Source organism: Mustela lutreola, chromosome 6, assembly GCF_030435805.1.
Source record: "Mustela lutreola isolate mMusLut2 chromosome 6, mMusLut2.pri, whole genome shotgun sequence".
In the NCBI taxonomy this organism is placed as follows: domain Eukaryota; kingdom Metazoa; phylum Chordata; class Mammalia; order Carnivora; family Mustelidae; genus Mustela; species Mustela lutreola.
This window is the reverse complement of record NC_081295.1, coordinates 145,406,705-145,550,883: the sequence shown is the minus strand read 5'-3', so window position 1 is coordinate 145,550,883 and position 144,179 is coordinate 145,406,705. Positions and strand designations below refer to the sequence as shown.

General features: G+C 42.8%; 2 protein-coding genes, 1 long non-coding RNA gene and 2 pseudogenes across 4 annotated transcripts; 2 read left to right on the top strand and 3 right to left on the bottom strand.

The window, feature by feature from the left end:
• Nucleotides 1–21,979: 21,979 nt before the first annotated feature.
• On the bottom strand, nucleotides 21,980–23,702 carry LOC131834729 (tigger transposable element-derived protein 1-like; annotated as a pseudogene).
• Nucleotides 23,703–49,343: 25,641 nt separating this feature from the next.
• RNF182 (ring finger protein 182) lies at nucleotides 49,344–113,003 on the bottom strand. 2 transcript variants are annotated; one of them, XM_059179366.1, is made up of 2 exons: nucleotides 112,865–113,003; nucleotides 49,344–52,583 (listed from the first exon to the last, which is right to left on the bottom strand). In XM_059179366.1, exon 2 carries the CDS (start codon nucleotides 52,371–52,373, stop codon nucleotides 51,630–51,632), a length of 744 nt encoding a protein of 247 aa, XP_059035349.1. In that variant the 5' UTR covers nucleotides 52,374–52,583; nucleotides 112,865–113,003; the 3' UTR covers nucleotides 49,344–51,629. The 2 variants fall into 2 exon arrangements, with proteins under 2 accessions (XP_059035349.1, XP_059035350.1); XM_059179367.1 differs by lacking the exon at nucleotides 112,865–113,003 and adding an exon at nucleotides 112,342–112,730.
• On the top strand, nucleotides 108,028–113,436 carry LOC131834728 (proline-rich protein 2-like). Its single transcript, XM_059179364.1, has 3 exons — nucleotides 108,028–108,141; nucleotides 111,879–112,411; nucleotides 113,238–113,436. The coding sequence occupies exons 1-3, from the start codon at nucleotides 108,028–108,030 to the stop codon at nucleotides 113,434–113,436; spliced, it is 846 nt and encodes a 281-aa protein (XP_059035347.1).
• An 8,129-nt stretch (nucleotides 113,437–121,565) lies between these two features.
• Nucleotides 121,566–130,108, bottom strand: LOC131833259 (uncharacterized). The gene is made up of 4 exons (XR_009354374.1): nucleotides 129,966–130,108; nucleotides 128,696–128,833; nucleotides 123,879–123,986; nucleotides 121,566–121,724 (listed from the first exon to the last, which is right to left on the bottom strand). It is a non-coding gene; the product is annotated as an uncharacterized LOC131833259 (long non-coding RNA).
• A 3,345-nt stretch (nucleotides 130,109–133,453) lies between these two features.
• LOC131833258 (ubiquitin-ribosomal protein eS31 fusion protein-like) lies at nucleotides 133,454–133,907 on the top strand (annotated as a pseudogene).
• Nucleotides 133,908–144,179: the final 10,272 nt, after the last annotated feature.

Genomic DNA, 144,179 nt, shown 5'->3' with positions numbered 1-144,179 from the left:
CCAGCCTTATTTTAACTCTCTGCCTCATGTCCGTATCATGCCTCTGTCCAAGCCCTTACAATCAGCTCTTCCGTCACGAGTGGGAGGGACAGGGTGAGGAACGTGGTTCCTCTTGCACTTAGCCTCTTGCAGAACAGCAAGAAGCTAAGTGTAAGGAGAGAACCAGGAACACAGATATGGGCGAACCATACCCCAGTCATTCCTCCGGCAATGACACCAAGGTTAACCAGCACTCCTCTCTGTAGCCCTGGGAGGGATCCCTCATTCGATGACTCCAGCTAGCCATAGACAACCTTTGCCTAAATACAAGACTCCTCTTTTATTTGCGATGTCTCTTTCCACCATTTCAGGCATCCGTTGGGGGTCCTGGAATATATCCTCAGTGAAAAAGAGGGGAGATGCTGTATTCTGGGTATTCCAAATGTCAAAGGAAACCATCAAGCCTAGTGACCCAGCCTAAGACAACAAGTTTAGCACATGTGAGTCTCCCTTCTCATCTGTGGTGGAAGGTGCAGGAAAACAGACGATAATCTTCTAACGATGCTGCTTTTCTTCGCCTTCTCTCCTCTCTTCTCTGTTGAGCTACCTGGACAGTTAAAGGGGCGGGAATGATCAGAAACATACAAAAGAAATATACAAAAGAAAAATGTTGAAACACTTCCGAAGACCAGTTGAGAGGCCCGTGCGTAAGTCAGTAGCCTTTGGCCAGACTGTGTGCTTTGCCTGCTTCTAGATACTCTGTCCAGAGACCTGACAGATCCTGGTCTCCGCCTGGCGATCTGTTGAGGTGCCAGAAGTCAGGCTGCTCTTCTTCCTCACTGAACAGAACATTCACGGTCGATGGGTACCCAACCTGTCACGCAGAGTTTTTGTGTAAAATCAAGCAGAAGTAACACGGGGCCGCGCACTTGGCATCTTTGTTTTCGTTAGTTGAGAGAGTAAGTGCCTCCATTTATACGATCAGACCTTACCAAGACTTCCTTTCCATCCATCTCCTGAGTGCTTCATTTTCCACCCTGCGTTCATGACTTTCCAAAAGCTTGGAGGACGGAAAGGTTAAATGTTCCATCAGCTTCCCGGGTGTGGCTTATATGACAGCTGGAGGCGTCCCTCCCGTCCAGGCGGTGGGAGGTCAGACAGCGGGTTCTCATTCCTGAGAGCAGTGGGGTGTCAGGTTGGCCCAGTTGCTGGGGGTGAGTTAACCAAAGACTGAAGTCTCAAAAATCACCTTGGCTGTGTGTGCCATTAATCCCTAATGAGAAAACAGCATTTACTTACTCCCATAGTCTCAGGGGGGCACGACTCCAGAAAATCTATCCTGATGCACAGGATCAAAATACTTGCTTTGGAAGCGTCGCCTCTGGTGTTGTAGAGGGTTGGGCGGTATCCTGTTCCCAGGGCTGCTCCGGTCCTGCCCCTTAATTTCTTCTTGGGGGAAACATACCTTCGTATAGTTGATGCTTTCTCTCTGCTAGAAATCAAAAGAATTAAAGTGCACCACAGAAAGGAGAACTTTGGAGAACAAGTAAGCGGCTGCCAGAGCAATTTATATAAGAGACACACACGCAAACACTGGTCTACTCCCAAGATTTACAAAACCTATTTATAAATCGGCAGTTGAATTGCTTGTGAACGCCTTTGCACAAATAAATGCTGACCAGGAAACATCAGTTTGCAGCAGGAAAAAAATATTCTTAAGGGACAAGGGATGCTCTACAGATAGAGAGAAATATTTCATGGCGCTATTTTCACCAGGCCTTCAACCCCTGTGCTGTCTTGAGTGAGCTGGTGATGAGGTGAATTTAAATATTCATTTGCGGGGGACAGCTATCTGCTTTTTGTTTACACTGCACAGCCTCGAGCTGGCATTTCTGTAATCCCGCCTCTCATTGGCCTCCAAAGATCTTGCCTCTTGTGCTCAGACCCTCGTGCAGCCCCACCCACACGGTACAGAGCTGGTCTGTGTGGCCAACAGAATGCAGCAGTCATGAAGTGTGTCCCTCCCAAGATTAGATTATAAAAGACTGCAGTGCCACGCTGGGCTCTCCCCTCCCCTCCATGCACTCTCTCCCCTCCTGATTTGTCCCTCCACTCCCCTTCCCTCCTTTCCTTCTTTCTTAGGTCAGTTACTCTGGGGGAAGCTAGGTGCCACGTGGAAAGGCCATTCAGGCAGCCCACGGAGAGGCCATGTGGTGAGCTACCCAACGGCCAGGGGGAAACTGAGGCCTACGAGCCGCCACATGGCTGAGCCTGAAGTGGACCCTCCAGCTCCAGGGCGGCCTGGGAAGACAACAGCTCACCTGCAACCTCGCGACAGACCCTGAGCCAGAGCCACCCCCCAGCCAAGCTGCTCCCAGATCCCTGTCCCACAGAAACCATTTGAGATGATAAAGGCATTAAGCTGCTAAGCTTTGGAGTAATTTGCCGGGCGGCAATAGATAACAAATACGTTGACCAATCCGATTAGGCCAAACTCCCGAAGACCTCAAACCAACACTGTGATTGGTCCAGAGGAAGAAACGCAACCTAAGCGGAGCCAATCAGAATCCTTTTTAAGAACTGCTATGGAGACTGGGTGACAGGACATTTTCTTTGGAATCTCAACGGGGGGGCTGTCCTCTGTCTCTAAGGGGCATTTGAAAGTTGGGGGGAGGACAGGTTTCGTGGTCAGGGTGTATGGTAAAAGAGGGCAGACTCAGTTACTGATATTTGCCACCCAAGGAAGCATGACTACTTCATCACTCTGTCCTCCGTTCGCGCACCTGGCGTTTATTGAGCCTTTACTACAGGTAAGCCCCCAGTCCCATCCTGCAGAGACACGGTTAACAGTCATTCCAGAATGACAAAGAATTAACCAACAATTACAGTACAGAGTGATACGGGATATTTATACACACCAACATTTTAAAAAAAAATACTAAGAAAATACAAAAGAAGAAAATTAGCTCAGTCTGATAGGAGGAGGGGGTGGTCAGGGAAGATCGCACCCAGATATAAAAGGAAAGTGATCACTTCTAAAGGACTGTTCAGGAATGCCAGCTGAGAGGGTAGAGGAGGTTCGCTTGATAAACAACAAGTGACTCATTGCACAGGCCAAAGCTTTTAATACATCCCAGCCCTGGCTACCGAGGCCGAGATCACAGGGGTTCAAGAATCATTTATGGACCATGTGGGAAAGCACAAAGTAATAAGACGAAACAGCATCGATCCAATAAACTGTCCATAGAAAGTACTTGGGTCATTCTCTCTCTCCACTTCTTTCCGATCTCTAGTATTCCATCTGGAGAAAGAAGTCTCCATTATGAAGCGACTCTTGTTTTTTAAAACGGATAAAAAAGAGTTAGGACAGCCTTTCCCAGCCAGACTCAGGTCGAAGTAGGCAAAATCATTTTCATTACACCTGACCTTACTACATGTCCTCCGCGCGGTCCGCAGAATTAGGGCAGCCGGTGACATGCTGTGAACTGGTGGGCTGCAGTGACTGTACTTCTAATTCCAGAAAGGAAAGAAGCAGCGCTACCGTTATGGAGGCTCTCCCCCTCTTGGAGGCACTCAGACTGGGTCTTGGGTGTGAGCACAGAAAGGAGCAGCGGCCGATTTCTTTTCTAGAGACTTCCAAACATTCCCAACTTGGCTCCCCAGCCCTCCTTCAATCACATCGTCCTATCAATCGGGGTCTATGAGGACAAGGCATTAATCCCGGCACCACGGAAAATGGGGCCAGAAAGATACAGCCCTTGTTCTCAAAGAAAGTGCTGTCTTCTTAGGGAGGTGATGGGGACATGACCGGAATCCGAGGTGGCAGAGCTGGCTGAAGCACACAGAGAACAGTCAGGAGGCAGCTCATAGCTGCTGGGCAGGGCCTGGAGCCAGGTCTCTGGAGCTGGTAGAGTGTGATCAAGAAGAGAGAAGGAGGGGTGCCTGGGTGGCTCAGTGGGTTAAAGCCTCTGCCTTCAGCTCAGGTCATGATCCCAAGGTCCTGGGATGGAGCCCTGCATCGGGCTCTCTGTCCAGCAGAAGAGCCTGCTTCCTCCTCTCTCTCTGCCTGCCTCTCTGCCTACTTGTGATCTCTGTCAAATAAATGAATAAAATATTTTTTAAAAAATAATAAAATAAGAGAGAAGGAAGAACACTCCGTAGGCGGGAGAGATCAGCGCCTGGAGGAAAACAGCTAACCTCCAAACTGAAAAGTCGGAGGGTGTGTGATGGGGAATAGGAGTCATAGAGCCACGTGAGCCAGCCTGGAGGAACAGTCAAGGTCAGGGGCGGCTATCCGTCCGCTGCTCTCAGCCTCAAGTCCATGCTTTTTAGAAACCCCGCTCTGCAATAAAGGAGATGAAGCGTCTCTGCAGCAGTAGCAGGCTTTGCGCACCGCGCGCCGCGTCCAGCAGGTGGAAGGAGCTTCTGTTTCCGGTTCCGATGCCGGAGCCGCGGTCTCCGCCCCACACCTCCGGGACTGCCGGGTTCCTAGGGGCTGGCCGCAGCCCTGCACCCAGACCTTAGCACCCAGCTCCAGCCCTGTGGTCACCCACGGGGACCACCTGGTCCCAGCGCTCCTGATGTAGTACCTGAGAGCCCCAGTCTTTGAACTGCCCCATTGGGGAGCAGGCATCTGACACCCCCACTGCCCTCTGTGACCTCTCCCGCCAACCTCCACCCACCTCCACCATTGGCCAGCACCAGTGGACAAGCAGAGAGCGTCCCCCCACCCAGCAGGCTGGGATCACACGCTCTCCAGCACTTTTAAAACCCAGCCTAGAAACAGGGTCCCCTTCCAAGCTTATCCTCCCCCAGGTGCTTTCCATTAGCTTTGGGGTGTTCTGTGGGGTTCTCGACCTTTGGGTAACACCTCCGCTGTTGAAGTCGATAGGTCTGTATAGTAAACTTCCCACATGCAACCGACAGTGTGGTCTGTTTCCCATCTAACGCAGGCAGGCAGAGGAGTCTAGACGGCATGCCTGGGAGGGGGGCTGACAGCAGGTGCGGGCGCGCGGCTAGGGGAGCAGCAGGTATGAGCGCTGCTTCATTCCTGTCTCTCTGAACATCTCAGAAAGTCAAGGAGACGGAGCACAGGTGGAGAGGAGAAAGGGGAGGGCGGAGGAAAGCAGAAGCAGTACAGTCTCTAGGATCTCCCCCAGGCTCCCCAAAGCCCACCCACCGACCAGCCTCCAGGGACACGCTGGGCCCTGCAGATGCAGTCTGAGCATCAGCAGGGTGAGGTGTAGGGACCGCTGAGTCTCCCAAGGGCTGGGAGAACGCACTGGAGCTGTGGTGAAGGGAGAAGGGGGACAGGGCAGGGCAGAGCTGAGCTGACGGGCTAGGGGATCAAACAGGCCAAGGGAAGAATGGTCGGGGGCTGGTGGCAGAGGAGGTCTGGCAGTGTGGTCTTGGGTCTTAGGGAGGAAAGGCAACAGCCCCCACTCCCTGTCTGGAACTGACAAATGCTCATTATGTTAGAATGTAGAGAGCAATGGATGGGCGACCCATTAGGTGAACTTGGCCCCATGGGGGGGGGAGGGGAAATGGGCCACGTGCAAGGACAGGGCTCCTTGGTCACAGCCAGTCCTGGGACAGGGAGGGAGGCTTCCCTGCGTGAAGACAAGGTGTCAAAAGGAAGGACTGGACCCAGCACAGCTTCTCTCAACTTTGGGGCTTATGGGTTTTTGAAATCCCAAACTAATCGTCCCAACATCCTTTTTTGGATGTTGCTGTTTTTTTCTCACAGGGCAGGGTCACTGTACGGGGTTATTCAAAGGATGTGAATAAGTGTTCTTTTCATGGCAATCCGCCGCCATACATCAGTGGGACAGGGGTCTCCCTGCTCTGCCGGGCACATCCCAAAGTCAGGAGAAAATGCAAATGTTACCTTTCTCTAGGGACTTCTTGCCTGTCTCTCTCTTTTTTTAAACCTATGATCTTAGAGAATTCCCTGCAGGTTAATTAAAAGCTTTACTTTTCAGCCTCTGGTGTGTTGTGCTAAATATATTTGTTGGTTTGGACGTCAACAGCCACTGGTATTTGTGACTAGCTTATGCAACACCAAAGAGTAAAAGAAGAGGAGGGGAAAACCTCAATTACTGTATGCCACACGAGTAAGTGCCTCACCTTCAGTGTTTATTAAGATCATCGAATTCTACAAGAGAAGCACTTTATTAAAAAGCTCCAAGTGAATGAATATATTTGAACAATGTAGACTTTTAAATAAAGCAGTCCTCTATTCACATCTGTATATTAGAATATGATCACACATTGATTGGGTCAAGAGAAACTGACAAATGTGTGATTAAAAGTGATTATCTCTAAGTCTTTGATGGAATCTTCTCCCTCCCTCTCAATCTCTCTCTCTCTTATCCCACCCCCTCTTTCTCTCTCACAATCACCACCCCAGATGAGAGGCTAAACAGATTCATTCATCACACTCTATCATATACGTTAAAAAGAAGAATCAGGGTTAAGAGTTTCAGTCTCTTGGGATGCCTGGGTGGCTCAGTGGGTTAAAGCCGCTGCCTTCGGCTCAGGTCATGATCTCAGGGTCCTGGGATGGAGTCCTGCATCGGGCTCTCTGCTCGGCGGGGAGCCTGCTTCCCCCTCTCTCTCTGCCTGCCTCTCTGCCTACTTGTGATCTCTGTCTGTCAAATAAATAAATAAAAATCTTAAAAAAAAAAAAAAAAAACAAAGAGTTTCAGTCTCTCAAGCCAGAATTCTGACCTTCATTCAGATTATAAATCTGCTGCTGCTAATGATGAAGATGAGAATTTTTAAAAGGTTTCAAGACAAAAACAGACGTTTTCATTCAAATGCCATTTAAGGGGTACCTGGGTGGCTCAGTCGGTTGTGTCCAGCTCTCGGTTTCAGCTCAGGTCATGATCTCAGGGTCGTGGGATGGAGCCTTGCCTCTGGCTCTGGGAAGTTTGCTTAAGGTTCTCTCTCGCCCTCCACCCTTCCCCTTGCCCACTCACATGTACACGTGTATGCTCTCTCACTGTCTCTCTCTTTCTCTCAAATAAATAAATCTTTTTTAAAAAATTAAAAATGCCCTTTAAAACAATTTTCCCTTTGAGAGATAACCCTCGTCAAACTTGTTCTAAAACCCAACGCCCCATTTCTCAGAAAGAGGGTCGCACTAATTAGATCCTCAGATCCCTTGGTTTATCAGCAATTAGTTAGCATTAAAAACAAATTTTGTTAAGTCTTTCTTCAAAGTTCTGAACCCTCCACTTCTGTTAATTAGTTCACGATTGTACAAGGTGTTAGGGACCCAATCAGAAACACCAGAGGGAATGTGAGAATCGTTTAGCTCTTGCTCACTGGGCTTTGCAATGAGGCAACAGGTAGGGGACAAGGACCAGGCTTCAGTGGCCTTGTAGGATCCGTCAGAGCCTGGCCCCAGCTCCTTCAGGTAACTCCCTCAGCAGGCACCACAAGCCCATGAATTCTACCACCCCACCCCATCACCCCTTTGGGTCAGACGCCATCTGTGCCTGCCACATCCTGGTGCTGTGTCACCCTAGTTTCCATGACAGGCTTCACCCCATGTACTCAGCCTACCCCAGGCCCATGAGACAAACGGCAGCAGGCTGAGCACATGCCCAGGAAGCACGCTTGCCTTAGAGCTGGGTAGCTAGAGCAGCTAACCTGACATTAGCCGTGTCCTTGTCCAGGGGTCCAAAGCCCTCTAAAGATGAAAAGTAATGGAAATCCTGTGCAGAACCAGAAGGAGAGAAGGCAAGAGAAGGATTGGTTATAAGTGGTTGAGAACATGACAAGCAATTATAACCAAGTGTTGTGTCTCAAGTTTTATTTTTTTAAAGATTTTATTTATTTGACAGAGAGAGAGAGAGAGCACACAAGAAGGGGGGCGGCTGGCAGAGGCAGAGGGAGAAGTAGATTCCTCGCTGAGCAGAGAGCCCAATGTGGAGCTCGATCCCAGGACCCTGGGATGATGACCTGAGTCAAAGGCAGATGTTTAACTGACTGAGTCACCCAGGCGTCCCATGTCTCGAGGTTTAGAATCCAAGAATCTCAGGACTGGATGGAACCTTGTAAGTTACCATATTAGCTAAGGTAACATGGAGCTGCTAAAACAAATAAGCCCAGAAATCTCAGTAACTTAACAAAATGTGAGTAAATCCACACAGGAGTTAGGGAACGGTGATTTGGTTGATATCTAAGAAGAAGAGAAACCAGGCTGGTGAGCAACCAGCCAAGCTGGATGATAGTTCCGTAGGACACCCTCATACATCCCCATAATCACCTGTAAGTAGGCGGCATGCCTGTCTTTGAACACCCGCAGGGAGGGGCACTTCATCCCTACCTGGGAACCAGGTAGTTCACTCAGGGCCCAAAAAAATGAGCAAATGAAAGATCTGACAGTAGGACAGTAGGTCTGGCTGTGGCTAGATAGCTTTCCACATCCTGTAGCAGAAGAAAGTTACACCAACTGGGTTTAATTCTGAACTGACCCCAGCACTGTCAGAAATGCAGGCTCCATGATCATAACTTTGCAAGCTAGTCCAGTTTTCTTCTGGAAGGGCTGGAGCAACAGAATCAACAGGGATAAAGACCTAGAGCACTTTTTGAGTATTTAAGGCTGGGTGAGTAACACCAGATGATTGGTAAAAATCATGACATAATCAATTCCTGGGTATGCAGTTGTTTTCAGGAACGCTGGGATGCTTTGTAACCTGTAAAGGTCTAGACACAGGGAAGCCACTGTTGTCGCTAATTTGTATCAACAGGTGGGTATTAATTCAAATTGCTTGCATAGGTTTACTAGTGAATTCACTATTCCTTGGGAAGACTGAAGGGAAAAAATGACACACACGCACACGGAAGGCTATCCTGCCTATTCACTTCCACATCTGTAGTTGTGACTTCTTAGCTGACATCTGTGGCTGACTTCTCCTCTGGGCTTCCCAGAGTGCTGTGCAGCAGCCCTAAGCTCCTCGTTCCCGATTCCCTGAACAGATTACTGTGACTAAATGAGATCCTCTTGTGACACCTGTCACCTTACTGGGGATTGATCTTTGGTGCGGGGCGGGTGGATTCCCGATGCCCACTGTGACTGCTACATGCTGCAGACAGGGGAGCCCTGGGAAGGAGGGGGGTCTTAAACATGCTGAGCAGCAGGATATAAAAATACAGCAAAGGGCTTCGGGGGAAAGAAGGAAGAGTGTACCTGAGCAGCACCCACACGTGTAACGTGCTTTTTCTGTCCTGCATCAGGGAGGCCTCTAAATCTCATGCCGGAGAGGGCATTCATAGACAGCCGTCATCGGGCAGAGGGCAAGAGCAGTGCTTGCACTTGAGCAGACTCTTGTCTCTGCCTTTCCTACATGCCTCAAATATGTGCACAGGCTTCACAGACACGGGAGTAGTGAGGACTTCGGAAATATGGCAGGTAACCCCTGAGCAGCACAGGCAGCACTGGGGTGGGGGTGGGGGTTACAGGAAGGACAGCAGAAATGGGAGCCACCTAGGGCTGTGACCTTTGCCCAGGGGAAACTGGGTGTGCTGCGAGCTTGGAGCTGTGTCTCCCAGAAGCCGCGGGTAGGACGGAACATAGGCCTGCGAGCAGGTGCCTGAAAAGACCTGAGGCTGTCCTGCGCCGCACTGCTCTCTGCTGCCCCCTGTAGGACTTCAGTAAAGGTGTCATCCGTTTGCAAAACACCACTGAGAAAAAAACAGCCACGGGACTCCTGGGTGGCTCCATCAGTTAAGCGCCGCCCCCACCCCTCTTGGTTTCAGCTCAGGTCATGATTCCGGGTTTTTTGGATCGAGCCCCACCTGAGGCTCCGTGCTCTGCATGGAGTCTGCTTGAGATTCCCCTCTCCCTCTGCCCTTTGCCTGCTTACTCTCTCTCTCTCTTTCTAATAAATAAATATTTAAAAACAATAAACTTGACTCCAGCTTTTCGTTCTCTAGCTTGCCCTGTGGTATATTCCATGTGACCAGAAGCATCTTTGCACGCTATTTGAGGCTAAAGGCTGCTTCAAAGATCTCGGTAATATTGAATACAAATATCTAAAGGAATGCATTTTTTTGATCAAACCCACAAGAATTTGTACAACAGGAAAACAGAAAAAAAATTTTTTTTTTCCTAATGAGCTCAGAGCATTTTAACACCTTCCAGGTAAACTACTGACAGGTTTATGGAATAGGGCATGTAGAAACCAATGTGTGCATTTTGCAGATGGGGAAAGAGAAACCCAGAAAAGACTTTCCCAAAGCCCAATGGCACACTGTGCAGGAGAACTGAAGTGACAGGTAGCCCAGAGCACACTGTAGATAAGAACCTCAAAATGTTTTCTGATGATGATAGGATATTAAGGGCCTCTAAATCAAGGCTGAGAAAGTGGTCAACTCCCTAACTTCCTTTATTGACTCTCTACACACTGCCTTTATGTCAGAGAGATGCTTCAGAGGGCAAGAAAGGATTTGTTGACTAGCAATTAAGTTGAATCATTTATCAAAAAACTCCCCCCAAAACAGAAGCCCAGGACCAGACAGCTTCACAGGTGAATGCTACCAAACATTTAGAGAAAAGTTAATACCTATTCTTCTTAAACTATTCCAAAAAAAGGCAAGAGGAAGGAAAACTTCCAAATTCATTCTATAAGCCCAGTATCCTCCTGATACCAAAACCAGATAAAGACACCACAAAAAAAGAGAGACACAGGCTAATATCTCTCATGAATATAGATGAAAAATCCTCAGCAAAATATTAGCAAGCTGATCCCAACAATATATTTTTAAAAATCATGCACCACAATCAAGTGGGACTTATCCCTTAGATGCAAGGGTGGTTCAGTATTCACAAGGGAATCAACATGATACGTCTCATCAATAAAGGAAAGGATGAAAACTGTGTGTTCATTTCAGTAGATGCAGAAAAGCATTTGACAAAGTAGAACATCCATTCATGGTAAAAACAACAAAAAACAACAAACCCTCAACGAAGTGAGTCTAGAGGGAATATACCTCAATATAATAAAGGACTTATAGGAAAACCCCACAGCCAACATCATCTCAATGGTAAAAAACTGAGAGCTTTTCCCCTAAGATCAGGAACAACACAAGGAGATCCATTCTCACTACTTTTATTCAACATGGTACTGGGAGTCCTAGCCACAGCAATTAAGCAACAAAAAGACATAAAGGCCATCTAAATTGTTAAGGAAAAGTAAAACTCTCACTATTTGCAGATGACATGATACTCTATGTAGGTAACCTAAAAGGCTCCACCAAAAGACCACCAGAATGGATGAATGAATTCAGGAAAGTCACAGGATACAAAATCAATGTACAGAAATCTTTTGCATTCCTAAACACTAATAATGGAGCAGCAGAAAATGAAATTAAGAAAACAATCCAATTTATAAATTGCACCAAAACCAATAAAACATCTAGGAATAAACTTAACCAAAGAGGTGAAAGTCTTGTGCTCTGAAAACTTTAAAACACTGATGAAAGAAATTCAAGACAATGCAAAGGAAGGGAAAGACATTCCATGCTCATAGGCTAGAAGAGCAAATATTGGTAAAATATCCATACTACTCAAAACACTATACAGATGTAATGCAATCCCTATCAAAAAACCAACAGAATTTTTCACAGAAACAGAACAATTCTAAAATTTGTATGGAGCTACAATAGACCCCCAATACCAAAGGAATCTTGAAAAAGAAAAACAAGGGACGCCTGGATGGCTCAGTTGGCTAAGCCGCTGCCTTGTTCCACTCAGGTCATGATCCCAGAGTCCTGGGATCGAGTCCCGTATCAGGCTCCTTGCTCAGCAGGGAGCCTGCTTCTCTCTCCGCCTGCCACTCTGCCTGCTTGTGTGCTCTCTCTCTCTCTCTCTCTTTGACAAATAAATAAATAAATAAATAAATAAAATCTTTGAAAAAGAAAAAGAAAAACAAGTCTGGAGGTATCACAATTCCAGATTTCAAGTTATATTACAGAGTGGGAGTAACAAAAACAGTATGGTGCTGGCATAAAAACAGACACATATATCAATGGAATAGAGGAGAAAACCCAGAAATAAACTCGCAATTATATGGTCAATTAACCCTCGACAAAGGAGGATTGATTATCCATTGGGAACAAGACAGTCTCCCCCACAAATGGTGTTGGGAACACTGGACAGCCACATTCAGATGAATGAAATTGGACCACTTTCCCGCACCACACACACACACACAAATAAACTCAAAATGCACTAAAGACCTAAATTTGAGACTGGAAACCATAAAAATCCTAGAAGAGAGCCCAAGCAGTAATATCTTGGACATCAGCCATAGCCACAGTTTTCTAGGTCTGTCTCCCGAGGCAAGGGAAACAAATCAAAGATAAAAGTATTGGGACTGCACCGAAATAAAAAGCTTCTGCACAGTGAAGAAAACAACAAAACTAAAAGGCAATTTACTGAATAAGAGAAGATATATGCAAATGCATATTCAGTAAAGGGTTCGTATCCAAAACATACAAAGAACTGATACAGCCCAGCATCCACAAAACAAATGAACACATTTCTCCAAAGAAGACACCCAAATGGCCAAAGACACATGAAAAGATGCTCCACATCACTCATCATCAGGAAAATGCAATCAAAACTACAATGAGATCACACTTCACACCTGCCAGAATGGCTAAAATCCACAACACAAGCAACAACAAGTGTCAGTGAGGGTGTGGAGAAAAAGGAACCCTCTTGCACTGTTGGTGGGAGTGTGAGCTGGTGCAGCCAATGTGGAGAACAGTATGGAGCTTCCTCAAAAAGGTAAAGATAGATCTACCCTGTGATCTGGAAATCACACACTACTGGGTATTTATCCAAAAAATACAAAAATACTAATTTAAAGGGATACCTGCCCTCTGATGTTTATAGCAGCATCATCTATAATAGTCAAGATATGGAAGTAGCCCAAGGGTCCATTGACAGATGAATGGATATAGATGATACACACACACACACACACACACACACACACGCACAGAGTATATATATATATATATATATAAATATATACATGCACATATGTAGATACATATATAATAATATACAAATGCATACACATAAAGTATATATGTATGCATAACACATTTATATGATACATAAATATATATATATAAATATTATTCAGCCATAAAAGAAGAATGAAATCTGGCCATTTGCAACCACATGGTTGGAGCTAGAGGGTATGACGCTAAGCGAAATAAGTCGGTCAGAGAAAGACAAATACCATACAACTTCACACATACTGGAATTTAAGAAACAAAACAAACGAGCAAAGAGGAAAACAGAGAGAGAGAAGCAAACCAAGACACAGACTCTTAGCTCTAGAGAACAAACTGGTGGTCACCGGAGGGGAGGTGGGGTGGGGGATGGGCAATGTAGGTGAATGGGATTAAGGAGTGCACATGCTGTGATAAGATAAGATATATAAGATAAGATAAACAAAAAAGAAAGGACTTGCTATTACATAAAAAATGGACGGGGAGCAAATATGCACTTAGAAAGGGACCTTTGTGATTATTTTACGGATAGAGAGACTGAGGCAGGGAAGGCAGAGGGCTTGTGACCCAGCCAGACAGGCCCGCAGCGCTGATTCTCCCCCTGCCCCACCGGGTTGGGGGACTCAGAGCTGAAGCCCTTGTCTAAGCCCCGCTCCGACAGCAGACAGACAGGCAGGACTAATGGCTGTTTTGGTTCAAGTCTGTGTAATATCTGTGCAGACTCTGCGAGGAGATAGTCTCACTGACATTTTGATTTCTAAAATGTCAAAACATGTAAAGGATCATGAAGTTCAAATTAAATCTCAGGCGAGCTGGAGAAAATTGTCAGTTTTAGAACGAGAAGACAGGAAGAAATAAGAAAGAAAAAAAAAACTACTCCAGTTAATGCCGCCCACAGGTGACGGCAGGAACCGCCGTGGACAGGGCTCTTCACAGACGAGATGGGGACGGTGCGCCCCCCCCCCCCCACAAAGGCCTCCACTGGCCCCCAAACACCAGTGCAGCACTTGGTGAAGAAAATTTCCAACGGCAGGCTCTGGAAAACATTTGTAGGCGCTGCCAGGAGGGAGAGTCCTGGAAGTGAAAAGCCTGTCCTGGGGAACATTCGGGAACCTTCGAATGATGGTGTAAGACACGGAAGGGATAAGAACTCTGCTTCTCGACATACCTGCTCCACTCCTTTTGCTTTGCAGACCTGGCTGGGGCACACCAAAAATGAGATACAAGAATCCCAAAGAACAAATAGGTAAATGTTCTATGCATTGAAAAAAAGCACTGGACTAACAGGACGAACGTTGACCCCCTGTGAGATTTCAGCCCCATTTACGCAGAGCGTCTGGCACCTTCTGGCCAATCTGGGTGTGGAGCTGATGGCCCCTGAGGGGCAGGAGGGGACCATGGAGTGACCAGTGACGTGCCTCCCAAAGCAGGGAAGGGCACAGGAGGGGCCTCGTCCAAAAACCCTGTGCAGGGCCACTGTGGACTTCTACCCCCTTCTTTTATCAGCTCAGTCTGAGGATAGAAATGGGTCTTTCTCTGCCTGAAAAAGAGAATACGTATTGGGAATAAAATCTCAACAAGGTCCAGAAGCTGGGATACTAAGATTCCTGTTCTAGGTGCAAATTACTTCCTCTGCTCTGAGGGTTCCTTTGTCTTCCGTGGAGTCACCATGGGATCTGCTTTTTGTTTGGGACAAAGAGCGAGTCCTGTGATGAGATACAGAGCCTTGAAATTCTACAGGTGAGTCCTTGTTGGAGCAAAAGGAAGACACCGACTTTCTACTGGTGGTGCGTCCCTCGAATTTTGGGAAGTAGAGGTCCGTGGTCCTTATCTTTATACTGCGTCAAAGGAAGCATCAGGGAAGGCAGGAAGCATGGTTATGTGCCCGTGACCACTGATGGAAACACCAGAGGAATTCTCTTAGTGCTGCCCTGGCGTCTTAACCTCTGGGCGTTCTGAGCTGGTCACCCACGCTCGCTTTGAAAGTAGCCCAGAGACCTCTGTTCTGGTTATAACACTATAATCTTAGAGGATTTCTTTCTTTCTTTTTCCTTTCTCTCTCTCTCTCTCTCTCTCTCTCTCTTTTTTTTTTTTTTTAAGATTTCATCTATTTATTTGACCCAAAGTGAGAGAGAGAGAGAGAGAGAGAGCACAAGCAGGGGAAGCAGCAGAGGGAGAGAGACAAGCAGACTCCCCACTGATCAGGAAGCCCTATATGGGGCTCGATCCCAGGACCCCAGGATCATGACCTGAGCCGAAGGCAGACACTCAACCGACTAAGCCACCCAGGTGCCCCAGGGGAGGAGCTTCCATTTCACTCATGGTCAGAACACTTTACCATGGAGTTAGTCACTGGGGCAAGAACAGCAGGTTTTTCTTTTCTTTCGTTTAAAAAGATTTTATTTATTCATTTGACACCGAGAGACACAGCGAGAGAGGGAATATGGGCAGGGGGAGTGGGAGAGGGAGAAGCAGGCTCCCCCTGAGCAAGGAGCCTGATGCAGGGCTCAATCCCACGACCCTGGGATTATGATCTGAGCCGAAGGCAACGACTGAGCCACCGAGGTATCCTAGCAGGTTTTTCTGACAAAAGTCTGGGCAGCTAGGCAGTGCTGCTTACAGCTGTTCCTCCCGGTTCCTACCTGGGAGGCTTGGCATTTTCCGTTGCTATGGAGATTTGCAGGGGAGGGGGCGGTTTGAGCAAGTCCCCTGACTTGTGCTTTCACTCTGGAAATCGAGGTAAGAAAAGGTATTCGGATCTAGGCCTTGGATGTCACACAGCACCACGTAAATTAAGAGACCTCCTAAGCCAGGTGCCCAGGCTCATTCCTCAGATCTTTCCGTCCGCGTGCCCCCAGCTCATTGGTTTCCAGCAACAAAAGCCACAAGTTTCTTTGATCCAGATGATTCAGAAGACAGCGACCCTCATAACAGGCCCCGTTACCAGCAGCTTGCAGGGTAATTAGGCACCTTCAACATGAATTCCCATTTTCATCCAAACTTGGACTCCTTCATGGGGACTGTGGCGTATGATCTGCCCCAGAAGTGCCATGGGATAAGAAATGAGAAAACGGGGGCGTCTGGGGGCTCAGTGGGTTAAGCGGCTGCCTTCGGCCCAGATCATGCTCCCAGGGTTCTGGGATCGAGCCCTACCTATGTCAAGGCGCCCTGCTCATCGGGAAGCCTGCTTCCCCCTCTCCCTCTGCCCCTCTCCCTGTTGGGGTTCTCTCTTTCGTATAAATTAAATCTTGAAAAAAAAACAAAAAACAAAAAACAAAATGAGAAAACATGGCCTCTCTCCACAATTTCTCGTACAAAGTTCCACAGCCCAAAGCATCTGTCTTGATGTTCTTCAACCAATCCTGAGTGAATGGCTTCAACAGGCAAGAGAACCGAGTCCAGTAGGTCATGTGACTCGTAGGATGAGCTGGAGCTCTTATCCTTGGGTTTCAACTAACAAAAGAAAGATACAGAACAACACAAGCTACCTGAAGAACGTTTGGAAAATAATGGCAGGTGTAAATAAAAGAAATTAAATCTGCATTACTCTATGATCTGGCAATAACTACTGTGAACATCTTGCCTTAATTCACTGGTGCTCTTTCTCTTTTTCTTTTTTTTAAATTTTTTTCCAATTTTTTTTAATTGACATATAATGTATGATTTGTTTCAGGGGTACAGGTCCGTGAATCATCAGTCTTACGCAATTTCCTGCTCTTTTTCGGACTCCCCCTTGCTGCTCCCCAGTTGAAATTGGACTGAATACATAAATTTATTTCTTGTTTATTTCCCTTTAACATTATAAGAAGATTAGTCTCTCTATTACCAGAGAAACCCCGTGGGCACGCCATTGTCCTCATTAGTCGTTTTGCCTTCGTCCTCCTGTGACAGATTCATTCATCACGGGTTAAATGCTTTTTGTTTCAAAGTTTCATTAGGTTCTGATTAAGTAAAGTGAGGCTCTGAGGTTGCTCAGTTTCATGCGAGTTTGTTTTTAAAATCTTGAGAATAAGATGACTGGGAGAGGGCCATCTACACACACACACACACACACACACACACACACACACGCACAGAGAGAAGGTTCAGAGGGTGGGAAGCTGACGTTCATAGGGAAGAAGCCCAGACTGGAGAAAGTGCCAGAATGCCGGTCTGGTAAATGCAGAGCCGAAGAGACAGTGGAGGGATTATTGAGAAAATCAAATGTTCTGCTGATCGAAAGGCCAGATGATACTTCTGTTCAGTACAACCAAGTCCAAGAATTTCTAGTTAGAGGCAAGCACAGTGGGTAGGCGGGTAGTCCTCTGCGGAGCTAAAGAAACCCAGGGAAGTTCAAGGATTTCTGAAATTCAGGGTTAACACAAACACGGGTTCCCTGCAAGTCGGGGCGCGGGGAGTAGCCGAGTTAGATGAGCTTTTGCTAATGGTGTACATGGCTATGAAGTTTCACTAGACTTTCCTATTTCTTGAAATCTGATTGAATCACAGGCAGAAGTTGTTGTGGGTTGAATTGCGTTAGCCCTAAACTCAGATTGACGTCCTAGCTCCCGGAACTCAGAACGGGACTGTATTTGGAAACAGGGTTGTTGCCGATGTAAATAGTTAAGATGAGTTTACACTGGCCTAGGGTGGGTCCTGACCACTACAACCGGGGTCTTTATGCAAAGCAGAGATTTGGACACAGAGACAGAGGCACAGGGGAGCAACACGTGCAGAGAACATGCTAGAAGCTGGGAGGGAGCCAGGAATGCATGCCTCTCTGGCACCCAGAGGAGCATGGCCCTGCTGACTCCTTGACGGCAGATCCCTGGCCTCCAGAACTGTTGTGGGAGCCCCTCCGTTTGTGGCGGTCAGGGCAGCCCTGGGAATACAGAAGACAGAAGGATCCTCCAAGTGACGTCACCCCCCTTCCTAGCTAATGAGGCTCTTCCTGCCGGTACGGATAGACGCTCACTGCCGCCAGCCTCCCCAGGACACTCGGAGGGACGCGGAGGCCACTGTTCTTTCGTGGTGCAGCACATCCACTGACTGAATAGTTGCAGTTATGTCCTTGTTGGGGGTGGGGGGGCATGCTTCCACAAGACTCGCTGACACTAAGTTTTGCCATTTCCATTTTTGAAGTTCTCTTTAACACTCGCTACAAGGGTGATGCGTAGAAAAATACGTCCAAATCTCCAGCCTAGCCTCTAACCCAGGCCCCTCATTCGCCCAGAGGCCCCAAAGTATCAGGTGCTTCGATGAAGGCCCTGGCCTCCCGGATGCAAACCAAAAAGGCAAGAGCATCCTTCGAGTTCTCCGCTGTGCTCTCCACTGTGGCTCACAGAGCCTGCTGCCCCAAGCGGAGCCCACAGAGAGCAAATCCGCAGTACCGGGCTGGCCGACTGAGTCAGGAGAAGCACAATGCATGAGCCAGAGCTCAGCGTGTCCCTTTCTGGCTACCAGAGATCAGGGAAGGAAACAGAGCTGTGAGTCACAGAGGACAGCGGGCAATGCGAAAACCCGACTGGTGTAGGCAAGGGGACATGCGAACCATCCTTGATGTGTTCCCTGACATTCTCTGTTTCCACCCAGCCACACTTCCGGAAGGACTGAGAGCTAGATTCCTGCCATCTCCCCTTCAGGCTGTTCAACAGAAGCATTTGTGGAGTACACAGCAGCCACCCTAGGAGAAGCACCTGGAACCGTAGGGCTGATGAACTCTCCGGAGCTAAGAGTCGGTTCCTGGAAGGCTGCCTGACTCACGATCCCAGATCAAGGCATTAGGAAGGAGTGGCAAGCAGATTGCACGTCCAGAACGCCTGGCTCAGGATGCCAGTGAGAAACCCTGACCCTCCTCTGGGATATGGCCTCTGGCCCACACCTGGTAAGGAGATCAGGCCATCTCCTAGTGGGAAGCAGAGGCTGTATTTTCACCCGTCGGGCCTATCGAGGATGTTCCAAGCCCCTCTCCCCCGGGTGCGCCAAGACCCCTTGTCTCACACACTCACATTCAGCAAACGTTCACCAGCTGGTGCTCACTCTGGGCAAGCCCCATGCTAGGAGCTGCAGAAGCTACAAAAAGAAGGACTAGGACCCCAAAGGACCTTGGGGAGGAAGCAAGACAATCACTCCGTCTTCCCTTGCTGACGTCAGTTCGCCAGGCTTTTCTATTTTCCGTCTGGGACTCAGAGAGACCCATGGCCGTATTCCCGCACGAGTGTTTGTTTGCTGCGGGACACAGGGCAAAATCCTAGCACGGGATTCGCCCAACTTGACACGCTGATTTGGAAAGTCATACGAAAAGCAAAGGACCAGCACTGGCTGAGACACCTGGAAAGGTGACGGCCAAGGTTACGGGTCTTTCACTGCAAGATGTCAGGTTAATACGAGGTGGTCACTGGTCAAGCAGAAGCACACGGCGGCGTGAGAGCGCGGGAGCTCGGGACAGTCGTGGCATTACCAACCATTCGGAAATCACAGGCTCTTTGAAAAACGGGGTTGAGAAAATTGATTGGTCCAAGGAAAAAAACTAATTTTATCCTCCAAGTACTGCGGTTGTCTTCTCCTTCTGGGCCCAGGAAAAGGGTGCACTTTGCTGCCTCCTCTGAAGTTAGACGTGGGCACATTCACCCCCCGGCTGCGGGGATCCCGGAGGCCCTGTCTAGATAAGCCCCCATTAGCCTGGGTCCCTGGGAAGCTGTGATGAGCAGAGACTCTGCCCGTGGACAACAGTGTAAATGAGACATAAATTTGGGATTAAACCTCTGGAATTTGAGGTGGTTTCTTTAGCATCACCTAGCCTCTCCTAAGACAAAAATAAACCCAAAATTAAACTCCCAGTGATTAGGGGCACGTGGGTGGCTCAGTAGGTTAAGCATCTGACTCTTGATGTCAGCTCAGGTCATGACCTCAGCCCCGAGTTGCAGTCCACGCCCAGCGGGAACTCTGCTGGAGATTCTCTCTCTCTCCTTCTGTCCCCCCACCTCTCACATAAATAGACAAATCTCTGGGGAAACACACACACACACACACACACACACACACACACAAACTTCCTAGTGATTAAAAACCTGGATGTGGAAATTTTAAAATTTTTAGAAGATACAGGCAAAGCTCTATATGACCACAGAGTACAGGAGGACTCTGTTAAAAGTTTTTAGAATTATAAACTATAAAGGAAAAGATCAATGTATTTGACTGCATCCAATTTAAAATCTTCTGCTCACCAACAAACACCACGCACTGAACAGATGAGACGTAGACTGGAGAGGATCCTTGCCATGTGTATACTGCTGAAAGACGAGTGTGGAACATCCACAAAAACACCCTGAAGATCAATAAAGAAAAGACAAACAAGCCAACAGAAAAAAATGGGCAAAAACATGAAAAGACAAGAAACACGGGAAAACTGCTGCCATCATTTCGTCACTGACGAAATGCACTGTGATATACTTTAAACCATCTCACACAGTCGGTTTACCAAAAAATTAAAATCTTGCTAATGCCTGGGATTGTCAAGGATGTCAGGAAAAGCTGCGCTGATAGCAGTTTGGACAAATCTAGTGAAGCCGGGGACGTGCACAGGTTTCAACACAAGAATAATCGTTCTGCTCAGTGCATTTCCTAGGCACCCCTGCACTCTGGCACAAGGAGACGTGTAGTCAGGAAAATGCTTTGCAAGCTTGTTTTGAATGGCAAGCCGTTAGAAACGATTCGAACACCCACCACCAGCCGAGTAGATGCGTCATGCGGGATACGGGTTGGTGGGGGAATAGACACAGCCATTTGCAGCCTCGTGGGTAAATCTCAAAAACACAACTTTTTTTTTTTTTAAAGATTTTATTTATTTATTTGGCAGACAGAGATCTCAAGTAGGCAGAGAGGGAGGCAGAGGGAGTAGGGGAAGCAGGCTCCCTGCTGAGCAGAGAGCCCGATGCGGGGCTCGATCCCAGGACCCTGAGATCATGACCTGAGCTGAAGGCAGAGGCTTAACCCACTGAGCCACCCCGGCGCCCCCAAAACACAATTTTAAACAACAAAAGCAGTGAGGCTGCAGTGTGTGTGCCGTTGATATGAAGTGTGAAAATATGTACACTTTAGTAGGTATGTAGGCAAGCAGCACCCGGCAAGGCTAGGGAAGCCTGCATGGGAATGAGAAACGTCATCAGAGCGGGTAATAGGGTTGGGAACATAGGTTTTTGATGCCTATATATTCATTTAACTATTAAGAAAAATCTAAAGTAATACAGTGCAAATTTGGATTGGGTTGAGATCAGATCGAGGTAGAAGGGGTCCCAGAAGATCATCAGGCTATTCTCTAGTTTTCCCCTGACGGAACCCTCTTTTTTTTTTCATTACTTCCAAAGACCTCCTATGAGCAAAGGACAAAGTGAACCTCAGAGCACTGGTTTACTCTCCACCCCATATTCATGTTAATAAACTTAAAATCAGTAAACCTTAATTCTAACATTTCTTTTTTTTTTTTTAATTTTTTTTCCTCCTTAATTTATTTAATTGACAGAGAGAGACACAGTGAGAGAGGGAACACAAGCAGGGGGAGTGGGAGAGGGAGAAGCAGGCCTCCCGACAAGCAGGTAGCCCAATGTGGGGCTCGATCCCAGGACCTTGGGATCATGGCCTGAGCTCAAGGCAGATGCTTAACAACTGAGCCACCCAGGCGCCCCTCTAACATTTCTGTACCCCTCTTGAATAACCCAGTCTCTTAAGAGAGACGTTCTCAAATGTGGTTACACATGGGAAGTTCTTCTGGGGTGCCTGGGTCCCAAACCCAGAGGTTCTAATCACGGGCCTACCTTGGGGATATTGCTGATTTGGGTCCAGACCACACCCAATAAAACAAATTTCACAATAAAGTGAATTAAATGTATTTTTTGGTTTCCCAGTGCATATGAAAGCTGTTTACCCTCTATCGTCAGCTACTAAGTATGCAACAGCATTGTGCTAGAAAATGCTGACCATCACCTCAGCTTCCAGCGAGTTGCCGTCTTCCTGCTGGTGGAGGGTCTTGCGTCGGTGCTGCTGGCCGCTGACCGGCCAGGGTGCTGGTTGCCAAAGGTGGGGTGGCTGTGGAAGTTCTTAAAATAACACAGTGATGAAGTTGGCTTCATCGATTGACTCTGACTTTCATGATTTCCCTGTAGGTTGTGATGCTGTTTGGTAGCATTTTACCCACAGTAGAACGTCTTTCCGAATTGAGGCCAGTCTTCTCCAACCCTGCTGCTGCCCGATCAACTAAATTTATGTCATATTCTAAATCACTCACTGTCATTCAACAATCTTCACGGCATCATCACCCAGAGAAGCTTCCATCTCAAGAAACCACTTTCTTTCCTCATCCATAACGAGCCTCTCCTCATGAGGTTTGATCACGAGACGCAGCAGCTCACTCCCATCTTCAGGCTCCACGTCTAACACTGGTTCTCTAGCTCTTTCCACCACTTCTGCAGTGACATCCACCACTGACATCCTGAACCCCTCCAAGTCATCCTTGCGGGTGGGAATCAGCTTCTTCCAAACTCCTGTTCATGTTGATATTTTGACCTCTTCTCATAAGTCACAAATGCTTTTACTGGCATCCAGAATGGTGAAAGCTTTCCAGAAGGTTTTCAGTTGACTTTTCCCAGATCCATCAGAGGAATCGCTGTCTATGCAGCTATAGCCTTAAGAAATGAATTTTTTGAATAATAAGACTTGAAAGTTGAAATGACTCTTGATCCACGGGCAGCAGAATAGATGTTGTGTGAGGAGGCATGAAAACAGCATTCATCTCCGTGTTCATCTCCATCAATGCTCTTGGGTGACCAGGTGCATTGCCAATGAGCCATCGCATCTTAGACGGAATCTTTTTCCCCAAGCAGAAGGTCTCTACAATGGGCTTAAAGTAGTCAACCACGTCGTAAACAAATGTGCTGTCATCCAGGCTTTGCTGTTCCATTTATAGAGCACAAGCAGAGTAGATCTAGCATCATTCTTAAGGGCCCTAGGATTTTCAGAATGGTGACTGAGCACTGGCTTCAACGTCAAGTCTGTAGCTGCATTGGCCCCTAACAAGACAGTCAGCCTGTGCTTTGAAGGCAGGCATTGGCTTCTCCTCTCCAGCTACAAAAGTCCTGGGGGGCATCTTCTTCCACAACAAAGCTGCTTCATCTGCATTGAAAACCTGTGCTTGGTGCAGCCACCTGCATTAGTTCTCAGCTCGATCTTCTGGAGAACTTGCTGCAGCTTCTCCCTCCGTACCTGCTGCTTCACCTGGCACTTGGTGTTACAGAGATGGTAAGAACCAACCTCTGCAGGCTTCAGACTTTTCTTCGGCAGCCTCCTCACCTCTCTCAGCCTCCACAGACCTAAAGAGAGTCAGGGCCTGGCTCCGGATTAGACTTTGGCTTAAGGAATCCTGCGGCTGGTTATCTTCTGAGCAGATCGCTCCCATTTTCCCCGTATGAACAGCAGGGCTGTTGTGCCTTCTTACCATGGGTGTGTTCACGAGAGTAGCACTTCTAATTTCCTTTAAGAACCTCTCCTCTGCATTCACAACTTGGTTCCCTGCTTGACACAAGAGGCCCAACTTTCTGCCCGTCCTGGCTTTAGACATGACTTCCTCAATGCCTGAGCTTACTCATTTCTAGCTTTTGACTTAAAGTAAGAAACATGGAACATTTCCTTTCACTTGATCACTTAGATGTCATTGTATGGTTATTAATTGGCCTCATTTCACTATTGTTATAGAGGCCTGAGGAGGGGGAGAGAGACAGGAAACAGTCAAGAGGAGCGGTCAGAACACGCACAACATTTATTAAGCTCGCCATCTTATATGAATACACTTCGTGGTGTCCCAAAACAATTAAAATAGTAACATCAAAGCTTACTCATCACCAATCATCATAACAAATATAATCATTTGAAATCCTGCAAGAATTACTTCATTGTGACACGGAGACATGAAGTGAGCAAGTGTTGTTGGGAAAATGGTGCCAATAAACTTGCTGGATGCAGGGCGGCCACAAAGGTTGAATTTGTAAAAGACACCATATCTGAAAACCATGATAAAGTGAAGCAAAAGAGAGGGGCCTCTGGGTGGCTCAGTGGGTTAAGCCTCTATCTTCGGCTAGGGTCGTGATCTCAGGGTCCTGAGATCGAGCCCCTCGTCGGGCTCTGCTCAGCAGGGAGCTTGCTTCCCCCTCTCTGCCTACTTGTGATCTCTGTCTGTCAAATAAATAAATAAAAATCTAAAGTGAAGCAAAAGAGAATGAGGTATGTTTGTGAACTGACCTGGGATGTGGCCTGGTTGTTAAGAGCATTTAAGGCTTCTAGGTGATTCTAAGACAACAACTGCTGTAGGAGAAATGGTGAGAAGAACTCAGGTGCTAGAGCCTGTAGGGTTGTCCAGAACAAAGTGGATAATAATGCTTCTTTGAGGGGTGGGGGTGTTAGAAGAATCAAAAAAGAACGATGTGTATTAATTACCCAGCACCCAATGTATAGCAGTAACAAGTAGTTTTTCTCCTTAAGGCCGACAAAATTCAGATGCATTTGTGGAAGTGAAAATGAGTTCCTGTCCTGGATGATCTTACAAGAAATGAACAGCAAGCAGATTGCTCAGATCCTGGGAGTGGGCTGAGCGTCTTAACATCATCCTCCGCCCCGTGCCCCAGTCTTCCCTCTCTCCTCCTCCTCCATCCCACTGACTACACTATGAAAATGCCTATAATCCTGCTGCTCTCCCGGCCTATCTTACCCAAGCGTGCTCAGAATTTTGAAAAGCCACAACTGCATGTTTATACCCAAAATACAGCCCTTCAGCCAACAACTTGGTCCGCTGGACTCTCCACATTTCTTCTTAACTGGTATCATTATCTCAAGGTGTCAAATAACCCGATGGAAGAGATGAGTGGAAAACGCTTTTTTCTTTCTTCTTCTTCTTTTTTTTTTTAAGTCTTTTACAATAGAGGGGAAAGATGCCATATTACAAAGCTTCAATCTTTTTTAAACTACCTTGCGCATGGATGAGACTTCTCTTGACTTCAAAAGATGGGACTCTATTTTCAAGATCTCTTGTTACTCGTTCTGCATATCATGTATTACAAAAACAATATTATATATTCACCATGTTCAAAACAACTTATTTTCTGAAATCCCTTCTTTTATGTATGTGAGGAGAGAGAAATGAGGAGTCTAGATATCCAAGTGGTAAGGAACTATACGCATGCAGGCTCCCAGGTGGTTTTGCTGACCAGACCACATTCTGTGCTTAAGCAAATGTTTAGTGTGTCTACCATATACTAGATGTGTTGGAGATAAAGTTGGGCATAAGACATAACCTCCATTCACAAGACACTTGTAAGACATTTTTGAAGAATAAAAAAAGGTCTAAAAAGATCATTCATGGGGCATTCCATGGTGTAGTCCATTGAGCACCCAACTCTTGGTTTCCACTCAAATCATGATCTCAGTATCCTCAGATTGAGCCCTGTATCAGGCTCTGCACTCAGCCTGGAGTCTGCTTAAAATTCTCTCTCACTTGCTCTCTTCCCCTCCTGATTGTTCTCTCTCTCTCTCTCTCTCTCTCTCCCTCTCTCAAATAAATACCTAAGTCTTCAAAGAGAGAGAGAGAGAGAGAACTCATATTACAAGATGTTTAACAATTTAAAATTAACCACATGGAGAGATGATACTGGTGAGAATTCTGAGGAAAGAGAGATCAAGCTGCGTGGTGTAGTGAGGAGATCATTGGGGCAGCAGGGAACAGTGCTTGAGCAGGACATTAAAGGATGGATGGTTTGGCAGCCTGGAGGTTTGGCTGCAACATCGTTCATCCCTTCCTCATTGCTTCTAGATCCCTGATTATGTTTGGACAGCAATATGCCCATTCTGGAAAATAAGTCATGTCTTATGGTAATCCTGCTGTCTTTGCTGTTGATGGATCGAGGGATAAGTTTAGGGTACAGTTTTGCTCCAATTCTGGGAAATATTATCTTGCTGTCTGACCCACTCCCTTTTCTTGCTTCCTTGCATGCCTGTCCTATGAAGATATGATTCTGAAAGCTGAATCAGCCCTCTAGTGAACATTATGGGCTGGAGGGAGGTTGCATCACCAAAACAATGAAGGTAGTAGAATACAACATGAACTGGGGCGCCTGGGTGGCTCAGTGTGTTAAGCCGCTGCCTTCGGCTCAGGTCATGATCTCAGGGTCCTGGGATCGAGTCCCGCATCGGGCTCTCTGCTCAGCGGGGAGCCTGCTTTCTCCCCCTTCTCTCTGCCTGCCTCTCTCCTTGTGATCTCTGTCTGTCAAATAAATAAATAAAATCTTAAAAAAAAAAAAAAAGAATACAACATGAACAAGTCTGGGTCACCGGTGATGTCGTAAAGCCCTCCAGTCAACCATGGACTGCCCACCTCCGGATTTTCTGTTATGTGAAATAACTATGCCTTTATTATTTAAAATACTTTAGTTGGCTGAACCAATAATGATTAACCTTCAAAAAAACAGAAGGTACCAGTCTTATCTGGTTTTCTGGTTATTCTACCAAACATTTTTTTTTTAATTTTTTTTTTTATTTGACAGAGAGAAATCACAAGTAGATGGAGAGGCAGGCAGAGAGAGAGAGAGGGAAGCAGGCTCCCTGCTGAGCAGAAAACCCGATGCGGGACTCGATCCCAGGACCCTGAGATCATGACCTGAGCCGAAGGCAGCGGCTTAACCCACTGAGCCACCCAGGCGCCCCTCTACCAAACATTTTTAAATTAAATACAAAATATCCACAATTCTGTCCAGAAAATAGAAGCAGAAGGCATACTTCTTCACTCATTCTATGAGAACAGCACTGCTCTAATACCAAAACCAGATAAAAGGCATTATGAGAAAGAAAAACTACAGACCAATATCTCTCATGAACATAGATGTAAAAATCCTCAACAAAACATTAATAAATCAAATCCAATGAGGTACAAAAATTATATAACACAACCAAGTGGGATTTATTGCAAGTATATAAGTTTGGGTCAACAACCTTGAAAAAATCAATCAACATAATCCACCACATCAATAAGCTAAAGAAGAAAATACACATCATATCAACCGATTCTGAAAATGCATTTGACAAGATCCAATACCCACTCATGATAAAACATCAGCAAAGTAGGAAAGGGCAGAATTACCTCAAGGTGATGGAGAGCATCTACAAAACTCTACAGAGCATCATACCTAATGATGAAAGACTGCATGCCTTCTCCCAGAAATGGAAAACCATAAATATGGTCAACTCATCTTCGACAAAGGAGCAAAGGCAATTCAATAAAGAAAGACTTTAGCTAATGGGTCTGGAATAAATAGATGTTCATCCACAAAAAAAGGAAAAAAAAAAAAAAAACTACCCAGAGACCTTAAACCTTTCACAAAAATTAACTTAAATTGGATCATAGGTCTCAAAGTAGACCACTCAACCATAACATTTCTTGAAGAAAACACAGAAGAAAAATCTAGGTGATCTTGGATTTGGTGGTGAACTTTTTAGATACAACACCAAAACCACAATCCATGAAAGAAACCATTGATAAGTTGAGCTTTATTAAAATTAAAAACTTATGGTCTGAAAAAGACACTGTTAAGAAAATAAAGAGACAAACCGCAATCTGGGAGAAAATATTTGCAAAACACATGTCTGCTGAAGGGCGTGTATCCAAAATATACAGAGTAGTTCAAAGCCTGTTGTTCAAGAGTCAACTGTGATATATTGTATTAGGAGTATCTGAAACGGCCTCTCAGAAGGTGGCAGCAGCGGGAAAGATGGTGACATAAGACACTTAGGAAATACAATAAGAATAAAGCAAAAGGGGGCTCCTGGGTGGCTCAGTGGGTTAAGCCTCTGCCTTCGGCTCAGGTCATAATCGCAGGGTCCTGGGATCGAGCCCCGCATCGCATCGGGCTCTCTGCTCAGCAGGGAGCCTGCTTCCTCCTCTCTCTCGCTGCCTGCCTCTCTGCCTACTTGTGCTCTCTGTCTGTCAAATAAATAAATAAAATCTTAAAAAAGAAAGAAAGAAAGAATAAAGCAAAAGGAACTGCAAAATCAAGGCATGTGGTTAATTGATAAAGTTGCATCCCACGGGGAAATGGACGAACAGTTCTGATCCTGATCTACATGTGCACTAGAACTGAACAGTGAAGCTCATGGACAGTGAGTGGATGGTGGGGCCGGTTTTCTAACCCCTGGAATGCGATTTTGTTGTTAAGCGAAGGGAGGAGACTAGAATGACCCGCATGGTGATGGACTGGCGTTGGAGACAATAGTATGAATTCACGTTTAAATTAATGTACTGAAATATTTATAGATTTGTGTACATACAAAAGGGGCCTAGAAGGGTGCCTAGATGCTAACAACACCCCAGTCACGATGGCATGGTTAGTGCCTGTAGCTTGGTTTCCAGTATCAGTCTCCAGCTCAAAGGAACCAGGTTCTCTGGAGAATGGTTGATGTTAGGACTGGGAGAGAAAATATACAAGGGGAGCCTGGACCACCCTTTAGTGTCAGGAAGTAAGGAAGTGCTCGCAAGCCAAACCAACCAAATCCACAACGAAGGCGGTATGTCACAGGGAAATAGGAGACAACTAAAGGAATTCCAAAGACCCAAAATGGAGCAATCTGAGACACTAAATAAAGCAGCCTTGGATTAGAACCCGAGTTATAAAATACATACCCAAGAGTCTATACTGAAAAAAATAAATGAAGAAGAGATAATTCTCCCACAGAGAAAAACCTCAAATAGTTGATGCCAATACTCCACCCTCAAGGCGGGAGAGCAGAACTCCTGCTCCCTGTGGGTGAGCTCCCCAGACTAGTTTCCTTCCAAACAGGACAGTATGGAAAGAAGGGAAATGAGTAACTCTCCAGCTGAGAAATCTGACACAGAAATCTCGGCCATGCAATGAAGGTCAGTTTCAGCCATGAGAAATCACATTGACAGTACGTACCACAATACAATACAGTGAAAATGGCACTTTCTCTCCGTGGTCTTCTACCCAAATGCCCATAACCCCAAGTCTAATCCTGAGGAAAACGTCAGAGAAATCCCAGGTGGAGGACATTGTATGAAATAGCTAAAACTCTTAAAACTCTCAAGGTCTCCTGAACACTAGAAATGGCCCTCAAACAATGCGGGGGTTAAGAACACCAATCCCCTTCACCAACAAAAACCTGCATATAGCTTTTGACTCCCCCAAAATGTAACAACTAATACTAGAAGGCCTACCAATAATATAAACAGCCAGTTAACACATATGTTGAAGATTTTACTTATTTATTTGAGAGACAGAGAGAGAGCATGAGCTAGGGGAGGGGCAGAGGCAGAGGGAGAGAGAGTCTCTCCAGCCGACTCCCCACTGTGCACAGAGTGTGATGGGGGACCCAATCTCACAGCCCTGAGATCATGAACTCAGCCAAAATCAAGAGTCAGATGCTTAACTGACTGAGCCACCCGGCATCCCAACACATAATTTGCTATAGACTGTATTCTTTTTTTTTAAGATTTTACTTATTTATTTGATTGACAGAGATCACAAGTAGGCTGAGAGTCAGGCAGAGAGAGAGGAGGAAGCTGGCTCCCCACTGAGCAGAGAGCCCGATGCAGGGCTCGATCCCAGGACCCTGGGATCATGACCTAAGCTGAAGGCAGAGGCTTTAACCCACTGAGCCACCTAGCCGCCTCTCTCTATATATACTGTATTCTTACAATAGAGGAAGGTGGAGAATAGAAAATGTTGCTAAGAAAACCATAAGGAGAAGAGATGCTTGGCTGGCTCAGGCAGTAGAGCATGTGACTCGTGATCTCAGGGTCAGGAACCCAAGCTCCCCGTGGGGCACGGAGCCTACCTAAAAAAAAAAAAAGAAGAAGAAGAAGAAGAAAAGAAAAGAAAGAAAACCGCATGTAAGGGAAAATACATTTAGAGTACTGTACCATATTTATTAAAAAAAAAACCCGCACATAAGCAGACCCGCACAATTCAAGCCTGAATGATTTGTTCGAGGATCAACTGTACTCATCAGTCTCCCTCCAGTTGTCAAGGTCATCAAAAACAAAGAAATTCCGAGAAACTGCCACAGCCAGCACGCACCTATGGAGACAGGACGATTGAGTGCACTAACTTAGATGGGCTCCCAGAAGAGGAAAATGACCTTAGAGTAAAACTAAAGAATATTACCAAACTAAAGAATTAGGGCAAAAGTAAATACAGCATGAATTGTAGTTAATAATAATATCACAATACTGGCTCATTAACTGTAACAAGTATGCCAAACTGACATTAGATATTAAGAGGGGAAACTGAGCACAGGGTATATGGGAATTCTCTCAATTATCACGTACATCTTTCTATAAATTTAAAGCTCTCCTAAAATTTAAAAAAAAAAAAAAGTTGATTTAAGAAATATTTACTTGGGGGATGCCAGTGGTTAAACGTCTGCCTTCTGCTCAGGTCATGATCTCAGGGTCCTGGGATAGAGTCTCACATTGGGCTCTCTGCTTAGCAGGGAGCCTGCTTCCCTCTCTCTCTCTCTCTCTCTGACTGCCTCTCCATCTACTTGTGATCTCTCTCTGTTAAATAAATAAAATCTTAAAAAAAAAAAAAAAAAAGGAGTGCAGGAAGCAACTTTATGGCTCAACAGTGTACATCACTTCGCTTTTACTACTGAGTAACATATAGTGTGTTGTAATTCCACAACCCGATGGGAAGCGACACCCGGCTGGTGTCAGAGTCAATATCAGATACTTTTAGAGACAACAGACTCCAGTCTCACATTTACCTGCATAATTGAAAACAAATGATGCCTGACAAATGCTTAATTAATTTCTGAATTTTATATGAGAACAATGTCAGCATCGTGCAAAGTAGGTGTTTGATGAATAACTTGGCCACAGTGAACCTTGGAAAAGAAAAATACTGGCTTTGACGATCCGAGATTTTCAGATTATGAGGTCATTTATCATGGCAAGTGTTATGTCTCATTTCTGCTAGAGAGTTATTTTATACCCTTAGGGCCATAGCATGTTTATTAGACTGAAGTTAAAAAAGAAAATGATTTCTGCTCATAGCGATTCAAATTTTATTAAAAATAATTTCTAAACCAGCAATCATTTTTCCTTCTCTTCATTAAATGTAAGAAAGAGGAAGCTTTCAAAAAAAGCCCAGCCAAGCTGTCCCACACATTTTCCATGTTCTAATGCAGTGATAATAACACCCACTGATAAAGAATCTTTCCCTTTGTAAAATGGCTAGTGAGGACGTGCGTGTCTCTTGTGATGGTGAACCCCAAGTGAACCCACCCAGGCACCAGGTGGGATCAGTCGGCATGTGTGTTTGAAATGTTTTAACCCTCCTTGTGTTGTGTATACACCTCGGCCACATTCTAAGAGAAAGTTCTAAAATTTCTTTTTTTTTTTTTTAAGATTTTATTTATTTATTTGACAGACAGAGATCACAAGTAGGCAGAGAGGCAGGCAGAGAGAGAGGAGGAAGCAGGCTCTCTGCTGAGCAGAGAGCCCGATGTGGGGCTTGATCCCAGGACCCTGGGATCATGACCCGAGCTGAAGGCAGAGGCTTTAACCCACTGAGCCACCCAGGCACCCCAGTTCTAAAATTTCTAGAACCCATAAGAGCCCCTTTGGAATCACCTCAGCTAACAAATAGAGGCAGCAAACATTTACCAAAACCTTCTGCTTAAGCCTGCAGCAGGACCAAGTGGCAGAAGGAGCAAGGAGAAGAAAACATGTCAGAAGAAGCAAGTTTGGGACGCCTGGGTGGCTCAGTCGATTAAGCGTCTGCCTTTGGCTCAGGTCATGATCTCAGGGACCTGGGGCCGAGCCCCGCATCAGGCTTCCCGCTCCATGGGAGCCTGCTTCTCCCTGTGCTCGCCTCCCTGTCCGTGCACTCTATCTCTCTCTGTCAAAGAAATAAATAAAATCTTCAAAAGAAGAAGAAGAAGATGCAAGTTCATTCATTTAACAGAAGCTTGGAAAGGCTTGAGAATTAGAGGCACCAGCTACCTCTGGCGGTGGGGGTACAGACTAGTTGAACATTGGCACAGAAGAAATTAGCCTCCTGGATCCTCTTGTCTCTTCCTCTAGCCCACGGAAGGCCAGAGGCTCGCTTTCTCGAGGGGTCTCAACCTGAGAGCAGAGGTAGGGAGTTCTACTGAACACAGAGGGATGAACTAAGTGACAAAGTCTATATGAAAAAGGCATCTGACATCCTCCTCGCTTAGCTTAGCTTCCAAATCACTGGCAGCCAGGATCGGCCTCTGTGGAGAAACTCATTAACGTAAAAGACCCACGGTTAGAACTGAACATTGGCCAGCAAAACAGAAGGACCTTCCCCAGAGGCCTGTCAGTGACAAGCCGCAGCCATGCATACAATTTCCAACCTGCTCATGGAGCTCCTCACTAAACTGAAAAGACAGACAAGGATCAGATAGTTGAAGGGTGGCTCTCCAGGAAAGAGAGAGTCCAGAATAAACTGACGAAATTAACGTGAAAGAAACAAGACAATGCAGAGGAGCAAAGGAACGCATAAAAACTCTAGAATTAAGATTCTCACTAAAGATCCTGTGTCCTTGAAGTCCATAAAGAGAAGAGAATATTATTAAATATTTTATATATTAAATAGATATATTTTTAAAATTCAGAGAACAAGAAAGCACTCTAAGAAATTTAAAACGATGGCAGATATTATAAAATTAAAGAGAAAAGTTGATAGGTAAAATTGAGGATGATTCTCAGGAAGCAGATAAAAAATGAAAGAGATAAGAAATGGAGAGAAAGAATGAGCAAATCAGAAGATCTGCCAAGAAGATTCTACAGGAATTCTAGAAACCAGAAGAGAAAATGAAGGGGAGGGTATTTCATTAAAAATAATCCAAGAGCAGGAAGCTTAGGTGGCTCAGTCGGTAAAGCATCTGCCTTCAGCTCAGGTCATAATCCTAGGGTCCTGGGATCGAGTCCTGCATTGGGCTCCCTGTTCAGTGGGAAGTCTGCTTCTCCTTCTGCCTGCCACTCCCCCTGCTTGTTCTCTCTGTCTCTGGCAAGTTAAAAAAAAAAAAAAAAAAAAAACTTTAAAATTATAAATAAAAAAATAAATAATTCAAGAGCATTTCTAGAACCAAAGAAATGAATTTCCATGTGGAAAGGGCCTACAGAACACCCAGCACAATGATTAGTTAACATATAGTGCAGTATTGGTTTCAGGAGTAGAATTCAGTGATTCATTTACATACAACACCAGGGATCTCTGGACAAGAGCCTGCCTTCATGCCCATGCCCCATCTAACCCATCCCCCACCATCACCACCAACCCCTGCCCTCCAGCAACCCTCAGTTCATTCTTTTAACTATACCGTCTCTTGTGATTTGCTCCCCTCTCTGTTTTTATCTTGTTTTATTTTGAAGGAGAATGATTCCTAAACAAGTTGTGAATTGAGCCTACGGCTAGAATACAGATATTTTCAAACGCACAAGTTCTTAAGAGTTTTACCTCTTCTGCCTCTTTTTTATCCCTCCTTCCAGCTGCTGGAAAATGTGCTCTCCCCACCTCAAAATAAATAAAGCAAGAAAAAGATGGGATGGCATGCGATTCAGAAACACAATTCCCAGGATAAAAGGAAGTCCCTGTAGGCCTGCTGGGCAGAAAACAACTAATCCAGATTTCAAGGGGACAATGAAAGGCTCCAGGAGGCCAACTGGCAGATTAGCTACCATGTTTGGTGGTAAGGTCTTTGCTGAGTCAGACACTCTGGGGATGATTCCGTTGTAAGGACAGAAACATGGAAGCAAATTCTTAAATGACGCAATTAACTCTAGGGAAAATTAAAATAAGAACGAACATGGCTGTGGTTGACAGGGGCGGGGGTGGGGGGCGGGGACAAAGAGTTGGTGATCAATGGGCATAAAGTTCCATTTCCCCAATCTTGGGAGTTTAGGTCCAGAGCTTGCAGCTAACAATTAGGAGTAGATCTCATGTCGGAGAAGGTAGTGACAGATATGTTCACTACGTGGAGTGCGGAGATGGTTTCACATGTATACGTAACCTCCAAACTCATCCAATTGCATTTATTAAATATGTCCAGGGTTGCTTTTTTTGTTTTGTTTTGTTTTGTTTTGTTTTTTACATATCAGTTATAGTTCAAAAAAAGCTGTTAAAAAAAGAAAATGTATTCACAATACACTAGAACCTCAGCTAAGAACAATACTACAAGGGCATTCACAATCTAACCACGGAATACTTATTTTACCAAAACTTGCGATCGAACTACATTGAAAAGAGTGGGAGCATGTCCGCGCGCGCGCGTGTGTGTGGGGGTGGTGGAGGGCAGATAATAAACAAAATCCTCACTTTCCAGAAGAGAAAACAATGAGTAAAATTGAAAAAAAAAACAACAAGGACTTAAAAAGTACAGTTTTCAGGAATATGGAAGTAAAGAGTTAAAAAGATCCTCGAGCAGAAACTGTTTGCCCTTGGAGGATCAGGAAGGGATGGGTCAGGGGCATCTGGTTGTCATTATATGACCTTAAAACATTTAGTTTTTGATGACATGAACATGTTTAACTGCTAAAAATAGAAGTTACTTTTTAAAAGAGTTATCGGTCCCTTTGAGAAAAGAGTTTCATTACAGTCACAGTGGTAAAAGCCAAATATGGGCAATTTGATGTGAGCAAGAGGATAGTGGGCATCGGGGCCATGGGGGATGGGGAGGGGGAAGAGAACCAGGATGAGAACCAGGGTGGGGAGGGGGAAGAGAACCAATCGTGGGAGTTGAGGTCCAGGTGCTGAAGGACCAGGGCATCAGAGGAGCGTGTCCCTGGATGTGAGAATGATTCCAGATCCTGAGGACATCAGACTACGGAGTATCCCCGTGTACCAGGTCTTCAAGACTATTGCAACTACCCAGGGAAGGGTGTAGATGCATATTTACAAAGACTCTTCAGTCAGAGTCCTCTGCTCAGCTCAGCCCCACCTGGGATTTCCTCTTGGTCTTTGTGATGGGGTTTTGGAATAGAGGCCACGGAGGTTGAGTGGGGTGGAGTCTAGAGCCCACAGCCAAGAAGGAATTCCTAAGCTGTCTTTGGGGGCAAAATGGTGGTTTATTAAAACACGGGGACAGGACCTGAGGGCAGAAAGAGCTGCCTCTGGGTTGTGAGGGGTGGTTGATTATGTACTATGGGGTTGGGGGAGCTAAAAAAAAAAAAAAAAGGAACAGAAGGATTTTTATATGTTAAAGAAGATTCACAGGGTACCAGAGGCCTTGTTATTATCAAGTGAAGGTTGCTTTTCCCTCCAGCAAGGCAATAACAACAGTAAGATAGTTGGGAACTTCCTGGGGGAACATTACACTCTGCTCGCTTCAAGTATCTGTCAATGGGCTGCAGGATATAAGGACATGTAATTGTATCTACACTTCCTTCTGGAAGCTAGGTTATTGATAGACGAGGGAGACACATGTCTTGCATGATTGTGATCTCTGTAATTTAACTATTTATTTTTCATTTCCTCCGTTCTGGAGCAGCCAGGAGTGCCTGAGGAATGTCCCATAGATCCCATCTGGGGGAGAGGGGTCGTGCGGTGTCACCTTCTGCTTTGTCCTCAGCTTGCCTTCTGTTCCCTCATCATTGGTAGAATCCGATTTGAACAAGAAAAATCACCTACCCTTGGTGTCTGAACAGCCTTAATATCTTATCCCTCTGGCCAACTTTCAGCAAGAATTATTTTGAGTAGGTCTAACAAGAATCCCTCTATCCCTCATGTCTCCTCTTCGTAACTTTCTATCCACTGACCCCCATCTTGCTTCTTGGATGGAAATCCCCACTTGTCCCTGCGGAACCACAGCTGAGTCCAGTGTCTCTCCCTCGACTGCAAGACCCCATCCCATGGGTCCTTCAGCCACCCCAGTGCCCCCCCCCAACTTTGTCATCCTTGAACAACTGTCACTGAATAAATTTTTCCTTAACAGAAAAAGTATTTTTTCTTTAAGAATGTGGAAAGAAAATATCAGTGTCAGGGTCTGCAGATCCTGATGATTTATTATACATGTACTGACCTCTTACCTTCATACCCTCTTCCTTTTCCTAATGACCACGGCTGTCTGCTGGTGTGGGACAAGCGCTCGGTTTCTGCTGCGTGGGTAAGCCAGCAGTACTCACACCACTGCTTCGATCTTTCTTCTCCAGAACAAAGAAGGATGTTGAATAATTCCAGTGATCGCCTCCTATCTTCATTACCAATTTTTGCAGCTAGACGTAACTTCTAAGAATAAAATGATCTCCATTCCACGCGTATTTTGCTGCCCATAACTTGATAATGCATATGGAAAAAATAAGTTGACCGACACTGTCTATTGGGAAGTGTAGGGTAAAAAGCAAGCTCGGACTTCAAACACCTTGCTGGGAACATGGCCCCCGACATTTGTCATGTGACTCCTCCAATCACTTCTCAGGGCGTAGGTCTGACAGTCTATAAAATAATGTGGTTGGGCTGTGATCTCTAAACTCTTTCCCATCCTAACATTCAATTGATGAGGGAGCAGAAGGCAAGTTGAGGACAAAGCAGAAGCTGACACCCTGAGACCTTCCACAGCCCCTACTCCTAGGTGGGACAGGTGGGACAATCCTCCAGGATAATACCTTGCTAGAGGGGGAAAGCAACCTTAACCTGACAATGGCAAGGCCTCAAGACCTCCCGTATCTTGTAGGTCCTCTTTAGCCTATGAAAGTTCTTTTGAAACCTCCATTTTCCTTACCTTCCCTAATGCCATAGTCAGCCACCTCTCACAACCTCTGGGGCAGCAGCTCTTTCTGCCCCCAGGTCCTGTCTCCATGCTTTAATAAACCACCATTTTGCACCAAAGAGGTCTCAAGAATTCTTTCTTCGTTGTCAGCTCCAGGCTCCACCTCACTGAACCTCACTTATATCCTAAAACTTCATCACAATCATCAAAAATTGAAATCTGGGGCACCCAGATTTTTAACCCACTTTTTTTAACCCACTTTTTTTTAACCCATTTTTTAAACTCATTCAGTGGGTTAAAGCCTCTGCCTTCAGCTCAAGTCATGATGCCAGGGTCCTGGGATTGAGCCCCACATCAGGCTCTCTGATCAGTGGGGAGCCTGCTTCCCCCTCTCTTCCTGCCTGCATCTGCCTACTTGTGATCTGTCTCTCTGTCAAATAAATAAATGAATCTAAAATAAAAAATTGAAATCTGGTACATGTTTTACAAATTTTGGAACATAGGGTTCCATTCTTTGAGCATTAACTGTGGAAGTCGCATAAGCTCAAAAAATAGCCTGTAGTTCATTATTCTGCTGGGGCCCTCTTTCTGCATATATTTTGATATTTCTCCAGGTGCGATGTAAAGACTGATGCCTACCTAGGGCATACAGCCAGAGTTTCAACCTGTCATTCCATACAACTCTGATAAGCATATAAATTGCTGAATTCAGAAGCAAGCCGTATTATCAACATTTTACTGTCCCTGCTCCTAGAAGCCTGTTCCTCTCCTCCTTTGCATTTTGGCATCCTACTTGGACCCGCTGCCAAATTATGACTTTCTTCTTGACTGTCTTTTTAATTCACACACTGCTTCCGTGATTGACATCTGCGGTCAGATTCCACATGGCTGTTTTATCAATTCTCTAGAGAAAATTTCCTACGATGTGCCCCCACAGAACACTAATTCCATGAAATATTAATCGATGTTTGAGAAAAAGTTTGATGGTTTCTTAAGTTTGAGAAAACACTGGATTAAACCACTAAGCAGGCTTCTTTAACCGACTGTCTTTCCAGCGCTTTCCTGGGCTGATGCCAAGTGAGCATCTTTAAGAGGAAGATCGGGTACACACAGCTACTGAAACACACACAGCCATGAAGCCCTCTCTTCTCCAGCCATCTACTCGGACGTTGTTCCACGTCGTGTATTTTGCAATTAGCTGCTTTCATAGGATTCTCTTTCCAAACACCGTGATTGTCTTTATGTTTTTTCACTGAAGCATGACATGCCTTGGCTCTATCAAAGAGTCAGGGAAAATTTGTATTCTATGCATAACAAGTAGTGAAGGATATGGGCTCAATAATGAATCTAAGTGTTTGATCCAATTATCTGACAAAGCTCCCCCTTGGAATACAAAGCTATTAGGTAAGGAAAAGGACTAAGTAATCGGCAGTGTAGCCTTCCTCCTTGGCTCCAAGAACAGAAGTTAGTATTCTTGGCCTTCTGGTGCCATTTCACTCTACCCTCCACTCCAACAGCAAGAAAAAGTCCACAGAATTATGGTACATTTTGCTCCCTTTCCACTGGTGGTTAGAGTTTGCCACCTTATAGGCTGGAAATAGTTCTCTAATTTTAAAAACTCTAACCAAAGATAAAACTTATAATAACAACAAATTTAACAACAGAAATACGTCGTGCTAGCTGGAACATCTTGAAAAAAATCACACCAAATGGAAGCAGTGTCAACATTCAGTCCATCATGTATCTCAGGATAATCTCTGATGCTTAGTAATGGTGAACACTGTAAAGGAGGAAACAATTACCTCCAAGACAAGCAGCTGAATCCATTATTCTACGAGAAGTCAGAAATGTAGTTGGGTAGAGGTCACAAAAATATTTTGAAATAGTTCTTAAATGGATAATTACTGACAGGCAAAAGACTAAGACGCTTCTCCTTCACAAATCTGTTTCATACAATGTGAAGACTTGAGAGGGGTGTGTGTGTGTGTGTGTGTGTGTGTGTGTGTGTGTCTACATGCAGGAGGTGTGAAGGAAGATGACAGTGAGAAACACTAGGCTCTTTCAGAGGTGGCATTAAAGAAAATAGAGAAGGAAGAGTGCCGGAGGTTTTGGCTCAGGACATAACAAAAACAGATATTCACTGGTTGACTAGAGATATTATTTAGCATTAAGAATAACACTTCATAGCTTACGTGTCATTTTAATCTAATTAAAATTCCATGTTAGGAGGTAAGTTTTCTTATCTATGGATGTGGAACAATAAAAATCTTCATTTACTCTAAACTATCGAGAAGGAATTCGAGATGAAGCCAGCTCTCAGAATCACCTTACTGTAGTCCAGTATACCTTTATTAATGTGTAATTCATGATGGGCTCAACCAAATTGGAATTGTATTGGCAAGAATTAAGGGGAGATGTTAAGTTTAGAATCATGCAGCACAAATTTTACTTAAGAATAGCACTTATTAAAAGCTTTACAAATATATCTAAAGACTACAGATTTTATTATGTGAGCTGACATAATAAAAGACAGAAGCTCTGTGTGTATTCCACGGGCCACTCAAGGGACAGAAACATCTGAAAATGGGAGGATGCCTGTAGAAAATTTCCAAAATACTATCAGGGCTAGGAAAATATACTGAACTTTATGGAAGTAATTCTTTGCCTGGAAAGGATTTTATAAGGGAGAAAATGGTCAGACAATAAACAAGAGGTATTCTGGCCAAACAGAATGACTTCGAAGATAAACTGAGGAGCGCTCTCATTCTTAGAAAAACAAGAAGAGGAGGAGTCAAGATGGCGGAGAAGTAGCAAGCTGAGACTGCTTCAGCTAGCCGGAGATCAGCTAGATAGCTTATCTAAAGATTGCAAACACCTGAAAATCCATCGGCAGATCGAAGAGAAGAAGAACAGCAATTCTGGAAACAGAAAAACAACCACTTTCTGAAAGGTAGGACCGGCGGAGAAGTGAATCCAAAGCGACGGGAAGATAGACCCCGGGGGGAGGGGCCGGCTCCCGGCAAGCGGCGGAGCAACCGCGCACAAAATCAGGACTTTTAAAAGTCTGTTCCGCGGAGGGACATCGCTCCAGAGGCTAAACCGGAGCGAAGCCCACGCGGGGTCAGCGTGGCCTCAGGTCCCGCAGGGTCACAGAAGGATCGGGGGTGTCTGAGTGTCGCAGAGCTTGCGGGTATTGGAACGGGAAAGCCGGCTACAGAGACAGAGCCGACAGTAAGCTCGCAGCTCCGTGTTACCTTGAACCGGTCGCAGGCTCGGTGAGCTCGGAGCGCGGCCGGAGGTCAGGCAGACGGGAGTAACTGGGCGCTGTTCTCTGAGGGCGCACTGAGGAGTGGGGCCCTGGGCTCTCGGCTCCTCCGGGCCGGAGACCAGGAGGCCGCCATTTGTATTCCCGTCCTCTGGAACTCTACGGAAAGCGCTCAGGGAACAAAAGCTCCTGAAAGCAAACCCGAGCGGATTACTCACCCCGGCCCCGGGTAAGGGCGGTGTAATTCCGCCTGGGGCAAAGACACTTGAAAATCACTACAACAGGCCCCTCCCCCAGAAGATCAACAAGAAATCCAGCCGAGACCAAGCTCACCTACCAAGGAGTGCGGTTTCAATACCAAGGAGAGCAGCAGAATTCCAGAGGAGGAGAAAGCCAAGCACGGAACTCATGGCTTTTTTCCTGTGATTTTTTTTAGTCTTGCAGTTAATTTAATTTTTTCTTTTTCATTTTTTTTTTTTTTTCTCGCCTTCGGGTAAAATTTTTTTTTTTTTTTTAACTGTTACCTTTTTCTTTTTTAACGATTTTTTACTAGTTTATCTAATATATATATATATTTTTTTTACATTTTTCTTAGGTGTTTTCTTTTTTTAAAAAAAATTCTTTTCTTTTTTTTTTTTTTTTTTTTTTTTTCTTTTTTCTTTCTTCCTTTTTGAACCTCTTTTTATCCCCTTTCTCCCCACTCACGATTTTGGATCTCTTCTAATTTGGCTAAAGCATATTTTCCTGGGGTTGTTGCCACCCTTTTAGTATTTTACTTGCCCCTTCATTTACTCTTATCTGGACAAAATGACAAGACGTAAAAATTCACCACAAAAAAAAGAACAAGAGGCAGTACCGAAGGCTAGGGACCTAATCAATACAGACATCGGTAATATGTCAGATCTAGAGTTCAGAATGACAATTCTCAAGGTTCTAGCCGGGCTCGAAAAAGGCATGGAAGATATTAGAGAAACCCTCTCGAGAGATATAAAAGCCCTTTCTGGAGAAATAAAAGAACTAAAATCTAACCAAGTTGAAATCAAAAAAGCTATTAATGAGGTGCAATCAAAAATGGAGGCTCTCACTGCTAAGATAAATGAGGCAGAAGAAAGAATTAGTGATATAGAAGACCAAATGACAGAGAATAAAGAAGCTGATCAAAAGAGGGACAAACAGCTACTGGACCACGAGGGGAGAATTCGAGAAATAAGTGACACCATAAGACGAAACAACATTAGAATAATTGGGATTCCAGAAGAAGAAGAAAGTGAGAGGGGAGCAGAAGGTATACTGGAGAGAATTATTGGGGAGAATTTCCCCAATATGGCAAAGGGAACAAGCATCAAAATTCAGGAGGTTCAGAGAATGCCCCTCAAAATAAATAAGAATAGGCCCACACCCCGTCACATAATAGTAAAATTTACAAGTCTCAATGACAAAGAGAAAATCCTGAAAGCAGCCCGGGAAAAGAAGTCTGTAACATACAATGGTAAAAATATTAGATTGGCAGCTGACTTATCCACAGAGACCTGGCAGGCCAGAAAGAGCTGGCATGATATTTTCAGAGCACTAAACGAGAAAAACATGCAGCCAAGAATACTATATCCAGCTAGGCTATCATTGAAAATAGAAGGAGAGATTAAAAGCTTCCAGGACAAACAACAACTGAAAGAATTTGCAAATACCAAACCAGCTCTACAGGAAATATTGAAAGGGGTCCTCTAAGCAAAGAGAGAGCCTACAAGTGGTAGATCAGAAAGGAACAGAGACCATATACAGTAACAGTCACCTTACAGGCAATACAATGGCACTAAATTCATATCTCTCAATAGTTACCCTGAATGTGAATGGGCTAAATGCCCCTGTCAAAAGACACAGGGTATCAGAATGGATAAAAAAACAAAACCCATCTATATGTTGCCTCCAAGAAACACATTTTAAGCCCGAAGACACCTCCAGATTTAAAGTGAGGGGGTGGAAAAGAATTTACCATGCTAATGGACATCAGAAGAAAGCAGGAGTGGCAATCCTTATATCAGATCAATTAGATTTTAAGCCAAAGACTGTAATAAGAGATGAGGAAGGACACTATATCATACTCAAAGGGTCTGTCCAACAAGAAGATTTAACAATTTTAAATATCTATGCCCCCAACGTGGGAGCAGCCAACTATATAAACCAATTAATAACAAAATCAAAGAAACACATAAACAACAATACAATAATAGTAGGGGACTTTAATATTCCCCTCACTGAAATGGACAGGTCATCCAAGCAAAAGATCAGCAAGGAAATAAAGGCCTTAAATGACACACTGGACCAGATGGACATCACAGATATATTCAGAATATTTCATCCCAAAGCAACAGAATACACATTCTTCTCTAGTGCACATGGAACATTCTCCAGAATAGATCACATCCTCGGTCCTAAATCAGGACTCAACCGGTATCAAAAGATTGGGATCATTCCCTGCATATTTTCAGACCACAATGCTCTAAAGCTAGAACTCAACCACAAAAGGAAGTTTGGAAAGAACCCAAATACATGGAGACTAAACAGTATCCTTCTAAAGAATGAATGGGTCAACCGGGAAATTAAAGAAGAATTGAAAAAAATCATGGAAACAAATGATAATGAAAATACAACGGTTCAAAATCTGTGGGACACAACAAAGGCAGTCCTGAGAGGAAAATATATAGCGGTACAAGCCTTTCTCAAGAAACAAGAAAGGTCTCAGGTACACAACCTAACCCTACACCTAAAGGAGCTGGAGAAGGAACAAGAAAGAAACCCTAAGCCCAGCAGGAGAAGAGAAATCATAAAGATCAGAGCAGAAATCAATGAAATAGAAACCAAAAAAACAATAGAACAAATCAACGAAACTAGGAGCTGGTTCTTTGAAAGAATTAATAAAATTGATAAACCCCTGGCCCGACTTATCAAAAAGAAAAGAGAAAGGACCCAAATAAATAAAATCATGAATGAAAGAGGAGAGATCACAACTAACACCAAGGAAATACAAACTATTATAAGAACATACTATGAGCAACTCTACGGCAATAAATTTGACAATCTGGAAGAAATGGATGCATTCCTAGAAACATATAAACTACCACAACTGAACCATGAAGAAATAGAAAGCCTGAACAGACCCATAACCAGTAAGGAGATTGAAACAGTCATTAAAAATCTCCAAACAAACAAAAGCCCAGGGCCAGACGGCTTCCCGGGGGAATTCTACCAAACATTTAAAGAAGAACTAATTCCTATTCTCCTGAAACTGTTCCAAAAAATAGAAATGGAAGGAAAACTTCCAAACTCATTTTATGAGGCCAGCATCACCTTGATCCCAAAACCAGACAAGGATCCCACCAAAAAAGAGAGCTATAGACCGATATCCTTGATGAACACAGATGCGAAAATACTCAACAAAATACTAGCCAATCGGATTCAACAGTACATTAAAAAGATTATTCACCACGACCAAGTGGGATTTATTCCAGGGCTGCAAGGTTGGTTCAACATCCGCAAATCAGTCAATGTGATACAACACATCAATAAAAGTAAGAACAAGAACCATATGATACTCTCAATAGATGCTGAAAAAGCATTTGACAAAGTACAACATCCCTTCCTGATCAAAACTCTTCAAAGTGTAGGGATAGAGGGCACATACCTCAATATCATCAAAGCCATCTATGAAAAACCCACCGCAAATATCATTCTCAATGGAGAAAAACTGAAAGCTTTTCCGCTAAGGTCAGGAACACGGCAGGGATGTCCATTATCACCACTGCTATTCAACATCGTACTAGAGGTCCTAGTCTCAGCAATCAGACAACAAAAGGAAATTAAAGGCATCCAAATCGGCAAAGAAGAAGTCAAATTATCACTCTTCGCAGATGATATGATACTATATGTGGAAAACCCAAAAGACTCCACTCCAAAACTGCTAGAACTTATACAGGAATTCAGTAAAGTGTCAGGATATAAAATCAATGCACAGAAATCAGTTGCATTTCTCTACACCAACAGCAAGACAGAAGAAAGAGATATTAAGGAGTCAATCCCATTCACAATTGCATCCAAAACCATAAGATACCTAGGAATAAACCTAACCAAAGAGACACAGAATCTATACTCAGAAAACTATAAAGTACTCATGAAAGAAATTGAGGAAGACACAAAGAAATGGAAAAATGTTCCATGCTCCTGGATTGGAAGAATAAATATTGTGAAAATGTCTATGCTACCTAAAGCAATCTACACATTTAATGCAATTCCTATCAAAGTACCATCCATCTTTTTCAAAGAAATGGAACAAATAATTCTAAAATTTATATGGAACCAGAAAAGACCTCGAATAGCCAAAGGGATATTGAAAAAGAAAGCCAACGTTGGTGGCATCACAATTCCGGACTTCAAGCTCTATTACAAAGCTGTCATCATCAAGACAGCATGGTACTGGCACAAAAACAGACACATAGATCAATGGAACAGAATAGAGAGCCCAGAAATAGACCCTCAACTCTATGGTCAACTAATCTTCGACAAAGCAGGAAAGAATGTCCAATGGAAAAAAGACAGCCTTTTCAATAAATGGTGCTGGGAAAATTGGACAGCCACATGCAGAAAAATGAAATTGGACCATTTCCTTACACCACACACAAAAATAGACTCAAAATGGATGAAGGACCTCAATGTACGAAAGGAATCCATCAAAATCCTTGAGGAGAACACGGGCAGCAACCTCTTCGACCTCTGCCGCAGCAACATCTTCCTAGGAACAACGCAAAAGGCAAGGGAAGCAAGGGAAAAAATGAACTACTGGGATTTCATCAAGATCAAAAGCTTTTGCACAGCAAAGGAAACAGTTAACAAAATCAAAAGACAACTGACAGAATGGGAGAAGATATTTGCAAACGACATATCAGATAAAGGACTAGTGTCCAGAATCTATAAAGAACTTAGCAAACTCAACACCCAAAGAACAAATAATCCAATCAAGAAATGGGCAGAAGACATGAACAGACATTTCTGCAAAGAAGACATCCAGATGGCCAACAGACACATGAAAAAGTGCTCCATATCACTTGGCATCAGGGAAATACAAATCAAAACCACAATGAGATATCACCTCACACCAGTCAGAATGGCTAAAATCAACAAGTCAGGAAATGACAGATGCTGGCGAGGATGCGGAGAAAGGGGAACCCTCCTACACTGTTGGTGGGAATGCAAGCTGGTGCAGCCACTCTGGAAAACAGCATGGAGGTTTCTCAAAATGTTGAAAATAGAACTGCCCTATGACCCAGCAATTGCACTATTGGGTATTTACCCTAAAGATACAAATGTAGTGATCCAAAGGGACACATGCACCCGAATGTTTATAGCAGCAATGTCCACAATAGCCAAACTATGGAAAGAACCTAGATGTCCATCAACAGATGAATGGATCAAGAAGATGTGGTATATATACACAATGGAATACTATGCAGCCATCAAAAGAAATGAAATCTTGCCATTTGCAACAACATGGATGGAACTAGAGCGTATCATGCTTAGCGAAATAAGTCAAGCAGAGAAAGACAACTATCATATGATCTCCCTGATATGAGGAAGTGGTGATGCAACATGGAGGCTTAAGTGGATAGAAGAATAAATGAAACAAGATGGGATTGGGAGGGAGACAAACCATAAGTGACTCTTAATCTCACAAAACAAACTGAGGGTTGCCGGGGGGAGGGGGTTGGGGAGAAGGGGGTGGGATTATGGACATTGGGGAGGGTATGTGATTTGGTGAGTGCTGTGAAGTGTGTAAACCTGGTGATTCACAGACCTGGGGATAAAAATATATGTATATAAAAAATATATGTTTATAAAAAAAAAAAAAAAAAAAAAAAAAAAAAAAAAAGAAAAACAAGAAGATTGAGCTATCTGAAGTTGAGCTGTCAAGACGATCTAACGAAGACTGAGGCAAAGGACTATGGAGTCTTAAGGAAAATGGTAAGTAGTCCCAACATGATTGAAAGATAACCAGAGAGTTGGTTAAGTAACTTAAGCCAGAGAGCCACAATGTGTTCCAGATGAGTAGTTAAATAACCAGGTGGTATTTTGAAGGTTTGAGGCTAGTCGAGCACATTATTTACAAGTTTTACAAGATGTTATTTCACAGAAGTTTCAGGTTTCTTCCTTCTCTGAGATTACAGAAAGTATCTCAGGAGATAAAAGATTGTTAGCCACTTCAGTTTATTCCTTCAATAAATGAATGACTCTAATGATGCATTCCAACCTTAAGATTCACTGAGGCTTTAGACAGGTATGGGCTCCTACGAGTCTACCTACTCCCCAACATGCCTGCCAACAGGCAACTGGACCACCCCCTCTTGGAATCCTCCAGTGACAGAGAAGTTAGCTCTCATGGATAACACATTCCAAATCTTTGGGAAATGAAATAACCAATCCAAGCAAGGATCATCACTGGATGCTAAGATCATCAGATTGAAATTGTCAAGGAAGATGATATTTGCATGATGCCGAAGTATCCCCCCACAGATGACTAGGGAAATGAGAGTCCTTGATGTCACCCCCCCTTAAACTGACTGATCAGACAGCACTTCGGATGGTGGAGTGAACTTTCAATCATGCCTCCTGATGTGATGCAACACCAAGTACACAGCACCCTCTAAGAAAAGTTCTTGCCCCAAATCTGAATGCAATCAAAATTTTCTACCTAACTTCCAGTTTACAGGAAATACAAGTGATAGAAGAAGAATCTCTGACCATCTCCTCACCACCACGAGGAAACAGACATCCAGAATGTGGGCTATTGTACAAGATAATGGACCTCCTTTCTTCAAGCTGTCAATGTCATGGGGAAAACAAAGTGGGGTGACTGACTGTTCCCCGTCACAGGGAACACAAAGTGGAGTGACTGTTCCAACATAAAAGAGAATAAAATACATAATAACCAAGTGCAACATGTGAATCTTGATTAGCGCCTGGCTTATGTTTTTTGCTTGGAGCTATAAAAGATATTTTGGGACTAGAAAAATTTAATGAGACTGCATATTAAGCAATTAGAGAAGTATTTTTGTCTTAGATGCAATAATGATATTTTAGTCAAATTAGAGAAAGTCTCTTATTTTTGGGGGGGGAGAGAAAAAACAAATATGGCAAAAGGTTAAGTGACCGACTCTCAGAGGTGAGTGTACCAGTGATAATTACATGATTCTCTGAACTTTTTCTTCATGAGAAAAGCTTAACAAGCCTTTTTTCAATAAAATAATCTTCATCTGCTTCCATCTGTGTTCGTCTAGTCATGCTAATTCCACCTCCTAGCTCTTGGCCCCTGTGAGCACACAGTCCTCCAGTGGCTGCTGCTCTCTTTCTCAGGGCTCGGGCTGCACCAATGCAGTCCCTTTGTCGGCTCCTCTACCGTGAAATTAGAACTTCACAGAGCTCAACCTTGACCCTCCACTCTGTCCCGCTCGTCATTTCTCTACTTCCTTCACTTCCGGTTTGATATTGACACACCAAAGATGCTCAGACACAGGTGTCTTGGTCAGACCACTGATCTGAGGTAAATGGGTCTGAACACTTGCAAAAACAAAAAACAAAAACTTTCTTACCTAAAGCACTGAACTTCATGGGAAAACCAAGATCTGAAATGACCTAAGTCTCAGCATGTTCTTCTCTCTTATCAAATTCTCACCATCTCGGTTTAAAAGGAAAATGTTAATATGGTGCAAATCCAATAAGCTGCTGGCTGATTAAAAACGCCTGTCCTGTGATTGTTCCAGGTAAGTGAATGTTTTCATTAAATCAAGCTTTGACCACTCTTTTTTTTTTTTTTTTAAGCTTTGACCACTCTTAAGAATACATTACCACATAGTCCCACTTGGCATACAAAATGGGCAGGGCATAATTTAACTTCTATTTTTTTTTTAATTCCTAAATTTAAAGCCCCTTCTTGTCAGAAACCATAAATATCTGTGTACTGAGCATTCCTGAGATTTGGATTATACCACAAATTTACATGACATAAGCAACTGAGTTGCACCTGTATTGCCTCTAGGACTCACTTGGAATTTATACAAACTTCGACATCCAGCTATCCACATACTTTTTTTTTTTTTTTTAAATCGTTTACACAAAAGTAAACCTGTAAGGGTAGACACAATACTAAGCCTCTACCTCCCCACAGAAGAGTAAAAATTCATAAATCATTAAGAGGCCTAGAAGTAAACATCTAATGGGCAGAATGTGGAAAATACACAAGACTCAAGAGCCAGTGGTGAAACTTCTTCAGAGAGCTTACCTATAACCTAGCCTCCCATTGGTTTTAAAGAAAGTTCTGGAATAATATGTGGTGTTTCTAAAGAATTAAGGCGGGTATTTGCTTTTTGCTAAGAAGAGTGAAAAAAGAAAAACCATAAAAGATACAGAAACACAGAAAACTGTAGTTCTCCCTCATTCCACACAGGCTAACTCTTTTTCACACCTTCTATGCTCCAGGAGTCACAGAGATGGTCCTTATACTGTGCTACCAGTCTTTCTAGCAGTATAGGATTCCCTTGGCATCTGCATCTACCTGGATGACATATGAGAACATTTCTTGGAAGTCAGGGTGTCTGTTTACAACCTAACACAGGCTCATCATTTGTGGGTCTCTCAGGCAGGACTCATCCAAGTTACGACTGACTAGTGCAGGTAATGCCTTTCCTTAACCACATTCCTTGCTCATTTATGCAAAGGTTTCAGAAGTGAATGAAAACCATTTCTCTTGGTTAACATGTGGTACCAATTCACTAATTATCATAAACATGTAACCATTACATACTGTCAACAATGTCTACTTTGCCTAACAATGGTTATATTTAAAGATCAGGTAATCACAAAAACTTGCCCGTTCACAGAAGGCTAGTGATTGCCCAACTAAAAGGGACACTGTTTTGCTGAGTGGCTAGTCAGATTCTGGAACATAAATCAAACAAATTAAAACCAAAAAATTTACTTATAATGATAAAGACAATGGTTTAGTTTTGTCTTCTCAAATTCCCTCCCCTGTTTTGTTTTTGGTTGCTTGGTTTTTGTTTTGCTTTGTTTTGTTTTTCAAAAACAAACTGGTGGGACCAGTTAGATCAACTTTGTAGGAAAGTTCTGGAATCTTCATGTGTATGACAGAGGCACTAGCTTCATCAGTGCTTCTGAAAGCTCCAGTTCACAATTACCCAATGTTAACAGAAATCCGTAGTAATAACTGAATCTCAATCACGAGTCAGGGAAGTCAAACTTCTAGTGTCGAAATAATAATTTAATGGACAAACAAAATATTATCACAGTGAATAAAATATTGAAGCATTGTCCTGTTTTCATTCAACAGCATAAAGAATTTTCTGTTGGCTTACATTTAAAATTCTTTAAAACCAAATTAATTTACTGACAACTAAAAAAAAAAAAGGCTAGCACAATATACAAAGAGAGACAAATTTAGCACTGCAGACATTATACGAAGAAGCAAAATACACAGTACCCACATCCAGAGCTTTCTAGAAATCTCATCATAACTCATTAATTTGATGTACATGTCAGACAAAATGAACATTTTTTTTAAAAACCTTATAAATATATAAATCCAAACCATGAAACACCTCCTAAACATTGTATTTACTCTAAGTACAAATGGATTTTTGGAAACTGCATTCACAATGCTTTCTAATCTAGATTTTATTAAATTATAAATGTATTCAGCTGTAACTCGAGGATTAAATTCATTGGGCCACACTTCAGGTATGGTTTTCCATCATACTCACCCTTAGGGGTATGTATTCTCAAAGACAGGAGTTATATGATTAAAATCAAACTACTATTCTAAAAGTAAGGGTCAATTCTTCCTGAAAAGAGAGATCAGACTGGTCCACTACAACAGTGTCACACAACAAATGTTTCCCAAAAACAGGGGGAAGTCGTCTTAGGAAAGCCCTTTTCTAAGAGTTATAAATATTTTAATGTTAATCCTCAGTAATGGGTTTTAGGAACTGAAACCCCCCCCCCTTTTTTTTTGGCCCAGTTTCTGTGGACATTCTATTCCCTCAAACCTAAAATCTGCTAAAGAGTTTCTTCTCATAAATATATACATTCAACTTCCCCGACATCACGAAAAGGAGTTCATTAACTCAAGTCACACAGCTTGTGTTTTTATTTGAAATGAATTATGTAAGAACGTGAATCCATGCTAAAATGGGCTTTAAGAGGAAGAGCAACAGGTCAAGGGACGCCCTGCCGCCTCCGTCTGACTGCCCCGGAGGGTCCTCTCAAGCAGCAAGTCGGCTCTGTGTGTTCTTTCCCTGTCACTTTGGCCAAATGCAACCCCATTGTGCACAGAAGCCCAAACCGTTATGTTCTGGTACAATTCAGCCCAGTACAGCAAGAAGACTGGCATTCTCAGCACTTCAACCTGGGAGCTCAGGAATTGTTTCTGGGTTTCCACTGCCACAACTTACCCCCAGACTGTTATAGGATTAAGTTAAACAAGTCCCTAGCAGAATCTGAAATACAACGGGGGAAAAATCCTCATGCTTCGAACAACTAACTGAAGTAGAACATCACCCAGGGTAAGGGGTGGGGTTGCCGAACAAGGTGGTGAACAAAACTCAGCGACACCGTTCGAGGGCAGGACCCACATGAAGACGCCCGTGAACTATAACTGCTCTGTGAGAATTTCAGAGAGGAGGGAGGAGAGAAGACAACAAATATGGACGAAAGGGTCTTAAAGACAGGCGGCCATATTCAGTCATGAGTCTGCTTTAAAGACAAATTCCGCAATATGTTTAATTCTCTTTAGAAATCTGGCAAAATGGGTATTTTGCCAAGGGCATGAGGCCGAGTTTCCTTTTGGCGAAGAACCATGTACAGAAGGAAGGAGCGCGTCACTGGGACACGGACAGCGCGCTGACTGGCAAGAGAGCTCCTGGAGAGGATTCTGGGGGGAGCCAACAACAGGGTGCGGGAGTGGGGTGTGGGAGGGGTGTCGGAGGGGGTGCGTGGAGGAGGGTGCAGGAGGGGATACGAGGGGGTATGGGAGAGGGGTGCGGGAGGAGTGTGGGAGGGGTTGGGGGAGGGGCAGGTCACACTTTTCAAGTAGATGTGTCTTGGAAAGCTCTCCTCTTGTGTCCACCCACCATCATAGATTATTAAGGATTAGAGGAACAGGTTCATCCCTAACCTTTTGCAAAGACCCCTCCTACAGCCTAACCCCTCCCTGCTAGTGCCTTCTAGCAGGGGTGAGTGAACTCCTGCCCTTTCTATGGGCAGGCTCACAAGAAGTGCTCTGTGAAGGCTTAGCTTATACATGCTTGCATCTTTGCCAACACCTAAGAAGAAATGAGCACTTTCTATGTCCAGCATATAGGAAAACCAACGGAGTCAGCTTTTTGATGGAAAAGAGACCACAAACATTGGGCCAATGGCTTTGTTAATGTCATGGACACTAATCACTGAGAATATAAAATAAATAAATGATAAATTACCTAGCTTCAAAGATGGCAATGTGTGTCAAATTTCTTAGTCTGCATATTAATTAAGAAGAAGGTGCCATACAGTCTAGAAATTCGTGACAAACACACTGGCAAAAACCATACACCATGAGAATGACAAGGCTTGAAGGGACGAGGCTGACAAAGACAACCCCAAGAGTGACTTTCTTAGACACCAGTAGGTAGATCCCTAAGGGCAAGGAGCTGAAGTAGAGCAAGCCCAGCAGCCACACCAACACTCGGACAGACGTCTGAAAGAGTAGGGACGTACAGTTCCACACCGTCCAGTTGTGCGACACGGTGGTGACAGAGTCGAAACTCGCAGGCCTATAAAATTCTACCACGGGAGTGGAGCTCAGAGACGGGGAGCTCTCTCTCTGCACCTCCATGATGGTTATGACCAGGCAGTTGGAGGAAGTGTGAGAGGGACTGACCAGGGACGCCAGCCTCTTAGGGGTCAGCAGCAGCTCGGTGGGGTTTTCGGGCAGGCACTTCTTGCCTTTGCCTCCACAAGTCAAGTTTACCAGGATGTTGTTGTCATCGGGCAGGCTACTGACTTCATCATCTGGCAGGCAGGTCTCAAACCTGCAGAAAGGACAGACGATGACGCCTTGCGGCGAGTCCCCAAAGTCAATGATCTTGTAGAGGCATTTGGCACAAACCCTGTGACAACACTCCAGCACTTTGGGTTTCCTCTGCTTCAGATTGTACCGATTATAACAGATCTTACACTCGAGCTCGTCAGAGACCTGAGCCTCTGCCGCCTCGTCTGGCGGCTGACTGGCCATCTTGAATGGTGTCTACCACCTCCCGCCAGAGGCAACTCGCGGAAGAACGACGTCGATGAAGGCGTCCCTCGGAATATCACATCATCCAAATCAGGCACTGACGCCAAAAGGCTGGACAGGTAGTAACAGAAACCAGCAATCTTCCAGGCATTTTCAGCTTCTACATTCACTCTGTCTCAAATACATATTTAAAAAGGTCACATGAAGGGTCTGCAAAGGAAAAAAGAGATTCTAATATAGTCAACAGTTCACTGAAATGTGCTTCATGGTATTTTCTGAGCTCCAAGTGGTTAGAAGCAATAGGTTTAAAGGTGAGAGCCCCAGGACAGGAAAGTGCTGTCTACATGCTTAGCTTTCTCAATCCACAAATAGGACAGTAAAAAAGGAATTAAGATTCCTACTGGTGTAAACGCATTTAGAGCACCACCAGCATGACTAGATACAGAGTCTATCTGAGACTGGTAACAAATTCTGACCTCTTCGAAAATAAAACGAGTCATCATCTATCAGAAACAGATACACCTGCAGTCAGATTCCATTCAATACAGACTGGTTAATTCAGATTATCAACAGTATAAACACCAGTTATCTAAATGCCCTCAGTAGTATCTTGGAGTACACAAAAGGAAAATCTGAAGGATAAATTCACGTAAGGAAGAATGAAGCAAAGGACATCTGACAGCCAAGACTAGCTCCCAGCCAAGAGAAGTAAACACAGCCACCATGGGCACGGAGAACGGCCTGTGTGAGGCTCATTCCCAGTTCCCCTGCTCCAGCTCCTGTCAACTCCCTCTCCGTAGTGAACAGGAAGCATAACAGAGTCAACAGCACTCACTACTGGCCCTCAGGTGCTGTCACTGGCTTTGGCCCAGACTGGGGGGTGATTCCACGGGCCCGGTCAGTCCCCAGTAATCAGTACGAACGAACAGGGCAGCAGAAGGCAGCTATCACCACACCGTCTGCATTTGCCCTTGAAGTATATGACATTTTGGGTAACACATTTGTCTTTAGTTGTGTTTTGCTTTGGAAAACATCAAATTGGATTTGATTCTCTGAGCACATCCCCAAGCACGGCAGCGCTGAGAAGTAGAGCAGGTAGAACTGAGAGGAAGAGCGGGTAGAGAGGTAGAACCCCACAGGGATCGACTTTGCTGTGGGTTGTTCTACATAATGGGGCAGAGGCGGTGGGCAGCTCAACTTGAAATATATGAAATTATGAATAGTTGGCTTGTGAATATATATTGCCTTCCTTTTTGTGACTTCAGCGAATTTTTTAATTGACATCATATTATACAAAAATGCATAATGGGTACCAGTTGCAAGACATTCCTGCTGGGAAAAGGAAGCTAATCAACAAATAGAATCTCTAGTGACAACCAAAACATGTAGAAAGGGTTTTTTAAAATACAGTTTACTGGGACACCGAGGGGGCTCAGCCAGTTGGGCATCTGCCTTCAGCTGAGGTCATGAGCCCAGTACCCTGGGATCAAGCCCCGAATTGGGCTCTCTGCTTAGCAGGGAGCCTGCTTCTCCCTCTCCCTCTACCTATCACCCTGTCTACTTGTGCTCTCCCTCTCTGTGTCAAATAAATAAAATCTTTAAAAAACAAAACAAAACAAAACAACAACACCAGAGTTCATTATATATGAATGCATGTATTTCAGAACTGTTATCATAAGCCAATTTCTATATATCCACTCTTGGACACACACAAAAAGGATACACAGACACAGACATCAACTCTTCTGTGCCTTTTCCTTTCATGGGCCCTGAATGTTTTCTTCATTCCTGATCCTGTTCATGAAACATGTGCCCATACGGTCACAAAATGTGACTGTGTCTTGCCCATAATCTTACAAAGCTGGCTTCTTATTCTCCTGTGACATGAACATCTATCTCCAGGAGTGGAGTCACAGACCAAGAAGGTGCTCTATCGCCGTAACCGTTCCCAATCCTCACCGCCTTCACAGAAGGGGCCCAGGGGCTGGGCAGGTTACTGCAGATCCACGTCCTGGACAGCTCCCACTCATCAGGCCTCCTGGTCGCTAAGCGCAGACCAGAGACCTATTCAAACGGAATGTTCTGTTCTTTTCTCTCTCTACCCACCCACTCAGCCTTAATGCCTTCTCAAATCCAGGCGTACTGAAACTGATGGCAAGGGTAGAAATCACAGCACCGATCGCCTCTACTATCATCAATAGGACTGGTGTACATGAAGGTGTATGAAAAAGGAAAAAGACAGTATATGAACATATACATAGAGACATCCGGAAAAGAGACAGTAAAATACTGAGTGAGGATAAATAAGCAAAATTATATAAGACTCATAGAAAGCTAGAATATGCATCTAGAAACACCAACAAAAGGCTTATGCGTAGGGGCTCCCTGGTGGCTCAGTCGGTTAAGCATCCAACTCTTGATTTCAGCTCCAGTCATGATCTTGGGGTTGTGGGATTGAGCCCTGAGTTGGGCTCCATGATCAGCGGGGAGTCTGCTCAAGATTCTTTCCGTCTGCCCCTCCCCCCATACGTGCACACTTGTACATACTCTCTCTCCAATAAATACATACATCTTCAAAAAAAAAAAAAAAAAAAGACACTACTTTAATTCTAAGACTAACTCCAGGAAACCCACTCTACCAGCTTGAAATACTTCAAGCCCTGCCCGTGAGAGAGGCACTTCTGGGCGGGCAGGACTGGCTTACTGCCTTGAGCTCTGGTGCGTCCCTAGAAATGCAGCCAACACAAGTATTTCTTCTGGAAAGGCACAAGACAGCATGGTGATCATTCCTCTCAGGAAGGCAGGGTACCAACTGCAAGGGTTCTTAGAGAATAAACACTTCATCTGTCTCATTGGGACTCTTAAGATTCCTCAAAGAATTCAATTAATAACCTAAAATCTGTAACTTCACAGGGTTGCCAGAGTCAGTTATCAAAAAGCTGTGCGTTCCCACTCTGCCTTCACTCCTGACAAAAGCTGTGGACAACATCTGTGATGCAGAATCAATGAAGCAAGACCCAAAGGAGACATGCTCCGTGATTCCACTTCTGGAAAGCTGAAAAGGCAGGCAAAACTGAACCATGCAAGATGTGAATTTAGGTGGTGAAACTAAGGGGAAAAGCCAGAAGTAAGTAACAGAAAAGTCGGGATCACTTCCGACATTGAGGGGGTGAGGCAAGCAGTGCAGGGAGGGCACCCGCTGACTGAAAATGCTCTGCTGCCTGACACAGGTGGTACTCAGGAGTGTTGGGTTTGGATACACCATGGGGCAATATGTTTTTCTGTGTTATCTACCACATTAAGACATTTTTAAAGTGTTATCTATAACTGTACTCAGAAAACTATAAAGTATTCATAAAAGAAATTGAGGAAGATACAATGAAATGGAAAAATGTTCCATGCTCATGGATTGGAAGAACAAATATTGTGAAAATGTCTATGCTACCTAAAGCAATCTACACATTTAATGCAATTCCTATCAAAATACCATCAACTTTTTTCAAAGAAATGAAACAAATAATCCTAAAATTTATATGGAACCAGAAAAGACACCGAGTAGCCAGAGGAATGTTGAAAAAGAAAACCAAAGTTGGCGGCATCACAATTCCAGACTTCAAGATCTATTACAAAGCTGTCATTATGAAGACAGTAAGGTACTGGCACAAAAACACACACACAGATCAATGGAACAGAATAGAGAGTCCAGAAATGAACCCTCAACTCTATGATCAACTAATCTTCGACAAAGCAGGAAAGAATGTCCAATGGAAAAAAGATAGTCTCTTCAAGAAATGCTGCTGGGAAAATTGGATAGACACATTCAGAAGAATGAAACTGGACCATTTCCTTACACCACACACAAAAAATGGATGAAAGATCTCAATGTGAGACAGGAATCCATCAAAATCCTTGAGGAGAACACAGGCAGCAATCTCTTTGACCTCAGTCACAGCAACTTCTTCCTAGAGAAACATCGTCAAAGGCAAGGGAAGCAAGGGCAACAATGAACTATTGGGACTTCATCAAGATCAAAAGCTTTTGCACAGCAAAGGAAACAGTCAACAAAACCAAAAGACAACTGACAGAAAGGGAGATGGTATTTTCAAATGACATAGCAGATTAAGGGCTAGTATCCAAAAATCTAGAAAGAACTTAACAAACTCAACACCCAAAGAACAAATAATCCAATCAAGAAATGGGCAGAAGACATGAACAGACATTTCTGTAAAGACAACATCCAAATGGCCAACAGATACACAAAAAAGTGCTCAACATCAGTGGGCTTCATGGAAATACAAATCAAAACCACAGTGAGATACCACCTCACACCAGTCAGAATGGCTAAAATTAACAAGTCAGGAAACGACAGGTGTCAGCAAGGATGTGGAGAAAGGGGAACCCTCCTACACTGTTGGTGGGAATGCAAGCTGGTGCACCGCTCTGGAAAACAGCATGGAGGTTCCTCAAAAAGTTGAAAATAGAGCTACCCTACAACCCAGCAATCACATTAGTGGGTATTTATCCTAAAGATACAAATGTAGTGATCCAAAGGGACATGTGCACCCGTATGTTTATAGCAGCAATGTCCACAATAGCCAAACTATGGAAAGAACGTAGATGTCCATCAACCGATGAATGGATAAAGATAATGAGATACGTACACACACATGCATGCGCACGCGCGCGCGCGCGCGCGCACACACACACACACACACACACACACACACACACACACTGGAATACTATGCAGCCATCAAAACCCTAAAATCTTGCCATTTGCAATGACATGGATCGAACTAGAGGATATTATGCTGAGTGAAATAAGTCAGTCAGAGAAAGACAATTATCATATGATCTCTCTGATGTGAGGAATCTAAGAGGCAGGGCTGGGGGTAGGGAGGGAAAATATGAAACAAGATGGGATCAGGGAGACAAAGCACAAGAGACTCTTAATTTCAGGAAACAAACTGAGGGTTGCTGGGGGATGGGTTGGGAGGGACAGGGTGGCTGGGTGATGGACACTGGGGAGGGCATGTGCAATGGTGAGTGCTGTGAATTGGGTGAGACTGATGATTCACAGAACGGTACCCCCAAAGCATATAATACACTCTATGTTAATTTAAGAAAATCTTTTTAAAAAGTATTATCTGTTACAGTAAAAAAAATAAAGAAATAATAAATAAAACTAGATGAATGAATGAAGGGAAGGGAAGGGAAGGGGGGGGTGATGAGGGGAGGGAAGAGGAGAGGACGGGAGGGAGGAAATGGAAAAAACATCTCCGGTTAAATATTTTAGGTATTTTTTATAGCCCGAATTTCTGGATCAACTTACCATCTTTTCCTCTCTGGTCTGTAATTCCATTAATTTTTTTTTTTTTTAACAAAATAGAACTGTCACTTACTAATCACCTAAATATCCAGGCACTACTATAAGTCAGTATTAAAATGGGTGGAATCTCTAGGGTGAGTGCATCTGGCGCACACGTTCCTCGACGACAGCGGCAGCTACAAGTGTGTCTCAGCAGGCACAGGGGAAAGAAGCTAACACACTAAAATCACCTCAAAAATAAATACGTGCAATTACCCGCGATGATGAATGTGTTAACTAAGGTTACTGGGGTAAACATTTTACAGTATACCCGGGGATCACATCCATTGTACACCTTAAACTTACACAATGTTATAAGTCAACTGCATTTCAATAAGGCTGGGGATTTTTAAAAAGGGTCTTTGTTTTCTGGAAAAATACATGTTCAAATCCGTGAAGCTGATACTCCTTCCTAATCACTTAACACGTATTTTGTGAAACATCTGGGGTAAGATAATACACGTCAATACTTACCCATTATAAATGTTGGGGTTACTGGACAAATGTTTACTCTCCCTACCCTACATACATGGTACCTACTGCTTGATTCAAATACACTTCCTCTACTATGTAATTCCTTTGATATTAAAGATGCAAACTTGGCTTATACTTGAAACAAAGCCCTCCAGCGGGCACCTGTGGTTTCTGTCTACCCAGGATCTTTTTCTCTCCTTTACACAGAACCCCTCCCCTTTCTGCTGTAGTGGATTGGATATGACATAATTATAGCCAACCATTCCTCTCTGGGGAAGTGTTCCCCACTCACTCGGTGTGATTGTGTTTGCACCATCCACCACGCACAGTACCCCCTTCTCTCAAGGTGGGACTCTGTGACCCAGACCTCATCACAATACTCCATCCTCCCCGGCTCACGGGGATTAGTCAGGGTGGGCAGGCGACTCAGCCCAGAGTCAGTGCTCTTCCCTAGGACTTTGTTATGTGAAGCCACGGGAAGAAGGAACATGCCAGGGAAGGGAGGGAGCACAGACCAGAAGAAGATGTTTCAAGGAACTGTCAGGCTGTCAGGAGGAAGAAAAAGAGAGAATCAAGTCAAAAATAAAATGAGAGATACAGGAAAAGTAGAAAGCAGAGATATAGGCAGACAGACAGCTGATGACTGCTGCCCTGGACCTGTGAGAAGGCTCCTAGCAGCCAATAAATTTCCTTTTTCGCTTCTGCTAAGTTTTTGGTTGGATTTCTGCTACTTACTTATAATCCAAGGAGCCCTGGACAGTTACCATACTGTATCTGATTTGAGAATAATGTTTTTAGATTGAGGTTCTTCCTTAGTGGTACACAAACTAGAAATTATAAAATTGAATAAATGTACTTTTAAAATTTCATTTGTGCGTGGATGTACATATTCAGACTTCATAAACATGCAAATGTCCTCATAAATATCATTATTTATTAGTAGCGTGTGTGTGTGTGTGTGTGTGTGTGTGCACGTGCATTTGTCCTTTTTTTATTTGGTTAATGTCTCTTCCTCACTCCCCCCACCCATACCAGCCTCAATGTCACCCTCTTCCCCCAGTAACACACAGTAACTACCTGGTATGTTTCTTCCAGATATATTCCCATGTATACATAAGTATCCATGTACATGTAATTATACAGACACACAGAAGCACAAGTTTTCCATTGTCTTCTGACTACTAAGTAATACCCAGTATTCTGCAATGTGCCTTCCCCACATAATAATGGCTCACAAAAAGCTCTCAATTCAACTAATAAGAGCCTTAAATTCCTTTTTTAATGAACGCATATCCCACCATTTGAATATGACGTAATTATAGCCAACCATTCCTCCCCTGGCAAACATCCATTTATCCTCATTTCTCCCCACCACAAACATTACGGAGGAGCACAACCTTGTGACACTCTTACGTATGGGTGTTTTTATTTAAGAGACAAGGAGTGGAATTCCTGAGTCAAACAGATATTACCACTGACCCATGTGGCTAGACCGCTCTCCAACAGGAGTATAACACAAACTTTGACCAGTAGTACAGGACTCTTATCCTCCAACAGCAATGGATGTTAGCGGACCATAAATTTTTGCCCATCTGAGCGACGACAGACCATGATATGGGTTGGAGTTCCTTCTCTTGTATCAGCCTTCTGAGCTTGCTCCTCTCTGAACTACACCTTCCTATTTTTTGGCTTATTTTTCTATTGGATTTCTGGGCTTTTCTGGTCAACTTGTAAACGTTCTTTGTCACAAGACATATTAAACTATCCTCCGTATTGCAAAAACTTCCTCAAATTTTACCATTTATTGGTCTTGCTTAATATCTTTTGAAATGCAGAATATCTTACTCTTTGGACAGAGAGGATATGTTTATCCTCTCTCTTGTAGCTTCTAGGTCTCCAAACTTAATACTGCTCCTAATATTATACATGCGGTTATTTTCTTGCGAAGTTTGTCTTGCTTTTTGACTTGTTTTCAGCTTTATATACAGTATAAGATACAATCCTAATTTTTTTTTGTTCCAAATTTGGACATTTATCTTTGGCAAGGAAATAACCCATTTCTTCTGGTTTCTCAAGTTCGTTGCCATAGCGTTGAATACAGTTATCTCTGCCATCCATTTTGATTCGTTCCTGCCTCTCTGATTACATGTTTATTCTTGTTTCTGGTTTCATAAATTTTTGACTCTTTATCTTCTAATCAAAAAGGAAATCTTTGTATCTATTTTGTATTTTCAAGGAACTATCATCTATACTTGTCATTTACATTATTTTTTGATTTATTAACTTTGGCTTTTATCTTTACTATTCCCTCATTCTAATTTATGTTAGTTTTGTCATTCTTTTTTCTCACTTCATAATAAGGGTACACTTTTATTCTTAAATAATGAAAACATCTAAAAGCTGTAAAATGTCCACTAGCTACACCTTTCACTGTATTCCATGGCATTGGCAATAAATTGTGTTCCTTTGATTGATTTCTAGATATCTTGTAAATTGACTTCTGTTTTCTCCTTTGATACTAGGGTTGTAAAGAATGTTTTTAAGTTTCCAAATGTAAAGGTTCTTTTTACTACCTCCTGTTATTTATTTCTAATATTACTGGATTATGATCAGAGAATAAGATCTATAAAAATCCCTTTTCCTTTGAATTTGCTAAGGTCTTCTTTGTGGTCAAGCATATGATCAAGTTTTATAAGTGATCCAGAAAACGAATATTTTTTTTTTAATCAACAATCACAATAAAATTTAATGGACTAAACTCACCAAAGATTCCCAGATGTGAAGGGGGAAAAGATCTAATTATATGTTCTTCATAAAAGACACACCCAAAATATGATAAAATGCTGCAAAGTTTGATATAAGAGGCTGGAAAAGGATATACCAAGAAAATACTAATACAAAAAAAAAAAGCTAGTGTGATTTTCTTACTATTAGATTGAGCTGACTTTAGTCCATGAACTTGGTCTGCAAACAGCCTGAGCTACAGTAACAAACGAGACTCCTAACCCACCTGTTGTATCATATGACAATCCAGAGGCAAAAGATCAGTTAGATCTGGGAAAGCAGAGGCAATGGACTAGAAGGTCATTAAGAGACTCATAGTCCTTCAAACCTCGACGGTCCACCACCACGTGCAGTACTGCTCTTTTTTTTTTAAATTAACATATAATGTATTATTAGCCCCAGGGGAACAGGTCTGTGAATCGCCAGGTTTACACACTTCACAGCACTCACCATAGCACATGCCCTTCCCAATGTCCATAACCCCACCCCCCTCTCCCTGCCCCCCTTCCCCAGCAACCCTCAGTTTGTTTTGTGAGATTAAGAGTCTCTTATGGTTTGTCTCCCTCCCAATCCCATCTTGTTTCATTTATTCTTTTCCTACCCCCAAACCCCAACGTTGCCTCTCAACTTCCTCAATCAGGGAGATCATATGATAATTGTCTTTCTCTTATTGACTTATTTTGCTCAGCGTAACACCCTCTAGTTTCCTCCGTGTTGTCGCAAATGGCAAGATTACGTTTCTTTTGATGGCTGCATAGTGTATATATATATATATATATATATATATATATATCACCTCTTCTTTACACAAAATGAATATTCTGTATTGAAGGAATGTAAAGTGTCACATAGCCACTGAATCCATTTTTATTTATTGTTTCTCCATCTTAGAGTTCTATACAAGGTTAATACAGGTTGAGAAAAGCAAGAGATGTTTCTTAAAGTTTCTCACCATAACTATTTGCATTTCTAATATTCTCACTTTATAGATTTTGTGGCTATGTTATTCCATAAACACAGGTCTATTTACCTCCCTCATACACTGTGACTTTTTAAAAGTATTATGTAATGTCTTATCCTATTTATGGCTTTAACTTAAATACTACCTGTCTAACTCTTATATTGCTAGTTCTTCTGACTCTTTATCTTTCCCTGGGACCTTTGTCCATCCTTTTATGTTGGCCTTCTATCACTTTTTTGTGTGTTTTTTATAAACACCAGATAACTGCATTTTGCTTATTAACTCAGTCTAACAGTATCGAATGTTTTATGGGGAAAATTCAGCTCATTTTCATTAATATCAAGACTGTTACACTTGAACCTATTCTTTCCTTCCCACTTGAGTTAACTGATTAATTTAGAAAAATTTCCTCTGCTATTATCTCCCCTCACCTTGTGATGTTTATGATGAAGTTCTAGTTTGGGTGCTTTTTGTTTGATACTCTTTCTTGAGTATTTTGGTTAGAAAATGGGCGAAGGCTTCTCTGATTCTAACAGAGAAGCAAATTTCTTTTACCCTGACAGGGACACGGCAGCTTGGGTGCGTCTGTGGCTTTCAGGCTGCTGATTTTTGTCTCCATGGTCCACAGAAGTTACGCTGCCATCTCTAGCCACGCAGGCGCCCCAGTAGATTCTTTAGATAGAAACTACACGCTCTCTTCTGCAGCACATCTCCTAATTACCAGAAACTATGATAATAAAAATTATAGCAGTTTATATATAGAAATAGTACAAGCACTGTACTTTAACCAAGAATTTTTAACCCAGACAAAAATTGCCTGACCTGCAGGGTTAGGCAGCTTCAGAGTATGTAAGAAAGTAAATCTTCTAGGTAGGAGTGATGGCCGTGATAAATGAGGAAAATAATTTCTTTGGACAGAGATTGGTTTTGAATTAGGTCGGAAAGGGAAAGTTGGGCATGCCATGTTGGTCATCTATTATTGTAAAGCAAACCGCCTCAAAACATAGTGGCTTAATATAACAGCCATTTTACTTGCTCATGATTCTGTGGATCAAAACATTCTGCTGGGTTCAGTAGGGATGATTCCTTGGCTGATCTGTCTTGGGGTCAATCATTCCAATGGCTATACTCCCTCGTAGTTCTACAGAAGCTGACTGCTCGAGGATGGTCTCGTTCACATGACTGATGTTGGTGCTGGTGCCGGCTTTTGTCTGGGCTTTTCATCTCATCATCCCAGGGTTCCAAGAGGGCAGGAGCAGAGGCCACAAGGCACCCCGAGGCCAGGGTTCAGAATTCTCACAGAGTCACTCAACTTCATTTTGTTAGTCAAAGCAAGTCACAAGGCCAGCCTAGATTTTAGTGCAAGGGAAGCAGATACCTCCACCTGTTGATGGGATGAGGGAAAAGTCACGTTGCAAAGGGCTGTGGAGAATTATTATAACCCTACTTGTGTACAGTCTACTACACGTGATGGCGGAAGGGCAAAGGATAGTTAGGTACATGGTCCGCCGAGAAATTGAATATTGAAATGGAAGCGCTATGTCATAAAAGCTGGGAAGAAGACCCAAAATAGCCTAAGACCCAAACAGCAAAGACCACAAACAGTCTCAAGTTTAAAAAAATATATATATGTATATTTGAAATAGAAAAATACGTACAATTCTTATCTAGTGGCTTTTTTCCATAACTGGTGTAGTGCTAATACAACTCTGAAATAAAAAGTAGAACTGGGGAGGTATTATTTAGGCAAGATAGCCAAGGAAGAAGTAAAAGGACTGTGATACTCTCGGGTGTCAAGTTTATGTGTTCTTGGGATAAGACAGTTTGCTATGGAAGAAAGAAAATGACAGAATAGGGGCGCCTGGGTGGCTCAGTAGGTTAAAGCCTCTGCCTTCGGCTCAGGTCATGATCCCAAGGTCCTAGGATCGAGCCCCGCATCAGGCTCTCTGCTCCGCAGGGAGCCTGCTTCCTCCTCTCTCTGCCTGCCTCTCTGCCTACTTGTGATCTCTCTCTCTGTCAAATAAATAAAATCTTTAAAAAAAAAATAAAAAATAAATATAAAAATAAAAAAAAAGAAAATGACAGAATATGCAGAAGGGAGAAGTTTTTTAAAAACTGAATTTCAAAAATAGTGATGAACTTAGAGATAAATATCAGTTTAATAGTATCTTTACATAGTAGTCACTGAACATGAGGACTGACTGCCGTGTTTCCCCCAGTTAAGCTTTTATCACAAATTCCCACATTTCCCAACTGGGTAAGTATTTGAAAAAGAAATTCAGGAATTACAGTTGGTCGAGGAATCTGGGGAGATAACAAGGTAAAATGGCTCACTATCCTGCCATTCTCAGTTCTACTCTGCCTCTCCTGACCCAGACCACTCCCGGAGCAAGCTGAACACCCAGGGCAGGTGAAGCCTTGAGCCGTGTGAAAGGGAACACGTGGGGGCTTTCTTCCTGGACTGGGCTGGGCTGGCAATAAAGACGGGCATCTGATGAGTCCTGGGGGAGGATCAGAATGCCTGGGAGATGATAAAGAACTTGATCTACAGAGGTGGAGGGACACCTGGGAGGAAGACTGAAAATCTCTCTCACTCCATTGTATGCATGTGACTGTGTGTGTGTGTGTGTCCCAGAAGAGACCAAGGAGAAAGTGAACACTTAGACCGAGGCCTCCTGTCTGGGAGGCTGGGAGAGTGTGAGGAAGACTCTGGGGCATGAGTTCCTCCCGCCTGGTGCCTTGGCAGGGCCCTGGTGCCTGTCTTCTGTCATAGTGCTACAGGAGTTGCTGCACAGAGATGGAGACCACTGTGCTCCCACAGCTTACAGAAGTGCAGCCACATGGGTCCTCCGGCGATCAGACCTGAGCCCCAGCAATAGGACAAAGAGAAGTAATGGCGCCAGTAATGGCACCACAGCCAACAAGAGGACAGTCCATGAGAACAGGAAGAACACACGGTTAATGCGATAGGGCAGCAGCTGGAGACCGAGGACAACCAGACCAGGAGCAGTAAGGGCACAGAAGGAGATTTCAGTGCAGCACAGAAAGACTGCCTAGAGCTGAAATGCGTGATTTCTCAATCAGATGTTCCAGTACATGAATTAAAGGAGGTGATGATCTTTCCTGAGACTTGATTAGTAGCCTGGTCAGTCAAGAGAAAGAATCTGAAAGCACAGAACAAAAATACAAAAGGATGGAAATCACAAGAGAAAAGGATCTAGGAAACAAAATAAGTGAGTCACAGGAAAGCCTGACGGAGGAAAAGGAACAGATGGAGGAAAGGCGATAATTAAACAAATATAAGAAACAAATTTTCTGAGCTTAAAAATCAGGACTTGAGTCTATAAATTCAAGTGGCTGATCAGATTCCAGCCAAGATTTATGAAAAAAGACATCTCTGTAGATACTGGAAAGTGCTTGTACTCTTATGAAGAAAAAGCAAAATCTTAGAAGCTTCCAAGCAGAGAGAACAACTTACCTGCCATTAAGAAGTATCGGAGCAGGGCGCCTGGGTGGCTCAGTGGGTTCGAGCCTCTGCCTCAGGTCATGATCCCATGGTCCTGGGATCGAGCCCCGTATTCAAAAATTTTAGAAATATGCAAACCTTCCTAACAGTGAAGGGCAATCATAATTCCCATTTAATAGGTGTAAAGGCCCAAAGAAGGTGAGCGTTTTCTCCAAGATTCCATAAGTCAGGACAAAGGAAGCTCAAAAGACAAGCCGTTACCGTGATCCTATTTTCTGCCTATCCAGGGCTCTATGCCACGTATCACTCTGTTGTCTGTACAAGTCAATTTTCTGTGTCTCAGGCTGAGTTTAGTTTCTTCAAAGTCTTTCCCGCACAGGTTTCATTTCGCCTGAATCATGCTCCCAGAGTCCATGGAGCATTTTAGTTTGGCACCAATAGGACAGGTTTTATTTTCTCCCCTGTACTGAAACGGCAACAACTGCCAAGTCTCAACTCTCACTTCCTGCGTCCTCCTCACATCCTGGAAAATAGACATTATTAACATGGCTTTCTACATGATGAGGCAAGATATTTTAAAGGGCTAACAAAAAGCAAACAAACATACAAACAAACAAAAAGATACAGACTAAGGTATCATTGTTTCCATGATCTATGGTTTCTGTTTTTAGAGTTGGTGCTAACAGTTTGCTTCTGCCTTTAATTTCTTCTTTTGGAAAAGGAGCCTCACTCTTTGAACATGGTCATTTCATGAGCATTGTTTCTTATGACAGCCTAAATTCTTTGAGGGATAATTCTATCCCCCAACATATAGGAAAGATTTGGGCACTAGAATACCATTCTTCTTTGTGAATGATCAAGGGAGAACATTGGTTTTGGTATTTATTTACTTTAGAGAGAGAAAGAGAGAGACCGAGAGACGGAAACAAGCAGATTCCCCAAAGAGTGCAGAGCCTGACACAGGTCTCAATCCCAGGACCCTGAGATCATGACCTGAGCCAAAATCAGGAGTTGGACTAACGGACTGGACTAACACTGGTTTTTAAGCTCAGCTATTGACAAATGACACACCCCTGCCATCGCTCTAATGCCAAATCTCTCATTCACAAAAACAAATGTTAGTGTCTGTGGTACTTGAATCTTAAATTAAGCTAAAACCATACATGTGGCGTCTACCCTCAAGAAAGATCAGTTTAGGGGTGCCTGGGTGACTCAGTCAGTTAAGCATCTGCCTTCAGCTCAGGTGGGGAGTCTGCTTCTCCCTCTCCTGTTCCCCCTGCTTGTGCTCTTTCCCTCTCTCTCAAATAAAAAAATCTTTAAAAAAAAAAAAGTTTAATTTTTTTCATCTAGAGATTTGCAACTTGGCTTCCAGTTAAAGTCTGAAAAGCTCTCATTACCATTAATAAATAGGAATCATCAGTATGTTGTTCTCAGCCCCAGTTATAATTCTCCCTTGGGAAACATCAGCAATATTTGAACTTTCTTATTACGGCATAATAGTCTCAGAGTTCAGGTTTTTGCCATTATGCCTTTTCATGAAAAACAATCTTTCTTGCTCTAATAAGAGGCTATAACTTAGAAAACCCTAAGAGAACAGGCTCGACAGACGGCAAGCACTCATTCTTAAAGGATCACCAGCTGACTCTAAATGAATTAAACTGGCAACACCAATAGCCCTTAATGGTTGTTTAGCAGCAGACCCAGAATTCCAGAAACTTCCCTCAAAGATTAAAACTCTTATTTTACCCCTCCTCCAAGACCAAGCAATTTTATTTGATACAGAATCACGGGCGCCTGGGTGGCTCAGTGGTTAAGCCGCTGCCTTCGGCTCAGGTCATGATCTCAGGGTCCTGGGATCGAGTCCCGCATCGGGCTCTCTGCTCAGCAGGGAGCCTGCTTCCTCCTCTCTCTCTCTCTCTGCCTGCCTCTCTGCCTACTTGTGATTTCTCTCTGTCAAATAAATAAATAAAATCTTAAAAAAAAAAAAAAAAGAATCATAATCTATTAGAATACAGCCAAATTAATGGTATACAATTCCAGACTATTAATTTTGGATGAGAACCCACCTTGAACACAGTACAAAAAGGTACACAGATTTTCGGTCTCTAGATAGAGCACAATGCAAGGAAAGCATAATCTTTTGAAATTGTGCAATTCATAATATCCTCCACTACCTAATGAATTGATAAAGAAATTCATTTTTTTAAAAATTTATTCTGTCTACATGAGGCATTGTACCTCCCTCTTTACTTGGAAGGGGCAAAGATATGATTTAAAAAGATCAAGAGTTTTTAGGAATACAGGCTGCAAATCACATTATTAAAAGTGACTGAATCCTTCCCCATTAAACAGATCTCTTTGCTATTAATGACTTCCTCCAAAATTTCCATTGCCCAAGCCTCAATAAAACTCTCTAACCATATCAAGAAAGAATAAAATGTCTAAAGAAACTAATATAGGTCCTTTGTACTATTTCTACAATTTCAAACTTAAATGGAAATAACTTAATCATAGTGACATCAATTCCAGCAAATGAAACTAATATTACACACACACACACACTCACTCTCTCTCTCTCTTACGCAAATGTCCCCTCTTCTTGCAAACCAATGTAACTACCTTTCTTTAGGTAGCTACTTGTCAAAGAAATAATACAGTTATACTCCTGAAACCATTTTAAGTATCAAAGACTTTCGATATGTTTTTATCAGTGTATTAGTACTTGATAGAAAAGCTGTACCAACTGCTGTGGAAACTCACTCAAAGGAGTGACAGTTGGATGTAATTTTTGACAGACTCGTGATCCAGCTCTCTTTTGTCACTATCTCTTTCATTTAATCATTCAACAAGAATTCGCCTAGTGTCTATTTTGTGTCAGGCTAGATGCCAGAGGTTGGGGATGCGAAGACAAGTAAGATGAGATTTCTGAAAGCAAAAGCTGATTATAAAGGTAAATGAATCCTTCTCTACCCTCATCTGGTTTCACCTCTCAAGAGTTGTCTACCCAAAGACCACCCCTTTCCTCCTGGAACCCTCTCTTCTCATTGCTTCTGGGATGCAGCACTGTTCCAGCTCCCTTCCTGACCTCTCTTTCTCAATGTTCTCTGCCAGTTCCTCTTCCGCCAAATCTGGAAATGCTGGAGCATCCTAGCACTTGGCCTTGAGCCACTGTTCCTCTCTGTTTGCAATCTTTCCCTTGGCTTGTCTCATCTACTCCAACACCTTTAAATACCATCTGACAACTCCCCCAGTTTTACATCCGCAGCTCATACCTTTCTTCTGAGTTCCAGACTGCCTGCTGAAAACCACCACGTGTATTCTTATAAATATTTCAATTTGGGGCACTTGGCAAGCGTAGTCAGTTAAGCATCAGACAATTGATTTCAGGCCAGGTCTCCTGATCTCAGGGTCATTAGGTCGAGCCCCACGTGGGGCTCCACATTCAGCATGGAGTCTGCTGGACTTTCTCTCTCTTCCTCTGCCCACCCCCCACTTTCGCACTTTTTCTCTCCCTCTAAAATAAATAAATATATCTTTAAAAAATATATTTCAAATGTAACCTAAGTCTAAGACCAGTCTTAGTTTTCATCTCTAACGCCCACCCAATACAGTTTTCCCATCATAACAAGTGGCACCACCATTCTCTCAGTTTTTTAGCAAAAAATAACTCCAACTAGGATTCATCTTTGATTCTACGCTGTGTCTCATCCTCACATCCAGTCCATTAGCAAGTCAGTTCTGCTTCCGATGTGTGCCTCTGAGCTCCCACCTCCATCTGAACTTGTCCACTACAAAATTGCCTCCTAACTAATCTTCCCACTTCGGAGCTCTAAACCACTACAAATGGTTTTCCTTGCAATAGTCAAAATTGAGCTTCTAAAAATATAAATTAGATTGGGCACCAGGGTGGCTCAGTTGGTTAGGCGGCTGCCTTAGGCTCAGGTCATGATCCCAGGGTCCTGGGATCAAGCTCCACACTGGGCTCCTTGTTCTATAGCGAGCCTGCTTCTCCTCTCCCTCTGCCTGCTGCTCAGCCTGTTTGTATTCTGTCTGTCAAATAAATAAATATAATCTTAAAAAAAGTCAATATAAATTAGATTAGATCTATTTCCTATTCAATAGGTTTCCACTAAATATAGATTAAAATCCAAACTCAATACAACAAGGCACTACTACAGTGTGGCCCCTGCCTTCTGTCCAGTCCCACCTTGAACCACTGTCCCCGCTGCTTTCCTGTCACACAGGCCTTGGTTAAGTACCTTGTAGAGTCCAAGCTCTTTTCTGCTTGGGGCTATGTCCTTGATGTGAATTGACCTTGCTGAGCTCATTCTCTCTTACAGATCTCGACTTCAGTATCAAGTCTTCAAGGAGCTCCTCCCTAATTACATCATTTTTAAAATTCCTTACCTTTTATTTTCTATTGTACGCCTTTTTCTTTCTTCAACAACCTTCCACAAGCCCAATTTAACTAATGAGTTTGTTTGTCTGCCCTCCATCTCCCGTACTGGACTGTAATTTCTAAGAATATAAGAGCCTTTGATCCATTGTTTACCACCACAGCACCAAGCAGCTCTGGGAAGCCAGCGCAGAGTAACTACTTGCCAAATAAATAAATATACTGAAAGATCTCCAAGATGCCTCCACCTTCCATCCATCTGTGATCGTGCGCCACACCCTGGGAGGGTGTGCCAAAGTCAGCACTGTTCTTGACATTCTTGAACGCTATACATTTTTAATCTAGATTTCTAAATTATAAATGTAATACCCCATCACGTCCATAAAGAAATATTGAATCTGATCAGCTGAACTTCCCAAAAAATCTTTAACTATAAAAGATGTATGTCAAAATAGACCTAAATCACAGCATCTGGGAAACCTTTAATATATGTCAAGCGAATGAATGAATTCCTTTATTTTCATCACTGAAAACTCACAATTATCATACATATTTGTGCACTGTCGCCTGCAGGTGCGGCTCGAAGATATGCACTAATACAATTTACAGAATGCAATTCCTTTAGGATTGTTTCTCTGTAAATGTCCAGACATCAACCTGAGAAGGCATATGTTGTCTTTAAGACTTTATAATCTTGGGGCGTCTGGGTGGCTCAGTGGGTTAAAACCTCTGCCTTCAGCTCAGGTCATGATCTCAGGGTCCTGGAATGAGCCCCACATTGGGCTCTCTGCTCAGCAGGGAGCCTGTTTCCCTCTCTCTGCCTGCCTCTCTGCTTGCTTGTGATCTCTCTGTCAAATAAATAAATAAGATCTTTAAAAAAAAAAGGCTTTATAATCTTCTCTAAATGTATCCTTATATACTTAGCAAAACAGTCATCACTACTGTATCTAAATACAGCTTTCTCAAAATTATTATAGACACACAAAAAAAGCTAGAAAGATGTTATTTCTACTTTACACTACTCTAAAATAAAAAGTGACAAAATATTTTTCCTTTCCATCTTTTCCCAAAGTGTTTTGCTCACTTCCATCATTCTAAAGAACGTATCATCTCTTCCCCAGCATTAATAAAGATGTTTAAAATACCTCCTGAAAGGTATATATATTTATAGTATAGAAAAGGTATATATATTTACAGTCACCAAAGTCCAACTGTGCTCTGACTCAGCAAAATGAGAACAATCCAGTTAATGAAATGCTTCAATTAACAATGGGCAAAAAGGTTTATAAGGGGGGAAAATCACTCTCTAAATCCTACCACATTTACTTTATGTCTTAATTCAAGACTGGCATGGAGAAACAGAACTGTAGTTAGATTTTACTGCATATATTCAACCTGAATGGCATTTCTCAATAGGCCTTTCAGACTCAATCTTAATGAACATGTCACTCCACTACACGGCTACATAACGCATTACTGATTGACGTACACTTGACGGTGAAGATTAGGATACAGTGAAAAGCTGCAATGTTTTTTTTGATGAGACAAAAGTGATAGTTATACAGGAAAAGAAGCACACTGATAGGGAAGACAGCTTTATATTTATTACATATTAAGGTTAAGCGACTGTGTTGTGCCACAGCCATATTAAACACTCATGTTCTCAAAGGCAAACCCAAAAGAGCACCCCTTCTTTCTTATCAGCCCAGAAAATAATTGGCTTATGGAAGCTTTTAAGTCATGAAAAAAACCAAATTCTTCTTAATTTTATGATCGAGAGAAAAATATAACTCAGCTGCTGGTGTCCCTGAGGGTGGTCACAATGAGTCTGGAAAATCTTCGTGGAAAGGAAGGAAGCATGTAGTGGGACAAGATATGTTAAATACAGAAGTAATGTCATAGAGGAAAGCAAAGGGCAGCCAGCAGAGATTGGGCCAAAGCAGACAGGATGTAGTGAAAGATTAAAATAAAGAGCTATTAACAGCAAGAGTACAGTGTAAAGGGGCGCCTGGGTGGCTCAGTCATTAGGCATCTGCCTTCAGCTCAGGTCATGATCCCAGAACCCTGGGATCGAGCCCCACATTGGACTCTCTGCTCAGCAGGGAGCCTGCTTCTCCTACCCCCTCTGCCTGCTTGTGGGTGCTCTTTCTCTCAAATAAATAAAATCTTAAAAAAAAAAAAAATAGGACCACCCTACAATCCAGCAATTGCACTACTAGGTATATACCCAAAGAATACAAAAATATTAATTCTAAGGAATACGTACATTGCAATGTTTACAGCAGCATTATCAACTAGAGCCAAACTATGGAGAGAGCCCAAATGTCCATCAACTGATGAATGAATAAATCATCACACACACACACACACACACACACACACACATACACACACACAGGAATATTACTCAGCCATCAAAAAGAATGAAATCTTGCCATTTACACTGATGTGGATGGAGCTAGAGTGTATTTCGTTAAGTGAAATAAACCAATCAGAGAAAGACAAATACCAGAGGATCTCACTCATATGTGGCATCTAAGAAAGGAAACAGATGAATTCATGTGAAGGGGGGGGGGGAAGAAGAGAGGGCAATAAACCACCAGAGACTCTTAACAATAGAGAACTAACTGAGGGTTGATGAAGGGATGTGGGTGGGGGATGGGCTAGCCAGGTGATGGGGATTAAAGCAGGCAGTTGTTAGATGAGCACTGGGTGTTGTCTGCAAGTGATGAATCACTGAATTCTACTCCAGAAACCAATATTGCACTGCATGTTAACTAAAGTATAAATGAAAAAACAATAATTAAAATAAACCCATCTTCAAAATATTTTCACTGATAACCAGCAGCCAGGGGCTCTGTGAGTGACACACATACACTTAAAAGGTGCCTCGAGAACTTAATGTGCTCTCTTCCCTTGGATTTTATTTTTATTTGTTAGAAAAAGTCAAAGTTGAAACATCTTATATTCCACAATAAATACAGAAATAGAAACATGAGAGCTCAGAACGAGACCCAGAGTTCTAAAAGTCATCTGCACGTGGGGAGTAACTGAAATCATGACAAGAAGACTGACAAACCATGAGCTTCCCAAGGAAGCCTGAGTAACTTAGAGAGGAATGCTGAGAATTTGGAACAAGATCTAGGACATCGTTAACAGATTAGGAAAAGAAAAGAGAGAAAAAGAATCATGAAGAAGGGGCACCTGGGTGGCTCGGTGGGTTAAAGCCTCTGCCTTCAGCTCAGGTCATGACCTCAGGGTCCTGGGATCGAGCCCCACATCGGGCTCTCTGCTCAGCAGGGAGTCTGCCTCCCCCTCTCTCTCAGCCTGCCTCTCTGCCTACTTGTGATCTCTCTCTGTCAAATAAATAAATAAAATCTTTAAAAAAAAAAAAAAAAAGAATCATAAAGAAGATGAGAGGGGGAAAATGGTCATCTGTAAATCCAAGGAAAGAAAGGGTGAAGGGAAGTGTCCAAGCAGCAAGGCTGCCAGTGGGACAAACGCTGAGAGGAAACCACACATAACATAAACATCGAAGAAGAAGATAGACAACGATGGGTGTGGGGTGAAAGTCTGGCCAGGGTAGAGAGGAAACACAGGCGAGGGATGTGAAGAGTAGAGTAATGGAGAAAAGAAGCAGGGAAGAAGTTCTCAGAGCTAACTGAGCTAAGTGAAATATGGATGATAAGTCAGGGGAGAGTTTCTTGGTATGTGCCAAAACTTGCGCTCTTCAGATATGTCCGTTTTGTTGTTGTTGTTGTTGTTTTGTTTTTAAAGATTTTATTTATTTATTTGACAGACAGAGATCACAAGTAGGCAAAGAGGCAGGCAGAGAGAGAGGAGGAAGCAGGCTCCCCGCTGAGCAGAGAGCCCGATGCGGGACTCGATCCCAGAACCCTGGGACCATGACCTGAGCCGAAGGCAGAGGCTTTAACCCACTGAGCCACCCAGGCGCCCCCAGATATGTCCGTTTTTTTCCCCACTTGGCACTAATGAGAAAAGACATGGTATTAAATGAAATTTCACATTATAGGATAATGAAGTAATGTTGCATTCTGAACTTTTAAATGGCGATCTGGCCCCACATCCGTGACCTCATCCTGCTAAAGACAAGTATATTAACCTAGATCAAAATATGTCAAACTGCAAGAAAGAATCCAATTTCTGAGTTTAAAAAAAACATTCAACATTTTCCTTACCTAATAAAACTGAAAACTGTAGCACCCTAGACTTGCCACTGCCTTGTGGAACAATAAGCACCAGTGAGGCAGGTCCCTCCCGCTGCCCTCTGCAGCCCGCTGGCACACACAGAGAAGACCCATGCCCAGTGCCTTCCTGAAGTGAGCATGCCCCACCGACTACACTCCCCTGCTCTGTCTACTTGTAGGTGCTTGCTCTCCCAAATAAATAAAATCTTTAAAAAAAAAAAAAAAATAGGACCACCCTACAATCCAGCAATTGTACTCCTAGGTACTTACCCAAAGAATACAAAAATATTGATTCTAAGGGATACATACATCCCAATGTTTACAGAAGCATTATCAACTAGACACAAACTATGGAGAGAGACCAAATGTCCAACAACTGATGAATGAATAAATAAGATGTGTGTGTGTATTGTTGGAGGCTACAGCATGGTTGGAGTCGTGGATCAAAACAGGCCCTGACTTGTCTCTCCTTTAAAGTCCGGACACCTTGATAAGGGGTCAAGGACAGGAAAGTTGAGTGCACTGAGAAAGCGTCTGTGCTACGTGTCGTGCACTCACCTACGTGACTTCCCACACGCTCTCCCTACAGAAGGGAACAATGTGGTCAGGGTCATGAGTTCTTAGTTGGTCCTTGTTGTTCTGTACCTCCCATAACCCACTCCCTGGTTGACTGTCTTGCATCAATAGTAGCTAATGGCATTAGCCATGACTACCTGGCATCACAAGATTTGCTTGTAGTTAATGTAAACTTGTTATAGGAACTTGCAGTCATCTGACTAGATACTGATGTATTACTCCTCCTATTGTGGTCTGCCTTATAAATGATTATAAGATGTGGAATAAAATCGGCACTGTTGGACATCCTCCTCCGTGCTCCTCCTGCCCCCATCTCTTTGTCCCTTAATTTCTTTTCACCATCCTCTTACCCTCACGTTCCTGGTCGATTTGTCGTGCTGGCTGTGACAATATACACACACACACACACAGAAATATTACTCAGCCATCAAAAAGAATGAAATCTTTCCATTTGCATTGATGTGGATGGAGCTACAGTATATTTTGCTAAGTGAAATAAGCCAGTCAGAGAAAGACAAATTCCATAGGATCTCACTCATATGTGGAACCTAAGAAGGAAAACATAAGCCAGGAGAGCCCATCTTTGCGCAGCCCTTTGGCCTTGCTCAGTTACGATGATGGCCCCACAGGACTGTGTGTGCTTGATATTGTAAGAGCTGCTGCCTGAGGGTCTGGCTTCCAGTCAGCCTGAAACTAGGTGTCAAACAAGATTCTGCCCCTTGATCCCTGGCAGGTCTTGGCACATCCACCTCAATGAGACCAACCAGGCCATTTAGACAGTCACAAAGGTTTAAAAGACAACACGGAGCTAGGGGGGTTGGAACAAGAAGGATCATCACCAGCAGAAGTTCACTCCTTCCAGACTGGGAGAGGAAGCTGTTACACCTAATACAGAGAAACTAACACAAGAGAGTCGAGCACCATGAAGATACAGAGAAACACGTTCCAAACTAAAGAATAAGACAAAACCTTAGAAAAAGACCTTAATGATAGAGATAAGAAATCTACCTGATAGGGGCACCTGGGTGGCTCAGTGGGTTAAGCCTCTGCCTTCGGCTCAGGTTATGATCTCAGGGTTCTGGGATCGAGCCCCACATTGGGCTCTCTGCTCAGCAGGGAGCCTGCTTCCCCCCGCCCTCTGCCTGCCTCTCTGCCTCCTTGTGATCTCTCTCTCTGTCGAATAAGTAAATCTTTAAAAAAGAAAAAAGAAAAAAAAAAGAAATCTACCTGATAATTCAAAATGGTAGTCATAAAGATGCTCGCTGAACTGGGAGAAAAATAAATGAACACAATAAGAACTTCAACAAAAAAGACAGAAAACCTAAGAAAGTACCAAACAGAGGTCACAGAGCTGAAGAATATAGTAACTGAACTGAAAAATATACTAGAGGATTCAGCAGAAGGCTGGATGAAGCAGAAAGATGGATGAGGGCGGTAGAGGATAAAGCAATGGATCTCAGCCAGATAGAATGACAAAAAGAAAAAAGAATTTTTAAAAATGAAGATAACTTAAGGGATCTCTGCAATGACACCAACTGGAACAAGAGTCACATATTGGGGTCCCAGAAAAAGAAAAGAAAAAGAGGCAGAAAACTTATTTCTCACTGGAAAAGGCAAATATGTAGTAAAGATAGTATCTTAATCATATATAAAGTTACAATACAGGTTAAAATACAAAAGTAGTATAATTAACTAAAACTACAATAATTAGTAAAGGGGTCCATAAAGTGAAAAGATGTAAAAAATGACATTAAAAGCATAAAACATGGTGAGGGGAGTAAAATGTAGAGTTTGGGGGGTGTTTAAATTTCAGCTGCACTCAAAGCAGACTGTTATATTCCTAGGAAGTTATAAGTGAACTCTACTGTAAACCACAAAGCAAAAACTTATAGTAAATACACGAAAGAAAAAATGGGAAAGAAATCGAAATGTAATAGTAAAGGAAGTCCTCAAACCAAAAGGGAAGAGAGAAGAAAGGAACAGAGAGGTGCTAGAGAAACAGCCAGAAAACAATAAACAAACTGGCAATAAGTATATACATGTCAATAATTATTTTAAATGAAAATGGACTAAATTCTCCAATCAAAAAACATGGAATGGCTCGGGGCGCCTGGGTGGCTCAGTGGGTTAAGCCTCTGCTTTCTGCTCGGGTCATGATCTCAGGGTCCTAGAATCGAGCCCCATATCGGGCTCTCTGCTCGGCAGGGAACCTGCTTCCCAGACCCCGCCCCACCCCCCCTCCCCCCCCCCGCCTGCTTCTCTGCCTACTTGTGATCTCTTTCTCTGTCAAATAAATAAATAAAAACTCTAAAAAAAAAAAAAATGGAATGGCTAAATGAATAATAAAACTAGATCCATCTATATTCTGCCTACAAGAGACTCACTTCAGAAGTAAGGACACACAAAGACTGAAAGTGAAGAAAATACCCCACACAAATGGAAATGAAATGAGCTCTAGTATAGGTACACTCATATCAGACAAAATGAACTTTAAAACAAAGACTGTAACAAAAGACAAAGAAGGACACTACATACTGTTAAAGGGCTCAATCCAGCAAGAAGAGATAACATTTGTAAATATGTATGCACCCAACACAGAAGCACGTAATATATAAAATATATAAAGAAATATTAAAAGGTAACATGGTAGTATGAGGAAATTTTAATACCATACTTACATCAATGGGTAGATCATCCAGACATACAATCAATAAGGAAACTATGGCTTTGAATGACATATTAGACCAGATGGACTTAACAGATATATACAGAACATTCCTCCAGGGGCACCTGGGTGGCTCAGTGGGTTGAGCCTCTGCCTTTGGCTCAGGTCATGATCTCGGGCTCCTGGGATCGAGCCCCGAGGCGGGCTCTCTGCTCAGTGAGAAGCCTGCTTCTCACGTCTCTCTGACTGCCTCTCTGCCTACTTGTGATCTCTCAAATAAATAAACAAAATCTTAAAAAAAAAAAAAAAAAAAAAAGAAGAAGAAGAAGATTCCTCCAAAAGCAAAAGAATGAACATTCTTCTCAAGTGCACATGGAACATTCTCCAGGATAGATCACATGTTAGACCACAATACAAGTCTCAGTAAATTCAAGAATTTTGAAATCAGATCAAGCATCTTTTCTCATCACAATGGTTTGAACCTAGAAATCAATTACAAGAAGAAAACTGGAAAAACTACAAATATGTGGACATTAAACAGCATTTTATAGAACAATGACTAGGTCATAGAAGAAATCAAAGGAGAAATTAAAAAATACCTAGAGACAAATGAAAAAGAAATATAACATACCAAAATTGATGAGATACTTCAAAAGTGTTTCTCAGCGGGAAGTTCATAGCAATACAAGCCTGCCTCCAGAGACAACAAAAATCTCAATAAAAAATTTACCTATACCTAAAAAATTACTTAAAAAATAAGAAAGATAATGCTCAAAGTTAGTAAGAAGGAGGAAAGAAAGAAAGAAAGATCAAAACAAATAAATAGAGACTAAAAAAGAAAAAAAATAGAAAAGATCACTGAAGCTAAGAACTGGTTCTCTGAAAAGACTAACAAAATTAACTAACCTTTAGCTACAGTCACCAAAAAAAAAAAAAAGAGAATTCAAATAAATAAAATGAGAAATGAAACAGATGTTACAACTCATACCACAGAAATATGAAGGATTATAAGAGAACTGTGAACAAAAAATTACATGCCATCCAATTGAACAGCCTGGGAAGATATAGATAAATTCCTAGAAATTTACAATCTTCTAAGACTAATTCATGAAGAAATAGAAAATCTAAATAGACCAATTACTAGTAAGGAGATGGAATCAGTAATCAAAAAACCTCAAAAACTAAAGTCTAAGGTCAGATGGCTTCAATAATGAATTCTACTGAATATTCAAAGAGTTCATACCTATTCTTCTCAAAATCTTCCAAAAAACTGATGAGGAGGGAAAGCTTCCAAGCTCATTTTATGAGGTCAGCATACCAAAACCAGACAAGGGCACTCACTCAACACACACACACATACATACTTACACACACCAAAAAATTACAGGCCAATATCCCTAACGAACACATATGCAAAAATTCTCAACAAAATACTAGCAAACTGAATACAACAATACTTTAATAGGATCATATGCCATAATCAAGTGGGATTTACTCCAGCAATGCAAGGATGGTTCAACACCGGCAAATCAATGTGATATGCCACATTAACAAAAAATTAAACATCATATAATCATCTCAGTAGATACAGAAAAAACACTTGACAAAATTCAACACTGATTTACAATAAAAATACTCAACAGAGTGGGTATAGAAGGAACATACCTAAGGCCATATATGATAAAACCAAAGCTAGTGTCACAATACTGAAAAGTTTAAAGACTTTCCTCTAAGATTATGAACAAAACAAGGTTACCCACTATCCCCACTGTTATTCACCATGGTGTTCAAAGTCCTAGCCACAACAATTAGGCAAGAAAAAGAAATAAAAGGCATACAAATTGTAAAGGAAGAAGTAAAACTGTCACTATCTATAGTGATGACATGGCACTATGGATAGGAAGCTCTATAGACTCCACCAAAAATACTGTCAGAATAGGGTGCCTGGGTGGTTCAGTTGGTTAAGCAACTGCCTTCAGCTCAGGTCATGATCCTAGAGTCTTGGGATTGAGTCCAGCATGGGGCTCCCTGCTCAGTGGGTAGCATGCTTCTCCCTTCCCTCCCTGCTCCTGCTGTCTCTCTCTCACTCTCTCTCCAATAAATAAATAAATAATTTTTAAAAAAACTATTAGAATAAATGAATTCAGTAAGGTTGCTGTACACAAAATTAATATGCAAATATGCATTGCATGTCTATACACAAATAATGAACTATCAGAAAAAAAAATCAAGAAAACAATCCCAATTACAAACACATCAAAAAGAATAGACAGCCCATAAATAAACCTCTGCTTACATGGACAATTAATTTATGACAAAGAAGGCAAGACTAATATGTAAAGGACAGTGTCTTCAACAAATGATGTTAGGAAAACCAGACCACTACATGCAACAGAATGAAACTGGGCCACTTTGTTATACATACATACAAAAATCAACTCAAAATAGATTAAAGACAGGAATGTAAGACCTGAAACTGTAAAATTCTTAGAATAAAACCTAAGCAGCAGGCTCCTTGACATTGGTCTTATGATGTTTTCTTGAAGATCTGACTCCAAAGGCAAGAAAAAGGCAAGCAAACCTAAATAAGACTACATCAAACTAAAAAAATTCTGCACCGTGAAGGAAACCATCCAACAAAATGAAAGGCAACCTACTGAATGAAAGAAGATAATTGCTAAGGGGTTAATATCCAAAATATATTTTAAAAACTCATATGACCTAATAACAAAAACGAAACATAAAAGCCCAAAGAATCCAATTTCAATAGGTAGAAGATCTGAATAGACAGTTTTACAAAGAAGACATACAGATGGGTAACAGACACACGAAAAGATGCTCGATATCACCAGTCATCAGGGAGATGCAAATCAAAACCACAACGAGAGATCACCTCACACCTGTCAGAATGGCCAGTACCATCAAGACAAGAAATTCCAAGTGCTGGCAAGGATGTGGAGAGAATGGAATCCTTGTGCACTGCTGGTGGAGAAGTAAACTGGTGCAGCCATTACAGAAAACAGTATGGAAGGTCTTCAAAAAATTAAAAAGAGAGCTACCATACGACCCAGCAATTCCACTGCAGGTTATCTAGCTGAAAGAAAATGAAAACACTAACTCAAAAAGATACATGCACTCCTATGTTCACTGTAACACTATTTACAATAGCCAAGATATGGAAACAATCTACATGCCTATCCATGGATGAATGAATAAAGATGTTATACACACACACACACACACACACACAATGGAATACTACTCAGCCATTAAAAAAAAAAGAAAGATGGGGCGCCTGGGTGGCTCAGTGGGTTAAGCCGCTGCCTTCGGCTCAGGTCATGATCTCAGGGTCCTGGGATCGAGTCCCGCATCGGGCTCTCTGCTCAGCAGGGAGCCTGCTTCCTCCTCTCTCTCTCTCGCTCTCTCTCTCTCTCTCTGCCTGCCTCTCTGCCTTCTTGTGATCTCTGTCAAATAAATAAATAAAATATTTAAAAAAAAAAAAAAAAGAAAGAAAGAAATATTATCATCTGTGACAACAGGGATGGACCTTGAGGGAATCTGCTAAGTGAAAAACAGGAGACAAATCCCACATGATTTGGCTTATATTGGAATCTAAAAAATAAACCAAATCCCAGACTCAGAGAGATAGGTGGCTGTCGGGAGAAAGGTGTTAAGGCTAGGGTGAAATGGGTGAAGGGGGGTAAGAAGTACAAACTTCCAGTTATGGAATAAATAAGTCACGGGGATGTAATGGGCAGAACAGGGAATGTAGTCAATGACACTGTATTAACTTGTAAAGTGACAGACAATCACAAGACTCAGAGTGACAACTTTTGCAATGGACACAAATGTCAAATCACTTCATTGTACACCTGAAACTAATATAACATTTTATGTTAATTATGCTGCAATTAAAAAAAAAAAAATCCTACAACAGAGACATTCCACCACAGAGCTAACAGTGCTTCCAAAGTGCCACATGACGGCAGTGTGACTGCCAACTGACACCCACGATAGGGTTCTCCTGGGTGTCTACAGGGCCTAAGTCCAAGAAGCCTGAAATATCAAATACCTTTAATATCCATAATTTCATGATGATACTTAAGCCAGATACTTCCAGATCACCTCTGGAAGATGCTGAGAAACCAACTCCTTATTGTGAAAATAGATAACGAACAAAGGGAAAGACTTGAGCATTTATCTTGCCTTTCCTTTACAAACAGTTGCTTAGAGTAATCAATAATAGATGAAGTGAAATTCTTCTTTACAGAAGCACTTCAATTAATAAAGAATGATAGAATTATTCTATTATTTTGCAAGCCCTAATGAAATAATTGGTATAGGTCAGGAGTTGGCAAATAATGGCTAGCAGGCCAAATCTAAGATAGTAAATAAAGTTTTGCAGGAACATGGCCATGTCCATCATTTTCATTTGCCTAAAGCTACTGGCCCACTGCAATGACGAAGACCACATGGTCTACAAGCCTGGAAACAGTCACTATCTAGCCCTTTACAGAAAAAGTCTGCTAATGCCTGATCTTGGCAGTAATTATCAGGGGTTGCTAAAACCATTAGGAAGATGCAGATGAAAACATATATAATGGAGGGATCAGTGACAACATCTGTGCTCTCTGGTCAAACTTCACGTCACAAAACTGGAGGACGAGGTATCATATGCCCATGAGACCATGCATTAGAAAGGACCTATCCCACCTCTGAATTCTTCTTGCCAAAAATTTAAAAATCTGATTGAACCTCTGGTTCTCATTACCAGTTTATAGGAAATATAATGAATAGAAAAACAAATTATACTGTGGGGATACAATTAGTAAAAATTCACACAGTGGGAAATCCTACAGGCAAAGGATCTAGCTTCCTCAATAAATAAATTACAAGGAAGAGTAAAAGGTAAACCTACAGATTAAGAAATCCTGAGAGATTTGAATCACAACTATATGGTCAATTAATCTTTGACAACGCAGGAAAGGATATCCAAAGGAAAAAAAAAGACAGTCTCTTCAACAAATGGTGTTGGGAAAACCAAACAGCAACACACAAAAGAATGAAACTGGACCACTTTCTTACAACCATACACAAAAATAGATTCAAAATGGATTAAAGACCCTAAACGTGAGACATGAAACCATAGAAATCCTAGAAAGAAACAGAGGCAGTAAACTCTTTGACATCTACCATAGCAAGTTCTTTCTAGATACGTGTCCCGAGGCAAGGGAAACAAAAGCAAAAATAAACTACTGGGACTTCATCAAAATAAAAACCTGCTGCACAGTGAAGGAAACAATCAACAAAACTAAAAGTCAACCTTTGGAATGGGAGAAGGTATTTGCAAGTGACATACCTGATAAAGTGTTAGTATCCAAAACATACAAAGATCTTACTAAAAACCCCAAGGAACAAATAATTCAATTAAAAAATGAGAAGTCAGGAATGGACATTTTTCCAAAGAAGACATACAGGTAGCTAACAAATACATGAAAAGATGTTCCACATCACTCAGCATCAGGGAAATACAAATCAAAAACACAATGAAATATCACCTCACACCTGTCAGAACGGCGAAAATCAACAATGCAAGAAACAACAGGGGTTGGAGAGGATGCAGAGAAAGGGGAACCCTCTTACACTGTCGGTAGGAGTGCAAGCTGGTGCAGTCACTCTGGAAAACAGTGTATGGAGGCTCCTCAAAAAGTTAAAAATACAGCTAGTCTATGATCCAGTAATTGCATTGCTAGGAATTTACCCAAAGAATACAAAAATACTAATTCAAAGGGATACATGTCTCCTGATGTTTCCAGCAGCTCATCTGCAATAGCCAAACTATGGAAACAGCCCGTGCCCATCGCCTGAAGAATGGACAAAGAAGAGGTGATATCTACATATAATGGAATATTACTCAGCCATAAAAAAGAATGAAATCTCGCCATTTGCAACAACATGGGTGGAGCTAGACAGTATCATGCTAAGTGAAAGACAAATACCATAGGATTTCACTCATAGGTGGAATTAAAAACAAAAAAACACCCAAAGGGAAAAAAGAGAGACACAAACCAAGAAACGGACTCTTAGCTATAGAGAACAAACTGATGGTCACGGGGGGGGGGGGGGGGGGTGAGTGGGTTAAACAGGTGACAGAGATGAAGGAGGGCACTTGTGATTCACATCAGGTGCTCTGTGAAAGTGCTGAATCACTACATTGTAAAACTAAAACTGATATCACGCTACATGTTAACTGGAATTTAAATAAAAACTTCAAAGAGGAGCACCTGGGTAGCTCAGTCAGGTAAGCACCTGCCTTTGGCTCCAGGACACGATGCCGGGGTCCCGGGATCGAATCCTTCATCAGGCTCCCTGCTCAGTGGGGAGTCTGCTTCTCCCTCTGGCTCTGGTCCGCCCTGCAGCTTGTTCTCTCTTTCTCACTGTCTCTCCCTCCCTCCTTTTCCAATAAATAAAATCTTTTAAAAAAAGAAAAAAAGAAAAGAAAAGAAAAGAAAGAAAGAAAGAAAAAAAGAAACTTAAAAGAAAAAAGAGTCCTAAGACATTTATCAACTAAATCATGTACAGTCCTTATTTGGATTCTGAATCTACCATACTGACTGAACAAAAAATTCGCAAGAGAACAGAAAATCTGAATATTAATCCAATATTTGACAGCAGCAAGAACAACCACACTGCTTCTTGGTGTGTGAACGTTGCTGTGATTAGACTTTTTAAAAAGGCAAGGCTCTTTACTGTTTTAAAGACATATACTGATGTATTCACAGATGAAATAACATGACATCTGGGCTTTCTCTAAAACAATCCACTGGGGAGGTGGCAGATAAATGAAGCAACATTGGCCATATGTTGATTGTTGTTAAGGCTGAGTAATTAGTAAAAAGGGATTCATTCTGCCATTTTTTCCTACTTTTGAATATGTTTAAACTTCTGCATAATAAAGAGATAAATTAATACAATTAACAAAGCTTTGTCTTTACTTTCAACACATGTGTTCATGGATGTTTTGTTTCTCCCCTGTCCAGGCACCATGTAGATCTGTCCAGACCAAATATTTATTAAATACTCACTATATCAAGGCCCCTGTGCCCGGTGCTGGCAAAGGTCTTGCCTTCAAGAGATCCATGATGCAGAGGTAGAACTCAGTAAGAAACGCAGCTGTTATACTACGGAAGATAAAGTCTGCAAGAGAAGGACCCAAAGTATGCTGAGGGACCAAGGCCAAGGAGGAGCTACCTATTTCCAGGTTTCTCATTCCTACCCCTCACTACTATCTAGTAATAGTCAGTCTATCCTGATTTGCTAGGAATAGGCTCTCTTTCTCTGAGTGGCCCTGACTTACCCCATCCTATAACCCAGAGGTTTTGAATCCTTATTCCATGACTCAATGAAAGCAAAAGACTAGATTCTATTTCTACCTCGTTCCCCAGAGGACCTTTAACATCCATGCGGACGAACTCTCACAACCCCAAGCTCCTATCTCTGCTCACTGCTGTCCTAGCCCGGTCATGCGCGCTGGTCACTAAAAACCACACACGCATGCGCACACCCCATGCAGTGCGAAACCCTCCTTCCACATCTTCTCTAATAACTCACCTGTGCACCATGGGACTGAATGGTAACAACAGTCCCCCAAGGTTTCTGCATCCAGGGATCCACTGGTATCACCAGCACAAAGGGGACATCAAAAGGAAGAGGAAAAAGTGGGACTACATCTGACTGAGGAGTTTCCACACAGGAAACAAGAGTGAAAGACAACCTACAGAATGGAAGACAATGTTGGCCAACCATGTATCTGATAAGGAGTTAGTCCTACGACTCAACAGCAAAAAACTAATAACCCGACTGAGAAATAAGCTAAGGATCTGAACAGGCACATTCCCAAGGAAGGCATACGAATAGCTGTGAACAGTATGTGAAAAAATGTTCGATGTTACTAGTCAAGGAGAAGCAAATCAAAACTGCAATGAGCTATCACTTCACACCTGACAGGTTAGCTAGAATCAAGAATCAGAAAACACTGGGGCGCCTGGGTGGCTCAGTGGGTTAAGCCGCTGCCTTCGGCTCGGGTCATGGTCTCAGGGTCCTGGGATCGAGTCCCACATCCGGCTCTCTGCTCAGCGGGGAGCCTGCTTCCCTCTCTCTCTCTGCCTGCCTCTCCATCTACTTGTGATCTCTCTCTGTCAAATAAATAAATAAAATCTTTAAAAAAAAAAAAAAGAATCAGAAAACATCAAGTGTTGACAAGGACGTGAAGAAATTAGAATCCTTGCACACTGCTGGAAGGAATGCAAAATGGCGAAGCCGCTGTGGAAAACATGATGGAGGCTACTCAGAAGATTAAAAATCGAACTATGTGGGTGGCCCAGCGGATTAAGCATCTGACTCTGGTTTTGGCCCAGGTCATGATCTTGAGGTTGTGAGATCGAGCCCCCCATGGGGCTCCACGCTCACCGCAGGGTTGGCTTGAGATTCCCTTTCTCCCTCTCCCTCTGCCCCTCCTGCTCATGTGCTCCCATGTGCTTTCTCTTTCTAAAATAAATAAATAAACCTAAAAAAAAACCCAAAAAACAAAAAACAAAAGCCAGAACTACTGTATTATCCAGCAATCCCACTTCCAGGAATTCATCCAGAATTGAAATCAAGATCTTGAAGAGACATTAGCACCCTATGATCACTGCAGTGCTATTCACGGTAGCCCAAATATGGAAACAACCTAAATGTGTTTCAACACATGAATGGATAAAGAAGTGGCGGGGGGGGGGGGGGAGGAGGGGGGATACTATTCAGCCACCAAAAAAAGGAAACTTCTACCATTTTCAACAACATGGACGAACCTTCAGGACATTGTATGAGGTGAAATAAACCACATTATAGTAAGTGAAATAAACCAATCACAGAAAGGCAAATTCTGCATCATTCCACCTACATGAAGTCTCTAACAGTCAAACTCACAGAATCAGGGTAGAAGAGGAGGGAGAAGGAAATGAGGAATTCCCAATGAACAGGCACATGCTAGATAAGCAAGTAAGTTCTCGAGATCTGAACAACACTGAACCTAGAGTCAACAATATGGCGCTGCATACTGAAAGATTTGTAAAGAGCATAGAACTCGTCGTAAGTGTTTTTACTACAATTTTTCTAAAGGGTTATTCTAGCACAAAAAAAAAAAAAAAAGCAGAAGAAAATTGTCAAGATGAAATTCAGGCATAGCAATGAGAGAAGGAAAACAATAAGGGGGGAAAAAAATAAAAATTAAAAAAAACCAAGGTACTGTTTAATATCCCAAACAGCATAAATTAATGTTTTGACGGAAGTAAGAGAAGTGATATTATTTCACTCTTTGAAATTTATAAAACACTGTAATAGACACACTTGGGCAAAGAGTTGGTAAAGGCTTGGTTTTTACCATCTGTGTATTTTGTTATCATGGTCCTACTGCTGTTACTTTATTTTTGTCGAAACTGTAGTGGGGAGCACTCAAAAGAGACGTAGCAGATTCTGACACAGAGAGCTAAGTCACCTGATGGAGCTGCGGGGACACTGCTGAGCCATTGTCCCCTCCACCTGCAGGTCATTTTGCCTCCTGAGGTGATGCTCTGGGAGAATGCAGGGGCAACAGTGTGGCAGTTTGACCTTGGATAAAATTCTGTGATAATGGCATCTTAGGGTAAATCCCCAACTTGGGCCACAGTAATTTTTGATTAAGCCCATCCCAGCTTTCTCTAATGAGCAAACTCTGGGATCTTGAGGACATCACTTGGAGAAATCACTTAACCTTTTCTGGGTCATGACGTTTTCATGGAATCAAGTCTCTGGGCCAGATGGCTATAGAGACCCTCCTTCCTATACCAGCACTACTGGCACTGTGATGAGGAGCAGCTTTTCCATAAGTATCGGCGTGTTAGCGGTGATTCCAATGACCACTGAGAGCATTATGTACCCCCAAAGCAAGCACTAATAACCCTCTTACTTTCTCACTCAGTTTCTCAAGCCTTGCTAACTTTTCTTCTTAGGATCTGGTACACAGTGAACAGTCTATCAGTGCTAACTGTTATTGATGTAAGTCATTCCTAAGAAAAGCAAACTGCTGTACAATATTAAAACACATGTTGATAAGCATGTATTACAATGTACTGGCACCCTGAAGTCTAATGAGTCCGAACACCCACTCCAGCAGTCACTAACTAGATGACCTTGATCGTGCTACTTAAAATGTGTGAGCCTCTGTCTCATGAGTTAATGTGGAGATAGTATTGACCTCATAGGGTTATTAGAAGGATTAAGTAAAAATAACAGATGTTATGTGCCTTTTAGTTCCTTCTCCCCTGGCTAGTAGTGCACATTAAATTCTAGGTATCCCTGATCTCTACCTCATTTTTGGTTTCATCTTGCATTTCCATTCATAAAACACCCTTGTCGCCCTGTGTTATTGACAAAGACTCTGTCTTTGACCAAGCTCTGTTCAGGGCCCTCTGAGCCCTCTCCTCAATCAGGCCTCAACCTTGGTCTATGAAAACTGCAACGTGCAGCACAAATGATCCCCCCGCCCCCCGCCAGCCCAGCCCTAAGAGACTTAATCACTAGCATAGTTTCTATAGCCCGAGGCTGTGTTCCTAGAATGAGGACCTCATGTCCCTAAACCACCTGCCTAAAGAAGCTCACTGCCACCAGAAGAATTTACTGTTTACTCTGGCCAAAGCCTGAAGATAGGCCACTGACTTCCCTTTTCTGAGAGGCTTACTTTAAAAAGCTCACAACTGTAAATCCCTATACTGCCCCCTTTGAGATGTTAATCTTCTACCACTGAGAAATGCTCCTTAAGGACCTAGATGCCACCTCTTTGAATTGCAAACATCCAGGGACAGAGCTGTCCCCCAGGTTCTGTGGGAGGGGAACAGCCTACCTGGGATGGGCACCTTGCTTCAATTTGCAAAACTGCAAACTGTCCTAAAGAGACGTTTGTTCCTCCTCCAGATAAGTGCTAGGGAACAAATCCAGATGGCCTAACCTTACAGACCAACCCCTCTTAAAGACTTTTTGGTACCTTTCCTTTTGTGCACACCAGGATAGAAAAGGCCTCTCCCCTTTTGTACACCAAAGTCTCTCTCCCCTACTGCAGTAGGACTAAAATCTGTCCCTGCCATTTTTAACAGGTGCCTGGTACAAAGTTCTTCTTGAACATGATTTACTTAGCCAGTGCTTGTGGAAGACCTCCCAAGTGCCCAGTGTCGTCGGTCTAACAACGAGCACGATGCTGTCCCCTCCCCCCGGGGCTCACAGTCTAAACTGGCAGAGACAGAAGTGTAAACAAGATACAGCAGCTTCAAGCAGTGAGAGAAGTGAGGGCAGCGCACCTTCTCCTGCCATCTCCGTGTTCATTGATCTCATAGTGTAACTTGGTGTCTGTACAGCCTTCTATTTCTGTGTCTCCATCAAAGAACCATGGACTTGTTTTTTTGGAGAATTAGAATTAATTGTAAGGATTTCAGAAAAAGAGAATGGGAGGTGCCTGGGTGGCGCAGTGGGTTAAGCCACTGCCTTCCGCTCAGGTCATGATCTTAGGGTCCTGGGACCCAATCCCACATCTGGCTCCCTGCTCAGTGGGGAGCCTGCTTCTCCCTCTTCCTCTGTCTGCCATTCTCCCTGCTTGTGCTCTCTCTCTGTCAAAAAAATAAAATCTTTAAAAAAAAAAAAAAAAGTCATGGGGCGCCTGTGTGGCTCAGTTGGTTGAGCAACTGCCTTCGGCTCAGGTCATGATCCTGGAGTTCCGGGATCGAGTCCCACATCGGGCTCCCAGCTCCATGGGGAGTCTGCTTCTCCCTCTGACCTTCTCCTTTCTCGTGCTCTCTCTCACTCATTCTCCCTCAAATAAATAAATAAAATCTTTAAATTTAAAAAAAAGTCATTATCAAATTTCTGTGAAATTGCTTTATATATTTTAGTAACTTTCCTATAAGAAATAATGAAGGATTGGTTCAAGAGAAATTATTCAAAAGACCAATATTATAATAACACTGCAAGTCAGTTTATCCTTTTATGCAAAAATTTAGTCTCTTAGCTATTAATCAATATTGAAGAGAAGTTCCCTAGTTCAAATTTTACAAGAATTTTTAACTTTTCTGCCTACTCCTCATATCTTGAAGAGACACTCTGATAATTCTAAGGAAAGACCCTAATCTAGAGAAAAAAATTTCAATGATCAGATCTCTTTGTCAACTTAGGTCAAATAAAGAAATGATACTAAAGAATGCTTTTGAAGATCCACTGCCACAGAGGAAGTTGTAGCAGACCAATCCCCCGTGAAGAAAAGCTGAATAAAAATTTACAAAAGCAAAAAGCTTTCCAAGTTTTCTGACAGCAACCGAAGCAACTAGGTCTTGACAAAGTGAGACCCTGGACAGAAGAGAAATGCACTGAGTTGAGCCTGAGCTTCTCTGCCACTTTCGATCATCAAGGCATTTGCCAATTTCTTTGCACACTCAGGGGCCAGGAGGCCAGGAAGAAAGTTGCACCTCAAAAATTCTGGCTTCCTGAGCTCAGAAAGAGAAATCCAGGTTTACCAAAGCAGGTGGGACTGGAGGAGCCAAGATCCCCCAAAAAAGGGAAGAGCAAAGAACCAAGACAAACATTCTAACATTTCCCTTCAAGTCTCCAAAACTGTGTAACACGAGAAGCCAGAACACCACACACAAAGAGGCACACGTGAAGTTAAAACACTAAGCAGAGTTTCTGGTAGATTTGTAGGGTCCAGGAAAAGGAAAGTGGAGCTCAGGGTCGACAAAGAGGAAGGCCGCAGTAAACACCTCAGGTTTGCAGTTGGAATCTCTAAAAGTCTACACCCTCGGAATGAAGGGAAGCCAAGAGTAAAATATCCCTCAAAGGGAATAAAACTCTGAATGAGATTTTTTTCAATTCCTGGCTAAATAATAACAGGCTACTCCTACTCTGCCTTCCAAAATAAAAAGAACACCATCCAGGGTTTCCACCATGCTTTCAAATACACTGTCTGATGTTCTATCCCAAATTATCACACGTGTTAGAGGTCAAGATCAAATGCCTAAAACCCCAGATGGGAGGGAACAAGAGAGCAATGTGACCCACTGGTGATTCAAATCCTGAAGTTCTCAGGGACGTGAAAAGAACTATGATGAGTACGTCCAAGAAAACAGATGACACACGAAGAATTTCACCAGAGAACTGTAATCTGTTTTAAATGGGAGAAAGAAAGTAAGAATCAAATAAAGACTAAATCTCAGAGACAGAACAGACTCACTTGGGCATAATTTAAAAATCAACAGACAAGACTAAAAAGTAGTTAATAAAAAAGGAAGTCAAGGAGGAAGAGAGATACGAAATAGGAGATACATAGAACACCAACAGCAGAATGGCAGACACGAAACCATATTAATAACAACATTAAATATAAATGGACTAAACATTTCACTCAAAAAGTAGAGACTGTCTGACTAAATGGAAAAGCATAACTGAATTAGATGCTATTTACAAGAGACACACCTAACATACAAATAGACTGGAAATCAAAGTAGAGAAAGAGTATGCCTGGGTGGTAAAGTCAGTTTGCCTGGGTGGTTCAGTCAGTTCCGTATCTGCCTCTGCCTCAGGTCAGAATCCCAGGGTCCAGGGATCTAGTCCCTGCATCAGGCTAATTGCTCAGAAGGGAGCCTGCTTCTCCCTCTGCCTGCTGCTCCCTGCTACTTGTGCTCTCTTTCTCTTTCCCTGACAAAATAAACAAATAAAATCTTTAAAAAAAAAAAAAAAAAAAAAGAAAGAAAGAAAAGTAGAGAAAGATATCATGTTAACAACAAACGTAAGTGAAATGAAATGGCTATAATATCAAGTAAGAGAGACTTAACGCAAGAAATACTGCTAGAGTCAAAGAGAGACATTTCATAATAATAAACTTAATATATCAAGAAGATATAATAATTATAAACATACATGTAACTAATAATAAAACTCCTAAACTTAGAATGCACAACCTGAGAGTCATGAGAGGAAAAATAGGCAATTCGACAATAACTACTGGAGATTTCAAAAACATACTGTCACTAATTGATAGAATATCTAGACCTAAAATCAGCAATGATAGCCAAAACATAAATAAAACTATCAACTAACTTAACCTAATTGATATTAGTAGAAAATTCTATTCAGTGACTACAGAATACACATCCTTTTCAAACACACATGGAACATTCTCCAGAATGAAACACAGGCTGCACCACAAAACAAACCTCAAGAAATTAAAAATTAAAATCAAGAATGGATATGGCCTGATCACAATGGAACTGTATTTGAGATCCACAACAAAAATAAATAAGGGAAAATCCCAAATATTTGCAAATTAAACAACTATACCTGGATCAAAGAAATCAAAAGAGAACTACAAAAATATTTTGAGCTAAATGAAAATGAAAGCACAACATATCAAATGGGATGGAACATACTAAAATCAAAGCTTTGACTTATGGTTAAAAATGTCTATATCAGAGTGAATGAAAGGTCTTTATTTTTTAAGATTTTTTTTATTTATTTGTCAGAGGAAGAGAGGGAACACAAGCAGGGGGAGCAACAGGCCAAGGAGAAGCAGGCCTCCCTCTAAGCAGGGAGCCCAATGTGGAACTCGAACCTAGGACCCCGCAATCAGGACTTGAGCCAAAGGCAGATGCTTAACCTACTGAGCCACCCAGGCACTCCAGAAGAAAGGTCTTAATAACCTAAGCTTCTACCTCAAGAAACTAGATAAAAATAAACCACCCAGGGGCGCCTGGGTGGCTCAGTGGGTTGAGTCTCTGCCTTCGGCTCGGGTCATGATCTCAGGGTCCTGGGAGGGAGCCCCACGTTGGGCTCTCTGCTCAGCAGGGAGCCTCCTCCTCCACCCCCACCCTCTGCCTGTAGCATGGTCTACTTGTGATCTCTGTGTGTGTCAAATAAAAAAATAAAATAAAAATCTTTTAAAAAAAATGAAAATTAAAAAAATAACCACCCAAAGCAAATGAAAAGGAGGTAGTAACAAAGATTAGAAAGAAAATCAATGAACCAGAAAGTAGAAATTAATAGTAAAAACCACTGAAGCTAAGTGTTGGTTTGTTTTTTGTGGTGGTTGTTGTTGTTTTTAAAGATTTTATTTTATTTATTTGACAGGAAGAGACACACAGCAAGAGAGGGAACACAGGCTGGGGGAGTGGGAGAGGGAGACGCAGGCCTCCCACCGAGCAGGGAGATGGATGTGAGGCTCAATCCCAGGACCCCAGGATCATGACCTGAGCTGAAGGCAGACATCTAATGACAGAGCCACCCAGGTGCCCCCTAAATGTTGGTTTGTAAAGAAGACATAAATGTAATTGAAAAGCCAACTAAGTTAAACTTACTTAAAACAGAAGACATAAATTATCAAATTATCAAAATAAACAGAAGAAATCACTCCTGACCCTATATATATTAAAAGGCTTATAAGGAATATTACAAAAAACTACATGTTCATAGACTAATACAAGGGGAAAAAATTGAATTGGTAAATAAAATCCTCCCAAAAAGAATAGCTCCAGCCCAGCTCGTGAAGCTCCAGCTTCACGAGTGAACTCTACGAAAAATTTAAAAATGCAACAAAGTCCACTCCTCACAAGCTCATTCAGAAAATAAAGGGGAGAACACTTTCCAATTCATCCTTTGAGGCCAGTACTGTTCCAAGGCCACATAAGGTTATCACAAGAAAACTACAGTGCAGGGCACCTGAGTGGGTCAGTCAGTTAAGCAGCTGCCTTTGGCTCAGGCCACAATTCGGGAGTCCTGGGATCAAGCCCCACATCAGACTTCCTGCTCCGTACAGAGCCTGCTTCTCCCTCTGCCTGCTGCTCCCCCTGCTTCTGCTCTCTCACTGTCATTCCATCTCAACTAAATAAATAAAATCCTTTAAAAAAAAAAAAGAAAGAAAGAAAGAAAACTATAGCACAATACACCTTAGTAACATAGACACAAAAATCTACTTACAAGGTACTAGCAGGCTGAATTCAACAATACAGAAAAAGGCAGCTAAGATAAGTGAAATTTAACCCTGAAAGCAAAGTTCATTTAAAATTCAAAAAACAATTAGTGTAGTAAGTTATATTTGTAAACACAATATTAATAAGAGGTAAATTAATAAATATTAATATGTTAATATATTAATAAATATCCACAAAGGAAAAATATTTAACAACATCAAACACTCATTTATAATTGTTTAAACTCTCTAAGCATAGAAAGGATTTTTCTTAACCTAACAAAAGGGCATCTATTAAAAAAAAAAAAAAAAAAAAACTACAGTTAACACCTTACATAGTACTGTAAGACTGAATGATTTCATCCCTAAGTTCAAGAACAAAGTAAGGATGTCTGCTTTTGCCACTAAATAAGATGAGGTTGTCCCCTTTTGCTACAATATTATAGTAGAAATTCTGGGTGCTATAATAAGAAGAAAGAAAGTAGAGAAGCAAGAAGGAAAGAGAAATAAAAAAAGGAGGAAAGAGGGGCGCCTGGGTGGCTCAGTGGGTTAAAGCCTCTGCCTTCGGCTTAGGTCATGATCCCAGGGTCCTGGGATCGAGCCCCGCATCAGGCTGTCCGCTCCGCGGAGAGCCTGCTTCCTCCTCTCTTTCTACCGGCCTCTCTGCCTACTTGTGATCTCTGTCTGTCAAATAAATAAATAAAATCTTTAAAAAAAAAAAAAAAAAAGGAGGAAAGAAAAGCATTCCTATTTGAAGGGAAAAAAACAGAACTTTTTTATTTGCAGATTATATGGTCCTATATGTAGAATATAATATGGAATCCATGAACAATTCCTGGAACTAATAAGTGAATTTGGCAAGATTGCAATACACAAGAACAAACACAAGAATCAATTATATTTCTTCTTATCAGCTATAAACCAGCTAATATGCTACACACTAGCAACAAACAACCTAAAAATGAAATTAAAAAAACAACTTCATTCATAATAGCATCAAAAGGAATAAACTACTTAGGAATAATTTTAACAAAAAGAGTGCAAGACATACACACTGAAAACTACACAACATTAGTAAAGGACACTGAAGAACTAAGTAAATGGAGACATTCCATGTTCATGAATTGAAAGACTTCTTGTTAAGATGGAAATTCTCCCCAAACTGAGCTATAGATTCAAAACAATCTCTAACAAAATCCCAGTAGGTGGGGGAAGGGTGTTTTTTGTTTTAGAAATTGGCAAACTTAAAATGTGTACAGGAATGCATAGGGCTTCAAAAATGTTGGAAGATGACTTATACTATTTGATTTCAAAATTTGATATAAGCCCACAGTGTGATACAGATTAAGGACAGATGAAAGACAGATGATATATAGCACAGAATTAAAAGTTCAGAAATAAATCCTTAGATTTACTATCAGTAGACCTTTGACAAGATGCTAATTCAATGAGGAAATTATAGTCTTTTCAGCCAACAGTGCTGGTAAAAGATTAGACATCTATATGCAAAAAAATAAACACCTTTACCTCACACCAAATGCAAAAAACCAATTCAAAATAGATCATAAACCTTAACTGTAATAAAACTATAATCCTCTGGAAAAAAATATAGAAAATCACTGTATCTCACAAAAATCTAGAAAAGCTCAGATTGGGGAAAAAGTCAGTAGGTACAACAAGAGCATGTCATAGAGGACAACATTATTAAACGGGGTGCCATCAAAATTAAAATCTTTTTGCACTTCAAAAGAAATCACCATTAAGAAAATGACAATGCTAGTCACAGATCTGGGGAAAATATTTGCAAATTATATATCTGATTAAAAGCCTGTATCTAGAATATATAAAGTACTCTTACAAATCAATAGAAGACAACCCAATTTTTAAAATTGGCAAGAGAACTGAACAGGCATTTCACCAAACAAAACTTACAATAATAATAAGCCCAAAAAAGGTGCTCAACATCATTAATCATTAGGAAAATGCAAGTTAAATCACAAATTAAACTCAACACATCCATTATAATGACTATAATCAATAACTACCGACAATGATAAGAAGAAAATGACTATCAAACACTGTGGGAATTAAAATGTTACGGCCACTTGGAAAACAGTTCATTAGTTTCCTAAACAGTTAAACATACATACACCATATAATCCAGAAATTCCACTCTACTTCTCTTACCCAAGAGAAATGAAAGCACAGGTTTACACAGAGACTTACACAAATTGTCATGGCAGCATTATTCAGAGTAGCCAATAACTGGAGACAACCCAAATTTGCATAAATAAACAGACCAAAGTATATCCATACAGAATAAATCTACTCACCAATAAAAAGGAATAAAATACCAATCAATGCATGTTTAAAAATGGACAATACTTATAAGTTTCAAAAACATTATGCTAAATGAAAGAAGCCAGATACAAAGACTATATTTGTATAATTCAATTTATATTAAATGCATAGAAAAGGCAAATTTATAGAAACAGTGGTTGCAGGGCGCCTGGGTGGCTCAGTGGGTTAAGCCACTGCCTTCGGCTCAGGTCATGATCTCAGGGTCCTGGGATCAAGTCCCGCATCGGGTTCTCTGCTCAGCGGGGAGCCTGTTTCCCTCTCTCTCTGCCTGCCTCTCTGCCTACTTGTGATCTCTCTGTCAAATAAATAAATAAAATCTTTAAAAAAAAAGAAACAGTGGTTGCCACATAGCAAAGGAAACATTCAACAAAACTAAAAGGCAGCCTATGGAATGGGAGAAGATATTTGCAATGACATATCTGATAAAGGGTTAGTATCCAGTATCGACAAAACACTTCCCAAACCCAAACACCAAAAAACAAGTAACCAGGTTAAGAAACGGGCAGAAGACATGAACAGACGATTTTCCAAAAAAGATACTCAGATGGTCAACAGACACATGAAACAATGCTTCACATCAAACATTGTCAAGGAAATACAAATCAAAACCATGATGAGATACCACCTCACACCTGTCAGGATGGCTAAAATTAACAACACAAGAAACAAAAGGTGTTGGCTAGGCTTGCAAGGAAGGGGAACCCTCTTGCACTGTTGGTGGGAAAGGAAACTGGTGCAGCCACTCTGGAGAACAGCTGGAGGTTCCTCAAAATGTTAAAAACAGAACTACCCTACAATCCAGCAACTGCACTACTAGGATACCAACATACAGATTCAAAGGGGAACCTGCACACCAATGTTTATAGCAGCATTATCAACTAGAGCCAAACTATGGAAGGAGACCTAATGTCCACCAACTGATGAATGGATAAAGAAGATGTGATGTATGTGTGTGATGGAATATTACTCAGCCATCAAAAAAGGAATGAAACCTGGCCACGCAATGATGTGCATGGAGCTAGACTGTATCATGCTGAGTGAAATAAGTCAGTCAGATAAAGACAAATACCACATGATCTCACTCATGTATGGCATTTAAGAAAGAAAACAGAGGAACATATGGGGGCGGGGGAGAGAGGGAAACAAACCAAGAGACTCTTAACTATAGAGAACAAGCTGAGGGTTGATGGAAGGATGCGGGTAAGGAGAGGCTAGCTGGGTGATGGGGATTAAGGTGGGCACTTATTCTGATGAGCACCAGGTGTTGTATGTAAGTGATGAATCACCAAATTCTACTCCAGAAACCAATACTGCACTGCATGTTAACTACCTAAAATTTAAATTTAAATAAAAATAAAAGAAAACCCTATTAAGTAAATTTAATTAAAAGCATGTACAAAATTCCATCATTGTTTTTGAACTAAATGTAAAATTAAATATTAAAAAAGAAAAACAAAAAAAAAACAAAAACAAAAAAAAGAAAAAATAAAAAAGAAAAACAGTGGTTGCTTGGAGTTAGAGCGGGGAATAGAGATTGCAAATGGGCTCAAGAGAATTTTGGGGGTGGAAAAAAATATTCTAAAACTCAATCTGGTAATGGTTGCAGAACTCTATAAATTTAACTTATATCACTAAATTGTACATTTACAAAGAGTGAATTTTATGGCACATAAATTATACCTCAGTAAAGCTATAACAATAAAAACTCAATAGATATTTTTTAAGAGCAGATTAAGCATTAAGAAGAACCCATTAGTGTATTAGAAAATAGATCAATAGAAAATTTCCAAATTATGGGGCACCTATATGGCTTAGTCATTAAGCATCTGCCTTTGGCTCAGGTCATGATCCCAGGGTCCTGGGATCGAGCCCCACATTGGGCTCCCTGCTCGGGCGGGAAGCCTGCTTTCTTCCTCTCACACTCCCCCTGCTTGTGTTCCCTCTCTCAGTGTGTCTCGCTCTGTCAAATAATTTAAAAAATGAAATAAAATAAAAGTAAAGAAAAAGAAAGAAAGAAAATTTCCAAATTAAAGCAAAGAGGGAAAAATCGACAATGGAAAATACAGAAAATAGTTGGATTCAAATCAGACATAGTGAGGAGATCTACTATACCTAAAACTGCACTTTCAGGAAAAGAGGAGAGAGACTGGACCAGAAGAAGTAATATCTAATGCAGCAATTGTCAAAAATATTCTAAAACTGATATAAGAGGCTCTATGATCTTGAGGCAGAATAACTAGTAAGAAAAACATGCCTAAGCACATTATAATAGAACTCTTGAATATCAAGAAAATAGAAAACAAAATTTAAAACAGAGGGAAAAAAGCACATCATCTTCAAAGGACATCAAGGAGAATGACAGCTGATATCTTATACAAAATTAGTAGAAGACAGAGGGTGATGAAACTGTATCTTTAAAGCACTGAGGGGGAAATAGACAACCTAGAATTCTACATGCAACAAAAATACACTTCCAGAATTAAGACAGAATTTTAGAAGTTTCAAACAAAAATACAAAGAAATTCTAAAGAAAGGTCTTCCAGCAGAAGAAAAATAATCCCAAAGGGAAACAGACTTATTTGCATGGAGGAATAAAAAGAAACAGTAAACACAAATAGATCCTAACTGCCCAAAATATCAATAACAGGGGCTTTTACTGAGTTAAAAAAGTATGGTGAGGGAAGTAGTTAAGTGCTAAGAGAGAGTAAATTCCTAAGTGAGGATGGATGATTGTACAGCTAAACCATTAAGACTAAGAAGCCAATGTAGCAAAATCCTTGGAATCCAAGTCAATATACCAAAATCTATTGTATTTTATATACAAAGGCAACACAAAATTAGGAGGTGAAACTTTAAAGATGTCATTTGCAACAACAAGAAGAATCAACTTCATGAAAGATGTGCAAGAATGCTACAGAGAGAACTTGAAACATTACTTTGAAGAATTAAAGACAACCTAATTAGAGAGAGAGCTACACTGTGTTCATTGATTAGAAGACTCAATATTGTTAAGCAACTCTCCCAAACTGATCTGCAAATTCAATGCAATTCCAGTCAAAATCCCAGCCAGTGTCTTTGTGAAAACTGATAAGGTGATTCTAGAATTCATATGTAACTGCTAACCACCAAGAAAAGACCAAAAGGAAATCAAGAAGAAAATAAATAAATAAATGACTTAACACTACCTGGAATTAGGACTACAGTTATTTAAAGTATTTTGTTAGACAAAGAGCCCAATAGGACAGAATACAGAGAGTCTAGAAACAGATTCACAAACACAATTACTTGATTTAGGATAAGTGTACCACTGTAACTCAGTGGAAAGGATGATCTTTATAATAAGTAATGCTGGGACAACAAGATAATTACATAGATCAAAATCCTCTTGACCCCCACCTCACACCACACACAAAATACAATTCCAAGAGGGTTATAAATCTAAATGTGAAAGGTAACACAGTAAGACTTCTTGAAAGGCCAGGTGAATATCTTCATGATCTTAAACCAAGCAAAAATTTCTTGGGACAAAAAAGCATAAACCTAAAGGAAAGATTTATAAATTGGAATTCATTCAAATTAAAATTTTCTGGGGCACCTGGGTGGCTCAGTGGGTTAAAGCCTCTGCCTTCAGCTCGGGTCATGATTCTGGGGTTCTGGGATCGATCCCCGCATCGGGCTCTCTGCTCAGCAGGGAACCTGCTTCCCTCTCTCTCTCTCTGCCTGCCTCTCTGCCTACTTGTGATCTCTGTCTGTCAAATAAATAAATAAAATCTTAAAAAAAAAAAATTATGCTGGGGTGCCTGGGTGACTCAGTAGGTTAAAGCATCCAATTCCTGATATCGCCTCAAGTCTCAATCTCAGGGTCATGAGTTCAAACCTCACACTGGGCTTCCAGCATGAAGCCTACTTATTTACTAAATAAATAAACAAACAAAAAATGATGCTTCCTTTTATCTTTACAGGATATATATAACATAAAACAGGTAAGAGAATGCTGTGATTATGAGAAGTCTACACTCATCCCCAGAGAGATTTTTCTAGAACTCAAATCTGATCATTTACTTCCCTGCTGAAAAGAGTTTAAGGTCTTCCTAATCTGGCCTTGCCGGGACCATCCTTCATTGTCAGTTGCAGCAAAGTGTTCACTTTTGGTCATGAGGGCCCAGCACAGAGCCTTATACATGGTGGATATTCAATATGTATTTACTGAAAAAATGTAGTAAAGTCAGCAGAATCTTTAATGCATTTTCCAAAGAAATTCTTCTTTTCTACAACACAAGAGTTTTACATGGGCTATCTAAATTTTCTCCTCTTTTAAGCTGACTTTGGCAGAAAAATCTATCATTTATAGACCAATCGACCATGACCTAGAGGTTAATAATCAAACCACTTAAATTTACTGCAGAGCAACGATCTCCGTCCAGATATAAATTAGAGCTCTAAAATGCTTTAAGCTCTTCCTAATTATGTGTCCCACTGTCTGAGTAAAATTGTTTAAAGCTTTCAAACTCTGCCATCATTGTCTATAAAGACAGGAGAAGAAAAAACACTTAATCTGTTATGTTGCTAGCTCCATACCAACACTGCATAAATTCGTATCCTGGTTCATTTCCAAAGCCCTATTACAGTAAGTGATGTTGGTCTTAAATCAATCACAGTCCTGTGTCTGATTTTTTCTAATTAAATGTTTTAAAATATCTTTGGTGGACACTCAGTGTAAGATACTCAGAGTGACTTTTGTACACATAAATTACCACAATGAAGAGATCCTAACAACCTCAGTGGTTTCAGTGATATCACATGGTTATAACTCATGTGTTATCATTTTTTTTAAAGATTTTATTTATTTATTTGACAGAGATCACAAGTAGGCAGAGAGGCAGGCAGAGAGAGAGAGGAGGAAGCAGACTCCCTGCTGAGCAGAGAGCCCGATGTGGGGCTCGAACCCAGGACCCTGGGATCATGACCTGAGCCAAAAGCAGAGGCTTTAACCCACTGAGCCACCCAGGTGCCCCTCACATGTCATCATTTTTGACTACCAAATGTTCTCACAGATTCCTTGTGAAAATACCTTCCACTCACTTGTCGCAGTTTCACTATCAGAGTAAGAGTCAAGAGCTGACAACACTAACCTGAATATCTGAAAAAAGACCTTGATATTATGACCTCACGGATTTTTTTCCGTAACAATTTCCTTGGCCATGGTGTGTACCTCAATCTTCCATGCGTAATATCGGAAAAACACTGAATCATTCTGTCAACATAAATGGACTACATCTTATTCATTTCTCATAATCCTTACCTAGTTACTCAAGTACTAGGTCACTGAGTGCCCATATGCTACCAGGCTCTGGCTAAACACTAGAAATACAACTCCAAAAAAAAAAAAAAGAAGAAGAAAAAAAATTGTCTCTTTCCTCATGAAGCTTACAGTCTAATGAGGGCAATATCAACCAAATAAGCACAAAAAATAAATGTAAAATTACAATTGTAATAAGTACACCACATCTCACCTGGGCTCCTAATCATTCTGCCTGCTACCAGTCTTGCTCATCCATGATCCAACCTCTATGTGCACAAATATTTCTAAATGTAAACCACATTTTTCCCATTTCCCTAACTACTACCTCGGAAAAAGTCCTACAATTGTTTCCCAGAGCACATAGAATAAAACCCAGTCCTTGCCACGAATTACAAAACCTTGAGCAATCTCACCACTCCATTCCTCTCTGACATCATCTCATACCATTCTCCTGCCTTCTCTCTACCTCAGGGCCTTTGCACTTGTTCCTTCTGTCTGAAATTGCTCTGCTCCTGATAAAGGCTCCCTTTGTCACTCAGATCACAGCTTAAATGTTATCTTGCCTCCTAATCTAAGGTAGCATTCACTCACTTGCCTTAGGCGAGCTCAGGCCTCGATCCTGGGGTCCTGGGATCAAGCCCCACATCCGGTTCCTGTTCAGTAGGGAGTCTGCTTCTCCCTCTCCCTCTGCCCCTTCCCCTGCCTGTGCACTCACACTCTCTCTCTCTCTCAAAAAATAAATAAAATCTTTTTTAAAAAATCACTAAAAAATTATTTCACAATAATCAAATGAAATAAAGTATAAAAAATGTATTCAATTAGTAACAGTTCTATTTTCTTAAAGGTTTTATTTATTTATTTGAGAGAGAGCAAGAAGGAGCGCAAGCAGGCAGAGCTGCAGGCAGAGGGAAAGGGAGCAGCAGTCTTCCGGCTGAGCAGGGAGCCTGATGTAGGGGCTCGATCCCAGGACCCGGGGATCATGAACTGAGCTGAAGGTAGACACTTAACTGACTGAGCCACCCACGGGCCCCAATTAGTAATAATTTTAGAAAAGAAGCTACTATAACATATTTAACCTAAATCCCACAATTTAATCATATCCATTCTTATTTTTCTATCCTTTCAATAGATTGTTCCATCTTTAAAAAAAAAAAAAACCTGCTACATGAAAAATGTTTTATAATGCACATCAACTGATGAAAATTTATTTGTAGATTTAGTTTAATAAGAAATTCTTATTCTATTCATTAAAATATTACTGACACTATAGTATGTCTGACATCTTAATATGTTGCGTTATTTTTGTTTCTTTTTTTTAAGATTTTACTTTTCTTATTTACCAAAGAGAGAGAGAGAGAGAGAGCTCAATCAGAGAGAGCAGCAGGCAGAGGTAGAAGCAGGTTCCCTAGTGAGCAGGGATGCGGGGCTCAATCCCAGGACCCTGAGATCACGACCTGAGACAAAGGCAGAGACTTAACCCACTGAGCCACCCAGGCACCCCTGGGCTGCCTTTATTAAGTGTTTTTTTATCTGTCATCTGTGTGCTGCACCTGCATCCATCCATCCATCACGTGTCCTTACAACAACCCTGCAAGGTGATGGCACCACAGCCCCTTGCAGTTCAGGTCTCCTAGCTCCTGGGCTCTCGCTGGTACATGTGCCATCTATTTTACGCGGGTAAAGGTACTGTGCAAATGGATACATTTGCTAATGGCTAAGCGCAGGGTTGACAGTTTCAGAACTACGCAAACCAGAGTCTGAACAGAAAGAGTTGTTTACTGTGCTCCTTAAATTTAATTTCATACCATCACCATCTGTCTGTTGGAAGAACTTCCTACCTTATCCCAACAAATGTATCTGTTCCCCACATTCTCCGAATTAGTCAATCTCAGCCCTGACTTTGGAGGTAGAGTTAAATCTCGTTATTTTTCTTTTTTTTTTTTTTTAAAGATTTTATTTATTTATTTGTGAGAGAGAGAGAGTGAGAGCAAGCACAGGCAGACAGAGTGGAAAGCAGAGTCAGAGGGAGAAGCAGGCTCCCTGCAGAGCAAGGAGCCCGATATGGGACTCGATCCCAGGACGCTGGGATCATGACCTGAGCCGAAGGCAGCTGCTTAACCAACTGAGCCACCCAGGCGTCCCAAATCTCGTTATTTTTCGACCCAGAGACCTGTACCACTTGCAAGACGCAAAGGGCAAAGCCAGTGTTCCAGCCCCGATCTGACTACCAGGAAGCCCGGGTTCTTGGCGTTCCTGCGGGGAAGGTACTGTGCAGGTACACGTCAGACCAAGCACCCGAGATTTCATTTCCATCTTTGGGCTCCTGAGAGCTAACTTAATGATCTTCACTATGTCTATTTGCCTTCTCAGAAGCATGGATACAAGCTCAAAAAGAAAACCTTCATAAGTGACAAAGATGCATCAGATACAACAAATGGCAGAATATCTTAAGTCCCAGGGAATGGGGAACTATTCTGTAGTTTCTACAGTCCTGCCCATTTGTCACTGATTGAGACAATGAAAACCTTTGCTAAAGCACAACTTGGCAATGCCACCCCCCCCCCAAAAAAAATAGATAAATCAGAAAACTATTAGACTGACTTGATTTTGTACCCTCCAGCTCTTGGGAAGCCCTGTCTTTTAAAATGCTTATTATTACCATTAGTATTTGAATATCTATAAGCAAACTGCTAATTCAAGCTTATGGAGCAGTGGACTTACCATTTACCTATTATTTCTTAGACCTAAAATTGTACATAAGAAATTCTAATTCAGGGGTGCCTGGGTGCCTCAGTTGTCAAGTGTCTGCCTTCGGCTGGGGTCATGATCCCAAAGTCCTGGGATCAAGCCCCACATGGGGCTGCTAGCTCCGTGGAAAGCCTGCCTCTCCCTCTCCCTCTCCCACCACCCCCACCCCACCCTCCTGTATTTTCTCTCTTGCTGTCTCTGTCAAATAAATAAACAAAATCCTTAAAAGAAAAGAAATTCCAATTCATATTAACATTAGCAAGGTTCAAAAATTATCTCCAAATGGTTTATATTCATTTTTACAAAGCCTTTGAAAAAAGAAGGGAACTATATATACAGTACATTTTTTTAAGCCTTCAACAAAACAATGAAAATATAAAGGTATTATTAAAAAGCTCTCCACCGATTTGAGAAAGTCTCTGCCATGGAAATATTCTTGTCTTAACGATTATAGAGGTCTCAAGTTTCACCAAATCAATAATTTCGATCGGTTTATTAGAATAGAGGATGGTATTTTCTGTGCTTTTCTCTGGGATCACTTACTAAGTTAGAGAGACAATCATTTGACCACATCAAGCAGGCAGAGGCTTAACTATGGAAATCTAAAACTCGCCTATAATATTCCAGAGTTTTACTAAAATTGGTACCTTCTGCTGGAAACAGGCAACGATCATACAAAATTATCTTATTCATTCAAGAAGTGTTTATTGAGCACTTACTATGTTCCAGACATCATTCTAGAGGCTAAGAAGACAGTAGCAAAAAATTAAAAATCTTCAAAAATTAAAAAAAAAAAAAAGAGCAAGGGTCTTTATGGAATTTTACACAATGGAAGAGTAAGACAGATATATAATTTTTGTTAATTTACATGACATGCCAGGTGGTAACAGAGCTGTGGGAAAGAACAGAGAATGGAGAGAGCAGAGAGAGCCTGGACTGGAGATAAACGTTACAATTTTGCACAGTGTGCTTAGGGAGGGCCACTCTGGTAACATCAGAGCACAGGCCTGAAACAAACAGGGAGTAAGGCACACAACTCCTTGGAGAAAGAGCAGTCTCAGCAAAGCAAACAGTGCTAAGGTCTGGCAACCAGAACAGGTTCGGTGAGTTCAAAGATCAAGGCTTCTAACTTCATCCAGACCTCCAGCATCCTAGGACAAGGACCTCTCCCCCGTGTGGCTCTGACCCCCGAGGCATCCATCCTTGGGTATACGATGTGTACGGAGTGATTTTTCATTTCATAAAATAAAATAAATTCAGGGGATAGAAGATAACTCCATTTAATTTTGGTTTTAATTCTAAAAACAGATGGAGAGAAAGAACTCACCCCACCTGGTGTCTGCAAGGCACGCACAAGCAAGGGTGTAATGTTCTTGGTTTTCCCCTGAGGACCCCCCTCTTCCTCTAATGGACCACACCGACCGTCGGGAACCTGCCCAGCCTGCTGCAGTCCTCAGTGGCCTCTCTTCCCAAAGCATCCTCCAGGGAAAAGCATCTTCGAGGCACTAGGAAACGGTCTTTGACCATAATCAGCAAATTGATTTTGGTCAACTTCAAATTGTGATTTATTCACATGAATCATGTTTTTAAATTCACCAACTCTACTGATAGACTACCAGGCACCAAGTCAGTGCACAATAAATGGGAGCTACTATAATATTCATTCAAAGAACCTATAGAACTCTTCTTCAGTCCTTGCTTTTATGGACACCTATCCCTTACTCTTACTTTTCATGTTGTTTAAATAAGAAAAGACCACTGAGTGGTGCCTAGGTGGTTCAGTGGGGTAAGCAGCTGCCTTCAGCTCAGGTCATGATCCCAGGGTCCTGGGACTGATCCTCCCTCCCAACCCCTTTTTTGGGCTCCTTGATCCTCAGGGAGTCTCCTGTCCCTCTCCCTCTGCTCCTGGACTCACTTTTGCCCACAGGCGCGCACTCTCTTTCTCAAATAAATAAATAAAATCTTTAAAAAAAAAAAAAAACACTTAAGTTAAAATGCTTAATCAGTATTAATCACTTTAAATGGAGTGGGGAGGGGCAAATTATTATAAGAACTCAAATTATTATAAGAACAAACGTAAATGATATTTGAAGATCCATTTTTTGCTCATTGACCAGAATCAAAAGTTTATTCATAATTGCTAAAATAAAATTAAATTAGCTATTATTTTTTAAGTTTTATTTCAATTCCAGTTGTTAATGTATAGTATAATGTTAGTTTCCGGCGTACAATGTAGTGATTCCACACTTACATATAACACCCTGTACTTCTACAACAAGCTAGCTACTATCTTTTTATGCTTTTTATATATAATCTTTGAGACATGAATATCAGAAATCCAAGTAAGTTAAAACAGAACTGTGATGTGATTTCTAATGTTGTGTTTCAAATGAAATCTCAAATTAATTTTATAGTGCCCTAATGATACATAAAACTTGAGTCAGTTTCCTAAGCCCCTAACATTGATTTTTTAAGCCCTCACTACTGACTTTGCAACTAGAGTAAAATGTAGTGATTTTATATCACATAAAAAAACTTTTAAAGTATTCAATTAAGAAAAGCATACTTGTACCTACCTTATCTTTTCTTTTTTTTTTTTTTAAAGATTTTATTTATTTATTTGACACAGAGAGATCACAAGTAGGCAGAGAGGCAGGCAGAGAGAGAGGAGGAAGCAGGCTCCCTGCTGAGCAGAGCCCGATGTGGGACTCGATCCCAGGACCCTGAGATCATGACCTGAGCCGAAGGCAGCGGCTTAACCCACTGAGCCACCCAGGCGCCCTACCTTATCTTTTCAAATGAGTAAGACATGGTTCTTGTTCTTTTTTTTTTTTTTTTTTAAGATTTTATTTATTTGACAGACAGAGACCACAAGTAGGCAGAGAGGCAGGCAGAGAGAGAGAGAGGAGGAAGCAGGCTCCCCACTGAGCAGAGAACCCGATGTGGGACTCTATCCCAGGACCCTGAGATCATGACCTGAGCCGAAGGCAGCGGCTTAACCCACTGAGCCACCCAGGCGCCCCCATGGTTCTTGTTCTTCAGAAGCTTACAGTCTAGCACAAAGAAAGAGATACAAGTATTTTTCAACACGACATATCAACTTGTTTTGGTTTTGGTTTTTTTAAAAGGTATACGCAGAAATCTAATCCTTAGGGCAAGAAGTTAGCTAAGGAAAAAACAGGTAAGACCAGACTGCGGTGAGCCCACAAAAGGCAATGCAGAAGAGACAACCATTTAAAGACATACTTAACGTATACAACAAATTAACACCATAGGAAATACGGATTCTGTTAATATTGAATACAAATAATAAGTGAAAGGACAGCTCTCTTCAGAAAGCATCATTTTTGGAAATCAATCTATTCTAGTTTCTTTTTTTTTTAAGATATTATTTTCTTTAAAGATTTTATTTATTTATTTGTAAGAGAGAGAGAGAGCGAGCACAGGCAGACAGAGTGGAAGGCAGACAGAGGGAGAAGCAGGCTCCCCGCGGAGCAAGGAGCCCGATGCGGGACTCGATCCCAGGACGCTGGGATCATGACCTGAGCCGAAGGCAGCGGCTTAACCCACTGAGCCACCCAGGCATCCCTAAGATATTATTTTTAAGTAATTTCTCCACCTAGCATGGGGCTGGAACTCACAACCCCAAGATCAAGAGTCATGTGCTCTACCTACTGAGCCAGCCCAGTCGGCTGGCTCTACTGTAGATTCTTTATATAGAAAAAAAACTCTGGAACACGTCACAATATGCTACGAAGAAATCCTTCTTGTTTTAAGATTTTAGGCTTCGTTTCTCATCATTAAAATGAGAAAAAAATGTCCAAGTGCCATAACAATGAGCATCATTATTTCTATACTATTATACAAACATATACACACACATATCAGTGACCTGATTTAAAAAGTTCCCTGCATTCCTTCACATAAACATAAACACACACACACACACACACACACACACACACACTAGGATTCTGGTATGTTTTGTGTACCTTTAGCTTAATACAACAAAAATGATCACATCAGTTTTCTCTGTCTTAAACTGGAGATCACAAAAGTACTTCCCTCCTCGGGTTCTTGTGAGCATTAAATAAGCCAGTAGTTGTGCAGTGCAAAGGAAAGGGCCTGGCTCATAGGAAGCTCTCGTGAGGGTTTTGATTGATTGACAGAAAAAAGACGCAACCGCAGTCACACTAAACAAGGTCTGCGGAAGCCATATGTAACGAGAGGAAATGCCAAGAAGACCACACGGAAACCTTTTAGTGTAGATTTACAATTCAAGACTTTGAGTAAGCATCTGTTCTTCAACATAATTATGTCTGACATGTCACAGAGTGATAAAATTGTGGAAAATGCCATGTCTCCGTTGGCCGACTATGGTTATCAGAAAGGGAAGAAGGTTCATAATGGACTGATCCTTAGAAACACAATTTCTCATGTAAACACATCAAATATGTTAGGCAAACACATAGTTAATCTGTGGTTTATACTATTCAAAGTGCACTTAGTCACAGTTCAAAGGAGTCACTTTTAGGTCAGTGGGGAGAAAAGGTGGGGCTAAGAGACCAGGACTGGCATCTCTAATGCAGGAGGGGCCAACCTCGGAAAACCAAGGAAAGAGCCCTCGCGTAATCTCTTCAGGAGTTTGGACCATAGAGTGATAAAGAGATTATTAATGCCATCAGAGTCTTTTTTTTTTTTTTTCCCTCCTGTCCCCTGGAGCATCAAACCCCTGCAGACTTTCAGGATGTATTAAACTCCCTAATATCTGTTAAGTCACTGAAAACCTCCACTTCTTAGTCCTTTGGTTTTCACTTCAGCTGATTATAAGGTAAAGAAGCAGGGATCTAATGGAAAACACTTAGGGAAATACACAATTCCTCACCCTCCAGAACCCCCAATTTTCCTATTCATCATACATCTACGCAAATGTCCAAAATGTGAGACTGTAACATGTTTTGCATTTTTTTCTTAATGCACACTACTATAAACTAAGTTTCCAGTATTCTTCTGGTTGAATAACAAACTAACCAAATCTTATTTTCTTAACACTCTGGGGATATAAAATTATTTCAGAAGATTAAGGAATTAACTTTTCCCCATAAGAAAAAAGATGGTTGAAAACTAGGCCCAAGGAGAATATTTGGATTTTGTTCATCACGATTTAGAGATAAAATACAAGAAATAATCACAATAGTTGGAAACAAGTAATTCCTCACCCCTAGAGCTCAGATAACTTCGATCAAGCAATACAAAATATACAGAACAAAACACCAGATAAACATTCATTGACTGACGATTAATACTGCACTATATAATTGCTACCAAAAACTGACAGGTAAGGAAATCAATCACTGATTGATTTGTACTTGAACTGTACTTAAAAACACTCCCATCAAGTGCCAGACAGTATAAATATATATAGCGCCCCCCGCCCAAGTATTTGTGCTCTACCAAATGGTTAAGACATCTTACTTCATGTTAATTGGGAGCACAAAAAATAAAACATATGCCCGGCAAACATTCCTCAATCTCCATCATTCACTATTAATAATCCATGTCACAAAACATCCCTTCCCGTCACCACTGCCATGTGCCTCCCATGCCTTGTCTCAGCGCTATCATTATGATCAATACCGCCCTGCACAACAGGTTGGTTAACCTTATATTTATAGCATTTTTCCTCCAGGTCTCAGGGGCATATTCCTCTCCCCAACTACAAATCCATGCCTAAGGGCTTTAGTAATGAAGAAATCATTAAAAAAAAAAAAACTATCATCCTTCACAAATAGACTTTTATAAAGGCCACAGCACATGATACTCAATGCCAAGGTACCAACCAGTCAGCATGTTAGCACAGGGCAACTAGAAACTGCCAGAGAACGCTGACCCAGAAACAGCCAATAAAGTCTTCGGTGGCCTTCTGCTGCCCCTGCCAGCTTGCTCACGCGGTTACAGAACAACAGACTTTCAACGACACGGGTATAATGTGACTCCTAACTTGACCGAGAATGTTTCTGGGCTCATTTTCCATCTGTGGACAGGCTTGATAAGTGAAGTTGCAGGATGCTTCCGGTAGAATAATGGCTGTGATTACAATTATCAGACCATATTTTATAACTTATCCCAAAAACAAGGACCAGCTTCACTTCATAAAATTAAGAGTCTTGAGCCTAGGAATTCTGGAGAAGAGTCCTGCTACTGTGAAAAGACCAGGGGGACAACTAGTTTTCACACCTGAAGATGGCTGTGCTATTCCCAATTTCCACCAGGTGGCTAATCTAAATCAAGGCCATAAAGCACACTTTTCCTTTGCGTGTCCTAGGGAGCTACTGAGGAGATGACAAGTACTTTTTTTCTTTCATTTTGGGGTATGCACATGCCCCAGAATTCTAGCAACATATATAAACATGCCAAATTATTGTTCCTTAATGCACTGATGAAAGCTCCATTTCATGCTTCAGAACTTTCATAATAAACTACAAAGCGGTGCCTGAAGCCCCTTAACTGTTTAACCCTGATGTTTACTGTCTTTATTTTTTGGGAAGAGAGACAGCTTTAAAAATGCCAAACTCTTAAAAAAAATAAATGAATGAATGAATAAAGAATGCCAAACTCTATTGAATCTTGTGCCTTGAGTAGCAAAGGTGACACATGAGTCCTTATTGTGCTGAATTAACCTTGGATACCTCCCTCCTTCGGAATACAAACTAAGGACCACAATGTAAATGTTGAGGCTGGAACCCAGAGCCGGCTGCAAAGAGGATCCAGAGTCCTTGCACCTGAATGCTGGATTTGCTGACAAATACGTGAACAAAGCTGTATTCTTGGTACCTCCGAGCACAAAATCATTATTTTTACTACAAGACATGAAACTACATTCTGCGCCTATATAACATGCCTAGGCTTCAATACTCTGATTGCCTTCATGCTTGAATGAGAAAATACTTATTTTCTCTCCTGGTTACCTTCTCAAAAGAGATCTACTTCATTTTAATCAATGTACCATTTCATTATCGCCATCAAAGACTATTTAGCGGAGCATCTGTGACTCACTCTACAGGTAAAATCAGTTTAAAAACAAATGCCATTGTGAAATAATCTGGAAACTGTTGTTGCAACTTCATTTTTTAGTTTCAATACAATCTTCTTATGAATTGGCATTATTTAAAATTGCCAGCAAATACAAACTGACTTAGAAATCTGGTAATCAGCAGGCTAACAGGTGTTGAAATCCCAAAAGAAAGAAGAGGAATATTAGATAATCACTTTATGCCTGACACCTCAAGTAGCTTTAATAGCCATAATTCTAATCAACTTAACTGCAATTCTAAATGATCCGTGCCACTGGTTTCTTTTCACGAACTACCTTTAGGCAAAAACCTTCTTTCTCGCATTCCGTAGAACATTCTCTGACTGGCCTATTCCAACTTATGTATTATTTTATTCAATTGGGAATACAATTTAATTAGTTGGATCATTTTTCAGTTACCAACCCACATCTCTCGCCAATTAAAACAAATAGTACTAATACATTATTTCCTTCTGGACTGATGAGCTCTGTGTCTGAAAATGAATACTGCTGTCTACCACATTATCACACATGTTATCTAAAGAGGTACAAAATAGTCTTTGCAATGGTATTCATTCTTTGTGTCTGCAACAAACTAAGTATCATGAATGATGGCAAGGCTTGGGGCCGTTCAGACGGAGGCACCAAGAACTTGAGCAATTCCCCAGCCAGCACCCAAACGCCCTTGGCAACAGCATCTTAACCCTCTCCCTGCCCTCAAAACACAGGTGCAAACACCGCCCAGCTATGTGCCTCCTGAGGTGCTCAAGACTGCCGCTTCCTTACACGGAAAAACGCAAAGCATTTTGCAGCTCCTTAAAGCATGAACACAATACCTTCCAGAAACAATAGCAGTGACACCGGGGCCAAGCACCTAACCCCCAAAGCACTGGTCCTCCTGTTAACTCTGGTGTTGCTGGATGGGAAGCCCGGGCTACCCTTCCCATCCCGTTACAGGTGTAACTACACCTTCCAAAGAGAAAGGTGACTGTGTTCAAAATGCACACGAACTTCAGAAGCACCAGAACGCTTGGGTCCCAGGCACCTAAGTACGGGCTCACTTTCCGGAGACTAAAAAACGTCTCGCTTCCTCCCCCTGCGAGCCTCCCCATCCCGTCCTCCACGAGGATCATCTAGGACACAGGCGAGTCCAAAGGGAAATCCCGCCCCCCCCGCCCCAAAGCCAGCCGAACGCGCCAAACCAAACCAAAGGAGAGCCGCGCGGTGGGCGCCGCCGGCCCCCCGCGCACCGCCGCTCGGGGCAGCCCCGCGCAGGGCAGCCCGTCGAAGCCCCGGCCGAGCGCCCGCCTGCCGAGGTTCTGCCCGCCCCGCCGGCCGCAGCGCGCCCGTTCCCCGGCGGCGCCGTCCCCGGGCGGCGGGCGGCCGGGCCGGAGGCGCCGGAGGGGCAGAGGCCCCCGCGTGGCGGCGGCGTCGGGGGCCCAGCCGGCCGGAGCCCGGCGGGGACGCGCCCCTTGGGGACCCGGGAGCGACCCGGCCCGGCGGGCGGCCCCCCACCCCCGAGCGCCCCTCCCGAGCCCTCCCCGGCCGCGGGCGCCCTCCCCTTACCTGGCCCGCGGCGGCGGTGGCGGCGGGCGCGGGGCCGGGAGCCGCTCCGGCAGCGGCGGCAGCAGCGGCGGCGGCGGGGCCGGGGAGGGGAGAGGAGGGAGGCGCCGGCGGAGGAGGAGCTCGCGCGAGGAGCGGGCGGGCCGCTTTGTTTCCACTGCGCCGCGCCGCCGACCCTGCGTCACCATGGCAACCGCCGGGGGCCCGGGGCGCAGTGGGGGAACACACCCCCCCGGCACCCAGGGTCCGGGCCGCGCGGGGCCGCCGCCGCGACCCCTGCCCTCCTGCTCGGCAGTCTGGGTGCTCCGAGGGGACAAGGGCCCCCCCCCCCCCCCAGCCAGGAGCCGCCGCCACCACAAGCACACCCCTCTCCGGGTCTCCCGCACCGAACGGTGGGTCCCGCCCCTGCGAGCGGGGAAGGGGACAGACGCGAGCCAGCCCGGGGCCCGTCTTATTCCCACCCGGGTCGGCACCCCCCACCCCTTGATTTCCCGCCCTGGACACGCCAAGGCCCCGCCCACCGCACCTCTCGGCTGTGGAGCTGTACCCTCAAAATGGAAATTCCCTGAAGAGGGAAGAGCGAGCAGGGCAAACTGATAAAGTGTTGAGCAACTGGTACTCGGCGCTCCTGTTGCCACTGCCGCAGCGCGCGCGGAGCTGCCAAGGGAAACCGTGCCTCCTCCTCCTCCTGCTGCTCCTCCTCCTCCCCCTCCTGCTCCTCCCCTTTCACCAGCATCGCCCCACCTGGGTCTGCTCTCCGCTCGGTCCACACCGCGCCTCGGTCCTGTGGCGGGCTCCGGGAGGAGAGATGGGGGCGGGGGGAGGGTAGTGGGCTTCGGTTTTTCGCTATAAACAACAGGATGCACTTGTAACCTCCCAAGCTGAAACTCAACTTTCAGGCTGCCCTGTGGATCGCAGCGGCTGCGGCTGCTCGGTTCCAGGCTGTGCGGGCTCATCCCGTGCCAGCGACCTGCCGCGCACTACGGACCGTGGCAGGGCCCTCCCCAGAAGAGAGTGGCGAGGCTGACCTTGGCACCTGCGTCCCTTCTTAAGGAAATTCTTGGAGAGGGAGGAAAAGTACTAGCAGACCCACGGTAGTGCTTCCTCTAAAGGACAGAGCTAGAGGACAGCTACCCTGGGGTGAGTGAGTCATCACCCCATACTATGTTTTCTTGAAAGATCAATTCCTGAATCCCAAACCCGTGGTGAGCATGGCATTTAGGTCCCAGGGAGCATGGCATTTATTTTCTGGCATTTGTGAATCACCAAAGGAATGTCAATAACTTAAATTTTTAAAAAAAAATCCAGGGTACCTGATGTTCTCTGGGTTTGCTACCTATCTGAAAAGCTATAAAGCAGAACAATGTTATTACCAATTGAAGCCATACGTATTAATCGATGAAAATATAAGATCCGGTTTATGGTGGAGAATAAAAACAGCTTGTTCTTCTGGAAGGCTGGCCAGTTTCCTGTAACAGGAACATTCATCCAAATGAAGTCAAGACAAAAGGTCTTTCCGTCAGGCTGTTAAGCAGTTTGGCAGTATTTGTCAAAATTTAAGATGAGCAGAGGTACCTGGGTGGCTCAGTGGGTTAGACCCGGCTCTTGGTTTCTGCTCAGGTCTTGATCTCAGGGTGGTGATCTCAGGGTGGTGAGATCGAACCCCAAGATGGACTCTGCACACAAGATACAGTCTGTTTGTCCCTCTCCCCCAACCGCCCCTCCCCATGCACACACACTCTTTCTCTAAGTAAGTAAATAAATAAGTAAAATCCTTTAAAAAAATATTTTTAAGATATACATGCCTTTCACCCTGCTATCTCAGTTCTTAGAAATCTGTCAGGCATAAATGTACAAGTGTGCAATTACAGATGGGCAAGCATGCACCTTGCAGAAGTCTGTGGTAGCAGAAATTCGAAACAACTTGTATATCCATCAATAGCCTATGTACTGGGGCGCCTGGATGGCTCAGTGGGTTAAAGCCTCTGCCTTCGGCTCAGGTCATGGTCCCAGGGTCCTGGAATCGAGCCCCACATCAGGCTCTCTGCTCCAAGGAGAGACTGCTTTCTCCTCTCTCTCTTTGCCTGCCTCTCTGCCTACTTGTGATCTCTGCCTGTCAAATAAATAAATAAAATCTTAAAAAAAAAAAAAGCCTATGTACTATGTAGCCATTACAGATTATATATATATATATATATATATATATATATATATATATATATGATACACAGGAAGTTACTGATTTCTTATACTAAAAAGAGAGGGGCTCCAGAACAACATGTGTGGGGTTATCCATTCCTGTGCAAGAGAATTTTTAGATAGATAGATAGCAGACAGACACACACATAGACGTAGTCATATAGATAAAGATCTGGGAGAATACAAACCTAATTTTTAACAGTGGTTATCTCTGAAACTAGGGTAAAAACTGAAGGAATCATCACTTGTTACTACATACAGCTCAGAATCATTGAATGTGTTAGTTGCTGTTTTTCGATGAGCACGTATCAGCAATTTTTCAATAAATAATTTTAAAAAGGTCCTTACTAAATGTTTGTTGACAGATACATTACTGCCTGGCTCAGAACAGAATACAGAGCAGTGTAGACCTCCTAAATTGGCCAGCCCTGCCCTCAGATGCTACAAGCTTGGAAAAGTCCATAGTGGCCCACACTTAGCGAATTACTTAGTGACCTAGTTCTGTCTTATTCTATGACATTCCTTGAAGACATTCACTTTTCTCAAGGAGATTTAGTTTCATCTGAAGGTCTGCTCCGTTCTAACTTTTAGACAAAATGACAAAATTGTAAGGAAACTACTCTTCGAGAATGTGTCACCGTACCGGCCAGGGGACATCATTTGAACAGGTTATGTGGCAGCCATTAATCCAATTCAGTTATGTCGGAAACAGAGCTACTGACACTGAGAAATTTTTGTGTGGATGCATGAATAGCCTTTCTGATTCTCATCATTTTTGAAATATGTAAAGTGCTAAACTGACTTTGCTAAAAAGATTTTGTGGAGGCACACAAATTCAGTGGCCACTGCAAGCCACACGAGGCTGCTGAGCACTTGAATTGAGGTTGGTCCAAACTGATATGCTCAGTAAGTATAAAATACACACCCAATTTCACGACTTGAGTCCCACATCAGGCCCCTTGCTCAGTGGGGAGCCTGCTTCTCCCTCTGCCTGTGCTCACTCTCTCTGACAAATAAATAAATAAAATCTTTTCTAAAAATAAAATTTCATCAAGAAACCCAAAGTTAGCTCTTCTCCTTAATTTTTAGCTAAAACAAAATATAGGGGCACCTGGGGGGCTCAGTGGGTTAAAGTCTCTGCTTTCGGCCCAGGTCATGATCCCAGCGTCCTGGGATCGAGCCCCACATTGGGCTCTCTGCTCCACGGGGAGACTGCTTCCCTTCCTCTCTCTCTCTCTCTCTCTCTCTCTCTCTCTCTGCCTGCCCTCTCTGTCTACTTGTGATCTCTGCCAAATAAATAAATAAATAAATAAATCTTAAAAAAAAAAAAAAAAAAGAGCTGATATTTATTCCACAGTGGGTACAAGGCCATGCAGGTGTTTAGAAGCAGAATTACTAGACTCTTAAGCACACACTAGGAAATATCTTTAAGTTATTTGAGAGCTTGAGCTCAAATATACTTTATTCCATTAAGCCATGAGTTCTGGAATAGGCAGAGAAAAAAAAAAGTGCAAACTGCAATGTGTCCTCATTTACAACCGCATTAAGCAGCTCCTCCTCCTGGACCCTGCCTTCTGGGTCTCTTTGGATAGTGTTTAATGAGGGGATAGGAATGCATTCAAAACACAGGGGGAAAAAATACCTCTATTGCCTATGTCTTAAAATTAGTCTTCCTCCTGGATAGTTTTAAAATTTGATTGGTTCCAGCCATTCAGAAAGCTTGAAAAAGAAAAACAAACATCCTGCCGAGTGTATAGAAGCTAAAAATCCAGAACTCGCAAATTCCTCTCCTCCCATAACCCCACCAGGACACCAGACAGATCTGCCCTAAAAGGCAAATATTGACGGTCCTATCCATGCAAGGAGAGAAAAATGCACTTCTTTACACACTGTTCCTGAGCAGTATGAGCATCCCGGGGGCCTTGAACTGAAAACCAACCTGTGGCCATACAGGACCGTTTAGGTGATGTTTATTTCAAAGACTCCAAGAGACGCCCAATTTACATTCTCAAGTCCTTCATCATGGTGATTCTCTTCAAGAAAGAAAAGATCCAGCCAAATCACAGGGCATTTCACCTAAGTTGAAATGAGGTCCCTGGACAAGTGTTGGTTGACAAAAGACTACAGACTCCCCTAATGGCTTTTGCAAGGAAAGAAAAGAAAAAGACCTCCAGCTTTCTTATCAGCCCAGTTCCAGTTCCGTAACTGCTTGGGAACGGAAGGAGACTAACTTCTCCCCGCAATCCGTTCCACAAAGATAAGATGAATTTTGAAATTACATTGCTACTTAACCAGGTCTGGTGAAAAATATTGTCGGTCTTTGGTAGTGGAAATATATTGAACCACTGGGCTCAATTTCAGTATGAGAGAAGTTGCTGCTAATTAGCAGAATTAACCTCTAAGAATCCTGAAGAACACAGCCAAAAGTAGGCGGGAAGGAGAAGCACTGCCTTAGACACATTTATTATCTCCTTGTGTTTCTTATGCAGCCAATTCAAAAATATATACATATTATTTGCCAATGGGGAAAATGGCAGGTAAACAGAGAATAGAGACAAATACATCACAGTTCTTTGCCAAGAGCTCCCTATGGAGAGATTCAACATAATATGTCCGCCAAAAGTATAATTTGATATTGATCAAATCACATTAAAGTAAACTTTTGCTGTGCTTTAATCTGGTTTAAATAAATTTTGTTTGAAATAAATTAACTTTTGGCTTTGTTCAAAAATGTCATATTCAAGGAGTTGACGTCAAGGTGCTGCCTCCTTTGTTTGAGTCATGAAGTTGAGGCTCACATCTCTTTTCAGGGGTCCCCGGCATCAGACATCCCTCACACTCACAGCTCATCTCATTTCAGTGGCAAAAATGTGTCAACATATCAACCAGATCCGATATTATCTGTTTGAAATTCATAGTTCATTTACTTATTGATCCCTGACACAGCTGCAAATTAGCTCTTAGTAGAATGGAAATGATTTGTTTCTAGTTTCCTCGTCTATAAAATGAGGGTATTGAAGCTTGCCCTTATGCCCGGTAATGGATTTCATAAGTTTGAATTAGATCGCTTAGTAAAGCTCATTGATCAAAGGTTCTATGTGACTCCAATGCCATAATACGATTGCAGGGAGCGCCTAGAAGAGGTATCAAAGGGAAGTTATGTGCTGTGCACATCATTCCAATAATAAAATTGTTTTCAAGGCCCTCTTGGTGACTAGATGTTTTGCGCATTATACATGAAGAATTCAACCCCATCAAAGGCAAGCCAAGGGTGTTATGACCAGACAGGCTCTTCGTGGCTGAGGTACGCAACATTGTCAAAGGAAGGATGCCTGGTGCCATTTCCACCCACGCCTCACCATCACTCTGAGAGCCACGCCTTGCTTTGCTAGATAGGCAGCGATCACGGAAAACAACCAGATGCAGGCTTGACTGTAGCCAGATGTGGCAGCTTACACAGTACTAGAGATATCTGGAACAAGCTCTGCTCAGTGCCGTGGGGAGGACCCTAAACAAAGGGCAGGTTAGAATGGCCAGATCAAATACGGATGTGCAGTATTTGGGACATATGGATTCTAAATGGTGTATTCTTGGTTTGTTGAAATTCAAATTTAATTAAACATCCTCTGTTTTTATTTGTTAAATCCGACAACTGTAGGCAGAGCCCAGGGAGGATTTCAACAGGGGCAGAAGGAGCTCCTGGGAAGAATCTATTCTAGTAGGCAGAACAAGGGCCCTACTCTACACGACCACGGTCATGGCTGATCATGGCAATGAGCTAAGTGGTTGGCCAAGAAAATGGGGACAGACGTGGGGAGGATGGGGAGAAGAAGAGCACAGTTATTAGAACTGGGCACAAGATCAAGACCATACTCAGAGGAAGCTGGCTCTGAGTCCCAAATCACTGGGCTACAGGAGTGGTTCTCAGAGCTCCTGCCTCAAGACCATTCACAAAACCAAACCCTCCAATCCGGCATATTTTCCTTCAGATTTCCCAGAAATATCCGATTGCCCAACGGGGAGGTAAGTCCGAAAAACCTACCCCAAATCCTCGAACATGCACCACCACCATGAATGAGCAAATAGCAATCAGCAATTTTTGGAAGATGACTGTAGGTGAGGGAGCACGGATTTGCCACGGGCAAGATTTGCCATGAGAAAGATGAACGCGGGGAGGCCCATGATGCACTAGGGCAGAAGATGAGGCAAGAGACGATTACGGGCTGGAGTGGACAGGGGGTGGCCACGGAGATGGAGCGGAGGAGAAGTCTCACAAGAAGGAAGAACAGAGAAGTGGTTTCCTCTAGGGCATGAGGAAGAGGACAGCGCCAAGAATGCATCTTGGGTGTCTGGCCTGCCACGAAGGATTCTGTGTTGAAGGAGAAGACCCCGGCCAATTCAATGATCTCTTCTGGCATTAAAGAAAAAAGGACAGAAGCAGAGACAAGAGTTCTGTGACCCCCAAGAGGCCTACAGGGTATCTCACGAGCTCTCTTTCTGTTCTTTGAACCCATCGAGCACATTCCCATGGGAGTCCCCTGCCCTGCTTTTCCCCTGACTTGGAATGCTCTTCCCCCAGGTCTACTTCCCTTGTGTCTTACATCTGCTCACTCAACGAGAACTTTCCCAACGACCTAATTTGAAACAGCACCCAGTTCCTCATGATCCATGGCCATCTTTTATTGTTTTCCAAACACCATCTTCTGACATTGTCACTGGTTAATGTATCTACTGGCCATCACCCCACGCTCCGCTGACTCCCCAGCTTCTAGAATAGTACCTGGCATGGTGGGAACCCAATAAACACCAGGTGGACAGTCTCTCAGCAGATGGCTCCCCAGTGTCAGGTTCTAGTTCATAGGGAGCCGGCCGTAGTTTGTTTCCTAGCAGGTTTTTACAGTCATCTTTTCTTTTCCTCCAGCTTCTTCAACCGGTTTCTGCTCCTCACCAATGAAAGAGCTGTACCAGGATACACATAGAAATCTCAGTCTGCCAAGGAGATTAGAGGAAGGCCAGGGAATGAGCCAAATATGTCAACCTCTATTAAGGAGAAACGCCACAGATTTTTAAAAGATTAGAGCAGATATGTCAAGAGAAGAATAACCCACTAAGATATGAACTTCCTACCTGTTGATGAACATGAACAAATCTTCAATTTGAAGATCGCATTCTTTGAGAGCCCTAGACATAAAGAAGGGGCAGCCTCACCGAGAGAAGGAGGACTGCAGAGGGCAGAGAAGGGGCGAGAGTCCGTGGCAACGGAGCGGGTAAGCATTCTGTGGCAATCCAGAGATCGTGCCACCCAGGAGGTAATTTTCCCACTGGCTCTGGAAGCAACAAAGGAAAGGGAGGTCATTCCAGGTAGAGGGAACAACGGATGCAGCAGCTTATCAAGTTCTGAGACCTTGATTCAGTGTGGCCAGAATTCAGGGTGTTTATGGGCTCACGGCAGGAAACGATATTAGGACAGTAGCAAAGAGCAGATTGTATGGAACTGCATAAGGAAAAGTCATTTTATTTAGTAAAATTAAAACCCAGAGTGGTAAATCTATAGCTCTGGAAAAATCCTTTCCCGGTGAATAGGACCTCCTGGATTTTCCTGCCCCATACAATGTTAACTCTTAAGATGAACAGTCCCAGGGGACCCTTGTCTTTCCAGCTGAGGACCTGGGACTTCACCCCCTCAGTGCCCCCACACACACACCCTTCCTTAAATGCTCTCTGACACCCTCTATAAGACCGCCTTCAAAGAAGCTCCGCAAGTATTACAGCTGGCCGTGATTAATAATGAAGTGTATAGGAAGTTCAGAGGCCTGCTGGTCCCAGGCCAGGTTCCCATGGATGGATATCCACTGTCGCCAAGACCAGCGCCATTGTTAGCCTCACCAATGACAGCTTGCCCGGGAAAGGCAGGGAGCCAGGAATCTTGCGAGGCTGCCTGTTGTGTAGGCTGATGGAGACTGCGGCATCACAGGGGGCTTCAGTGAACTCATCTAATGGGAAACGCATTCATTAGAACAGTTTGACTTCAATAAAAACAAAACCTGCAGGCTAGGAGGGTACTCCGTTCTTTCAGAAACTCACTTTCTAGAGGGAAGGCCGAGTGAACTTTTTTCTCTGCCCTTTGTACTGGCCATTTGCCACATTCTATCAACTCAGTCTTCAAAATACTTGAATTTCGAGTCCACCGTCCTCCTCACTTTCATTTCCATAAGCCTAGTAAGGTTTTTGGGGTTTTTTTTAAGATTTTATTTATTTATTTGAGAGAGAGAGATCACAAGTAGGCAGAGAGGCAGGCAGAGAGAGAGGAAGAGCTGAGCAGAGAGCCCGATGTGGGGCTCCATCCCAGGACCCTGGGATCATGACCTGAGCTGAAGGCAGAGGCTTTAACCCACTGAGCCACCCAGGTGCCCCTTCAAAGCTCACTTGAAAAGCTCCCCAACTCCATGAAGCAATCCTCCATCCATTAAAAAAAAAAAAAAAAAGATGTATTTTTTTATTTGAGAGAGAAAGAAAGAGAGCAAGAGGGAGAACACAGGAGTGAGGAGAGGGTGAGAGAGAGAGTCTTCAAGCAGACTCACCACTGAGCACAGAGCCCTGACATGGGGCTCCATCCCAAGACCCTGAGATCATGACCTGAGCCAAAACCAAGACTTGGATGCTTCACTGACTGAGCCATCCAGACACCCCAATCTCCCATCCTCTTGGTGGGATAGAATCTCACCCACCTGGTACTTCCCATAGCACATGACCTTGTATCTCTCTTGTAGAACTTGCCACCTTGCATTTTGTGCTAGAGTGGTATTTGCACGTCAGGAATAAAAAAATCCCAATCCACAAAGTTGCAAGTCTTACCTTTGAATCCCACATATCCCCTCGCATGGCATCTTTCCTCTGACATGGTGTCCTGCCCTCCAATGGGAGCTATTCGTTGAATTAATTAGTTAAGTACTTCACCCAGGGTAGAACTCCCCGTCCAGCTGTAACCTGCATGGGGGTCATCGCTCCGGATTTCTGCTTACCCTTCAAAAGGCCATACACATGAAGGCTTTCTTTTGTCATCCTGCTCTGTATGGGAGGTGGTGCTTGGTTGTTCAGGGTTTTGGGCGAAGGCAAACGGAAGAGGTGCCAATTTGTAAAATGGAGCCTGGAAATTAACTCATCCCGTTTCTCTAACAGCACTCTTACTGGCAAAAAAAAAAAAAAAAAAAAAAAGCAGAGCTTCAGAGTTGCAATCTGGGCTTCCTTTCCTGGGTCCCTAATTACTCATGTGGGCTTCTTTTGTTGGAGGTTTTTTTCCTTTCTTGGACTTTTGCCCTGTTTAACAGCCCCGAACGCTCTAGTGCTCGGAACACATTTGTTCCATCAGCTTTTACTCCAAAAGGATTTTATGGGATCAATTTGTTTAAGCAAACTTTTAATTTGGTTTTGTTTTCTCTTCAGGGACTTTATTTGTAAAACTGGGATGTGTGTGCACAAAATCAGATGATTAAAGTGATTGAAATGCCAGGGAGCAGAAAGATAGCTCAGCCTCGGGGGACAATGGAACAAACTAATGGAATATACCCCAGATGGTTGTCTTGACTGTTTTCACAATTGTGGCAGCGGAACGTAAAATTATTCAAGTACCTGCGTCTTTGTCCGTTTGGGCTGCTCTAACAAAAGCACCTTATCCTGGATGGCTCTGACACCAAATATTCCTTCCTCATACATAGTTCTAGAGGCTGGGGAGTCCAAGATGGAGGCTCTGGCAAATGTGTTTTGGTGAAGGACCTATTTCCTGGTGCATAGACCAGGGTCTTTTTGCTACAACCTCAGATGGCAGAAGGGGAAGGGATCTCTGCGGGGTCTCTTTTATAAGAGCACTAATCTCATTCATGAAGGTTCCACTGTCATGCCCTCAGCGCCTCCCAAAATCTTTGCCTCTTAATACCACCATACTGGGGATTAGGTTTTAAAATATGAATTTTAGGGGTGCCTGGGTGGCTCAGTGGGTTGAGCCTCTGCCTTCAGCTCGGGTCATGATCCCAGGGTCCTGGGATCGAGCGCCACATCGGGCTCTCTGCTCAGCAGGGAGCCTGCTTCCTCCTCTCTCTCTGCCTGCCTTTCTACCTACTTGTGACCTTTCTCTGTGTCAAATAAATAAAATCTGAAATAAATAAATAAAAATTAAAATAATTTTTAAAAATAAATAAATAAGAATTTTAGGGGGACCCATTCAGACCACAGCACCTTGGATCAGGTAGGTTGCTTTCCACTGCAAAGAAGGAAATGACTAAAAGGAGCCCAAATAACAGGTGTTTATTTCATAAAACAAGACATCTAGAGGAAGACGATTCTGCAAGAAGACAAGCCTCCTACTACCAACCAAGGGTGAGCTCTTGCCATCTTTCTGCTCTGCTTTTCAGTAAGCAGGCAGTGGGCCCTCATAGTCACAAAATGGCTGCCACGGCTATAAAGGTCACATCCTCACTCAACTACCTCCACACAGGAAGAAGTGGGATGGGACAAAAGGCCTTCCTCGTTACACTACTCTCTTTGATCCCGGGAAAACATCTTTCCCAGAATTCCTCAGCAGCTTAAGTCTTTGCGGACTGAATTGGGTCACGTGCTCATCCCCCGGGCCAATCCCAGCTGAAAGGAAATTCTAAAGCCATGATTGGTGTAGGCCAATGACGTCATGCCCCAGAGGGGAGCACAATGCCAGGTGAGAAAAGCAAGGGAGTCGCTGGGCAAGGAAGCTGCTGCACCCGCCGAGGGCTGAGTCCTGCTCCCTGTTTGGTTCAATACCCATAAGGTACTGTATAGGCAGGAAATCGGTAGTGATAGGAGTGAATGAAGGACTTCCCATAAAGATTAACCCAGACCTAATCAATTGATGGTCATAACTGATACTGCTAATATTTCCATCATCATCATCATCACCAGAAAGAGGATGAAGAACAGCTGAATCTATACAAGCAAAACAAGCCTACCTGATTCATTTAAGCTGTGGCTTGTTTTACTGTCTCGGCTATTTTCAGGCACTGTTACTGAAAACATTTCTCTTCTGTTTACTTCAATTAAGCTGAAAGGCTATCACTATTCATTTCTTCTCACGTGGATTGCTAAGTAAACGGTGGCTTATCCATAACGACTGGGCCGAGGGGCTTATCCTGCTCTGTGGGAAAATTCCTCTATTACCGGGAGCGTTCACTCAAACAGAGTCACCCAACCTTTGCCACTTCCTGCCCGCCCATGGACAGGTGTCATTTATCTTTCATCACTGCGTCCACAGGACGCTTCTTTGTATCCTCGCTTGTCCTTGCTGTTCATTCTTCCCTCAGATTTACTTTATGTACCTTTGCAGGGATGTTGCTGTTCGCCTGGCATTTGGCATTCCCATGGTCACTGCCATGTTCTTTCCAACACGTTGCAATCTCTCATGGCCCGCACATCTCTACCTCCCCCTGAGGGAAAGAAGAAACGTTCCAGATCCAATGTGAGATTACAAACAGCAGAGGGCTTTTTTTTTAATTTAAGATTTTATTTATTTATTTGACAGAGAGAGAGAGATCACAAGTAGGCAGAGAGGCAGGCAGAGAGAGAGAGAGAGGGAAGCAGGCTCTCTGCTCAGCAGGAATGCTGAGGCAGATGTGGGGCTCCATCCCAGGACCCTCAGATCATGACCTGAGCCAAAGGCAGTGGCTTAATCCACTGAGCCACCCAGGCGCCCCAGCAGAGGGCTTTTTGAAGCCGGGCTCCGTTCAAGAGACCTTGGTGGGAATAAGCGGAGCAATTGAGCCATTTAAGAAGGAATGACTGAAAGGACAGAAGCAAGAGGAAGATAGTTGAAGCTCAAATAAAACGCAGAAGACCGTGGGCCAGACTGGTTGCCAGCACGGTAGAGATAGGGGAGCACAGCAGCTGTCCAAGGTCTGTTCTAGAAGGCTGACTTAGCTAAACAAGGGGATGCTTGCCTGCAAGATAGCTCTGAGGAGGAACACTGATGGGAAGTTTGATCGTCTGCTAATACAGAGGGCTTTTTTTTTTTAAGATTTTATTTATTTATTTGACAGAGATCATAAGTAGGCAGAGAGGCAGGCAGAGAGAATGAGGAGGAAGCAGGCTCCCCGCTGAGCAGAGAGCCCGATGCGGGGCTCCACCCCAGGACCCTGGGACCATGACCTGAGCCAAAGGCAGAGGCTTTAACCCACTGAGCCACCCAGGTGCCCTGGAGGGCTTTCTTTGATACGATATGATGTTAAGTCACTTTACTAGAATGTCAGAGTTGGTTTCTGGTGTCTCATACCTGCCACAGCCCACCGACCGACCGCCCCGCTAGCTCGAACAGCCAAGCAGAAATGGAATATGGAATACCTAATCGTTTCTCATATAAGAATCACTCTAACTTCAGGCGAGATCTTTCTGCAGATTTAGTCCCCTTGAAATCTTCTTGTAATACATAATGAAAAAATGAAACAGGCACTATTTCGTGGGCACGCTTGCATATTATTTCACTTTACGTCTCACAGATCCCCAAATCCCCGACCAATTTCACTGCCCACGCCTTCATTTTCTTCTTTGTAACACTCCTCCACCACCGTCTGGGTTTTCTGACCTACCTCTCCTTCCAGATTCAAAAATAATACAATTAAGGGAAAGAACTGTGTTCCTGGGTACTGCAGTGGCAGGGATTCTGCCCCAGTTAACCCTTTTGCACCTGGATGACAGGATGGAATGGTGAGTCCCAGACAGGGAGCGGTAGACAGAGCTTCTGTGTCAATGCCACGGTAAGTGTGCCCCTTTTTGCCCATATATAAAATGAGGAAAGGATCCACGAGGTGATCACACACAAAGATTTCCTCTCTCAAGGGCAGAATTCCTAGGACTCAGAACACAGATCTGGGACCCTCTTAGTTCTACCCAAGAGGGTCTAATGCGGCCTCTCACAAGCTAGGCGACCTTGGCTGAGATCCTTCATCCCCTTTGTCTACAGTGTGGTCCCCCAACCTGTAAAATAAGGAAGATTAAAGTATTCACGAGATGGTTGTGAAGATTATGAGAATTAACATATGCAAAGTGCTTACCAAAAAGTACCTAGTAAATAAGTTCTACATAATTTGATGTGGCAGACTATGGATTCTTTTTTTTTTTTTTTTTAAGATTTTTTTTATTTAGGGACACCTGGGTGGCTCAGTGAGTTGGGCAGCTGCCTTCAGCTCCGGTCATGATCCTGGGGTGCTGGGATCGAGCCCTCCTCGGGCTCCCTGCTCAGAGGGAAACATGCTTCTACCTCTCCCACTGCCCCTCCCCGTCCACAGCCCACCCCTGCTTATGCTCTCACTCATGCTTTCTCTCTCTGTGTCGAATAAATAAATAAAATCTTTCTTAAAAGATTTTATTTATTTATTCATAAAAAGATTTTATTTATTCATTTGAGAGATTGAGCATGAGCGAGAGCACAAGCAGGGTGAGGGGCAGAGGGAGAAGGAGAGGCAGGTTCCCCGCTGAGCGGGGCACCCCAGAGTGGGGCTCAAACCCAGGACCCTGAGATCATGACTTGAGCCAAAGGCTGACGTCTACCCGACTGAGCCACAGCAAGAGAGAAACACAAGCAGGGATAGCGGAAAAGGGAGCAGTAGGCTTCCTGCCAAGCAGGGAGCCCAACATGGGACTCAATCCCAGGGCCCCAGGATCATGACCTGAACAGAAGGCAGACGCTTAACAACTGAGCCACCCAGGTAGCCCCTCTGCATTAGGGCTGTTATGCACAAGGCTGCTATAAACATCCATGTACAAGTTGTTTTGTGAACAAACATAGTCATTGCCCTTGAGTATAAATCTAAGAGTAGAGATGCTAGAACCTATGGTGATTCTAGGTATAATTATTCAAGAAACCACCAGACTGTTTTCCAAAACAGCTGCACATATTTCCTTGCCATGGATAGTAGGGCATTTCTCCACATCTTCACCAATATTTGTGGTTTTCTGACATTTTGATTCCAGCCGTCCTCGTGGGGGTGAAGTGGTATCTCATTGTAGCTTTGATTTGTGTCCTCCTGATAACTAACGATGTCAGACATCTTTGTGTGGATGTAGTGGCCATTCATAAGCTGTGGATTCTTATAAAGTACCTCATGTCAACCCTTCAGGAGAACTTACACCACCGGAGATACTCTGAGAGCAGCTCTAGATCCTAGGTTCCCATGAGAGTTTGAGAAGGTCAGCTTCATACAACTTGGCCCTTGCAAGGTGAACATGACCACGTTCTTAATGTTAAACCAGTGAAGGAAAACAAGAAAAATAGGATAGTACATCTTAAGTTAACCGGGCTCCTGCTTAGCTGCCCAGGCCTCTTTCCTTGCTATGAAAACTCTTTTATTCCAATCTCTTCCCAAGGCCCCAATTTCCATAATTCTAAACGCTACTACCTTGACGTCTTTTTCCTGTGTGTAAGCCCTCTCATTATAAAGTCTTCAAGGGCTTAGAACGTTTATATCTTTCATTATGCACACAGAAGTAATCTATACATACTAAGAAGGTCAAAGTCTTGCTGCTTCTTAAGAAGGAGCCATCCTTAAACTAGCCAGAGCAGCTTAAAACAGATTTGTAAACTTGAACAAGTTCATTCACTTCTATTTCTTCACTGGCCAAATAAGATTCATAATCTCTAATTTATGGAGCATTTATGAGTATTAAATGAGATGTATGTAAAAATTTTGTGCTAGACAAATAATAAGCTCAAAATAAAAGAAAAAACATGTATAGCCCTATCAATCAGTTTATGCTTATTTATTGTCTAAAAAATACCTGCAGGTTGACCCTCCATCCTCGTGGGGGCGCTGGTGTACATCAGGACTTGGGGGCCACCCCAAAATAACAATTTGGTGGGGGGCTGGGAAATAAGAGAGAAAGAGACTCCAGACCCATAGAGTCCAAATGGGTAAGACTGAGCTTCCAGAACTTTCATTTCAGCACACTTGAGTTGAAGGAGTTGAGTGGAATGAGTTGAGTGATTGAGACTGCAGAAGGCACCAGAGCCACCCAGGGAAGCCCCAGGCCACACACCCTCCCTGCCCGGCCTTGACTGTTCCTTCAGTGTTGCTGGGATTCTTCTCTCAAATCTCATACGAAGAATCAAAACAGAACAAAGTCAGGCGCCTGGGTGGCTCAGTTGGTAAAGCGTCTGCCTTCGGCTCAGGTCATGATCCCAGGGTCCTGGGATTGAGCCCAGCATCGGGTTTCCTCTCCCACTCCCCCTGCTTCTCTTCTGTCTCTCACTGTGTCTCTGTCAAATAAATACATAAAATCTTTAAAAAAAAAAAAAAAAAAAAAAAAAAGGTATCCAGCTCTGAAGAGAGGAACCGCATCGCAGACAACTAAATAAAGCATCCTCCAGACACGTGACCTGCTGTCTTCCGCATTCCTCCCTTTACCGTGGTTTTATCCACCCTGGGCCTGCCGGGGACTGGCTGGGCCAGGAGGGTTAGCAGAGTGAGCGCTTGCTGCCATCTATGGGTAGTCCGTTAAAAGTGACCAAAAGGAAAATGAAAATTTCTCCTGTCCGTTCGTTCTCGTTTAAACATAATTCTATGGAGAGTACCAAAGGTCTTTTTGCTTATGCACTGATTTTCCTAAGTGCAGAAATATAAGGGAAAAAAAGATTTGGGATTTCTAGCAACCCTACAACAAATATCTTCAAATCTGCCTGAGAACAGTGATGCACAGAATATGCTACTGGCTTGAAAAACGAATTGATTCTGATTTGTCTGACCCACCAGAACCTTTAACTGGGAGCAAGTTAAAAAACAGAGACCAAGTTAGGTTAAGGGATTTTTTTAATAACAAAAACTGACTTTCTTTGTTCTAACTAAAAATAAGCCCGTCAAAACCTATTATAACAAAGGTCTATTTGTCACTGTTACCATGGAATTAGGAACTTTGCAATTATTTTAAAATAGTAGTTTCTCTCCACAGCTAGAAACTTATGCATACAGAGACAGGAGAACGGGTTTTAATGAGAAAAACTCAATTGTGTCCTGAAATATTTATACCAGCTTTGCAATTAAGTATAAAACATTTACCAGTTCTGCCTCCAAATACATCCTTGAAAAAGATAGAAACTGTTCTCTTTGATTCACGGAAAAGCAGAAACAAAGAAACTCTTTCGACTCACCTGGTCTGCTAATGTTTAGGCAAATTAAAAAGTCCAAGGTAGGGATGCCTGGGTGGCTCGGTCAGCCAAGTGTCCGCCTTCAGCTCAGGTCTTGATCCCAGGGTCCTTGGATCAAGCCCCGCATCGGGCTCCTTGAGTCTGAGGTAGGTAAATAGAACAGCAAAATAGGAAATGACAACTTCATTTGGTGAGATTGAGGCAGACGTACAGTGCCCTCAATTGTTAAAGCATTCATCATATTTCTGGTTATATTCCTATCTCCTAACTAGATTTAAGATCTTTGAAAGCAGGAACAGTATTTTATTTGTCCTTGTATTTTCCAAAGCTGTTCCTAGTGCCTGAAGTGTAAACAATAAGTATTTGTGAATATGTATAGTCAACAAAAATTTACTTTCTAGATACTTGTTCCAAGTACTATCACAGGTAAAATGAAAGAGGGATGAATGGATTTTAGTGTGTGTGAAAAACTGTGTGTCAGGGGCGCCTGGGTGGCTCAGTGGGTTAAGCCTCTGCCTTCGGCTCAGGTCATGATCTCAGGGTCCTGGGATCAAGCCCCACGGCTCTCTGCTCAGCGGGGAGCCTGCTTCCCCTTCTCTCTCTGCCTGCCTCTCTGCCTACTTGTGATCTCTGTCTGTAATAAAAAAAAAACAAAAAAAAAAAATTGGGTGTTAACTTTAGCAATGCAGGCATAATACACAACAGGAGAAATAGCATCTTGTTGAATGAATTAAGTTCAGACAAGGTCATTTGATTTGACTAGTAAGCGCCCCATGGTGTAGCCTGGGTTACTAACATGTAATATATAAAAGCTAAATCTTGGTGGGATACAATGACCACATTCGAGTCGAGCAGGTGATGACTTCCCAGGGGAAGAAGGTAACATCACCTTTGGGGGGAAAAAATCAATTCTCATCTATTTTGTTTACAGCTATTTCTCTAGCACTTGGAACAGTTCTCAGCACACAGGGCTCAGTGAGTATCTGTGAATAAACATTATTATCATACCCTCCTACTGGAGGCATTATGTGGCATACTTGTGAAAATGAGGCCTTCAGAGAGAAGGAATGATCCTCCCAAGGTCATTTAACAAGAAACTATTGGAATTCTAACTGGTATCCAAATGCTTGACTTCGGAGACCCCAAGGTCTGTCATTAGACCGGACTGTGTTATCCACTAAGATCTGATTCCAGTCTTACTGACTGTAGCAAAGAAATACACACAAAGAAGCAAATAGAGTAAACCCACAGCCTCTTCACCTGCCTTACTTACTGTCCACCTTCTGTTTGAGACGATCCGAAGGGTTCCATGATAATCACTGAATTACATAACCATCCAAATGAGATTGTTCTCCCATCTGTTAAGGGCCATCAGAGCCCCCGTGCAATGAATTTCAATTTAAGGAGCTTTATGTCCCATCTGGAGCAAGAGGATTCATTCCGATATAAGAGAAAAAAGATCATTGTGATTTTAACCTGGTTTTAATGGAAATTACTCAATCCCAACTTTAAAATTTAAATGATGTTTAAATATTGCATGTCTCAGCACACTGAGAGAGAATGATTTTGCCAACAATTATTTTCAAAGTCACATTTTCACAGCAGTAAATGCTCATTAAAAATAAACCGTATTTCCAAGAGCTCTCATTGTAGCATTGTTTGTAAGAGGAGAAAACTTGAAACTAACCCAAATGTCTATCAAAGGAGATGACACAAAGAAATTGTGCTGTGTTCATACCGTGCAGCTCTTAAAAAGAATGAAGCAGACCTGCGTGCGTCAGTGACAAGATATTTAACATCTACAAATACAAGAAAAAAAAAGCAAGATGCAAAACACTGTGCATGTTTCTAATGCTGGCAGTAGTAACAGCAGTAAATGTCAGTATGTGCATATCAAAAAATCTGGAAGTGTTCACAAAATATAGACAGTAATTACTCTAGGAAATAATTTCATTTTCAACCTTATTCAACATCATCACCTAGTGCTTCTCTAATTGAAAAAGGTATCTACCTTATTTTAAATATGAGTAGGTGTAATAAAAACATTTCACGTTAATAACCTGAAAGTTTCAAATGAAAGTTAACGCATCAACAGAGTACGCTCCTTTTCTACAGTTACTGTGTGCTATAAACATTGCATTGTTGGGATACCTGGGTGGCTCAGTCAGTTGGTTAAGTGTCTGCCTTAAGCTCAGGTCATGATTCCAGGGTCCTGGGATTGAGTCCCACATCAGGATCCTTGCTCAGGGGGAAGCCTGCTTCTCTGTCTGCCTGCCACTCCCCTTGCTTGTGCTCTCTTTCTCTCTGTGTGTGTCACACACACACAAACACACACACACACACACACACACACAAATAAAATATTTTTAAAAAAAAACCACATTGGGGGCTCCTGGGTGGCTCAGTGGGTTAAAGCCTCTGCCTTCAGCTCAGGTCATGATCTCAGGGTCCTGGGATGGAGCTCCGCATTAGGCTCTCTGCTCAATGGGGAGCCTACTTTCCCCTCTCTCTCTGCCTGCTTCTCTGCCTACTTGTGATCTCTGTCTGTTAAATAAATACATTTTTTTAAATATTTTTAAAAATACTTAAAAAAAAAAAAACCAAGTTCTAATCCTTCAGCTGCCCTTAACCTTCCCAGCACTCTGCAGCGACCCACTGACCTCTCCACTGAATCACTGTAAAATTAGACAATTTCATTAAGTAAAATGAGAAACCAAATAATTTATGGCAAATGAAATACCCACGAAAGGAGTATTTCTTTTTTTCTAATGGTTAAGCTTAGCATCACAAATGAGCACCCAGGGATCCACAGGCCAGCTTCCGAAGCATTGAATTCATCACAATTCAGACACTCAGTGACTTAATTCCTCCATTTTTCAACTTTTTCACTTGGGAAACAACTGTGTTGAACTAGAATCTAAATTTTAGTCTTAGAATTTTCCTAAAATGAAGAGATTGGAAATTAACTACCCTGTGCTGGGGACGGATTAGTTACTTATTCGACATACAGAGACACGAACATCTAAAGGGGCAGAGAAAGCTGACAAAAGTGGAGACCGAGCGAGGTAGAGTTCAGTCCAGTGTTGGAATCCTTCTCTCTAAGCTCTCGTAGGGCAGAGAAGTGAGGCTTCCGCGGGATGAACGATCTATCCAAGGTACTGCCAGTTAGCGCCAGGCCAACCCAGGTCTCCTGACGCCCGTCATCTGTCTACTTTACATTTTCCTCTTTCTATATTTTTACAAGTTCATTATCATCAGTTACCAGTATTTCGCCTCTCTTGCTTTATTTTATTTTCCCCTTCCACTTCCTCTCTTCACCAATTTGCCTTCTGGGAGTGTTTGTAGGCCCAATATTGCGGTTCACCAATTTGTTCTCCAACAACATACTTTCGACTCTGTATCCTATCTCTTGAGTTTGATATTGCAACTGTATTTTTAATCTATAATCAGTAGATCCTCTTCACACTGTCTTGTCCCTGCATCATGTCACAGACATTCTCTTATCTCTTTGATACTCTGTATCGAGCTATTTGGAATTCTTGATCTATCTGATTATTTCCAATTCCTAGAGTAATGTGAAAGTCAGGATAGGATAGGAGGTGCTGCCGCAACAACTATTCTGGATAGTTCAATGCTAACCCAAAGCTTTATTTCTCACCCACAGGCAACTACCCTCTCTCACCATGATCCTGTCCCCCATACACTTTTAATTCTCTGTCTGGGCGTTGTTCTCAGGAAAATGTCCCGAGTGTACTCACCAACTGCTTGGGGTCTGGAAGGAAAGAACAATGAAGGAATGCTCAGTGGTGGACCAGTAGACTGGCTCCTCTGTCTCCCGGACACTATCCCTACCCTATGTCTGCAATACAGGACAGATGCTGCCGTTTATCCACAAAGAGGCAGGCTATGATTTTTCCCAAGGCCATGAGGTGGGGCGTGATCCATGGGGGAGGGGAGCTCAAATTGTTCCAAACTCTTGAGCACAAACCTCTTCTGCTCCAAACCCATTTCTTTCCCAACAGCTCTCACAACCCGCTTTTCACTCCCTAGGGGTTTCCTGCTCTTTGCTTCTCAGATTCACATGCTGCTTTAATTTTTCTGGCAACCCCAGAGTTAGGCTGGGCTGGGGGAGGATGCAGGGAACTGTCCTAGGTCCCTGACTTATCAGGCTCCAGAGTCCAAGGTATTTTACTGCAGCATTTCTAATGCCTCCTTGGAAATTGATAAGATCTCTAAGATAGTGAGTTTTTCCAGAGAACACTAGATTTCTTCCCCCGCCGCCTCCCCCCGCCACACCAATTTTGCAATAAGGATACAGAGTACTGGCACAAAGCAACAGTTAAAAATGTGTTGACTTGCCTTGAACACCCAATACTCTTTCATGTGAAGAAGGAGCCATTTCTCCCAAAATGTGCAGCCCCAAGTAGTGTACACCAAAGTGTATTTTACCATTCTTGCAAGAAGCTTAAACTCAGCACCCTCTCTTTTCTCCAGCTATTTTTCCTATTTGGACAGCTTAGAAGAATGGGACAGGAGGTCAGACATGACAGTCATGAGGTGAGCTGATTTCCTCCTTTGCACCCTGCCTGGAAGTTGACTTTTATGAAATAGACACCAGGAAGCAACCAAATGAGATACTGCTGTCAGCAATTTCCCCTTGCTGCTCTCTCCAGCCAGCAGCCTACCTGGCACCCTCTTCTGAGTCCCCAGGTCTGACTGTTCTCTTCCTTTTCCTCAACCTCAGGAGGAACCACCACCCAAATGCAGATTTTTGTGAAAATCCTTATGGGGAAGACCATCCCTTTTGAGGCTGAACCCTCCGATACAATAGAAAATGAAAAGGCCAAGATCCAGGATAAGGAAGGAACTCCTCCCGGTCAGCAGAGACCGATCTTTGCTGCAAGCGAATGGAGGATGGACGTAGTTCGTCTGACTCATTCAGAAGGAGCCCACTCTTCATCTTGTGGTGAGACTTCGAGCTGGGGCTGAGAAAAGAAGTCTTATACCACTCCCAAGAAGAACAGGTGTAAGAGAAAGGTTAAACTGGCCATCCTGAGATCCTAAAGACGGATGAGCAAGATCAGTCAGTTGCCTTCATCGGGAGTGCCCTTAAGATGATTGTAATGCTATAGTGTTTATGGCCAGCCACTTTGACAGATGTTATTGTGGCAAATGTCATCTGACCTATTGCTTCAAGAAGCCAGAAGACGAATAATTGTATATGGGTTAATAATAAAAGACATGAACTGAGAGGACAAAGAGTCTCTTGCTAATAAAAGCAAACATATTGGTTACAGAAAATGGAAGGAAGGAAAAAGGAAAAAAAAACTATAATAAAGAATGTTATGTCATTTATAATCCCACCACCCAGGTGAAACCATTATTAATGTTGCCTCATATTTCCTGTAGGATTTTTTAGGATGGCTATTGGTGTTGCGTATGCATGCACATAGGTGTGTATTAAGTAAAATTGGGATTTACTGTAAGCTGTTAACTATTTTTCTTGTTATTGTTATGTTGTAAACATTTTCTCCTGCAATTAACTATTCTTAAAAACAGGACTCTTTTACTAATTATTTAATTATTTATTTATTTATTTATTAAAGATTTTTATTTATTTATTTGACAGAGAGATATCACAAGTAGGCAGAGAGGCAGGCAGAGAGAGAGAGAGAGGAGGAAGCAGGCTCCCTGCTGAGTAGAGAGCCCGATGCGGGGCTAGATCCCAGGACCCTGAGATCATGACCTGAGCCGAAGGCAGCAGCTTAACCCACTGAGCCACCCAGGAGCCCTTATTAATGATTTATTAATGATTGTGAAGTATTTCACCGTAAAATTGAATTGCATTGCATTTAACCTTTCCCTATTGTTGAAATTTGATCCATATCCAATTCTTGAATATTCTAAATGAAGCTCCAATTGCATATTGTTAAGATAATTACAATAATGACAAGAGTGAGAGGTAAATGGAGAGAGATAACAGTGGGGTCCAGCCTGCCTCCCACCATTTGGCACGAGGAGAAGATAGGAGTGCCCTTCTCTGGAAGGAAGTAAACCAAGAGCCATTTCTTATGGTGATTCACTAAAGCAAAAGAACCCAAAGATCGAGAAACCTGGGTGTTCAGACAGTGGCAGGAGCTAAACAGGGGTGCAGACAATCAAGCTGCAGCCAAATCTCCAATATCAGAGAATTGTTCAGTGGAGAGTTCCCCCAGCTCTCAAACACAAACCTTTTTTTAAAAAATCCATGTAGCCCAATACAATCATGCTGTCACTCAGCTGACCTCAAAGGCCAGTCCATGGGAGTCAAAAAAACAGAGAGCAGGGGCGCCTGGGTGGCTCAGTGGGTTAAAGCCTCTGCCTTTGGCTCAGGTCATGATCCTAGAGTCCAGGGATTGAGCCCCACATCAGGCTCTGTGCTCAGTGGGGAGCCTGCTTCCCCCCTCTCTCTGTCTGCCACTCTGCCTACTTGTGATCTCTGTCTGTCAAATAAATAATAAATAAAATCTTAAAAAAAAAAAAGGATAGAGCACAGTTTCTGTTGGAATCTTTATGACTTTCTACATATAAGATCATGTCATCTTCAAACAGAGGCAATTTTACTTCTTCTTTCCTGATTTGGATGACTTGTTTTTCTTTTTCTTGCCTGATGGCCTTGGCTAGGATTTCAAAGATTATGTTGAAGAAGAGTGATGAGTGTTTTGGTTTTCATCTTTTTTTTTTTCTTTTAAGATTTTATCCATTTATTTGAGAGAGTGAGAGAGAGTGAGAGAGAGCATGAGAGGGGAGGTCAGAAGGAGAAACAGACTCCCTGTGGAGCTAGGAGCCCAATGCAGGACTCGATCCCAGGATTCCAAGATCATGACCTGCGCCAAAGGCAGTTTCCTAAACAACTGAGTCACCCAGGTGCCCCCCCCTTTTTTTTTTTAAGATTTTATCCATTTATTTGAGAGAGAAAGAGACAGAGTGTGAGAGAGAATGAGAGGGGAGAATTGTTTTTCGTCTTAGAGCAAGAGTTCTCCACTTCTCCCCATGAAGCATAATGTTAACTGTGACCTTGTCATATATGAACTTTATTATGTTGAGATGTATTTCTGCTAGACCCAGTCTGTTGAGGTTTTTTATTCATGAAAGAATACTGAATTTCATCAAGGCTTTTTCTATAGCTACTGAGATAATTGTATGTGTCATATCGTTGTTCTCTTAATGAATCTTATTTATTTATTTGCCTGGGTTAAGCCATCGTTGAATAGTGGGGATGAGTCCTTCTTGATAATCATGCGTGATCATTTCCATGTGCTACTGACTTTCGTTTCCTAGTTGGATTTTGTTGAGAATAGTCTTGAGGGATACGGGCTCTACTTTTCTTTTCTTATAGTGTCCTTCTCTCGCTCTGTTATCCGTGTAATGCTGGTCCCATAAAATGAGTTTGAGAGTATCCTCCCCCTTCAATATTTTAGAGGAGTTTGAGAAGAATTGGTATTAATATTCTTTAAATGTTTGGTGGAATTCACCCGTGAAACCAGCTGGTCCTGTGTTCTTTTTCCCCGGGTGGAGGACAACTCTACTATTGACATGCTAGGTGATTTTATGATTCAGAGTACTTTAGTTCTAGCAGTTCCCAAGTCTTCACAATTTTTACTTCCACAAATACAGTTTGGCTGAAGTCATATTTAGCACAGTTTGTCAATCCAAAACTGAATTCATAATTTAAATGTCTACAGGGCTATACAAGTTCCTGGCGCAGTGCATATAGGACCAGCTGTGCCCAGCTTACACTTCATCACAGAATAGCTAACAGCCCTCCATAAAACCAAATAATCACCTGGAAGGAAAGCAGGAGGGCAGGTGCTAGACGCTAGAGGCTTCCATGACTACCCAAACAAACACGGGATCCATCACCCCCCTGGGAACATGGTAAGAATTTTAATGTTTCAAAACTCACTGATTGCTACATTCTTCCAGGAATACTTCTCAGAAAAATCCTCAAAGGGAAGCATAAAAATGTAGGTTTTAAATTCATGAAACTTGCTTCCTACATACTCTGAGCTATTCTGTTGTGAAAGAGTTGCCAAGTAACCTGGGATTATAAAATCTGAGACCTAAAAACATACCAACAGAACCATATATGTGCCATGGTAAGTATTTGTATTTTCATTGGATGAATAGGTCCATAAAGAGGCAATAAAATAGATAGTGTGTTGGAAAGGGGGCTCAAAAGCTACCCTGGCTTCCACATGTGGTTAGCAATGTTATCACTCCAAAATGAACCTAAAGAAATAGGGCATGGGTTTATCAAAAAGGTCACCATGGTTGAAGCTTCGTCGGATACTCTTTGTTCCGAAGTTTTTCAGTGACTAAGGATTACACAATATTATTCTTCAAACTGGTAATATTTCTTTACAGTGCTGCTTATCAGAGGAGAAGTCCTGCTATCACACTTAGTTTGAGCAATGCTGAAGCAGAGACGTGAATTTGCAGTATATGCAGACCGAATAAATAGGTCTGTGTCCTATAACTTGAGGGTCTGAGAAAGGCTCTCTGGAAACAGACTCTAGCATGGAAGAGCATGAAGTGGGTTCATTGGCAAATCCTCTCAGGAGGTATACTTGGGGAAAAGCATGGGGAAGACAGGACTTGAACAGGAGGAAAAGCCATTTTGCAATGCATTTGTGACAGAGGCCTTGACCCACCCTTCAGGGAGTTTGCATGACCCTTCAGATGCTCCAGATTGAGGTAAGAGAATGTAAACTGTGACTAAACTGTGCCCCTTCCAAGTCATATGTTGAAGTCCTAAGCCCCTGTACCTTAGACTGTGACTGTAATTGGAGCTAGAGAGAAAACACTATTAAACAAGGTCATATGAGTGGATCCTAATCCAGTAGGACTTGTATTCTTATCAAAAGAGGAAGAGATACCGGAAATGCACAAACACAGAAGCAAGACCACGTGAGGACACCGTGAGAAGGCAGACAGTCACCTGAAAGCCAAGAAGAGATACTGCATAAGAACCCAACCTTCCTAACACTTTGATTGTGGACTTTGAACTTCCAGAACTAGAGCAAATAATATTCTGTTGTTTAAGACACCTGGTCTGCCGTATTTTGTTATGGCAACCAGAGCTAACTAATACGGCCAGGGCTCTTTCCAACAAACAGTATCTCATTCTGCCTGAAATTTCGACCACCACAATTCTTTTATATCACCAGCAACATATTTCATTCATTCACTGAAAATAGTAATAATAATAATACTATTGGGGCCCCTGGGTGGCTCAGTCAGTTAAGAGTCTGCCTTCAGATCATGTCATGATCCCAGGGTCCTGGAATCGAGTCCCTGCGGCAGGCTCCCTGCTCAACTGGAGTCTGCTTCTCCCTCTCCTTTTGTCCCTCCCCCAACTTGTGCACTCTCTCTCAAATAAATAAATAAAATATTTTTAAAAAATAATACTATTATTCACCTTGTTTCTGTCAGGCACGACGCTATGCACTAACAATATAAGGATTCTCATGCTAGACACAGTTCCTGCCCTCTTGAAGGGTCTAGACAAAAGGTAATTATAATAATTTAATAAGGTAAGTACAATGATGTAGGATGAACATGATCTCAGAAGTGGAGATGTGGGGCGATTAATTAGACTTGGGTGGTTGAGAGGACTTACTGGATGAGTAGGAGACTTTAGGCTGAGTGGGGGATGGAAAAACCCAGGAATAAAGGCCAGGAAGTGAGAAGTAATGGTGTATCCTACAACAGAAATGTGGAGGGGACACATTGGTAAGGGGGCGGGGGTGGGGGGACTGTTGAGAGTGACTGAGCCATCCAAGGAGTTTTGACCTTATACAAAGAACGAAGGGGAGGGGTTTGCAAGATCTAAAGCGAAGGGATGAGACAGAAGTGGTTTTGCAGAGAAAATTGCTCAGGCTGTAGAATGGATTCAATCGAAGATGGGCTGCAGATGAAACATGGATTAGGGAATGGTGTGATGAAGCGAGACCAATCCCAGGGCACTTGCGGGAAATCAGGAGAGAAAGCATGGTAGCCTCTTAGAGGGAAACGGCTGTGAGGACATAGCAAGCTTTCCCAATTGGAGCCAGAGCTGAATAGACATCAAAAAGGCTTTGTGATTGACAGACAGCCAGCAGTGAAGTCAAAGGAAGAGTCATTTGGGAAAGCAGGTGGACGGTGGCGCCCTCCCCAAGAGCACGGAGGACAGCACAGAGCGGCTGGATTCCGAGCAAGATGAGGATGCCCTGATGAGACAAGTTAGAGTTAGCGTACCTCCAGGCTAAGGGAAGAAATATGGCCATGGTTTTGGCACCATTTAATTGGAGATAAATGTTACCGTTTTGGAGAAGATTCAAAGAGCAATTAAGCAGAGAAAAGAACTAGCAAATTATAAAACCAGTTAAGTATTTTCTCCAAAAGCTGAACAGACTCTGCTCCATGATGATAGGGAGAAAAAAAAAAAAAGGTCGCCAAGAAGAAACGAGAAAATGTCTCAGTCACCAAGTATAAGCCTCTTGTTTTAATCAACTCGTTTGAAGTCACCAAAGAGGGAAATATTTATGTCACTCATGAAAATACAATCTGTAAAATGGAAATAGAACTATTGTGTTAAGGAGACTACTTCATTATTCTGCAGAATAGATGTGTTTTGGGAAAGGTATGATTATATCACACTCCAAAACAGAGGAAGAGACCAGTAGTGAGGGCACAGAACACCTTTCTGAAGAGGCAAAAACTGGGGCGCCCGAGTGGCTCAGTCAGTCTCCGGCTCAGGTCATGATCTCAGGGTCCTGGTCATGATCTCAGGTCATGATCGAGCCCCACATCAGGCTCCCTGTTCGGCAGGAAGCCTGCTTCTTCCTCTCCCACTCCCCCTGCCTGTAATCTCTCTCTCTCTCTCTCTCTCTCTCTCTCACTCGCACGTGCGCTTGCTCATTCATTCTCTCAAATAAATAAAATCTTTGGGGGGAAAAAGAGAGAGAGAGAGACAAGAACTGAAGGGAACAACAAAAGGAAGAGGAGGAGGTTAGGCACCCCTAAGTTAAGGGAACCTAACTGCCTATGATCAGCAGGCAAACCCTTCAAAGTAGTGTCCTGTGACACATGGCAGCAAGGGCTATGGGGTGGAGGGTGCAAAGCAGAGACAGTCTCCACAGTGACCTGACCACCAGGGGCCGGGAAGGAAGACAGAGGAGAGACATTGTGAGGTATCCCAAAGTCTCCCCTCGCCACACCCACACGCACACATACACACACATACACAAACTCATCCACGCACCCCACAGGTGCACACAGAGCCTTCCTGTGCACACACACCCACTCTCACACACACCTTTCATGCTGACATATATACATGCTCACACATACACACTCCTACACACACGCTCCTATGTACACACGTGTACTCTCACATACCCGCGTAGCCAGAAGGAGGAATTTCAAGGGGTTGCTGGCCGGAAGAAGTGGCTGGACTGCTCGGGGCCTCGTAATCATCGTTTGTCACTGTTCCCATAACCACTGTGAATACTCAAGTGGGAAGCCAACGAAACACCTGTTACTATATAAACTATAGCAAGGGACTGTATAATAAGCAAGGGAGGGAAAAAGTTAGTAACCCAGTCAGAATCCATCTTCTCAATTTTATTTTTATTTTATTTTATTTCTTTATTTCTGAGAAAGAGAGGGGGCACACACGAGCTGGAGAGGGAGAGGATCTCAAGCAGACTCCGGGCTCACTGTGGAGCCTGACACCGGGCTCGATCTCACGACCCTGAGATCATGACCTGACCTGAAACCAAGAGTTAGACGCTTAACCGACTGGGCCACCCAAGTGCCCCTGCTTCGTCTCATTTTTAATCTCCAACTAGCAAAGGTCTTGAAGCTTTGTCTATAAAGCTGTGTCTCCCATGACAAGCCAAACCACAGACTCTGCCTCTCTGCCTGCAGAGACTTGCCAGTCCAGGGGGGGGAGAGGGTGTTAGCAGGTGGCAGCGGGGGGAGCAGTGAACCAGGACCAAACTTGCCCTGGGAATCAGACACAGTCTGCCCACCAGGAAGCTGATCCTGTAATAACTTTGGAAAACAGGAAATGTTTTTAAGACAATGTATTTTTATTTCATCACTACACATTCTTCTTTGAAGTTAAAAATCCTGTTTATGGGGCACCTGGGTGGCTCAGTGGGTTAAAGCCTCTGCCTTTGGCTCAGGTCATGATCCCGGGGTCCAGGAATCAAGCCCCGCATGGGGCTCTCTGCTCAGCAGGGAGCCTGCTTCCTCCTCTCTCTCTCTCTCTGCCTCTCTGCCTACTTGTGATCTCTGTCTGTTAAATAAATAAAATCTTAAAAAAAATAATCCTGTTTATGATGTAAATAACACAGTCAGCCCCAGAAATATTCATAGAGGGACTCTATTATTATTATAATATTATACACATATAATATTATAATATTATGTAATATTATAATATTATAATCAGAATAATATTACGTAATATTATAATATTATAGTATTATTGTCTGTGGTTCTCTGCCATAATGGAATATAAATTCCATTGCAGGGGGAGGGAGACAAAAATCCAATGGCTATGAAAAATACACAATCTGTCTGATGGTGGTAAGTTTATGATAAAAACCAAGAAGAAAGACTACAGATAAGCCTCTCCCCTCTTCCTTCTTGGGTGGTTTTCCTTCTTCTAAAGGTACATCTTCTAGAAATTCCTTCAGTGAGGATCTGTTGGCGACAAACTCTCAGTGTTTATCAGAATTCTCTGTACCTCAGCCTTCTCTCTGAAGAGCAGTTCGGCGGGATATTCAGTTCCACGTTGGTAAGTATTTTTCTTCCATACTGTATATTGTTTCCTTCTCTTGCAGCTTCTGTTTTGCTCTCGGGACCTCCCCTACCAGTCTAAATTGGTTCCCTGTTATGTAATCCATGTTTGCTCTCTGGCTGCTTTAAGAATTTTGCATTCTTTAGCGTTTTGTAATTTTTATTACAATATGTCTAATGGCAGATTTCCTTGCAGTTACCATTCCCAGAAATTTGTCTTCTCTTTTTTTTTTAATTATGTATTTATTTTTAAGAGCAAGAAAGAGAGTGGGGGGAGGGGCAGAGAGGAAGGGAGAGGGCATCTCAAGAAGACTCAGCGATGAGCAGCGAGTCGACGGGGAGAGGGATCTCATGACCCCAAAATCATGACCTAAGCCGTGTTTGAGAGTCAAGCGCCCAACCGAGCCACACAGGTGCCCAAAACTGGTCTTTTCAATGAACCACTTTCCATCTTTGTTAATATATTCCTTTATTGTTTCTTCATTTTGTTTCATTATTTTTCTCTTCTGAATTTTCCCTTCTTAAATTCTCAGATTTTCTTTTTTTTTTTTTAAGATGTTTATTTATTTGAGAGAGAGAGAGAACAAGAGTGAGCGAGCACAAGCAGGGGGAGCAGCGAAGCGAGAGAGAAAAGCAGGCTCCCCGCTGAGCAAGGAGACGGACTCAGGGCTCCATCTCAGGACCCTGGAATTATGACCCCGAATCAAAGGCAGATGCCTGACTGACTGAGCCACCCAGGCACCCCGAGTCTTTCTTTTTGAGACTAAAAATTTCTCATAAGATATCTCTTACGTTACAGGCTTTCGGTTTAGTGTACATTGTTACGATCATTCCATTTTAAATATTTTTTAAACTTCCGTTGAGCTTCCTTCCTTAACCCACGAGGTACTTAGAAATGTGTTCTCTAGCTTTCTAAGTGTATGGGGCTTTTCATTTTTCTAGTTAATTTCTCATTGAATATCCCTGTTCTCACAAAATGTGGTCTTTGAAATTTGTCAAGGTAGCCTTCATGATCCATTTATGATCAATGTCTGTACGTGTGTTCTTCTTAAAAAAAAATATGTATTCTCCAATTTGTAGATCCAAGAGTTTATAACGTGTTATAATATTGTTAGGAGCATTTTTTTTAACTCTTTCGTGTCCTTATTGTTTATCTCTTTTGGTCTTGGAGAAGTGAATAGTGCCTGTTAACTTATCTCACTATGAAGGTGGGTGTGTCATTTCCCCTAATGGTTTTTTTTTTTTTTCTTTGTGTGTTTAAGGAAATTAGGTGCAATGTTGTTTTCTTTCTGGTAAATTCAACGTGGTATCATGATGAAGATTTATGGCTAGTCATTTTTTCTGCCCCAAGTCTAGTTTTTCTGCTGTTCAAGCGGCTACCGTAGCTTTCCCTGTGTTAGCCCGGGAATCCAGCGGTTCCAGGACTCTGGGGATCCAGGGTTCTCAGCCTTCTGAACAAAGGAGGAGCGTTTTATGCTTCTCAGGAACTGATAATGACTCTGCTCAGAGGAGCTCGGCCCTCTTGCCCCGTGGGCCTCAGGAGCTTGCTGCCCCGCGATGCACCTGCGCCTGTCCTCACCCGGTCCCCGTCCCTCGTCCCCCGCCGGCGTGGTCCTGGGCGCCGCGCGTGGCCTTCGCGTGCCCACCGGCAGGTGTCTGCCCACCGCAAAGGGTGGGACCCTCAGGGCGGCGCGGGAATTCCGCCGGGGTGGCCTCTCCTCGGGGACAGCCCTCCACCTGCCGGGCCCTTGATACGCCTCTGCCAGCCTCCAGGTCCCTCCCCACCCCCGCGGTCGTGTTACCTCTCCGGGCAGCGGGGCGCACAGCCTCCCTCGGGGATTCTCCTGGGGCCCGAGGGGGGCGATCAAGAACCCTTGCCGGGGTCGGACGGGGCACACGCGTGACCGGTCCCCTCTGCACAGGAAGGGCAGGGGGAGGGAATGTGGCCGCCTCGCTGCCTCTGATCTTCAAAAGACATCTCTCCCCCACCTTCTCTCTCTCGATCTCTCTCTCTCTCTCTCTCTCTCTCACACACACACACACACGCACGCACACACACACACACACACACACACACCAGAAAAGAAGACCAACCGGTTTTCCCTCTGTTTCTGGACTTCGTTCCATCACAACGAATTCACTCAGTATCTCACTCTGGCCTCCTAGCCAAGTACCACAGACCCGGGGACATAAACAACAAAAATGTATGTCCCCGCAGGTCTGGAGACCAGAAGTCCCAGATCCAGGTGTCTGCAGGGTTGGTCTCTCTCCTTGGCCGGCAGGTGGCTGCCTTCTCTGTGTGCCCTCTCCAGGGCTTGTCCTCTGAGCACAAGTGCCCCTTAGGCTGTTGCCACAGTAAGCACCTCTCATGGGTCTGGGACCCATATGTAAGGCCCCTCATTCACATAGTGGCGTAAAGCTCCTTCTCAGCTGCTTCAGATGGGTTCCATGAACCCCTTTCCGGGGGCTGAGCACTGATAAAACAAAATGTGGGAGTTTGGGGAGGAGGGGAAACAGCCCTTTCTCTTACAACAGAAATAACTCCACTGGTGCCAAGAGAATGCGCCACAAGTATAGACACGAGACTAAAAAGTCCCTGGCATCATCCTCGCCAGAGGTAAAGGGGAAAAAAATGAAAGCAGAAGCCGAGGTGTTG

Bases quoted from the DNA above. Each gene is read 5' to 3' on its own strand.
- LOC131834728 (XM_059179364.1), top strand. From the start codon at position 108,028: ATGTCACAGAGTGATAAAATTGTGGAAAATGCCATGTCTCCGTTGGCC. The intron at 108,142-111,878 runs GTAAACACATCA...TCCCCCTGCGAG, and splicing joins TTAGAAACACAATTTCTCAT to CCTCCCCATCCCGTCCTCCA. The intron at 112,412-113,237 runs GCGGCGGGGCCG...CTCAACTTTCAG, and splicing joins CAGCGGCGGCAGCAGCGGCG to GCTGCCCTGTGGATCGCAGC.
- RNF182 (XM_059179366.1), bottom strand. From the start codon at position 52,373: ATGGCCAGTCAGCCGCCAGACGAGGCGGCAGAGGCTCAGGTCTCTGAC.